The sequence below is a fragment of the Crocuta crocuta genome, unplaced genomic scaffold (assembly GCF_008692635.1).
Source record: "Crocuta crocuta isolate KB4526 unplaced genomic scaffold, BGI_CrCroc_1.0 scaffold28, whole genome shotgun sequence".
Classification (NCBI taxonomy): Eukaryota; Metazoa; Chordata; class Mammalia; order Carnivora; family Hyaenidae; genus Crocuta; species Crocuta crocuta.
Genome location: NW_027533256.1, coordinates 9,609,650 through 9,751,661, shown reverse-complemented (window position 1 = coordinate 9,751,661; position 142,012 = coordinate 9,609,650). Strand labels below are relative to the sequence as shown.

The window sequence follows — 142,012 nt, the reverse complement described above, 5'->3', positions numbered from 1 at the left end:
CTGTGCTGACTGACAGCTCAGAGCCTGGAGCCTGTTTCAGAGTCTGTATCTCCCTCTCTCTCTGATCCTCCCCTGTTCACGCTGTCTCTCTCTATCCTAGAAAAAAAAGTGTTTGGAAGCAACCACAAGAAGTCACTTGTGTGTGTAGGTACAATGTCATGAGCGAAGACCATTCTGACTGCCTCACCCAGTGATTTGGAAGTGTGGTAGCAGAGGTTAGAGGTTGAGGGAAACCTCTGTCTTCCCAGCCCAGTAGGCCCCAGGGCCCCCAGAACGCATGCAGTCCCTGGACAGCCCACCTTGGCAGGCAGAACACCTGCTCAAAGAGACAGGGGCCAATGACACTCAAACATAAGGAGGAAGAGCCATCCTTACGTGCATGGGCAGAGCAGGCCACGGATGGCACCAGCCAGCCAGGACCTATGGGAATAGCTGTTTTACTGCATCCAGGACCCAGTGCCTAGAGGGGAAGAAGGTGAGTTGGGAGAGGGTTATCTGGCAAGGTAAACAAATTTAAAATGTGCATCTATCTTCATAAATTAAAAATATGATTTTGTTGAATCTATAAATTAAAATCAATACATAAAGCAAATGTATATGCATATATATATTCTTCTATGTGTATTTTCAGGTGTATATATCATAGAATGTTAAGAAATATGTAGGGGTTTGACTAGGTTAATGAATGACACTCCTTTACTCCTTTTCATTATCTAAATTTGGAAATAGCTGAGAGTAGGCAGATGAGTAGATGGAGATTACAATATGAGAGTTATTGTGATGTTCAAATGAGTCACGACATGCCAATATCATGGGGGGCCACAAGAGTCTGGCTTGGTGCTTTGTCCCAATCCAAGTAAGAGGTGAGTGTGGCTTGGCTGGGGTGCTGGAGGCAAGCATGCAGAGGGTAGCTATACAGGGATGGGGTTTAGAGGCAGAGGTGTTAAGACTTACAGGTAGGTGGGGACGCCTGGGTGGCTCAGTCGGTTGAGCGTCCGACTTCGGCTCAGGTCATGATCTCGCGGTTCGTGGGTTCGAGCCCCGCATCGGGCTCTGTGCTGACAGCTAGCTCAGAGCCTGGAGCCTGTTTCAGATTCTGTGCCTCCCTCTCTCTCTGATCCTCCCCTGCTCATGCTGTCTCTCTCTCTCTCTCAAAAATAAATTAAAAAAAAAAAAAAGAGTCTGTTTCTTGGTTTGTCTCTTAAAAAAAAAAAAAAGAAGACTTACAGGTGGGTGGAGTTGATCGAGAGGGACAACATGATTCAGAATTGCTTGTAGGGTTTGGTGCCACTGACTAGGATGTGGAGGACCTGGGGGAGCATCAGCCTTGGGGGAGCTCTGAGCTGGCCTTGGGTCTCTTGTAGCAATGACTAGGGCACCAAAGGATGAGCTGCATCTGGGGAGAGTGAACCCCATGTTCCCGCAAGTGTTCAAGCTTGAGAACTGAGGTTAAAAACACACGCGTTGGAATTTACTCCAGAATGTGCTCTGGGATTCATTAGAGACAGCCGGGGAGGGTCAGCCTGCAGGAGTCATAAGACTCCTTCCCTGTGAGTATGCATGGGGTTTGCTCAGACAGAGGGAGGCTGAGCTGAGCAGAGCCTAAAGATGCAAGCAGAGGGGTGGGGCCTGTGACGTCAAGTCTAAAAGGGGCCAGGTCTAGGCTGTGCTCAGGGCCCATCCTACTGACTGATTCTTTTCTCTCGGAGTCATTTGTCATCATCTCGGGCTTGTCAGATAAATTAATCATCCTTCAAAGAATATTATTTTCCACGTGTACGTTATCATTGGATGACAAATGAGTGGCCCGTCTCTGCACAGAGTGCAGGGAAGTTGCTCAGGCCTCAAACATCCCAGACTCACATGTCAGCATATTTGGGATCTGAGTGTTCATGGTTGTGGAATTTCCACTGACATGATTTTCTCATCATTTGTGATCTCTCTGCATGGTATAGGGATGTATTCGAGTATATAGTCTCTGTAGCCAAATGCTGTTTTGTGGTCTGGACAAGTTGTTTAATTTTGCTATGTCTCAGTTTCTGCATCTGTAAAAATGGGCTAATAGTTGTTTACCCATGGGCTATTTAATGGGCTAATTAATATTTACCCATAATATGCTTGTCAGCACTAAATGAGGTAACACAGGAAAGCTCTTAGAACACTGACACGTAATAGGCACTCAGCAGACGTCATCTATTATTTACAATTAGTTTTGGTCAACTTTTACTCCACTCCAAAATTCAGGGAAGGTGAGACTAAGGATGTTTTCATTAAAAAAAATTTTTATGCATATTTATTTTTTGAGAGAGAGACAGAGCATGAGCAGGGGAAGGGCAGAGAGAGAGAGAGAGAGAGAGAGAGAGAGAATCTGAAGCAGGCTCCAGGCTCTGAGCTGTTAGCACAGAGCCCGATGTGGGGTTTGAACTCAGGAACTGTGAGATCATGACCTGAGTTGAAGTCAGATGCTTACCCAACTGAGCTACCCAGGTGCCCAGGAAGTTTTACATTTTTAGACATTAATTTCTTTACATATATTTTTGAATAAAGTTTTATTTTAGAATAGTTTCAGATTTTCCTTAAAGTTGTGAGGGTATGTCAGAGAGTTCCCATATGCCCCATACCCAGCTTCCTGTTATTAACACCTTACGTTAGTATGCTTTGTTACAATTAACGAGCCTATTTGAGAGCATTATTACCTAAAGCCTATATTTTATTTGTATTTTCTTAGTTTTTACCTAATATCCCTTTTCTGTACTAGGACCCTATCCAGGATGCCACATTACATTTAGTCATCATGTCTCCTTAACCTGGGCTTGGTGGTGAGTTTCTCAGACTTTCCTTGACAGTTTTGGGGAGCCCTGGTCAGGCATTTTATTGACTGTTCTTCAAATGATAGTTTGTCTGATGTTTCTTTTCATGAAGATAGATTTCTCTTAAGCTAGTCTTAACATAAAGTTGATTATAATCATACAATAAGCCAGGTGTTCACTAATGTTTACCATTGTTCATATAAATAAAATTAGCCAGATTGCTGACAAATCTCACTTAAGTGAACTGGTAGGCTCAGTAAAAAGGAACATGGTCCTTTTCTTTCTTTTTTTTTTAATTACACTTAAAATTTTTTTTTTAATGTTTATTTTTGAGAGAGCGAGACGGAGTGCAAGCAGGGGAGGGGCAGAGAGAGAGAGGGAGACACAGAATCCGAAGCGCTGAGCTGTCAGCACAGAGCCCAACGCGGGGCTGGAAGTCACCAACCACGGGATCGTGCCCTGAGCCAAAATCGGTTACTTAACCGACTAAGCCACCCAGGGACCCCAGAACACTTTTCTTTTTTAAACAAAGCAAAACAGGTGTCTCTAGTTAGTGTAGGGCCACTCAGACTCACCTCTCACAACCACCGCACATGTTAGATCAGCAGCAGAGATCAAGAGAGGACTTGGCCCCCTGTTTGGGGCAAGTGCAGATTTGACCCCACTGTCCTTTCTTACCCAAGGAAAGGTGAGCCCTCCTTGGCTCATTCTGTGGACAGTCAGGAGCCCGTGGAAGGGTGGACTGAGATCTTTAGGGAAGTAGCTCGGAGCTGCCCATTATTTTTCCTAGTGAAAACAAAGACCCATAAAAAAGCCTTACAACGTGGTTCTGATTTTTTGTCCTTTCCTGAGTTTACATCAGAAGGTGGTCCTTATGTGCTGGCAACAGGTTGTGAGTGACCAAAAAGGAAGTAAAACAGTGTCCAAGAGTTGCCCCCGATGTGTTCTGATGGGGCATTTACAGCTCGCAGCAAGGGCTCAGCATTCTGGCTCCAGGACCCTCACTCTAAGGGGAGACCTCGTGTGGCCTCAGCCACGTCATCCAGAAGGTGCTACCTGCTACTGTAGAGGACCCTCCGCCCCCTCCGTCAGCTTTCTGGAGGGAGTCAGGTTGAGTTTATGACTCCTACACCTCTATCAGGCCCCTACCTGGGTTCAAATTACCCAGGATTGAGACCAAGCACTTTACATTTACTGACCACACTGAAATCTGGAAAAAAAAAAAAAAAAAAATTAAATGCTAGCACAAAACTATTACTTAGCGTGAAAATCTTTAAATACTTCAAAAAATAACTCTAGGGATTCAGTAGTGTACCTAACCCTTCTGCCAGTAACAATGATAAACTCAGTACAGAATACCATTAAGACAACCATTTGTCTTAATGAGCCGCTGGACGCAGGCATAAGCCGCTGGAAGCAGGCATAAGCCAGAGGGAAGCTCACGTTTATTTGGCTCCACCCCTGAGGACATGTCCAGTTCACAGTACACACAGGGTAAACAGAAAGTGGCTATCTTATGGGCACTGGAAGACAGAGAGCGGGGCTTACGGCAGCCATAGTGGCTAGAAGTTTTGGGGAATAATCCTAGAAAGAAAACAGCCTTAGACGAGGACACCCCAGATCTGCTTTAGAATTCCCCTTAAATCCTTGACTAACTTCTAAATTTTTTTAAATGTTTATTTTTTAGAGAGAGAGAAAAAGAGAGAAAGACAAAATGTGAGCAGGGGAGGGGCAGAGAGAGAGGGAGACACAGAATCCAGAGCAGGTTCCGGGCTCCAGGCTCCAGGCTGTCAGCACAGAGCCCAGTGCAGGGCCTGAACCCACGAGCTGTGAGATCATGACCTAGCTGAAGTCAGATGCTTAACCGACTGAGCCACCCAGGTGCCCCTCCTTGGCTAACTTCTAACCTGGGCATGCACAGAGTGAGATTCAAAGGTGATTGGTGGGAATCAACAGCAGGAAGGCTAAAAAGAGCTGAGCAAAGATTTCAGGAGGTGCCCTACGGTTGAGAGAGAGTTCTAACTTCAAATTTACCAAATCAGAGGGTCATGGTGTGATGGTTCATTTTACATGCCAACTTGACTGGGCCATGGTGTCTGCGCATATGGGCAAACGTTATTCTGGATATTCCTGTGAGGATGTTTTTGGATGAGAACAAAATTTAAATAGACAGACTTTGGAGAAGCAGTCTGCCTACCATAATGTGGGTGGGCTTTATCTGATCAGTTGAAAGCCTAAATGGAATAAAAGACTATTCTCCCTTGAGCAAGAGGGCATTGTGCCAGCCAATAGCCTTCAGATATGAACTATAACATTGGCTCTTTCCTCCCACCCTGCAGCTTAGGGTTTACCAGCCTCCATAATTGCACGAGCCAATTACAAAACATAGTATATGCGTAGTCTTGGCTTCAAGAGTAGAATTTAGTGGGGCACCTGGGTGGCTTAGTGCTGACAGCTCAGAGCCTGGAGCCTGCTTTGGATTCTGTGTCTCCCTCTCTCTGCCCCTCCCCTATTCATGCTGTCTTTCTCTCTCTCAAAAATAAACAATGAAAAAAAATTAAAAAAGAGTAGAATTTAATGATTCATCTGTTACATATGACACCCAGTGCTCATCCCAAAAAGTGTCCCCCTTAATGCCCATCACCCATTTAACCCATCTCCCTGCCTCCTTTCCAGCAACCCTCAGTTTGTTCTCTATTTAAGAGTCTCTTATGATTTACCTCCCTTCTTGTTTTTATTTTATTTTTCCTTCCCTTCCCCTATTTTCATCTTTTGAATTTCTCAAATTCCACATCTGAGTGAAATCATATGATATCTGTATTTCTCTGCCTGACTTATTTCACTTAGCGTAATACCCTCCAGTCCCATCCACATTGTTGCAGATGACAAGATTTCATTCTTTTTGATCACTGAGTAGTAGTCCATTGCATATATACACCACATGTTCTTTATCCATTCATCAGTCAGTGGACATATGGGCTTTTTTCCATAATTTGGCTATTGTTGATAGTGCTGCTATAAACAGTGGGGTGCATGTGCCCCTTTGAAACAACGTTTTAGTATCTTTTGGATAATTCCTAGTAGTGCAATTGCTGGGTGGTAGGGTAGTTCTATTTTTAGTTTTTTGAGGAACCTCCATACTGTGTTCCAGAGTGGTAGAAATTTTTTTCTTAAAACCACAGTGTGCCTGTGGCATGGCCATTGTGAACATGGTGTGAGTAATAGTAATTACTATCATGGTTTTATCCCTGGGTGATTGACCTTGATGTTGGAATGGAAGCATCTTCTTCTTTGGCCATTTTGTCCAAGTTTTGGCTGTGATGCCACGTTGCCTTTGGAGGGAGTAAGAAAGGTAACAACCACTTTTGCCAACCTTAGGGGGTGGCCTCAGGTGGTATTGACCCAGAGAGTCCCCAGGTAGGGAGGGGGAAAGAATGAACTATAGGGCTGCTATAGCAGCAAGGACAATAACCTGGTAGAAACAAGATTAGTGGGTCAGGACATGCCAGGGACGAGGTGAGGTGGAGGGCAGGGGTGGGAATGCTGTGGGGACAGGTGTGGACAGGGACGTGAGGGGACTCCTGGGTATCTGGAGAGGCAGAGTAAGTGGCAGTGCTCTTTCTCTTCTCTAACTAGCTTCTCTCAGCTAGCTTAGAGATGGCTGAACTCCCGTTAGTCATATGAGCCGATCTGGGACAGTCTTAAATCAGTATGGGAACCTCAATGAGTGACGGCAGGCACAGAATCTGGACACTCTCAGCTCTTCTTGTGGCCATGGATCTGGCCTGACCCTGAAAGAAGGACTAAAGTCATAGAGGACAACATGAAGGATTTGGTACACCTGAATTGTGGGGGTGCCTCCCTGGTAAGAAGTCCAGGTTGAGGGGGCTGACTCCACCTCCCCAGAGTGGGGGTGGGTGGAAGAGCAGGAGAGCAGGAAGGGGATCTGCTCTAGAAGAGAGAGATTTTCCGTAAGTGAAACTTTTTAGAGAGGAAACAATGTCTAAAAAGAAATCTTCAGAAGTTTTACCGTGGGAAACCTCCGCTGTCCCTGTGAGCAAAGATGGTGGGGTGAAAGAGACAAAGCACGCTTACCTTGAGCACTGAGAAATGTGTCGAATTGTTGAATCATTGTATTTTATACCAAAACCTAAAATAACCCTATATAATAATTATACTTGAATTAAAAAAAAGAAGAAAAAATAAAAAAGAGAAGATGGACGGAGGCTACCTAGGATGGGCATGATGTGGCCTCAGGTGGTCTAAAATCGCCCCCCTCAGTGGCTTTCAACATGAGGATGGTGATGACTCGTCTGGATTTGGGAAGTGACAGTAAAGAAGGGGGAGTGGTGGTACAGATAGGACACCAGAGCTGTGCCAGAGGCAGCTCATGCCTGGCACCTGCGGGGGGAGGGGTCAGTCAGTCACCCTCTCAGACATCATCGGGGGCTTTCAGGGGACCCCTCCACCGCCTCCCGGTTCTCAGTGGGGAGCCTGAGTCTATGCTCTAAAAGCAATAAAGGCAAACAACAAAAGGTCGTACTTCAGCCAAGGTCATGGCCAAGAGAGAAAACTTAAGTGTAGCATAACTTCTAAGCCTCAGCTGTTGTTCATGAAATCAGTGAGGCACTTGGTCTCCCAAAGGGAAATGTCTCTTTAAATTAATGATAATTTATAACATGTGCTTAGCGTTTGCCTGGCACAATTTTAAATAAGCGCTGTAGAGCCGCCTTAGCCTTTTCAGGGTGGAAATAATGCCAAGTCCAGGACTCATACTAGCTTTGTAAGGGGCTCAGGTGCTCGGGAGGGGTGGATAGCAGTGGGGCTGGAGGAGCTATGGGCTGGAGCTGGTGCCCAGAGGGGCAGGGAGGGCTGTGAGGAGGGCACTGGGAGGGCTCCAGGGGGCATTGGTCACAGCCTGGCTTGCCATGATGGGGAAAGCCTGTGCTCTGTACATGTCCCCTCTGCCCCAGATCAGATGTCTGCTCTGCAGCTCAGCAGCTATTTGACCTCGGGCAAGTTAGACTGGAAAAGTGTGAGTGGGGTGAGTGGTCTCCCCCAGGACCACTAGAAGGATTAAATGATGAAATGAAATGCCCTGCTCTATGCCTGGTGCACCTGTTGGTAATAGATGCTGACTCTTTACTGTTCTACAACCTTAGGGTCCAGAAGATGGAAATCTCGGTGGACCTTCTCCCCCTTGGGGCAACCGGAACCACTAACTTAGGTCTCAGAGTGCCCGAGGCCCATCACACCCAACTTCCCCTAGCTGTGTTTGTGTTCCAGGCCATCCTCCCCTGGGCAGCCCCCGCAGCTAGAGGCTGCCCAGCCCTGTCCCCAGGCTGGCCCAGGGAGTCTTCCGCCCTGCCCTCCTCCCTGCAGCCAAGCCAGCTTGCCCAGCTGGCTTTGATCAGCCTCTCGCTGAGCCACATTTCTCTGTCTTCATTTGTCCCTGTTTATGTTTCCTTGCAAACAAATGTCATGTCTTTCCCACGGGGCTTCTCTCTAGCCAGTTCATTTTAACCCTGTGCAGACAAGGGTGGGTTTCTGTCCTTCATCCCAGTCCTGTTCGCTGCACCCAGTGAGGCAAGTGCTACTCTGACCCAGAGGCTGATGCTGTCCCCAGGCCCCAGGACTTGCCCACTGGCCCTAGGGAGTGGAGTGTCCTAGGGATGGATGGGTAGGTGGCATGGGGCTTTGCAAAATCTTGCTTGTGGGCCTGCATTTTATTTCTTATTTCATTAATATTTAAATAAATATAGAAATAATTGCTTGTTTTCTGAAATGTTCATTGCACAAAAATTAGAAAATAGTGAACGAAAGGATGGGGGAACTGCTTTTCCAAAGATGTATGTTGCATAGATTGTGGTGTGAGTCATTCCAGACTTTACATGTGTGTCAGCACGTATATGTACATGTACTGTGTTCTATACAACCGGTATCATATGATACATGTTTTTTTTTTTACTTACTACATTGTGAACACATTAGTTTGCTTTCTTCTTGAACTGCCTTGTATTTCTTTGTTTAGTTGTCCCATAATTTATTTAATCCAAGGGTTTCCAAACCTTATTAGGCATCCAAATCAGTCACAGGGAGGCCTTATTTAAACACAGATTTTTGGGGCGCCTGGGTGGCTCCTTTCGGTGAGCATCTGACTCTTGATTTTGGTTCAGGTCATGATCCCAGGGTGTGGGCTAGAGCCCCGCATTGGACTCTGCACTGAGCATGGAGCCTGCTTAAGATTTCCTCTCTTTCTCTATCTCTATGCACCCCCCTCAAAAAATAAAATATAAAACACAGATTTCTGGCCCACACTGGAGTGGAGCCCAAGGATTTGTAGTTCTAACAAGTTCCCAGGTGAGGCTGATGCAACCCAATCAGTTTAGCCCCCACTCCTTGCTTGGGACACAGGTCCCGTCTGGGTTCATGAGTGTAAATGACACTGCACTTGAAAACGGGCTAGCAAAATCTTGGGCGCATCTCTCCTGAAGGATAAATCTCTAGAAGCAGGGTTGGCTAAGATAGACAGTATCACAGGCTTAAAGTTATTGCTACATATTGCCAGAAAATATGTTTCATTTATTTTTCCACCAGAGTATTCCAGTTCTGGACTTTGCATTTATTTTTCGTCTTCCCCTCATTGTGCTCCTCCCCCTCTTCCTCCCCTCCCCTCCTCCTCCCCCCTCCTTCTCCTCCTCCTCCTCTCCCTGCTCCTTCTCTAAATAAAATGTGCCTACCAGATGTGGCTAATCTAGTCAAGAAAGCTAGGTTCCTATCCTACAGACTGTGTGAATCCAGAAAACCTCCCTTACTCCTCTGAGGCTTGGTTTCTTCATCTATTTGAGGGGAAAAATACTCTTTCCCCCCATTCCTGGGGTGCAGTGAGAACCATAAAATGATGAATGGGAGCACCCTTTCTAAATCGTGACCCACATGTAGGTGGGAGGGTCCAGAGCACTTCCCTGAAGGGGATTAAGATACAAACTATATATATGAGTCTATTTCTGCTTTTCATTAGTTTGTTTTGGTTTGTTTAGATCCCACATAAAGTAAAATCACATGGTGTTTGTCTTTCTGTGACTTTTTTCACTTAGAATTATGCCCGGTAGGTATATCCATGCTGTCCATCTTGAATGGCAAGATCTCTTGTATGGCTGAGTAGTATTCCACTGCATATATATCCATCAATGGACGCTTAGATTGCCTTCATGTCTTAGCTATTGTAAATAATGTTGTAATAAACCGGCGAGCAAACTGGTGGTTACCAGAGAGGAGGGAGTCAGGAGATGGGCAAAATGGGTGAAGGGGATTAAGAGGTACAAACTTGCAGTCATAAAACAAATAATTTATGTGGATGAAAAATATAACATAGGGAATATAGTGAGTAATATCGTAATAACTTTATATGGTGACAGATGGAAACTATACCTATTGTGGTGAGCATTGTATATAATGTATATAATTGTTGAATCACTATGTTGCACATCTGAAACTTAATATATTTTATGTCAACCATACATCAATAAATAATTACTTCATTAGTTTTTAAAAGATACAGTCTGTTTTATGGAAGCTTCTCGAAAGTTAGAGTTACTGGGAGAAAGTTGCCCAATGGGCTTGTCTTCACAGCCAGAACTTCCATGAGTTGCCTGTAGGAGCTCCCAATGGTATGATGGTAAATGTTCAACAACTCACTCGCGGACAGGGTGGTGGGGTAGGAAAGGTCTTGACTTTAGCCTTTGCCAAATACCATGGTGTAAATACTCCCTCCAAACCCTCTTACAAGCTGCCAGTGTGTCATAAGATGTAATAAGATAGGAATTGGTGGGTTTTAAGGATTTATGAGTTTTGTGTTTAATAGAATTTACTTATTTGTATGTTTCTATGAGTTTAATTTTGATAAGGACCATGTTGAACAGCTGGCTTACAAAAAGTTCTTAAAAGATTTAACAATTAGCTCTCACTGGCCAGTACAAGGTGGTCTTGGCACCCATTTGATGCCTGTCTTAGCTACGAACTCATTAAAAATGCAAGTCACTTTTTCACCTTTATGGAGGAATAATGCATGGTTATGCTGACTTCATCTTTTATGCTCGACTGAGGGCTTCACACTGGCAATCTGAATTACTTTTGGGTCCAAATGTTTGGCATTTATATATGAAAACAGTTCAGTATTGGGTTTTGCAAGGATTCAAATTTGGGGTCCCACTAAGACACCTATCTGTCTTCATGCAGCACAGCTGAGCCCCTGCCCCCTGCACATGTGTTGTGCAGAGAAAAGACCAGTAATTTGGGGGGAAGCATGCTTCGTTTCCAGAACCTCATCAGTGAGGTCTTGAGAGATCAATTTTCAATTGCTGCTATTCTTGGCTTTTAATTATCTTAGTTGAGCTTTATTGTGATCAATTTAATTTGTTGTGGATAGAGTGTTGAGTCCTACAGTATGCCTGTAATGCTCCTTATTGCATTACTGATGTTTGTGGCATGCAATTTTCTAATAAGTGACCTGGAATTTGTGTATACTTTGTGGTTCAAATATGAGCCTCCGCATCTTTTTCGTTAAGGCAAGTAAACTATATATATATATATTTTTGGCCTGTAAAGTGATATTTCAAAATATGTGAACTTGTGCTATGTAAATAGCCTCCTAGGCGTTGTCTCCAGTGAAATGATAAATTTGCTGGGTTATCTTCAAGTTTTGGGGAATCACTTTAAAAAAGTCAAAATTAAAATAATATGCCTATACTTATTGTATTCTCCTATAAATAATAAATAATTCATATGCGCTTGCCTCTGATCTTTATCATAGTTGAGGAATTTCTGGTGGCCACGGTGGACTCAGGATGGCTTCCAAGGAGAGGGGTCTTCCCTTGTGAAGTGAACCAAGCGAGGCTGATCTCCTTCTCACCAGCACTGGGAAAGGCTTCTCTCTCCTCTCCAGGAGCAGGTGCTCACAGTGCCCATGATGGTGGCTGGTTCAGGTGACAGGCAGGCAGGTAGGCACATGTCTCACGTCTCCAGCCACCTTCTGTCCATTCCCCGTGCGCTGTGGGCGTGCAAGAGCCCAGTTCTGCCTCACTGAAGCCGGTTCCCCTGCTGTGAGCTCCTCCCATTTCACCAACTTGAGCGTGATGGTCACACGGAGCAAGGGAGGGTGGGCATTAGAAGCAGACCTCCCTACGTGAGCAAAGCCAGATGGGGTCCTGGGAGTGCAAAGTGTGGTTCACTATTTTGGAAGTCTAAAACCGTAATGCCCACATTAATACAACGAAGGGAAACCATCTCACATAGTCATGTCCATTGATGCAGAAAAAGCATTAGACAAAAATCAACATCCTTTCATGATGAAAGCAGTCTGCAAACTAGGGAAACTTTCTCAGCATGAAAAAGGCCATTTATAAAAGCCCACAGCTAACAACATTCTCAATGTGAAAGGCTGACAGCCTTTCTTTCCCTGAAGATACAGAACAAGACAAGGATGCTGGCTTTCAGCACTTTGATTCAGCATAGACGGAAATTCTTGCCAGGCCAATTTGGAAAGAGGAAGAAACAAAGGGGATCCAGATTGTAAGGGGAGAAGTAAAACTGTATTTGCAGATGACATGATCTTTTATATAGAAAAATCTAAAGACTTGCAGAAAAAATGGTTAGAATTAATAAGAGTCAGCAAAGTTGAATTAAAAAAGTTGCATTTATGTACAATAGGAATGATCTGTTATAGATACTAAGGAAACAGTTCCATTTTACATAGCGTCGAAAAGAATACAATATTAAGGAATAAATCTAACCAAGAGAGGGCAAGAAGAGTGAAACTGAGAGCCCCCTGCCCCATGTGAAGGGGAGCCAGAGCCAGGCTCACTGCCCAGCAGGGGTGTGGCTGGTGGGTGTCAGTGAATGTACTGCCTACACTTGGGCCCCTATGTCTTAATGTCAGGTTCTTTTCCGGGGAAATTTCTTGTAGGACTTTCACACAGCCTAACTCAGCCTTCCCAGAAGTCATTGCTGGAGGGCCTGGGATCAGCTCCCGGGCTGTGGGTGGTATGTTGGGAAAGGACAGTGGCTGGTGTGTCCTGGGACACCTTTACCATCCATTAAGCAACTGTATCATGTCACAGAAGAGATAATTTCTCTGAAGGACTGGAGGGGAAGAAGCCAGTCTTAAGATGAGGGCCTGCAATGGCTCTTATAATTTTGCGTTTGGCCAGAAATCAGCCCAGTTATCTGCAAGGATACATGCAACTTTCTAGTGGGGATTCCAAATGCCTTGAATGTGAGCTGAAGGCTGCATGGGAGTAAGCCCGGCATGCCTGGAAATCGTGGTAACTTGCCATTGGCCTCTGGGGTCCTGGGATCTCACCTTTTAAGTTGGAGCCATGCTTCTAGAAGGTTCATTCAGTATGGGTTAGCAATTGGTGGCCTGAGGGCTGTGTCCGGCGTGGCCTATGGCTAGCATACTTTGGACAAGGAGAGAGGGAAGACCCAGCCCTTTCCCCAGAGCTCCCAGCGTGGCTGTCTAAGAACACGCACTTGGAATGGCCAGCTGCCAGGATCCTGGAACTTCCTGGGTCAACCCGTACATGGCCTCCAGCTGGGTTGTCCTTCCTACCGGCTGAAATCGCCCTTCCCAGGGAGCATATGTTGGAAGAAGACACTTCTGCATCCAGGAATCTCGTTGAACATTCGAGATCCCCGGAACCGGAGCTAGGCAGGGCTAGCCCCAGCGCCCAGCCCAAAGGGTGTCCCCCTCCCTGCTCTCTGATGACAGAGAAGGCCTAGGCTATTTGTGTGGGCGCCCTGAGGTTAAGGTCAAAACCCTGAGACAGCTCCAAACAAACCACGGAGAAGCAGTAGCCTGTTATTAAGGCTGAAGGGAAAAAAAGCAAAGCTCCCTTCCCCCACTTGCTTGGGGAGCCCAGGGAAGAGTTCTTCATATTACATTTCTCTGTGGCTGAGTTTTTCCTTATGTGGTCCACTGACTCACTTCTTTTTAAATAGTTACAAGAAGCAACAGAAAATGGACTGAAAAGAGAGTACTTCCTTACTCTAATCCTCACACTCTCCGATGCCTTCTGGCACTTTCTCTGCAGCGTTGGCACAAGGCTGAGGTCATCAGTAATTCCTGGGGACTGATCTTCACTGGGAGAACCTCCCCACTCTGGAGCCCACACTGCATCTGGCCGGCAGAGGCCCAGGCCGCTCACCGCTTTTCTCCCTCCCTCGGGTGTTAAGTCTGGTAAAAGGAGTTCTTTGCGGGGTGGTGGTAAGGTGGCTAGTACTGCCTCAAGGTCCTTTATTTTCTAGTATGAAGAAGAGTATTGCTCACTTAAGACATTTTAATTATTTATTTAGGGGCTCCTGGGTGGTTCAGTCGTTTGAGCGTCCGACTTCGGCTCAAGGTCATGATCTCATGATTTATGGGTTTGAGCTCTGTGTTGCGCTCTGTGCTGATAGCTTGGAGTCTGGAGCCTGCTCTGGATTCTGTGTCTCCCTTTCTGCTCCTCCCCTTGCTCATTCTCTCTCTCTCTCTCTCAAAGATAAACAGACATTAAAAAACAAAGTTTATTTATTTATTTGGAGAGAGAGAGAGAGAGAGAGACAGCATGTGTGTGTGTGTGTGCACACAACTGGGGGAGGGACAGAGAGCAAGGGAGAGGGAGAAAATCCCAAGCAGGCGCCACACCATCAGTGCAGAGCTGGATGTAGGACTTGAACTCATGAACTGTGAGATCACGACCTGAGCTGAAATCAAGTCAGACGCTTAACTGTCTGAGCCACCCAGGTGCTCCAAGACACTTTATATAGCAGCTTGGCCACAGAAATGTCAGGACTGATGCACTTCCGTAGGCAACATTAGGCTTCTTGGCTGAGCAGACGGGCAGTTTCTGGATGCTCATGGGCTCTGGGGTGAATGACCTAACTCTCCTGGTAGCATAGATTGTGGCACAAGCCAACCTCTAGAGTTTGGAGTGAAGGGAAGCGAGAATCGGCATCTCCACTTCCCACCGTGCCTCTGGCTGGTTTGTTTCCTGTTAGCCTCTTCCCGACTGAGAAACACGGAGGCTGGGAAGGCTAGTTTTGGAAGAGGAGTTGAGACTGGAAAGCACTCCAGGCCTTCTTGATGAGGGTTAGGGTTTACATGCAATGTGTGAGCCGAGATGAGCTGGCCGGGAGTCAGAGCTCCAAGAAAATGCTGTGTTGGTCTTTTTGGAGTTCTGCACACCAATCCTGTCGGCTACAGCAGTGGAGCACGGAAGTTCTTGGCAAGGCTGGAGAACCAGCTGGAAGACTTCAGCGCCTGGGACGCAGTGGGCTGGGCGGGCCTCGGCCTTAACCATTCTTCCCTCCTTTCCCCAGGGGAGGGCAGGAACCCTGTATGGGTGGCCTTACTTAGCTAAGTATCTGCAGGGAGCAGGGGAGGGGCTGGGAAAGAGCGCCTTCCTGTGGACAGAAGCAACCCAGAGGCCACATGAAGGGGAAGAATATGTGCACGTCTTTGGTCGGGCTTTGCTCTAAGCCACTTGCTGGGAAGAGGCCCACAGGAAGGAGCGTGGGGGCAGCATGGCAAAGCCGCCCTGCCTCTGCGCTTGGGATGTAAGCCTCCCCCTTCATCCCTCCTACTTGTGCCTCACCTCACCCCTCTGAACTTCAACCTCCCCCTATAAAATAGGGTCAATAATGCCTACCTGGCAGGATTGTTGAACATGTATAGATTCTGGGGGAATAGAGGAGCTGGCTCACGTGACTTTGGAAAATGGCGTTTTGACCAGAAAACGTAAGGCTAAACACAAATGCAAGCGTACATAAACACTGTAATGTAGTTAGTAAGGTAGTTTCCCAGAGGGGTACAGATGAACAATTCTGAAACTGTCGTACATGAATACTGCGAGCGAACAAACACAGGAAGGGATGATGGGTAGAAGGAGTCAAACTCCCACGTTGTTCTTGCAACACCAGGACTGTGTACTGGGGTGTAGAGGTTGGCCAATGAGCTGTGCAACTAGAACATATTTAAACATGACAGGTAAAATCAAAGACTGTTGAATTGTGATAGCTGCATAACAAATTGCCCCCAAACCTAAAAGATCCATCTTTTACTATGCTCATGGTTTCTGAGGATCAGGAATTCAGGCAGAGCAGATAGCTGAATTTGGAGGGGATGGCTAGTCTCTGCTCTGACACGTTTGGGGCCCCAGATGGAAGATTCAAAGGCTAGAAGGCGGAATCATTCACTTATGTGTGGGCTGGTTGGCTGGGGACCTTTGCCAGGGCTGCTGGTTCGAACACCTCCATGTGGCCTTTCTGTGTGGCCTGGGCTTCCTCACGATATGGTGGCTGAGTCCAAAGGAAAGTAGAAAGAGAGACAGAGACAGAGAGCCAGGATGAAGTCCTATTGTCTTTTATGACCCAGCCTTGAAAGTCTGGAAGCATTGCTTCACCACTTTCTATTGGAAAGCTCACCCTGCTTCCTGAAGAAGGGCCACGTATCTCCAATGGAGGAGGGTCAACTTCACGTTGTAACAAGAGCTCGTGAGAAGAGATACATCGGTGTGGCCACCTCTGGAAAATATCATCTCCTACAGCTCCATCTAATCTTTCTCCCTCTTCCTGAGATCACCACCATTTCCAGGGGGTGTGATTACCTTCAGATGACCTCTAAGCCTTTTCATGCATAGACAAAGACTTGGTTTGGGGCTTTTGTGGGAGGGAGTCGAAAGTTTAATTTTCACTTAAGGGAAATTCCCTTGCATTTTGCTTTTTGTTCTTAACATGAATTCATTTATTAGTACATGTAGACCTATTTTTTTGTGTGTGTGGGGTGTTCCACAATTTGGTTATATAGCAATTTATGTAACTACTTCTTTCTTTTGATGGATCTTTAAAATGTTTCCACCTTTTCCCCCTATTATAAATAATACTGCAGGGTGCCTGGGTGGCTCAGCTGGTTGAGAGTCTGACTCTTGATTGAGGCTCAGGTCATGATCCCAGGGATATGGGATCAAGCCCCGCTTTGGACTCTGAGCTGAGCATGAAGCCTGTCTCTCCCTCTTTCTCTCTGTTCCTCTCTCCTCTGCTCCTCTCCCCCACTCACACACACTCTCTCTCTCAAAAAAAAAATAATAAAAAATAAAAATAATAATACTGCAACCAATATTTCTCTATGTATTATTTTATGCACATAGTACAAAATGTGAATGTGTCCTGGGAAAGAGATGGATGAGTAAAGGGCTGAGTGAAAGAACAAATCACTTTTAATTGTAATGGGTATTATCAAGTTTTCTTCGAGAAAGGCTCTCTGACCAATAAAAATATAAAAGTATTCACTTTCTTGTGCCCTCACTAGCACTGAGTACTGTCAGTCCTTTTCATTCTTGCTCGTCTTATGGGCAAAAGCAATATACCGCACATCATGTGTTTTTAATTTGTAGTTTCCTCATTACAGTTAGGTTGAATTGGGCTGAACATCTCATATGTTTATCAGCCATCTGTAGTCCTTCTCCTGGGAATTGCCTGTTCATTTCCTTTACTGAACTGCTCACTGCAGTTTCACTAAAAAGCAGAGAAATGCAAATTGAAACAGCCATTGTTTTTTAAGTGATGAAGTTAAAAAAAAAAAGGTGACAAGGATTCTCAACGCTTGTGATGATTGACATCATAGAAGTTCAAAAAAAACCACTCTATGACTAATTAAGGTGTTAACTTATATTTTCTTTCTACACATTTTTAATTAAAACACAACTTAGCACCATATGAAAATATTCAGAGTTGTTTTATATGAGATGAGACCAATGTTGATTTAAAAACTTAGTGAGTAAAAATTTTCGGCATCATTTATTGACTGAGTCTTCTTTTCCTTGAAGACTTTTGTTACTTACTTTATCTGTTAAAGATTCAAATATACAATGGGATTGTTTAATGGACTACTTTTATCTTCTGTTGATCTATTTATTTTTTGTGTGCTGGCATTCCCCCCCCCCCTTTCTTTATAAGGCAAGTCTCTGGATTTATTTGGTAAGAGAGAGCACAATTACAGTATTTCCTCTCTCTACCAGGGAACATTGTCTCTTTGTAGGGGCAAGTGTGACTTTTCATCACTCCATAAAGCTCTGTGGTGTTTTCCTTCATGCAGTGGCCTTTCTTTTAGGGGCGGAGTATATTTTCCGAGGTGCTGGCTGTATGGACAGTGTTGGGGTTACTTTTGGAATATTGGGATTATTTTCAATCCACTATCTTTTTGAGATGTTTAGATTTGGTGATGCAGAGGAGTAGAGTTAGTGACACTGAGCAGAGGTAGGAGGGGAATGAAGAGAGGTGTTTTGGAGGAAGTGTGTACAAGCACTGGGACCTCCGGGAGCAGAGAGAGGTGGCAGATAGGAAGGCATGCCAGAATGACTCAGGGCTCAAACCCAAGAACTGTGAAGTCATGACTTGAGCTAAAGTCAGATGGTTAACTGACTGAGCTACCCAGGTGCCCCAGTAGGCCTGTTTTGATGTTGGGTGATGACAGTGTGTATGCAAACATGTGTGTATTTAAAGGAACATGGTGTGAATTTGTGCATATGCACATGTGAACACAAGTGTGTCGTTAGGTGAATGTGTGTGTGAATTTGAGTGTATGAGTGTGTTAGTTTATATGTGTATGAGTGTGTCTATGTCTGTGTGTTTAAATGTGTGTGTTTATGTACATTTTAGTGTATGTGTGTGAGTGATTATTATGTGCGTGTCCATGTGAGGATATGTGTTTTTACATATGTATAAGCCTCTTTGTGGGTATGTTTAAGTGTTTGTGTCTCTATGTGTGTGTAAGTGTTTATATGTGTGTGCGTTTGTGTTTTATGTTTATGTCCCTCACACACACACACACACACACACACACACAAAAGACAAGGAGGGGCCCCACCAGGAAATGAGATCCTGGTGAGAAGCCTGTCCTACCCTCTAGACTGGGTCTCAGTCCTTGCCATGAGTCATAGAACAGACCAGTGTCATTGATGAGGTCACAGACTAAACCCAGGATCCTAGTAACCACAGGGAGCCCAGCAGCCCCTGGGGCTGGGGCCAGTGGAGGGCTTCAGCACAGCCTAAACCAACCCTCACCAAACAGCTGGAGCACTGAGTCCCCTGGGCTCTGGTGTCCAACCATGAAACGCCACTTCACAGACCATAGGGGAGAACAATCACCAACAGATGGGACCACCATGAGCCTGGCCAGCCCAGAGCCCACGGAGGAGAGCGTGGCAGTGTGCTGGTCAGGTGGGTCAAAAGAGAGAGGGTTGGTTCCCTGGGAGCGAGGCTCTGGAGGGTGAGGGAGGGGCACTGGGTCACCTCCAGTGCTGTTGCCAAAGTGTTGGATTGGCCATGAAAATGGATGGTGGCTATGCCTGAGGCTGTTGTGAGTACATGAGGTGATTTCAGGAGGTACGAGGGTGAAAATGGAAAATGCTAGTCATTATGTACTTTAATGTACATTGGAGAAGCAAAATTGGCCTGTCAGCCCTGTGATTTCAGAATAATATACAAAAACCCCTTATAATAAATTGATTAAAATTAATCCAGAACATCAATTTGAAGATGACTGTGAAGTGACCACGGGCAGCACATAAGGGTAACACCAACTCAACAGTCAGTGAAACTCTGTGCCTCAGTTTCCTAATCTGTCAAATAGGAATCATAACAATGTAATTTCTTGGGGCTTTTTCAGTATTAAGGGAGTTAATACATGGCGGGCACTTATACGGTGATGAGGTACAGTGAATGTTTAAGGAGAGGGCAAGATGCTCCTCAGGTAGGACCAATATACGTCACAAATGCTGAAGGAAAAGGGGGTGCTGGATGACCTGGTTAAAGTACTTCCATGTGTGGCTTTTCAAATTGAGCTTTTTCAAAAATTTATTTTGAGAGTGAGCGAGCATGGGGGGAGGGGCAGCGAGAGAGGAAGACAGAGAATCTCAAGCAGGCTCTGCACTGTCAGTGAGGAGCCTGATGTGGGGCTCAAACTTGTGAACCGTGAGATCATCACGGGAGCCCAAACCAAGAGTGGGCGCTCAACCGACTGAGCCACTCAGGTGATCCCTCCCCACACACAAGTGTGGCTTTTTAAATTGGCTTTAATCAGCTGTTAATTTACACATGAAAATGTCATCATTGTGCATAATTTGAAGAATTCTGGATAAGCGTACATTTGCGTAACCACCATCATGATCATGACCTGGAACATTTTCATCATCCCCAAAGGTTTCCTTGTGACCCTCTGCAGTGAGTTACCGTGCTGCCCCCAGCTCCGGGTAACCCCTGATCTGCCCCCTCTTTCTATAGTTTTACCTTTTCTAGAATGTCATCTAAGTGGAATCCTATAGCATAGGGCCTTTTTACCCCAGCTGCTTTCATTTAGCATAATGCATTAGAGATTCACCCATGTTTTAAAGGCATTTTTAAAAAATTCTTATTTATTTTGAGAGAGACAGAAATAGTGCAATAAGGGAAGGACAGAGAGAGAAGGTGAGAGGGAATCCCAAGCAGGCTCCACACTGTCAGTGCAGAGCCTGAGGAAGGGCTGAATTCACGAAACCATGAGATCATGACCTGAGCCAAAACAAAGAGTCAGCGCTCAACCCTGAGCCAGCCACCCAGGTGCCTGGAGATTTGTCCATGTTTTACACATATCGGTAGATCATTCCTTTTTTTTTTTTTTTTTTAAATCAATGAATAGGCTTGCGTTGTATGGTACATCCATCCATCCATCCATCCATCCATCCATCCATACCATAATCTGTCTATTCACCAGTTGATGGTCTTTTTGGGTTTAGTCAAGTTTTTGGTGATTACATCCATACATTATTTGCTCCTCATCCCCATTTTATGAGGAATCACAACACAGGAGCTGATGGTACCTGCCCAAGGACCCCCGAGCCTGCACCCTCCCAGAGCCCTGAAGGTGAGTTGTGGCACTGATCCCTGCGGGGACGCTGATGAAAATGTCCTTCCATTTCCCAGGGGCCATGAAGAGAGAGGAGACACCTCCTCAGCCGGGGCCGGCCCCCCTCCACGGGGAGGACGTCTACTTGGCCTGCAGGGCCCGGGCAATGCTGGGCTGGAGCAGCTCTCCATCCTCCCCGTCCTCCTCCTCAGAGTATCAGTCTTACTCCCAGTACCAGTCTTGCTACTCCTGCATGTACGACGATGAGGACACCGCCCAGCAGAGCATGTGTGCCTTCTACACCCACGTGCAGACGGTGCAGGGCGTGGCCGTGGCCTGGGAGACTGAGACAGGCTTTGAGCCGGTCAGCAGGAAGCCCCGCATTCACGAGGCCGCGTTCATCAAGAGGCAGAGGCGGAAAGGCACCTCCTTTGAGATGGCTTCCAGCACCGACCTGCGCTGGGAACTGGAAGCCAGCAAGAGCAACTGCTGCCCAGAGCAGGATGACACGGAGCTGCTGGGGCCTCTGGAGCTGTGCCTGCCAGAGCTGCGGGACACCCCCGACTGGCTGGTCACCACGGACTATGGGCTGCGCTGCGTGGCCTGCTGTCGGGTCTTCCCCACGCTGGAGGCTCTGCTCAAGCACGCCCAGTATGGCATCCAAGAGGGCTTCAGCTGCCAGATCTTCTTTGAGGAGATGCTGGAGAGAAGAAGGCGGGCCCGGGGCCGAGTCCAGGATCAAGAGTTGGAGGAAGAAGAGAGCCCTTCAGAAGGCAGTGGACCTCGCCGGCCCCAGGCCAGGGCGTTTCCCTCACAGCGGCAGCAGAGGCAGTGAGCTGGAGGTGATGTGCCCAGCCCTGCCCTCACCTCTGGCACCGCAGTTGATCCTTCCCCAGCCAGCAGGGCCAGAGCTACCTGGGCAGGGAGAGAAGAGGAGAGCCGGGGGGAAGAAAGCAAGCAGGAGCCAGAGCTGGCAAGGCCGTGAAAAGGGGAAGAACTCTTCCAAAGGGCACAGCATTTCAACCAGAGTCCGTTTCAAACCTGAATCCAAAGAGGAGGGCTTCAAGTGTTTCTGATGATGGGCACAGGATCTGAAGCCTGCAAGCGTGTGGACACAGGGAGTTTTATTTTTGCTGGTGGATCAAGCAGGTCGTGACCCACAGGAGAGCCAACTGCAAAGGAAGCTTCCGCCCTATATTTTTCATTGTTAGGAACCTGTTATATGCCCGAATTCTATGTCTTATTTTGGTGGGATTAAACTTGAGTCACTCAAAACTTAAGGCAACATCTAAAGGCGTGAGCCATGCTATGAGGTTGGAGCTGTTGGAAATTGCCGTCTCTGTAGGTCACACACCAGCACAGACACCTGGAGAAGGCAGGTTCCCAGAGGTAGAGATGGGGTCTGGGTAAGTCCCGCTACCTATGAGTTCATAGGTCAACTGTAGGTTTTAACATGTTGTTACAATATTCATCTACACCCTCCTATCTGTCCCCAGTTCAGGGGGCTGTGTTCATTTGAGAAAATCCATGGATGGCTCCCTGTGTGTAATGCATGCAGATGAAACATATAGCCCAACCTTCCAGGGAGAGGACCTTCCACTGTCCGGTGGACAATTCCAGTGTCCAATTCTCCAGTGAGACAAGGGAATGAATCACATAAGGGAGGTTTGGGGGGCCCAGTGCAGGGGCCCCAAACTCATGCTGGTTGATGAGGAAGCAAAACCTTCCAAAAGAGGCGATGTTCACAAAGGCTTAGAAGACAGGTAGAATTAGTAAGACGGTGGCTTCTTACTTGGCGCTGTTGACATTTTAGACTGAATAATTAATTGTCTTCATGTCGGTGAGGGCTATCCTCTCTACTCTGGGATGTCTGGCAGCATCCCTGATCTCTACCCACTAGATGCCAGTAGCATCTCCTTCCCTACAACTGTGACAATTGAAAGTGTCCTAGACTCTAACAAATATTCCTTAGAAGCAAAAATCACTGCTTGGTTGACAGTCACTGAGCTAGACAAGACTGAGGATCTTAAGAGGAAGAATGGACAATATGTATGGGCAACTGCCAGCCACTTGGCCTGGATGGAGTGCTGGAGGCATTTCTCTTCTCATATAGTCCATAAAAATTTAGCACCTGCTATGTGACAGACACTGTACTGGGCATGGGGAACAAACAGTGAATAGGCATGGATGATTCCCTGTGTGGCTTACAGAAAGCTGGCAAAATTAGACTATATATACATATATGTACATATACATATTTAGAAATAATTATAATAATATATATTATTTATAATATATTTATTTATATATTATAAACAATATAATTTATAATAATAAATATACATATTTAGAAATAATTATGTAAGCACTCAATTCATGACCTTCAAGGCCCGGGCTTTGCTAACTTCTCCATCACCATTTCTTAGAATCTGCTGCTTCACTTGCTATGCTCCAGTTACATTAGCCTTCCTTCTTTCCTTAAATGCTCCAAGCTTTCATACCTCAGGCCTTTGCACTTGCTCTCTCCTCTAGGTGGAGTGGAAACCCTTCTCTGTCATTCTTCTGGCTGACCACCGACCCTTTGTTCATCTATGAGGCTTCAGCCTTGTCACTTTTTCATAGGGGACTTCTCCAATCATACCACCTGGTGTATGCCTCATTCTAAGTGCAGATGATTTAAAAAAAAAAAAAAAAAAAGGAAGTGTCATGATCAGACTTGTGAAATATGAATTGGTGGAGTAGCAAAAGAAGAAAGGATCAAGTAGTCAGATCACTTAAGAGGCAGTTGTAGAAACCCAGCTATAAGGGAAGATGTGGTTTGGACAAGGCTAGTCACAACCCATGAGGGAGTGAATGGATGCATTCAAGAAGTATGTGGGGAATAGATCCAAAGAACTTGGGGATGTGTGGATGTGGGGGTGGGGAAAACGGGCTTTTCACCAGGTGGCTGGTGAATATTGGTGCCATTTCCAGGTAGTGGAATACCAAAGGAGAAGATTTGCTGGGATACCAATGAGTCCAGTTTTGAATAAGCCCACCTTGTGATAGAAACATTCAGAAGGGAGTTTGAAGGATCTGGAGCTTACATGGGATGGAGATAAGTTTGCAGTCATCTACACATGTGTGGTTAGCTGCGGCCATGGCAGTTTACGTGGGCCTTAAGTGAGATGCATTCTCTCCGCTAGCCTCAGTGCAATGGGAAGCCAAGTGATCATAGAGTGGATGTCAGCCATGGGGATGGTGTCTTCTCACCACTTTGAAGATGTGGCAGATTCATGGACTTTCTAAATTCACTGTGAAACAGGCTGGAGAATCTTCAGAAAGGAAAAGGGGATGAGACAATGGCCCAATTTTGTGAAGCTCTTCTTGGAAGAGCCCTTGGTATTTGAGGGAGGCTCAGTAGGCAGATAGAATCAAAGGACAATCCAAAGGAAGGGGAGGCAGCTGAACCAGAAATAGGAGAGTGCTAGTGAGGAGAACATTTCTATTTAGAAATCAGTGTGCAAGGGAAATAAAATGAGGCATGGCACGTAAGCTCTGGAATTTCAACCTTTAAAAGACGTGTATAGCCCTGATATTCTAAGGGCCAAGAATTGCTCTAAATGCCCTGTGAATATTAAATCATGTAATGCCATCCACTGTGGTGGGTTCTATGATTAGTCTGATGGGTGAGTAAGCTAAGACCTTACCAAGGTTGTACAGCTGGTATGTGGCAGAGTCAGGCTGTATAAACCCAGGCAGCGTGGTTTCAGAGCCTGTGTTCTAACCATCACACAGAGAAGAAAATTTTAATGTAAAGCCAGATGCAAGGTATTTAGAAAAGCAAACATGTCAGCTCCACAGGTTGTATTTTCTTTAGATTAAGTAGCAGCAGCTGGAGATCCCGGGAAAATGATGGGTGTTCAGAATAAATGAAAGATGACAGGAACCTTGGGTAAGCAAACTTTTAATGTAGAGGATAACTTAAGCTGACATGGACGGGGGAAGGAAGGGATAAAACTGTTCTTAAGTAGTGACTTGTTCTTAAAATACAGCTTAAACTCAGCTGGGTTAAGTATTCATTTGTGGTTTAAACTCATCACTTAGCAGAAGCCTGGGGCTGCCACCAAATAAGGTAAGTATCAGAGTGAGTAAGGAGAGCCCCTCCAGGGGACTTGAACCACTTAGATCTTGAACCATTTTAGACCTTTTGTCTAAACCCAACCTTTTCCGGACTCAATAGAAACCTGATAACAGTGCCTGACAAAAATGGCACTAAAAAAAAGTAAATATACCAATGTCACTTACAAACACAAAATAATAGCTAATTATATTTTTTCAGCTAAGGTGCCAAGATAATTCAACGGGGGAATGAATAACCTTGTCAGCAAATAGTGCTGGGACAACTGGGTATTTATATGCGAAAGAGTGAAGTTGTATCCCTACCTCACACCATATGTAAACATTAAAATGAAAAAGACCTAATGTAATTAAAACTATAAAACTCTTAAAGGAAGACAGAGATGTAAATCTCCATGATGTTGGATCAGGCAATGGTCCCTTAGATATGACACTGAAAGCACAAGCAAACAGAAAGATAGAAGTTGGATTTTATCACAATTAAAGACTTTCGTGTTCAAAGGACATTATCAAGAAAATGAGAATCCACAGAATGGGAGAGAATACTTGCACATCCCATATGAACTCTTACAATAAAATACAAGCATTCCAGTTAAAAGATGAGCAAAAGGCTTAAAAGATATTTCCTCAAAAAAGATATACAAATGACCAATAAGCACAGAAAAAGATACTCAACATCATTAGTCTGTAGGAATGTAAAATGGTGCAGCTACTTTAGAAAACCGTCTGGCAGTTCCTCCAAAGGTCAAAAATGGAGTTACCATATGATCCAGCAATTCTGATAATTAAAAACATAGGTCCACATGAAAGTTTGTACTTCAATACTCATAGCAACATTATTTCTAATACAAAAAAGTAACAACAGCCTACATGACCCCAAAATGATGCAAGAAGAAACAAAATGTGACATTTCCTTACAATGGCATATTAAACACCCATAAAAAGGAACGAAATACCAATCCATGCTACAACATGGATGAACCTTGAAAACAGTATGTGAAGAAAAAAATAGTCAGACACAAGGCTTTATAATGCATGATTCTATATGAAATATCCAAACAGGCAAATTATTGCAGAGATAGAAAACAGATTAGTGGTTGCCAGGGATTTGGGAGAGGAAGAGGAATGGGAAAGGCTTGCTAATGGATATGAAGTTTCTTCTTTGGCTGACAGAAACATTCTGGAATTAGATAGCAGTGATGGTTACTCAACTTTGTGAGTGACTATAAACCATGGAGTCATATGCTTTAAAATGTTGAGCTTTATGGTATGTGAAGTGTATCTCCATCTAAAACGACATGTAATACAAGTATTCCTATATTATTTTTAAAAACTAAGAATAGAAGTTTCTTCAAATAATATAAAGTATCTCAAACCAAGTAGTAAAATAATCTGCAGGTCTTTCCACTGATACCAGATAAGATATGTCTATTACAGCTTTTATTTAATATTGTTGTGGAAGTTACAATAAATTCAATAAAGCATGAAACAGAAGTGCTATAAATAATAGAAAAATCTCTCCATTTTCAAAATGACAATGTACTTATCTTGAAAGCTCAAATGAATTCAAAATTATTGAAAGGAGAGGTAAAGGATTGAGATATAAGATGGATGTCAAAAGCTTTCCTATGAATTAGATGTGACTAATTAGGAAATAACACAGACAATACTCCATTCACTAGATAAATGGACATTCGTGGAAATATTGTTATGTGGGGTGAAATGTCAAAGTGATTATCTCTCATTGATAATTGTTGATAAATTTTGTTTTCTCTGTAATGTGCGCTATTTTAAAAATTTTCTCAATGAGGAAGTATGGCTTTTATAATAAAAAGACAATGAAACATTTAATCACACATTACCTCAGGTTGGAAGTGACATTTGGGGCTGTCCCTGTCCAGATTTGTGGTCTTCATGCTTGGAGAACCCCAGCTTCTCACATTTCCCTTCTTGGTCCTTGTGAATCAAATTAGCTTTGATTTTAAGAGTACTTTGTAATGGGGGCGCCTGGGTGGCTTAGTTGGTTAAGCATCCGACTTTCGCTTAGGTCATGATCTCTGTGCTGACTGCCAGCTCAGAGCCTGGAGCCTGTTTCAGTCTGTGACTCCCTCTCTCTCTGACCCTCCCCTGCTCATGCTGTCTCTCTCTCTCTCCTAGAAATAAATAAAACATTAAAAAAAAAAAAGAGTACTTTGTAATGGAGGATATCCAGCCAACTCAAGAGAGTCATGACAAAGCTCTTTTTGTGGTGTGCCCTCATTTCACATGAAAGTTGATGAAAGCTGCAAGTAAGAGGGAGATCTTGAGACAGAACTGAGGTGGGAGCGTGGTTGAGGGACAGAGTAAAGATAGGGAAGCCGAGGAAGAAAACAAGATGGTGCAAACACAGCCCTGCTGGGAGACCCAAAGACAGTGCAAGAGTATGAAGGAAAGAGGAAGCTGGGGAAGGGAGATGGAAGGGTTGAAAGAGAGGAATGGCAGGTATTAAGGAATACATTGACTGGGGAGTGTGACATCACAAAGGAGGTCCAGGTAGGAGGCTGGTGGGGAAAGATGCGGGTCCCATCCAAGATGGCAGAACCCTGACTCCTAAGACTCAGCAGTCTCTGAGGCGCTCAGTGATGGATGCTAGTATGGGCTAAATTGTGTACCTCCCAAATTCATATGTTGAAGTCCTAACCCCTAGTACCGGAGGATGTGACTTTACTTGGATATAAGGTTTTTAAGGAGGTAATTAAGGTCTTTAAGGAGGTAATTAAGGTAAACTGAAGTCACTAGGGTAGGTTCTAAACCAGTATGACTGGTGCCTTTATAAAAAGGTAAGATTAAATATGGAAGGAAGATCATGTGAAGAAGACATAGGGAGAAGATGGCCATCTAAAAGCCAAGGACAGAGCCTCAGAAGAATTGGTCCTTTTGGCCTCTGGAACTGTGAGAAAATAAACATCAGTTGTTTAAGCTCCCACGCCTGCCTCCCATCTGCAGTATCATGTTAGGTAGCCCTAGGAGATAATATAGATGCTGAAGAAGAGGAGATAGAGGCAGGAAGGCAGCAGCCAGCAAGGTCCATGTTTCCAGTGGGGAGCCTTCCAGGCCCCAGGATGTTAGGAGGGCAAGCACACAGTGCGTACTCAATCATATTTGTTCATCTAAATACCCAGAATGACATAAATACATCTGGGAACAAACCGGCTGACTTTTGACAAACACAGAGTGGCCCACTGGCCCCTAGGACTCAAAGTGCTTTGGGCACCCATCAGAGGGTTTTGCAGAAGGGATCTGGTGTATGAGTGCACAAGTGGCGTGGGGATTAGTTAAGAGAGCACAGTATGTTTTCTCTGATTTTCTTCTAAGCCTCTAATGCTTCCCCTCCCTGTGAGACCTAGCTGAGGCCCCAGCAGCAGATGAGCTGGGCGCAGGGAAAATGGGGACCTGGATGTGCTGAGCGGTAGGGAAAATGGAACAAGCAATTCATGCAATTGCTACATCTGGAGCTCAAAGCCTGACACCGGGAGCCCGACCCCGTGTGTACCTGCACGCATGCGTGTGGGTACGAGGACATGAACGTGGGTGCGTGTGTGGTGTGTCCCACTCTGCACTGGATTGGGGCAGAGCACAAGGACCTGGTGAGGAGGCCCAGGGGTGATTCTGGAACCCCTGAGGGCTCGTTGGGACCCATTATGAGGTACCTTCAGTCTTGGGAGAAGGGAGTGAGAATACCCCACAGCGGTGTTCCTCAGACCTGAGTACCATCCTTGCAAAGCACAAAGCATTCTTACAGGCCTGAGTTGACTTAAATGATTGCTGCTGAAATGACTTGACTCACATGTAAACATTCAAACTGATAGTTGTTTACAAGTATAAAATAAACACAAATTTATAGATTAAACACAAACACAACTACAACAGCCATAAAACTCCATCTAGCAGCGTTAATTTTATGTGACTGTTGAGCTCATTGTTTGTAAAGCCCACTTGCCTCTGAAGTGAATGTGGGACTCCGTGGGAGGCAGATCCCACTGTGGGAGATGGGTCCTCACTGCCACGAGCTGAGACGATGTGGTCTCCCAGTGTGGACGCTATGATGCATTAAGTCATACCTCTTGACGTCACCCTGATTGCCAGCCTAAGTGCAAACAAGGCCACAGGAATCAGGTGCCACCAGGGATTTGTAAGGTATCTAGATTATTCATGTGCTTTAAAATCTTTTCTAGATCTTCCTAAAGTATCAAGGATTCTATTAGGGAGTGTAAAAGCCCTCTCCTTTCCTAGGAGAAAAACAGCCTGAGGGCACTCGTGTAACACATCCTTCATTCCACAGACATTCATCCATTGTTTCCCCCATTCCTGAGGCCTGGGCTCGAGCAAGAGGGACACAGAGATGACCAGGACCCAGCATCTGGCCTTGGGGACCAGACAGTCTAGCAGGGACATTTACTTAAGTATCTATGATGCTGGTTTGTATAGGAAACCATAGGGACTTGGAAGAGAAGACCTAACAGACTTTTGGGGCTTGGAAACTTTCCTGGAAGAGGTGATGAATGCCCAGCAAATGAGCTGAGCACAGAGAAAATGAGAACATGGGCTGGTAGTCTTGGAAGATTAAAGTCCAGCTGTGCCTTTGAGGGGCAATTATTCCTGACATCCCAAGCTGAGCTAGAACTGGGGCTCTGCACTTCTAGAACAAAGGCTACCTTAATGAACAGGAGAAAGAGGGTTTTCCCCTGGGGAGACCTCACCCCTTGTCCCCACAATCTCTTCTGAGGGGTGGTTAACCTCCCCTCAACTTCACCACCAAAGAGCCATTCATTGAGTTACAATTTTTCCTTCTGTACTGTAGGAATGATATGCTTGGGAAGCTCATTTGGTAAGACAACATCAGCATGAGTTAGTTCATTAGTTTGTGACAGGTTCAGAGAAAGTCCCCGAGGGAATGGAGATGGAATTTGGGTGGGACCGTGGAAGAGAAGTTGAGCCAGATGTTGGCGCTCAGCAGCTGAAGGCTGTGTGGTGCCAGGAAGAGGGAAATGTTCTCTGAAAATGTCTCATCCCTCATCCATCCATATGTGGGGTGGGTGCATGTGTGTGTGCAGGTAGGGGAGCCAAAGGCTGGGGAGGATAGGATGTCTTCTCGCTCATGGGGAAGCCTCCACTTTCTCTGCCTCCGAGGGAGAGTACTGTAGACGCTGCACCAAGACTAGCTCCATGGACCCTGCCCTCTTACAGCCAGGAAGGCTGGACGGAGCAACCAGCCTGAGATGGAGACCAGAGCTTTTGTCCCGCAGCTGTCCGGGCTCCTGCAGCTATCAGCCCGGCTTCTCCCTTGAGCCAGTGTTTGGGAGGAATCTGAGCAGGTTGACTCTGACTTTCCTGGTTTGCTCTCCATCAAGGGTGGGTAAGAGCAGCGCTCAGATGGCCCTGCTGCTCCAGCAGGAACGAGCATCTCTCTGCAGAAGCAGAGTAAGGCTGACAGTAGGAGCCTGGTCTGAGAGCAGCATGCAAGTTGGGTGCCGAGCAGCATGCAAGTTGGCTGCCAAGCAGCATGCTGACCCGGGGTTGGTGTAAGACAATCAATAGTCATTTTGTACTTGGACATGACTCCGAATCTTGTAAACCTTCTTCTCACAAAAGCCCAGAAGCCCTCGGTTGCCCCAGAGTGCTGCATCAGTGACTTCCATTCGTCCTGTCTCTCAGTGTTTCTCAATGGGTACACCACTGGCATTTTGTGCAGACTGTTATTCCTGGCACAGGGCTGACACTGCATCGTAGGGCCTCACATCACAGCCCAGGCCGTCCGTGCCAGTTGTGACCCACCCCAAGGACGCTGTAACAATCAAGGGCACCTGGGTGGCTCAGTTAGTTAAATGTCGGACTTCAGCTCAGGTCATGATCTCACGTTCATGGGTTTGAGCCCGGCATTGGCTCCGTGCTGACAGCTCAGAGCCTGGAGCCTGCTCCGGATTCTGTGTCTCCCTCTCTCTCTGACCCTCCCCTGCTCCCCTGCCCTCTCTCTCTCTCAGAAATAAAAAAGAAAACATTAAAAATTTTTTTCAAAAAATTAAAAAACCTTGAAAGTCCTATGTCCTTTAGCCTCTGTGCTTTGACACATGTTGCTCCCTCTTCTGGAACAAGCCCCTCACCCTATTGTTTTGGGACTCTCCCAGTGTCTTTTAAGGTTCACCTCAAGGGCTACCTTCCCTGTAAATGTTTCCAGCATGACTAGGAAGAGGAAGTGGGCATGGCCTTCGTTGTGGTCAGTGATATAGACAACCTGTCTAATTTCTTATCCTTCCCTCACTCTCATCTTTTCCTTCTGGAGCCTTCTGGAATCTGGGGCCACATTTTTCTGCATCCAGCCAGCCTGCAGAGTCCCTAGCACATAGCTCATGGTCACTGCTAAGGTCCTGGATGATCCCAATTTATCAGGGTTTGGAGAAGCTATTTGTATCCAGATCTACTTTCAGGCTTATAGCTTCCCATTCCTTCCCCTTAGGGAATATCCATACCCTTCACACCCCTTCCCCAGATGTGCAGGGCATAGATGCTGCAGGTCTCACGGCAATTCCACCATGGATAGCTCATGGCTTTTCCTTCTGCTTGGATGGGCATATCCTCCGTAACCATGATCTCTTATTTCATATCCTACCCTCTCCCCCATTATTTAGAGCCGAAATGCTTTTTATCCAGAGTCCCCTCTTTTTTATAGTTTTTTAAAAATATTATTTATTTATTTTGAGAGAGAAAAAGAGAGAGTGTGTGCACATGAATGCGTGCATTGGTGGGAGAGAGACAGAGAGAGGGAGAAAGAGAGAATCCCAAGGAGGCTCTGTGCTGTCACCGCAGAGCCCAATTCGATGCTTGATCCCACAAACCATGAGATCATGACCTGAACTGAAATCAAGTCAGAAGTTTAACTGCCTGAGCCATCCAAGGGCCCCAGGGTTTACACCTTGTTCACTCCCTTTCCGTGAGAATTCAAGTGTCCAGCTGACTACTTTTGGTCATAAAATGCTTGTGGGCAGTATGGAGGAAATCTTACAAATTACTTGCATACATCCAGACTGAAAAAGCAACCTAGAAATCTGCCGAACACCTGAGAAGAGGGTTTACTTTTTTCCTTGGGGCTTTCAGTTTCGAGATATATCTGCTGTACACAAAATCCATCTGATTACTGCAGCCTGACTATACTCTCACGTCAGACCCAGGTTTTAGCAAACAACTGCATAAATGAAAGAGAAAAGGAGACCTCTACTCCCCAGCCTGCCAGCACATAGCAGAATGCAGTTATTTTGAGGGAACTCAAATTTCTAAGTCTTTCGGTAGTGACTGATGGAATCCAGATTAGTCGAGTAGGGTTTCCATGTAGCTTAGTGTCCACACGGATCTGGGTCAACTTTAGAACAGTTTCAACCCTTATTCAGAAACTGCAGACGGGGATTTTTAAAAGAGGTAATTACAAGAAAAAGAATTGGCTTGTATTTTCCTTCTAATTCAGAGCACAGTGAGACCTGATAGAGCCAAGGGATGGACAAATAAGTCAGTGGGGGATTTTCAAATCGCCTAAGCTTGTGAGTGAGCGGGCAGGAGGCAGGGTGAAGCAGGCCAGGGCAAACTAAATATCGAGTCTCATCTCATTGGCTGTTTCTCCTTTGGGGAGTGGGCGTATTTCCCCATTCCTATGTCATGCCACAAAGGTCTCACCGAGATCATCTGGTAGATTATTTGGGAAACTGAAGAATATTGAGAGAGCACACGGCTGAAAACAGAACAAGACGATATATCACAGAACCACAAGAAAAGCACTTTCTAGTCCCAAATCTCCAGCACAGCACCAGAGAAAGCAAAGCAAAGGGTGGGCACTGAGGTCTAAGGCTGGGCTGAATGTCTGCAGAGTCCTTCTGGGAGAGGCTGATATTTAGAAAAGATACAATGATCAAAGAAGGAATTAGTTCCTCCCAAGTGTGGCCACCATGTGTAAGAGGCCCCTTGTACTTTCCACCCACTGGAAGGGTCCATTGCAAGCACCAAGTGTGAAGTGAAGCCATCACAGACACCCAACAGTCCTGACAACTCTTTAGCTCCCTGTCCGCGTACTGTCATGTTGACGTGCCATTGTGCACATGTCACCTTCTGGAGAATGAAGTTCAGAGAGGCTACCTTGCCCAAGGGCCCACACTGTTACTTACTTAAGGTCAAGAGCTGGCTGATCAGAACCAATGCTTTTCTTCTGGCACAAATCCAAGTTCCCAGGTCAGACACGTGGGGAGCCCACAGAAGCTAGACAAGGCTGGGGTCCTCTTTGAGCCTGAGTTTCCTAATCTAAAAAATGGAGCCTGGGTCCTCACAGAGACGGGCTATGAGGCTTACCAGCTCACCAGAAGCCCGCTCACCACTGGCTCCCTGGGTCCTTTCAGCAGCCTGGCTGCGGCGTGAGGCTGCTCCCTCCAGTCTGGCTGCCTTGATGGTCAGCCCAACTGCAGGGACCTGCTCTATTGGAGGGTCTCCCATTCAGAAATGCCCTATGGGGACCGGGGACCCTGGGAAACGCCTGGGATCTGGAGAGACCACAAAGGCTTGCATCCACTGGTCTAGGCTGCAGGGGCGGATGGTCCCTCTGGGAGAGGCCCCGTGGCTCAGCACCAGGGGGCACCACCATCTCTCTCTCCATGCCTTCCCCACTCCTCCTCTGCCCTTAGTGGGAAAGAGATGGGGACCCTGCTCTTCTCCTTTTGCAGGGACCCACTCCCAAGCAGGACCCATCTTTTCCCCCCCAAAGACCTCTCCTGGACAGAGACACAAAGAACACAGCTAACGTATACTGTTCTTGCTCTAGAGCTCGTGGACTAACACATCAGTTGAGCTCCAAGTTTAGAAACCCGGCGAAGGGGCGGTATTGGCTCAAAGCGACCTGGGCTGAGTGGCCCTGGCACCACTCTCTCACTGTATGACTGAGTCAGCCCTTTCATTTCCCTGCTTCTACTTCCTTATTTATAATATAATCGTAGTGATAGCTGACATTCACAGGGCCAGGGGCCAGGGGTCATGCATTAACTGGAACTGTTTCAATCTTAAACACCCCATGACGGATGTGGCTATTTTCCCATTGTATAGATGGAGGAAACTGAGGCACATGGGGATGAAGGTGCTGTCCCAGGGTCCTTACAGTGCCACGATTCAGGAACGTGGTGCAAAGTACCTAGCCTAGGCTGTGGCTGAGGACACCCTGAGTGGTCCTTGGTTTTAACAGAGTCCACACACACTGAACTTGTCTGTGTGGACCCTCTTGAGTTTTCCAAGATTTTCCAGCTCATTCCTGACATCCCTCATACCCAGTTCAGCTCAGAACGAGAGGGCTTTTTCTCCCTCAGCTGCTCCTTGGGCTCACAAAGTTTCCTGTGGAGAGACGGTAGGGGTCCGCTGGTCAGCAGGTCCCACTGCACTTTTTGTTTCCCCCCTCACCCAAACAGCCCCCAAATCCAAACAGCCTTCCCCCTCGCAATGACCATCTGTGATGCAAAGACATCGTGAATCCCTCTACGGCCGTGCTTTCTCGGTATCAGCGATCCCCTCTCAGAACCTCAGTTTTCCCATCTGTGAAATGGGGGTGGCGACTGTTAGCCGCCCACAGGTCGCTAGGCGAACCGGTGGCGGGGTGCCCCCCCACCTTGNACACTGGGAACAGCCCCTGCGCCCGAGCGGGGCCAGGCCTTAGAGGGCAAGATCGGAGCAGGGACGCGCCGGCCCTCGTAGCTGTTGCTGTTTCCTTTCTTTCTTTCTCCACGAGTCAGGACCAACAACTGTTGGCACGTTAGTCTGGCAGCAAGTTCCCTCTGCTGCGCGGAGAGTTGCTGAGACCCCGCGCGAGGGGCTGGATGTGCCCTGGCAACCCGGGACTGGTCCGTGGGCGGTTCTCGAGACCAGGCCTGCTGAGACCGGGTGCCGGCGCCTGGAAGAAGCGGGACCCCCTCCCAGGGCGCCCTGCTTTAGCGCGGACTCTGCCTGCTGGCTTTCCCTTGGGATTGCTGTCCTCACTTCTGAGTTGCTGAAAAAGCTTCTCTCTTTATTCTCCGAGCCCTGCAGCCCTGCCTCAGAGCTGCAAAGGCTGTGTGGCTAGAATAATAGTTAATAATGGCTCTTAGATTTCCTGGGTGCTATTGGGTGCCAGGTGTAGTGCTACACATTAGCTCATGTAATCACAGCAGCACTTCAAAGTAATTACGACAAGAGCAAAAGTTATATATCCAGGTGCTTTGCAAACATTAACTCTGTTTGTAGCCTCTGGGGGAAGTGCCGTTATTGTCCCCATTTTATAGATGAGAAAACTGAGGCACAGGCCCACCAATCGACTTGCCTTATGTTCCTAAGGCTTGTAAGTTGTGGAGCAGGGATTTGAACCCAGGGAGCCTGACTCTAGACTGTGCCCATACCATTGAAGCTGTGTTTTGTAAATAAGGAAGCTGACGCTCCGAGTTAAGTGATTTTCCAAAGGTGACCCAGCTACCAAGTGGCTGAGCTGGCATTTGAGCCAGTGTAGATCAGAGGCTGAAAAGAAGAGACTTGGATTCCCGTGGGAAGAAATTCACCCCTTGTTCCCTGGCTACTAGTGCAGCCGGGTTTCTGGTGAATCTGAAATCGGTGCAGTGGAAATGCTCTTGTGATACTTGTCACCACCTTGGCTGATGGTGACTGGAGGTTTGACTGGGGTGTTTGGGCCAAGCAGGTTCTGGTGGACTGCGTGGAGTAGCCAGCAGCCAACGGGATGCAAGGGGCCACAGGGGTCCTCATCGCCCCAGGCTCCCTGACCAACTTCCTAGTCACAGATGCTATCAAGGAGGGCGCCCTCAGAGAGCAACTTTTGGGGGGGTCAAGGACATTCTCGTGCTTTCAGGAGACTGAGAGCTGCAATTCAGGATCCTTTAGAGTCTGCCCTGGCTGTGCCCAAGGCCATGCCAGAGATAATCAGACGGCCCTGCTTCAGGGCAGCACTCACCGAGTGCCACCCACTCTGCTGAGTGTTTCACCCATGACTCCTCGCCACGCCACGGTCCCCCCCCCCGCCCCGGGAGGGCCTGGCAAGAGCCACTTTATACATAGGTCTAGACTCTTAACCACTGCATTTTTCTGCCTCTTGTTTCAGGGGCAGTGTGGGACCTTAGCGGTTACCTGGTTCCACCCCTCATTTTATAGGAAAGGAAATCAAAGGGTAAAATATTTACTAAAAGCTGAACTGTGGTCCAGAGTGGTGGTTGAGAGCTGCTTTTGAAGCCAGATGGCTTGTGCTCAAATTCCAGCTCTGCCACATTCTGTGTGAGCTTAAGCTACGGGCTTAACGTCTCTGTGCATCAGCCCTCTTCTCAGTAAACTGAGGATAAACAGTTCCAGGATGGGTGCTTGGATGGCTCAGGGGGTTAAGCATCTGACTTTGGCTCAGGTCATGATCTCACGGTTGGTGAGTCTGAGCTCTGAATCAGGCTCTGTCTGTTAAGCACGGAGCCTGCTTCGGATCCTCTGTCTCCCACTCTCTCTGCCTCTTCCCTGCTCGCATGCACACAGCCTCTCTCTCTCTCTCACTCTTACTCTCTCTCCCTCTCAAAAATAAATAAACATTAAAAAAACCCAATTGACTAAATACATCTAACGGGCTTAGAATAGTACTTGGTATAGAGTTCACGGCCAGCCATTGTTAGCCTCCGTCATTGGTCAATGTCACGTTTTTGTCCTGGATGAGAGCTATTTTCAGGTGATGGCTTCATGTGAATGCAGCACCCCACAGGCTGCTAGGTCTGGCGGCATCTCTGATCAGTGCTTGATAAACACAGGTTCCTAGTGCCATGAGTTTTTAAGGAATACAATTGTATTTCTTTCAGAGATTTATTTGAAATTCAGACGATCTTTTTAATAAAAATGAGATTTTTGCTGCTGATTGGTACCCATGATTTGCATTCTTTATAGACATAGAAACTTTTGGCTGAATGGGGTCGGGGAAGAAAGAGACCCTGGGGAGGTGACGATGAGCTGAAGGCTGAGTTGGAGTTAATAAAGTTCAGGGTAGCAGCGAGGAATTCTCTGAGTGGGTGGGAGCAGTTTCTTCGGGACAGAGCGGGAGCATGGGGCACAGAGCCACGCTAGCACATCCCCAGTGGCCATGGCCACCTCCGTGTCCCAAGCAAGGTGGGTGCTTTGCTTCTGCTGGAAGTCCTACCTACAATCCCTTGCAGCTGGAAGTTGCCCTCCTCCCCCTCATGATGAGTGCTGGAGGGAGGGGCAGAGGCTCTGTCCTAGATGAATAGGTTGCATACCGTTTGGTACAAAGATGTCCTTTTAAGCTACTTTTAGAGCTGTGTTAGTCCTTCTCATGACATTATGCAAAGGGAAACGAGAGGGTTAGACCCTGTAAATCCTAGTCACAGGAATTTAATGTTCGCTTATAATCAGAATCAGCCACATAATTTGCGGGATGAAGTGCAAAATGAAACTGTGGGGTCCCTTATTCAAAAATCTCAAGAGAGTGGCAGTAGAGATTCAGCCAAGTGGGGCATCCCTTCAAATATAGGGCCCTGTATGATGCGGATCATATACTCAAGAAGCCCACCCTGCTCGCAGATCGGCATGTATGGACTTTCTGCAGCCCTCACCTGCCCAGCTCTCAGAACATACTAACTGATATCAGTATTTTAAAGGTGTTTTCTCATTGGAGCCCACACTTCCCTCGTGAGGTATCATCTTTCACTTTTTCGGATGAGGAAAAGGAGGCTCTGAGGGTCTCACACCCAATAGCACCAGGTTTCTAGCCTGGCTGTGTTCAGGGCCAGCCCCAGGCTCTCTGCCCAGCCCTGCCAAGTCACTGGGAAGGTCCGGGCCATGAGCCTCCCCGTGCCCAGCCCACGTGGGGCACCAGGGATCCCAAGTAGTGAGGCATGTGCTAGTGGAAAGAATAGGGTTCCCTGTGGCCAGAATCAGTTTCTTCCCTGCCTAGGTTGTCATGTTCCTCTTTTAAGAACTGGCCTTGGGGGACGCTTATTGGGGTGGAAAGTACCCTCCTGAGGTCTACCAGCAGGCACAGGTGAACACTGTTCTTTCTATTTCTAGCCTGCACCAGGTTCCTCCTGCCTCAGGGTCTTTGGACAGGTGGAACCCTCTCTCTTCCAGGGAGATCACTCTTTGCTGGTCTCCCGAATTTTATGTCATTCACTCCAACTCAACCTTTAGCTCGCGGTCACCTCCCCAGAGTCTCCTTCTTCCCTGACCCCGCAGATGAGATCAGGATCTTGCCCTGATTTTTCTAAAGCTTTGCACCTTTTCTCTGTAGCATGTGACACTATTTGCAGGTAAATACCCCTGTGTCTTCTCCCCTCGATGACTGGCTACCTTGCCCACTGGACTCTCAGCTCCATGAGGTTAGGAAGGCTGTGTTCTTTGTGCAGAGCCTGGGATGCGGCTGTTGGTCAGCAAGTATTAGTTGAGCGATTAAATGAACAAAGCACAGGCTGGGACATAAGCTGGAGAAAGTGTAGAGGTACCTGGGGCAGAGGGTTGAGCAGCCCACCTCCCATCTCAATTCCCTGCAATGCAGGGTCACAAAGCAAGACATTCCACTCTTCTTGACTCTTAAATACAGAGAATAAGCTGAAGGTTGCTGACGGGGTGTTGGGTGGGGGGTAGGTGGGCTAAATGGGTGATTCAGGAGGGCATTTGCTGGGATGAGCACTGGGTGTTGAATACAAGTGATGAGTCACTAAATTCTATTCCTGAAGTCATTATTAAACTATATGTGAACTAACTTGGATTTAAATAAAAATTGATTAATTAAAATAAAAGTTAAAAAAAAAAGAAGCTCAGCTCTTCTCCGGGCTAGAATGACTTTTTGACAATTCTCCCTCCTAGGCCAGGAGAGGAGAGTCTCTGCCCTGCCCGGGGCTGCTCCCTTGCATTACTGGGGTAAGAGGGTGATATGCACCCTCCCCTGTCTGGTAGCTGGCTTGGCCTCTGTTTACTTGGCTCGCCCGTCTGCCCTGCGGGGAGAGTACCCCCTGCCATCCGACCGAGGCCCAGAGGGGAAGGCCTGGACTCTCCTGGGCACTGCCTTCTGGTCAGCCTGACTCCATGTGTGGGTGTTGCCCTCGCTTCCCACTGTCCTGACCCCCATTGCTGTTCTCTCCGCTGAGCCAGAGGGGGCCTGACCACTGTGGTGAGTGGATGTTGTGTGATGCTTTCTGTCCTACTATTAGCAACTAAATATCCAACGCAGCTGACGTCTGCTGGGCACTGGGGCCTCTACCTGCATTTTGCCCATCCCTCCCCATGCCTGCTTGTGAGCTGTGTTCGCTGGGTCTAACCCAGCCATTTCCAGTGCCAAGGAGAGGGCGTTGCTGCGGACACCTGGCTTTCAGAGAAGGCTTATCACAGGCCGGGAGACCTCTGAGAGCCCACGTCCTCTAGCAAAGCTTTAAGACCCTGAGGAGCCCTTGGGCCCGAGTTTCAGTCACCTACCAACCACACCCTTGAGTTGAATGTGGGTGTAAATATCTGGGTTGGTGGCACGCGTAGGGCCAAAATGAGCCTTCCTGTAAATGAGGTTATATTGGTTTGCTAGGGCCGTTAAACAAGTGCCACAGACTGGGACGGGGTGGGGGGTGGGGGGGCTTCAACCACAAACATTTATTTCTCACGGTCCTGGAGGCCCGAAGTCTGAGATCAGGGTGTCACACGTTTGGTTTCTTCTGAGGCTCCCTGTTTGGCTTGTAGATGGCCGTCTTCTCCCTGCATCCTCACGCGGTCTGCCTTCTGTGCATGCACATATCAGTGCCCAAAGTTCATCTTCTAAAAGGACACGGGGTGTGTTGGATTAAAGTCCTCCCTAATAGCTCATTTAACTTAATCACCTCTTTACAGGCCCTATCTCCACATACAGTCAAGTCCTGAGGAGAGAGGATTCAGGCTTTAACGTTACGAATTCAGGGGGACCGTTCAGCTCACGAGAGTCTCTGCAGTTTGGTGGGAGAAACGTGCTTGGACCATTTGTAAGAGAATATAGGGAGAGGCTCACTGGTAAAGAGAAAGCAGGGGCCGATTTAGGCAGATGGTTGAGTCCATCGGCTTTGATGGGAGCTGCGGACTCCCAGCCAGAGCCACATGAGTGGAAGGGTTACTCGTTTGCTCCAGGATGGAAGCTGGCCTCCCATGGGACTGAACACTTGGCACATTCTCCTGGTTTCAGTCACTATAAATAATCCCTCCTTCACACGGCGTTAATAGGAGACTGGGGTGTGGGGTCTGGGCTCTCTCATCCCACCCATATTGTTTCAATTTCCTGCCTTCCCCAGCTCTTCTTGACTCCAGTGGGGGGCCTTTAGGGACGGGTAGAGCTGGGCTTCAATTCTGGAAGCCAGCTGCTGCCTCTCCACCGCTCTCTGCCTGTGGCGAATCCCGGGGCAGAGGTTGGAGTGGGTCAGCCTGGAGTCCTGGCTGGGTGGCTGCTTACTGGGGAGCCCTTGCCATGGGGCTTCATGGGGACTCAAGACAGAGCCTTAGCAGTCAGGAGGGACTTGGGCTCATTTAATATGGTGCACGGGCAAGGTGCAGGGGAGACGGCGGTGGGGGGGCAGGTCCTCCTTTTTTGTCTTCCACGAGTGATTTCTGTCACAGTGAGACTGTGACTAAAGAATGTGTACCTGCCTCGGCTGCTGATCCTCTTCATTCCTAAAGTGTCTCCCTGGGCTGGCTTTGTCCTTTGCTGCCGTAGACATAGACGTCCTCATTCTTTTCCACAAGGAGAGTCCAACCTGGCACCAACCTTTTCCTTGTGAATTTATGTCCACCTGTTTCTTAAGGCAGCGAAAGGTGGTCACGACGTGGTTAAAACCAGACGATGGCCCCCAGATGTGTCTATGTCTTAATTCCTGGAACCCACGAATGTTACCTTATGTGACGAAAGGTACTATGTGGATGTGATTAAGTTAGGGATCCTGGACTGTCCTGGTGGGCGTTGGCATCTAAGAGATGAGACAGAAAATGAAAGAAAATTGACCCTCCAGTCCTATCTTGGAAGGTATTCAGTTTATGAACTTGATAGCAGAAGCCACATGGGAGGATTAGCTTATTGTCTGGAGTTCTACAGTGAAGAGTATTTTCTTTCTTTCTTTTTTTAAAAATAGTTTATTGTCAAGTTGGTTTCCATATAACACCCAGTGCTCATCCCCACATGTGCCCTCCTCCATGCCCGTCACCCTCCTTCCCCTCTCCCCCCACCCCCATCAGCCCTCGGTTTGTTCTTGGCATTCAAGGGTCTCTCGTGGTTTGCCTCCCTCCCTCTCCCCCACTATTTTTCCCCTCTTCTCCCCCATGGTCCTCCGTTAAGTTCCTCCTAATCCTCTTATACGTGCAAACATATGGTATCTGTCCTTCTCTGCCTGACTTATTTCGCTCAGCATAACACCCTCAAGGTCCATCCATGTTGCTACACACGGCCAGATTTCATTCTTTCTCATTGCCATGTAGTATTCCATTGTATAGATAAACCACATCTTCTTGATCCATTCTTCCGTTGATGGACACTTAGGCTCTTTCCATGTTTTGGCTATTGTTGAGAGTGCTGCTATGAACATTGGGGTACATGTGCTCCTATGCATCAGCATTTCTGTATCCCTTGGGTAAATTCCTAGCAGTGCTATTGCTGGGTCATAGGGGAGTTCTATTGTTAGTTTCCTGAGGAACCTCCACACTGTTTTCCAGAGGGGCTGTACCAGTTTACATTCCCACCAACAGTGTAGGAGGGTGCCCGTTTCTCCACATCCTCGCCAGCATCTAGAGTCCTCTGATTTGCTCATTTTAGCCACTCTGACTGGCGTGAGGTGGTATCTCAGTGTGGTTTTGATTTGTATTTCCCTGATGAGGAGGGATGCTGAGCATCGTTTCATGTGTCTGTTGGCCATCTGGATGTCCTCTTTGGAGAAGTGTCTGTTCATGTCTTCTGCCCATTTCTCAGTGAAGAGTATTTTCTATGTGAGAACTTCCCACCCCAACAGACACAGGGCCTCACCTTGCTGTCTCACAGCCTCCTCACCGTGGAGGGGCTCGAGTCATTCTTGATCTCTTTTTCATCCTTCCTCCTTGCATACCTGCAGCACTGGCCAGGGTTCAAAGCTTCTGGTGATCCTCACATCAGCGCCCAAGCCCCTTCATGTGACCAGAGGTGACATTTGGGGCTGAAAGCTATGGCTTGAGATGACCCCAGGGACACCTGCTTGTGCCAGGGGGTGGGTAGGGAATGGTGCCTGATGCTGTTGGGCCCTTGGCAGGGCAGGCTAAGTACAAGGGGACTTGGTGTGAAGACAGCCTTGCTTGGATGAAAGAAGGCTCTGGGTGTCCTGTGTGAAACATCCTTTCTGGGCTCTGCCTGCCAGGTGACGACTCCATCTGTGAGCCCCAGGGCAGGACGGCTGTGCTGCAGGGCCCCCGTAGTCACCATGCAGTGCGTCTCCTGGGGGAAGGCCTCTCTGAGCTGTGCTGGTCTGGGTGGGGGGTGGGTGGCTCCCTCAAAGGTGGACATGGAGTAGAATGGCAGCCAGGGAGGGGCAGCCCTTGGGTGGATCTAAGAAAACAAAGGACAAGAAGTGGTAGACCAGGTCTGGAATTTTGGCGCATCTTCTGGGTTGTTGCGTGGGGAGGGGCATTCTCCCAGCTCTCCCTGTTCCTGGGTTTGTTCGTTCTTTATTCCTGCACTGCAGCTCTGAGGCTGTGGATTCTAAGGCCACAAGACTTAGAACCTGAGAAACTTCTGTTGTTCCAGCCCTTTGGCGCTAGTTTAACGCCCACCTGACCAGTTCTGACGCTCTGCCTTGGTTACAGCTGAAATAGCTGAGACAGGGCAGGGGGCTTGACAAGGCAGCTCTTGGACCCTGGCACTGCCAGGTCAGGCAGGTGGGGATGAAACTGATCAAAGTGGACCCTGGGAGGCAGGCTGGTGGATGGGATGTGGCTGGACATTTTTAAGAGATTCCCCAAACCCAAATCTTTTTTTTTTTTTTAACTTTTTAAGAAAGTTAATTAATTGGGGCCCCTGGGTGGCTCAGTTGGTTAAGTGTCCGACTTTGGCTCAGGCCATGATCTCATGGCTCATGAGGTTAAGCCCCATGTAGGGCTCTGTGCTGACAGCTCAGAGCCTGGAACCTGCTTCAGATTCTGTGTCTCCCTTTCTCTCTGCCCCTTCCCTGCTAATGCTCTCTCTCTCTCTCTCTCTCTCTCAAAAAATAAACTAAAAAATGTTTTAAAAGTTAATTAGTTAATTTATTTAGAGAGAGGGAAAGAGAGAAAACATGTGGGAGAGGCCGGGAAAGAAGGAGACAGAGAGTCCCAAGCAGGTTTCACACTGTCCATGCAGACCTTGATGCAGGGCTCAAACCCACGAACCATGAGATCATGATCTGAGCTGAAGTTGGATGCTTAGCCCACTGAGCCACCCAGGTGCCCCAATTTTTTGAATTTTAAATGTCAACAATCAATTAAAATATTTTTTAAACTGTATCTGGGCCAGGTGGTCAGTAGCACCTCATGTGGATGGGATTGTCTCAGGGGTGAGGACATTGGAGCCCGCAGAGATCCCCTGTCCCCACCATGCCCCCGAAGGAGTCCTCACATCCACCACAAAGGCACAGAGTGAGCATGACGGGGATCAGGGTGGCCTGCCTTCCTGGCCATGCAGATGGCTCCCGGAGAAAAGACCCACTGTGTGTCCTTCTGGGAAAAGGCAGGGGCTGTGTTCATTTTCTTCTTTTTTTCTTCTCTGCAGAGGTGTGTGGGGCCCTCAATGTCACTGTATCCCCGGGACCCGTGGTTGACTACCTGGAGGGGGAAAATGCCACTCTTCTCTGCCACGTCTCCCAGAAGAGACGGAAGGACAGCTTGTTGGCCGTGCGCTGGTTCTTTGCAGGCCCCAACTCCCAGGAGGCCTTGATGGTTAAGATGACGAAGCTCGGGGTGGTGCAGTACTACGGGAATTATAGCCGCAGTGCCTTCCGGCAGAGGCTGTGCCTCCTCGAGGAGAGACGTGGGGCACTCTACACACTCTCTGTTTTGACCCTTCGGCCAGCGGATCAAGGGCATTACGTATGCAAAGTCCAGGAGATCAGCAAGCACAGGAATAAGTGGACTGCCTGGTCCAATGGCTCCTCAGCGATGGAGATGAGAGGTAAGGGCATGTCTACTCTGTGGGGGAGAGATAGGGGTATAGATCAGGGGTCCTCCCTCCACTCAGCGAGATAGGGGCCACCAGATGACTCTGTTGGGCTAATACATCTTCATGGCCTCTGTGGGCCACGGCCGTGTGAACCAGGCTGTGGGGATGAGCATAGATCTTTCCTTAGACACTGTGGCTAACATGGAAGTAAGGAGAGAAGGGAGCAAGGGCCTGGCCTCATGCTGCCCAACCTAACCCTGAGCAAAACCCTCATGGCTGAAAGGTTGAACTGGCTGTGTGTGTGCTACGCCCCTAGCTCAGGTCTGTGCAGACTTGCTTGCTTTGGTTAGAGAGTGCTGGGCATCTGTGGGAGGAGGCGTGCATTGGGAGGTCCTGTTGTCGCTGTCCAGGCCTCAGAGCAGGGCAGGTTGGTGGCTCTGATCTGCTGCCCCGAGGAACTATTCCAAGCCACAGGCAACATCGCACTGAGAAATCCATCCAAAAGCAGGCAAAGGACCAAAGATAGCCCTCCCTTCCTGCAGAAAGATAGGAAGCACGGGTTGTGTCCAGGAACATCTAGACTCCCAAGCACCATATTTGAGGGTTATTTTTTCAAACCACAAACGTTCCACAGTTTTAATAAGACTCGCTGTTGTGTGCTGAATATTGCATTTTTGATTGCTTTGAACTTGAGTTTGGTCTGGTACATGATAAAGAGGATCACAAAGTAAAGCTGATGGTCCCAAGTGTGAGAAGGAATCTAATTTTATTATATACACGTAATGTAATGTTAAAGGCAATAGTGATGCTGTTTTGATAAGCTTTTATAAAGGGATACAACTCAGTTGTAAAAAGGTTTTTTTTTTTTTGATGAGGAGAAAGAGTATTTTTAATATCCTATATGAATAAGGGGCATGTTAAAATAGATAATTTATGTAGATAGTGTTTACTACAACTTTATTTGCCTTTGGAGTTTGCTCATTATAATGTTCTTAAGCACAGAATGATGTATGATCTGAAATGTTCACTTTTTTCTCCCTAAGCATATTCATTCGAGAAAACAAATGACTATTAGCATAAATATATCTTTTGGCACGGAAAACAGAAAAATATCAGATAACCAAAGGCTGAGGAGGGAGTCCACTTGGCTCTGAAACATGAAGTCTCACACACATCCTTTTTATTTTTATGTCACGGTATATTCTGGAATTGTACGCTACATCTCTTGGCAGTAACGACTCTGTGCCAATTAGAATGGATGTAAAGATTTCCTGTATTCAAGTGTGATCATCTAGTTCATTATTTAATGTGAATCTACTTTCAGTGAGTGAAGCTGGGTTTCTTCTAGAGTGTTTGTGTAGGTGATTGCTCCCCAAACCTGAGGTAGTTCTTAAGGTTTCACTGAAAATACAAACCTTTCCCCACTTCTTCTTCTCCCCCACCTCCCACTGTCTGCCCTCCCTTCCCTTCCTCCCCTTCCTGCTCTCTCTCAGAACCTTCTTTCTCTTCTTCCTCTCCTTCCCTTTCCATCTCCTGTTCTTCCCCTCTTCCCTCTCCTTCCCTTCCCTTACTCTTTTCTTCCTTCTCTTTCCACTGTCTCTCTGTCTCATGCTCACCACCCCCCCACCTCACACACATCCTCTGATGGCTCATCTGGAAGTGGTTTTAATCTCACAGCAGAGCTGGGCCTCCCTTGCTGTGTCTGCTCTGCCTCAGAGCCTCCCGCTCCTCACGTCGTCTCAGTCTCTGAGCAGGGCTGTGGTTTTCTGACAGGAAGATTAGAAACCTTAGGAAGTGATGACCATACCTTCTAGAATATTCCCCATAGGCTTCAAGGGGATCAGGAGGATTAAGGAAAGGTAACTCCAAATAAATGACCTGAAAGCAGACTGGCTTGTTTGGGTTGGAACATGTCTGCCCCAGGCTGGAGGCGAGTGTGCGGAAGTTTGGCTCTCTGTCCTCCCTGGGCAAGGCGGGGGACGGGCCCGTGGCTCCAGTCTCCTGGGGTGCCTTTCCCCAGGCCCTTTCCATTGCTCATTTCCAGGGGCCTTGTTTTCTTAAATCTTCACCTCATGTTAATAATTGTTATATGGAAAACCAGAACAAAACAAACACAATGAAAATTTCTGTGGGCACATATTTTGTGTTATAAAACTGAATAGGAATTCTCAGAAGTGTTTTGGAGTGAGTACCTTTCCTCTACTGGGCCCCATATCCTTTCTTTTCTAATATACTCGCTTTGCTTTCCTCCTTCCCATAGGCTTCTCAAGCCATTCCCAGGAGAAGGGAAGTTTTCTTGGGAATGTTTTCAACACTACCCCTCCCCACTGCCCTTCCTTGACCATGGACTATTGCATCTCCTTCTTGCATACTCTTTTTTAAAAAATGCTTATTTATTTTCGAGAGAGAGAGAGAGAGAGACAGAGACAGAGCCTGAATGGGGGAGGGGCAGGGAGCGAGGGAGACACAGAATCCAAAGCAGGCTTCAGGCTCTGAGCTGTCAGCACAAAGCCCGGTGCGGGGCTCAAACTCACAGACTGTGATATCATGACCTGAGCCAAAGTCAGACGCTTAACGGACTGAGCCACCCAAGTGCCCCTTGCATACTCTTAATGTGAGAATAAAATTGCTTGTCTTACACTGTAAACTCCCAGAAAGAAAAGTTGATGCGTAGTATCTTCTCATCTCACTGTTGCAAAAGGAGGTTGATTCATGCTGTATATTGAGGGGATGGCTTCTGGTCAGAGCAAGCGTCACAGGGTTTTACCCTGATTTCCACACGTTGGTTGTTTTCTATTGCAATAATAATATAGTTCAATTAGAGAACTACTAAACATGAAGAACATGAAGAATTACTGAAAGCATTTAAAGAAGATAAAAATGACTTATAATATCTGAACCCAGGCATAACTTAACATTTCAGCGTAAATCCTTACAGTCATTTTTACGCAAATAAAAATTAAAACCGAATTCCACTCATACTGTAAGTACTCCTTTCTGACAGGCTTTTCTCATGTTACTGGGGTGTGCACATTCTCCCATGTTGTTAATTATGTTTCCATCACATAATTTTAATGGCAGGATAGTTTTCCATGATATGGATGTACTACAGTTTATCTTTTCAGTTACTGTTATTGGACAGTTAAGTGGTTCAAAATTACTGTCCGTAAATCTCCACAAATGTCCTTGCCCTTAGAATAAAGTCTTGGAAATAAGATTGCTGGGTCCAAAGGTATGCTCAATTTAACGATTGGTATAACTTAAATTGATACGATTTAAGGAGGTGAATTGACCTCTAGAGTAGTTATGAATCTATATACCCACCAGCAGTGAACATGCCTTTTTCCCATGGATTGGGCTATGTAATATAGACTTTTCAGAGATGATGATGATGATGATAATGACTTTGAATGCTCGGTATACAGTTGACCCTTAATAAGTACTTGATGAATTAATGAAATGCATTTTGATAGCCTTTCTTGCCATGGATGACTTTGAAGAAGGCATGACTTGATAATGTCATCTTCTCTGGAGAAGTCACCTCTCTGTCCCTTGGCCTATTCCAATCATACATGGTATTTGAGGCCTTTGTCCATCCTTCCTCTTTCATCAGGACTTCTTTGCGTATGCTAGCACACAGAGATCTATCTTATACCATCATATCCCCAGTTTCACTGCCATCCCGGAAGTCATCATTGGCAATTGTGTGGTTTACATCTTTCAAGTCCCTCTTCTGCGGGCATTCAGTGCACATCGACACACATGTTTTCTAACAACACTATACTTCATGCTTTACAAGCATTGTTGATGACAGTATTCATACTTCCTTGTAACTGGTATTACGTAGCCAGACAACACCAAACTGCATGCCATCATTTCCCTAGTGCTGAAGTCTTAAGAAAGTTGCAATTTTTCATTAACACACCAAATGCTTCAGTGAACATCCTTCTACACATTTTCAAGTGTTTCTGTTGGTTAGATTTCTGGAAAGAGAGTTGCTGGGCCTAAGGCTGCACATATTTAAATCTTTAGTAGACAATGCCTGTATGCTCTCCAAAAAGATTTTGGAAATTTATATTCTCTCATTGCACAATAGTCTATTTCTCTGAAGCCCCATTACCAATGGATATTATTAATCTTTTTCATTATTTATCACTATAATGGGAAAAATAATATTTCATTGTTGTTTTAATTTTGATTATTATATTCAATACAACTTAATTTCAATTATTGTATTCAATTATTAGTGAGGTAGTGAGGTTGAACATCTCATTATATGTTTATTGACTGTTTAAAAAGATTTCTTTGGTCAACTACCTGTCTATAACCTTTACCTGTTTTTTGGTTGCTGTCTTTTTCATACATATATATATATATTTTTTTTTCCAATGTGTTATTTGATCTTAACTGTGTTTATGGGTTTTTATTCCATATAGATATTTTACATTTTCAGTTATGTATGTCGTTAGATTTGCCATTTTTTCCCTTTAGATATTCCTTTTTTCAGTCATATATTTTTTAAGTGTTTATTTATTTTCGAGAGAGAGAGACAGAGCATGAGCAGGGGAGGGGCAGAGAGAGAGGGAGACACAGAATCTGAAGTAGGTTCCAGGCTCTGAGCTGTCAGCACAGAGCCCGACACAGAGCTCAAACTCACAAACCGTGAGATATGACCTGAGCCAAACTTGACACTGAACCGTTTCAGTCATATTTTTTATTGAGATGTAATTTATTCAATAAATTGCACATGGTACCTTGGTTTCCTATATTATCTAGGAAGGTATTTCCCACTTCAAGCTTATAAACATTTTCTATACTTTTCTTTAATATTTTTAAAGGATTAAAAGAAAATTTTACTCCTTTATCTCTTTGGAATCCATTTTTGTATATGGTGTGGAATAGTTAACTTACTTTTTGTTTTAAAATGGCTATCTTGTTGTTCCCTACGTTATCTATTGAACAGATAAAATTTCCCTGTTTCGAAAAGTTACATTTTCATGAGTTAAATTCCTACATTTAAATGTAAACTCTATACCTCACCAAATACAGCATGATTTTAATTATTAGAGAATAGGGCAAGTCTGATTAGTTAAAAAAAATTTTTTTAATGTTTTATTTATTTCTGAGAGAAAGAGACAGCGTGAGCAGGGGAGGATCAGAGAGAGAGGGAGACACAGAATCTGAAACAGGCTCCAGGCTCTGAGCTGTCAGCACAGAACCCCATGTGGGGCTCGAACCCACGAACCGTGAGATCATGACCTGAGCCGAAGTCAGACGCCTAACCAACTGGGCCACCCAGCTGCCCCTCATTAGTTTTAAAATAAATGTCTTGCCCAGTCTCATTTTGTTTTTTCTTCAGCTGCTCTTCCTTAGTTTTGTAGAAATTATGTTGGGGTTTGATTTTATTGGGATTTAACTGACTTTATAAATTACTTGGGGTGGGTATGTACATCTTATATGTCTTTATGATTTTAAATGTTCCTATCCAGACACTGCTGTGTTCTTTCAGACATGCAGGCTGATTTCTTTATAATCAATATAAGTAAAGATGTCTTAATGTGAGTCTTGAAAATTTTTTTCATGTTTATTTCTCGGTATTGCCTGCTTGTAAGTGGGATCTGTCCCTTCTCCCCACATGCACACACATGCACCTCTTTTACATTGGATAATGCTGATTTATAGAAAGGTTGTTGACTTGTATTTGGCAACATAATAAGTTATCTTATTTTCTCAGATAGAGACTTTTTCAGTTACTTCTCAAGGATGTCTGCAAGTTGATATCTCTTTATTTTTGGTGACCTTACTGCATTGGCCCTTAGGGAGTCCTCTACCTGTACTCTTCTTGTTGACGGTGCTGGGAGTTTTAATTTTACCATTGGGCTTTTTTCTTGACCATATTTTCCCATCTAGCCCACATGGCCACTGCTAGTGACTGTCAGTTGCTCTACTAAAAAAACAGCATTGAGGTATCTGTGACTATTTTTCACCATCCCTACTAGAAAGCCTTTCAGAAAAGCCATTGGGATTTGCCTGACAATGTGTCTTAGTAATTTACCTTTTCCTTTTTAAATTTCTTAAAACCCTTTTAAAAATCCATTCTAAAGAAATGACCTATCAGGCCATGAAGACCTGGAGGAACCTTAAATGCATGTTACACAGTGAATGAAGGCAGTCTGAAAAGCTGCATACTGTATGATTCTGACCATACGACATTCCAGAAAAGGCAAAAATACGGAGATAGTAAAAAGATTAATGGTTGCCAGGGGTTGGGAGGGAGGGATGAATAGGTACAGCACAGGGGATTTTTATAGCAATGAAAACATTCTGTATGGTACTATAATGGTGGATACCTGTCATTAATTTGTCCAAACCCATAGAACATACCGTACCAAGGGTGAACCGTAAGGTAAACAATAGACTCTGGGTGGTTATTATGTGTCATTATAGGGTCATCTGTTGTAACAAATGTATTCCTCTGGTGGGGAGAGGGCATTGACAGTGGAGGAGGCTGTGTATGCGTAGGGGTTGGGGGTGTCTGGAAAATCTCTGTACCCTCCCCTCAATTTTGCTCTGAACCTAAAACCAGTCTAAAAAGTCTTAATAATAATAATTAATAATAATAATAATAATTAATCCATTCTAGAAGCTTGTCAGAAATGGCCTAAAGTTTTAAAACCTACTTTCCTACTTTTTTTTTTTTTTAAATCAAGGTGTTACTGACTTCAGGGTTCTCTGACTCCCAGGAAGAAGCAGATGCGAGGCCAAGGATGGCATAGATAGCGTTTGCTGCAAGCTCATGCCTGGGCACGAGGCAGACAGCCTTAGAAAGAGGGACACCAGGATGCTCCCTGAGCAGTGGCGGGGAAAGAATTTAGAGTGGCTGAGGCAGGAAAGGAGCCATGTCTAAGCATGTAAAGGTGGGGAAATGTGCAGGTGCAGTGGACAGAACATGCTCCTTCACACACAGTAGGTTTTATTTGCCTGTTCCATCTCTATTCTTGGGTGTGATTTTTAGCATTATAAAGAGGGGAAAAGGTGAGAGGTCAGGGCTGTGGGCCGCACTGGCTCTGACTAGTCTGGTCTGGTCTTTGCAGGAGCAAACTGGTTGTAAGTTGCCACTCATTTCAAGTTCGTGGCTTCTGGCTTCCTGATTCAGTGTAGCACCTGCAAGGTGGGCTAGAGAAATGGATTATCAGAGGGTGCTGAGGTTTCCTGCAAGTTCGTGTTCTGTAAAACAGGTGGTGGCTCAGAAAGGAAAGCTACCAATGGGCAAGCAGATACTCAAAGAGCCTTCATTTTGAAATAGGGAAATTGCAAGGAGATTAGGGCCTAGGGCAACTTCATCCCAACATATGCTCTTCCAGACAGGGGCCTCAGAATCCTTGTCTCCAAGGCACTTGGCATGCCTCTAGCATTGGGTCACTTTTCTTTAACTGGACATCTCACTTTTCTTTAACTGGAGTTCTTTCTTACCTGTGAATGGTCACCACTTAAGAAAGGTCAGATGTTCTCTCTGAGGAGGAAAGGGACAGACATGTGATCAGCGGGCCTTCGGTTGAAGAGGTTATTACTGGGAAAGCCCACTTGCTAAGTTGTTGAATAAATGTAGCCCATGGATATTAATGCAGTACCACAACTAAATTTTCATGAACTTCGATTAACATCTAGCATCTTTAAACATTTTTTTAAAATGTTTTTTTTATTTTTGAGAAAGAGATAGAGACAGACAAAGCGCGAGGGGGAGAGGGGGAGAGAGAGAGGGAGACACAGATTCTGAAGCAGGTTCCGGGCTCTGAGCTGTGAGCACAGAGCCCTACATGGAGCTTGAACTCAGGAAATGTGAGACCATGACCTGAGCCGAAGCCAGATGCTGAACCGACTGAGCCACCCATGTGCCCCAAAGTCTAGCATCTTTAAATTGTTTATATATATGATAGTGGAGTCAAGTGTTATCATCTGTCAGTCCATATCACTGATGCTTTGATCTGATCTTTTGAAGGGGAGAAAAAGGGATGGAGTTAGAAGGGGTGTTCAGGGAATTCTGTGTGAGCCTATTACATCCATGCTGCATCCCTAAGGTGGTGGCTCCTTACAAAGTCCAGCTCATTATCCATATGCTTATAAAACGCTCTATAAATGTCATACAAAATTTTAAAAAAAAAAAACGAAAAAAAAAACAAGACCAAACCAAATAACCAACTTTACCCAATATCTGAATTGTAATTTACTTTACTTTGCTCTATATATTTTGTTTCCCCAAATTTGGAGTAAGTCCTTGAGCATGTATATGTTGTAAAAAAATAAGTAACAAGTTATTGGGAAAAAAATCTGCACTAACATATGAATTTTTCTTGGCTTTCTTTTTTCCTGAAGACATCTCTGTAAGTTGGCTAAAAAAATGTAAGTTGTATTAATTTGAGGCAAAGCATAATTTGCCATTTTATGTTTTAACTACGCATATTATTTTATTTATTTATTTTTAAAAATTTTAATGTTTACTTATCTTTGAAGGAGAGAGAGAGACAGAGCATGAGCCGGGGAGGAGCAGAGAGAGAGGGAGGTGCAGGATCTGAAGCAGGCTCTAGGCTCTGAGCTGTCAGCACAGAGCCCGACACGGGACTCAAACTCACAGGCTGTGAGATCATGACCTGAGCCAAAGTCAGATGCTTAACCGACTGAGCCACTTAGACGCCCCATAACTATACATTTTATTAAAATGTGATGGAAAATGGGGATTTTGAAGAGTAGGGAAGTCATACATTGGAGATATCTGCAAAGCACATATGTATGAGACTGTGGGAGGGGCTTCTGACTGCGGGGCTGTGGGTGCTGTGTGGTACAACACGATACGATAAATAATGAAAATGGAGGCACAGCACTATATGACATTGAAAAGTATGATAAAATTGAAAATGTGTGACCCTTTGGATGACAGTGGAATCACGCTCAGCTTATCTTAGAGAAACTGTCATAGCAGGTGAACTTGTCAATGTTATTTTTATTACACGGAGGTAGAAGGAAAGGTAAAGAACGTTGTGCAGATTACTCAATTGCTTGGGCTGTATGAGCATTTTGCCAAGCAAGAAGCCCTGCCTGCAAAGAAAATGGATCAAAACGTACTAAGTGACACATGTCATTGGGACCCTCTGGAGAAGTTTCCAGTAGAAACCAAGAGGGTTTCTTGAAATCAACGTTGCATTTCATTGTTTAATCAGTGACATTGAAAAAGGAGCACACATCACCCTAATGAACTTTACAGAAAACACAAAATTGCGAAATGTTTTTTAATGTCAGCGAAGAGTAAAAACATAACAAAAATGAATCCAGAGAGGTAAGAAATACAGGCAGGAAATAACAGAATAAGATTCAATTTGGAAAATGGCAGAGCAACACATCTGGGGAAAAAGTATCGCAGGCGCTGTTGGATCGTCAACGGGAGGCTAAGAGGCTGTTGTGAAGGGACCTTGGTGACAGTGGCAGTGAATTAGGCATGTGTCTGCAATGTGATAGGGCAGCACGAACAGCTGGTGTTATTTCCATCCACGTACAAATTGGGCTGGTGTCCCCAGGAAGGAAGGAGGTTGTGTCGTGTGTACCGCACTGGTGAGACTAATGGGGACTACAGTGGTCTGTTTTGGGAACCTCATTTCCAGAAAGATCGATTCAAACTAGAGAAGAGGGGCAAACCTGATAAGGAAATGAGTGGCAGCCTCCAGAGATGTGATCAGTTCAGCCGAGGAAGCTTTGCTGGGCTTAGTGAACAAATTGCATCAGAAAATAACACGTTGAGTACAGTGTTCAGCCTGCGGGGGGCATTGATTTAGCCCTTCTCTCGGTGGGCATTTTACTGAGCACCTGCTCTGTACCAGGATCTTACTGTGCTGGACCCTTGGGTAAACATGGGAGGATCTGTCTGGAGCGGTGGCAGATATGATGTTACGGTGTGTGTGCAATGATCAAGGTGTGCACAGGGTATTATTTCAACACCTAGCAGAGCCTCTAAGGATGAGGAATAAGGCAGTGCCATTTCTGCAGGGCAGGAACTAGAAGGAAGTGCCATCTCAGTATGTGTGTCAGGACGGCTGGAGTCTGAGCTGGGGTAGGGGTGATAACCTTGGTTAAGGGAGGCAGGCAGGGCTGAGGGTGGAGGGGCTTGTACTGAATACTAAAGAATTTACACTTGATTTTGTAGACTATTCTCAACCTTGCCTAATGATAAGAATCACCAGAGCCATTATTAACATGCAGATTCCCAAGCATCTGCCCAGGGGATTCCAGTCTATTAGGTCTGGGTTGGAATCTGGAGATTTAACAGGAAGCCTAGGTGTTTGTTTTTGTTTTTTTTTTTTTATCATCAGGCAGCTTGGGGGGATCTCTGCTTTAAGCCTTGGAAAACCCATGAAGCATTTAAGTCTCCTGACAGATCCCTGTGTTGGCTGCTCAGGGCATGGGTTTGGGGGGAACAGACTAGAGGTTGAGGAGGCAGCACTTTGTCGTCACCCAGGCTTGAAATGATGGAGGACTACATTCGGCAGTAGGGATAGAGGGGCATGAAGATGTCAGACGAGAAGTCTCTAGTTATCACCAGGGTATGGGCAAGAGCTGGCGGATGGCCCCCAGAGGCCTAACCCAGTAGAATAAGCAGAATGGTGCCCGCAGCTAGTCCACAGGGGACATTCAGAATGGAGAGCGAGATGCCTGGACCCATCCTGCACTCATCCCTGGTGGGGACACAGGTATGTGGAGCTGAAGCTCCTGTCTCATCCAGCAAGTGAGAACTGATATCCGAGTCAGGAAGCTGTAACCTTGGGGCTACATGAGCATCCCAAAAGGCAGGGGTGGGGGGTGGAGCTCTAGAAAACACCAACATTTAGGGCAAACAGAAGGAGCTAGTTCGGCGTGGTGTTGGTCCGGGGTCTTCCAGGCCAGTGCATTGCCTGCATGGAAAAGGCAAAATGTTCTGAGTAGAAAGGCAGCATCACAGGATGAAGGTACACCAGCTCTTTGCCCGGAGCCCAGAAGGTCGGTCTGTGGGAAATCCAGAGGAGCCAGTGTCCTAGGTGGGGACCAGTGCATTCACCTTGGTCCCCAGGGGCCCAGTGAGCCTTGTATCTTCTGCTCCAATGACAGTCATCTCTAGGTAGCATCTTCTCGCTCATTCATCATGAGCAGGTGAGATGCAGATGTGGGCCTCACTGCAGGTGAGATACGATGAGGCGAATAGCAGCGAAAGGTCCTGCCGGACCCCAGGAGCAGCAGGGAGATGGAGTCCCAAGGGCCCTGTACCCAGCACTGTGGAGATATAAAAAGGTTGCAGGTGACAGAACTAGGAAATCAAGATGGAAATACAAGAGTATGAGCAGAGGTTTGGGGGCACCTCCCAGTAGGGAGATGGAGAGGCTCAGTGAGGTGTCTTTCTCTAAGGGGGTGACTTATTTATGCTTGGGGTGTTCAGAGTTTTCTGACTAGATACACTAGTGTAGAGATTTTCCACCCTTCTTGATTCTCCATACCCTTGGGTCAAAAGAAATAGCTAATAATTTTGCTTTTTAAGGCGTTGGGTCCATCAGTTTAATATAAGTATTTCTGTCCTAAAAACAAAGAGCATAATACATACTAGAGACTGAGACAAACTATTCTTTTTAGTGAAAATTCCAAACTCGCTTTTGAAATGAGGTGAAGATTTGATATTTTAGGGGGCCAAAATTAACACAGAGTAATGTGTGGCTAGTTGTGATAATTTTTTTTTTTTTTTTTTGCAAATAATGATATTTTCTGAAGAAGTTTGCCTTACTCTGTCCCTTTAGACAGGAGTACCTGACTCTATGTTTGTTCTCCACGCTGAGGGTTGACTGGCCACTCGCTGTGCATCAGGCATACAGTCCATGTATGAAGTCTACTGCCTTCCCATTACTGGAATGTTAGGGTCCCTATAGCCCCTCCACATGCCTTTTACTCCCTCTACCCTGTGTCCTGGGTTCCTGCACTTGTGTTTCATCCCCTGCTCTATTTAGTTATCCTTTGACCTCCCTAGGCTGCCTCTGCTTCCCACACTTTGGGAGTCTCCCTGCTATTGTGCCTTCTCCATCCAGCTTGATGTCCCCATGGCCCCCAGACTTGCCCTCCCTGCACGCTGATCTGGTATGCTCCCCCCACCCAGGGTGTGTCGATCCTGTAGAGTTCAGCCATAAGGATGGCCCTGGGCAGGGGTGAGAGGCTGGACTAGCGCCTAAGCCTGGATTTTCTTCAGGTGCCTACAGAGGAATTTCCAAGATGAACCCCAAGGTCTGTCTGTGAGGCTTCCTGTCAAGGGCAGGAAGGGCATACCTGGGTGCCACATGCCCTTAACGTCTGGTGAGCTTTGAGACAGGCCGGTTTGCGGGGATCAGCATGCAAAGACCCCTCCCACCGGTGAGCATGAATCCCCCACGTTTGAAAAGAGTCATGTGGTCAATTCATTTTAGGCTTCTTAAGGGATGGTAGCTTTGATTCCCCTGGCTTCATAAAAAGTTATCCTCGATGGCTTGTTTGCCCAGCTCTGCCACCGACAGACTCAGAAGCACACTGGTCTTCTGGGCCGAAATGAATCTGCATGCTTTCAGATGGAGGCGTCTTCATTAACAGCGAAAATGCTAATAATAGAAGCAATTTGCAAAGGCTGTCTCCTGCAGTTTAATCAGTATTTCAGTCTGACCCCCAAAAAACGTATTTTAATAAGCCAAATTGCTATTTGCCTTAAGATGATATGAATAAGCTTTACATGTGGGGAATGAGCTAAGCAAATGGGAAACTCTGTTACCCTAAATGTATTTGGGGGCAAATACAAATGTATTTGGGGGCAAATTTGTGATTTCTTATCTGTTTAACCCCAAATGTTAGATGGAATTTAATGATTGGATCTGGAAGTACAACCACAGGCAACCAGTATTTCAAGTTTCAGTGGAAGAAATTAAATAATTCCTTTTTCTCCAGAGACATGGAACAGATAATTAGGAATGAGATTTACTAAACACTTAGTGCTACTGCTTAATTAAGCAAGCACACATCATGATGTTGAAAGTGTCAACAGGTCCAGATACTCAAAGGGAACAAACTGACAATGGGAGTGTAACTTAAACTACACTTGAAACAGTTCTTCCGTGTGCCTACCTTCCCTCCCAGCTGCCATGGTCTTGGAAGAATTTAAGAGAGTGAGGACTTGAACAAACCTCTCTCAAGCCCCCATGTACGAGCCTGTTACCACTGTGCCTTCCTTAAAGAGAGGGACGAGTGGAGAGGTTTGATCCCCACCCTTTCAGGGCCCCAGCCTCACAATCTGGAGGAAGAAACATGTCGACAGGAGCACAGATCTGATCGATATTATGGAGAGAGCTAATAAAAAGGGAGTGTGAATGGGCCGTACACGAGGGTGACAGTGACATGAGAGTAAGGGTGAGAGATGAGGGTACATTCTTGGGGGAAATGAGAAGGTCACCTAGAAGATGCAGGATTCCACTGGGCCACAGGGCGAGGAGAGTTATGATCGCGATGGGCCATGCCATGTCGAGGGACAAAACAGGCTAAGCAAAGCTAGACAAGGGAGAGAGGAATAGACAACTCGAGGAAATTGGATGCATGTTTGTGGTTGGTGAGGGCCAGAGGTGGGCAGTGGTAAGAGCCAAGTTTAGCATGGTAGACCTGGCCAGGGACCTTGACTCCAGGGACCCTGCCAGATTCTTCTTCAATGTACCCTCACACCTAACACGGCGCATGGTACACAGAAGGACTCAGTGCTGATTTTTTTTTTTTTTTTTTTTTTTTAATGAAAGAATGAATGAGTGGCCCAAGCTCTTTGGTAAACTGGAGTGGAAGGTGGTAGTAAAATATATAGACCTGTCCTGGAGTCGTATCTGGACCGAGGGCTACTTACCAAGCCCTGAGTGTCAGTATTTCCTAACCGCTGTTTGGGGATATATACACGGCCTTTGTATTCTGTAGCTGATTCCATCTCAGAAGGCGACCTTCTTTTCCAACTGCTTTGTCATAATAGGAAGTCTATTTAATATGGGTTTTTTTTTGTTTGTTTGCTCTTTTGCTTTGTTTGCTTTGTTTTTTGGAATTTTACAGAAGATGCAAAAGAAGGGTGGCTTGAAATAGACTCTTCCGTTTCTCATTAACTGCTCTCTGTAGGTCACTCAGAGGTCTTATTCACATACATGGCTTTGTCTGAGCCCCAAGAGAGACTGCCTTTGGCCCAAATCTTAGAGACTCAAGGGGGAAGTGAAGCAATCTGCCAACTTCCAAGGACAGAGACAGAGAGAGTCTCTGTGTCTCTCTGGGGTTACAGGCCTTCCCTGAGAACGCTGATCCAGTTACAAATAGTGGTGACACAGCTACATTTTAACAGTTTTTTCCTTGGGAAACCATCTCATCATTGAATAAGAAGGGATAGTGAACTGAGTATATTCATTGTTGAATTTACAGCAAAAGTATTGACCCATCTTTATTTTCTTTAAGGATCTTTTCTTGTGAGTACTTCATATCGCCAACCTCTTCTGGTCCTCTTAGATTTTTCTCTCCTATTGGTGTGTGCAAGATGTTGCCTAAGGAAACTGAGGCAGGGTGGTGTCTGCTGTCTGGATTCCTACCCCCTACCTGCCACTCCCCACCCCCCGGGTGCAAATCAGTGAGGTCTACATGCCCTGGACCAAAACTTTAAATGGCTGCCCCTCTCAACTCCAGTGAACTAAAGAATCGTCTTCTGCTTAAGGTCTTGGGTCTTCCTGACTCCATTCTATAACAAACTAAGGACTCAGAGGCCATAGAATGAATCACGGCGGGCCCAAAGGATGTAGCTCTGAGGCCAGAACTTTGCAGAGAAGTCAGTCTTGGTGGCCTGTTGCTTCTGGATGCAGGGAGGCGGCTGGGTGGGGCAGGTCCCTCCCTGGCCTGTCTTCCCAGGCTTCCAGAATGTGACAATGTCATGGTCCCAGCACCAAGTTCCTTTTAGAGGAGGTCTTGACCCACCACGGGGTCATGCTTATTCCATTCATTTGTTCATTCAAAGAGACCGTGACTTATAATGGGCCAAGAAGGGTTCTAGGATGTGAGGAAGACAGATGTAGTCCCAGTCGCCGTGCCGCTTTCCCATCAGCTAGGGGTGGCAGATAATGACCAAGATGAAGGAGAACACACTCTGCAGGGAAGGAGGGTGTGAAACATGACATGATCATTGGAGGAAGGTCTCTCTGACTCAGATTCTCTCCAGTTTCCAAGTTTGAGTCAGCCACCTGGGGAGACCTATCTATCGTTAGAACACCCTGTGCCTTAGGAAGTACCTTTCTTGAAAACTGTTCTTTTGCCCTGAGACATGCTATTTAAAGGGGCCTGTTTGGAGTTTTTGTAAACAACATTCATGCGACAGGCTTACTCCTTAGTTTCTGCAGTTATTTTTGTTTTCCCTGGATTAAACCAAAGAGGCATTGTTTTGGTTTTCAAGCTCTGGACCCTGCCCTGGACTAGACGAGAAATTGAGGCCCAGGGTCTGTCTCCTCATGACTCGAATCCCCTCTCTTACACCTCCTTGGATTCTGTCCCTGCCTCTCTACTATGAGTGTGTGAGGCAGGCTTCTCTGAGTGGAGTCCTGGGGCCTCCAGACTTAGGATTTTCCGAAAGATGTGCTCCCTCATCATGCACATTCAAGCCCTCCCTGGATTTCTCAAGTTGGAAGCTCAGGGACGATGGCTGAGAATGTTCATTTTAGCAGGAGCCCCAGTTAATTCTACTGCACACTGAAAGTTTTAGAAATCTTGGTCTTCGGGCCCTAAATGAGGGTAACAGCCTCTGTGGTTGAAACCTGTGTAACCAGGGAGAATGCTTTAGCCCAGCCCGGCCAGTAGTGGAAGTAGAAAGGCAGAGGTGTGTCTCCCGGGCTCAGGCTGGGCTTTCCTGTGTCCTTGCTTTTGCTCCCTGAAGCCTCCTCAGGTACCTGGCTGGGCCAGGGCCCTCTCTACACTCCTCTCCATCAGCACCTGCATTCTGGAAGGCTCTCTGTATCAGAAGTATGCTGTGAACCTTCCTTTGGATGTAACCCAAGGTTGCAATTTAAGCTTCTTAATTGTAGGATCCTTTGTTAAAGGAGCTGGACACACAAATGAGCAGATGAGAAAGCATTTTGGAAGAAAGGGAGCCTTTCCAGGGCCCTTAGAATCATCAGCCACCTGTTCTACAGACAACAGGGTCGGGCTTTAATGCAGGTCCAGATAAGGATGCCAATATTATCGGTGAACAGGAGACCAGGGAGGAGGGTGGGAGGCACCCCGGCCTGAAGGCCATTGTCACAGTGTCTTGGCATAAACTCAGGGGACACAGTCTGCCACAGCCTGTGAAACACACCTTCCCCAGGGGAGTTGGCAGGATATTCTGTCCAAGTCAGGAATCAAGGATCTCGGTTTTCACACCTGTTTGAGTGATGGTTTCCCCACGGGTCTCATCGCAGGGGGCTTGACTGAGATTCTTTCTTCCCAGCCTGCTTTTTCCAGACACAAGGCTGATATGATCAGTCCATCTCAGTGCCTCTGCGCCACATTCTTCTGGACTGTTTGATGCTGTAGCCACTTCCAACCAGTTCTTCCCAGAGGGGCCGAGATATAGTGAATCTCACAACTTGCTCCTTTTTAGATTTCATCTGATTCTACTGTTTTGGGTGGAGGCCCCCAGCCAGCCTGCGGCTCTTTCATCGGGGCCACCACCTCACCTGAAAATCAGACAGGCTGTTCCCACTGGGCACCGGGGTCCCAACGAAATGACAAAGCAGTCAGTAGGTCAGTTGACGACTTTGCTTTGAGTCCTCTTTACTCCTTTTCTCCGCTATGAGCCCAAACCGATGGATAAATGGGCCTCGGAGTGAGACAGAAATCGAAATGCCCACTTTCTTCCAGATAAAGCTGTACTGAGAAAAGCGGCTTGGTGCTGAGGCTTCATTATTTGGACTTCCTCTTGCTTTCCTGATCAGTTGCGCTACCTTCCTTGGCACCCTCTCCCAGGCCCAGCAGGGGGGCCCCAGGACCCACACCTCATGGGTGGAAGTGATCGTGCAGGTAGGATTGAAGAGGAGAGTGCACATGAGTAGCCACAGGCGGGACTCCTCAGGAAGCAGGGTTCGTGTCACTCCCAGCAGGTGGGGTCATGAGAACTTCCCAAGGGGGCATACACTGTCCATCCCTTCGTTAGCGATTTGCTAAAAGCCCAGTCTTGGAGCATGTGACAGGATAGAGGCTACCTCGAGCAGGGGCTTGACCATGTTCCTCTCACCCAGAGCAAGGCAGTGTGTCAGAAGCTCCCCAGGATCAGGGGCTCCTGCCAACCCCCCTTGCCTAGGGAGTAGGAGGTGAGTGGATGTGGGAGTGGAGGGAGGGTCAGGGAGGGTTACTGCAGTAACACGCTCCCTTTAGGGAAGGGACAGAAGTATATTCCTCCTCCCAACCTTGGAAGCCCAGCACAGAGCCTAAGGCCCCCGTCTCACCCCATCGTGACCCTAAAAGACAACCCAGTGGTTAAAAGGCTGACTGAGTGCATGTGAATTCCTCATCTTTGCGGGATTAGGCTGGAAACTCCCCCAATCATAAGTAGTTGTCGGAAGGTAAGGACTTTGAGCTCTGCTGAGCTGATGCTTAGGAAGAACCAGCACTTTGAGTATAAAAAGCTCCATATTGCTGTCTCCCCAGTTGTCTTCCCAACTGGATCACCAGGTAAGGCAAACGCAGTTGAAAGTGATAGATTCGCTGAGTCTTTTTTAAAAGGCTGCAGCCTTCTGATAGCTCAATTCCTCGGAAACCATTACAAGTGCTCTATGATCAAGAATTCGCATTTCTGAAAGTCTTCGATCAACACGAATCATCTGTGGCTGGAAAATTTGCCACTCTTTCCTTGGTCAAGCAAAACGCTTCCTTGAAGTATTTTATCCACTTCCGTATCGACCCTGCAGTGGCCTCTTCCACTCAGCATGTCCAGGGCGGCCGTTACACATTTCTGACCCGCGTGTGTAGCTGTGTCGCGAAGGAGGCGCGCCGGTAGTCGGCCGATCCATCGCTTGTCCATTACAAAGCCCTTCTGTCTGCCTGGCCTTGTCCCACAGTATGTTTCCTTACAGCATATCACCTCAGACACATGGCTTGACCATGTATCAAATTCACTTTGAGATAGCATGGGATTAGTGGCTGAAACCAGATAGTTAATGGCAAAAGCTCAGGAAATTTTCTGAAGTTCCAGAAGAGTCCATGTGAAGGTTTTTCTTTTCTTTTCTTTTCCTTTCCTTTTTTTTTCTTTTTTCTTTTCTTTTCTTTTTTTTAATGTGTAAGCTTAGTTCTTTTATTTATTTCTTTATTCAATTTTTTTTTTGTGGTGAGGGTGCAGAGGGGGAGGGAAAGAGAATCCCAAGCAGGCTACATGCCCAGTGCAGAGCCCAACTGTAAGATCAAGACTGAGCCACCCAGGCGACCCAAGATTTTTCTTTCTCATAGGAACAGATAAAGTTATGACCAGAGTTGCTGATCATCATAGGCAAACAAAGTTGCCACATCTTCCCATAAAACAGTTGCACTGGGGGAAAATGAGGAACATCTATTAATTCCTTGCTTAGAGCCCTGACAGCTCAGAATCTGTTTGTTGGCTCTTTGAACGCATGTCTCTGTAAGCTGGTTAGGGAGACCTTGTTATCTTTTATCCCAAATAAGGCAAAGCAATTATTATCGACTACATCAAGGGCACACAGTTTCTGAAAAGAAAAAAAAAGAAAAATGAATCAATGGTGATCCGAAGGCACCTGCCTTTGCTAGCAGGGTGGCAGCCCTTTTGAGCTGTAGACATTTGGCAACAAGGACAAGTTCCCTTTCTTGTGGACCATTTGGACGATTGAAGATTCACACACTGAAACAAAGGGCTGATGGCAAAGGACCATGCTGAATTAGGTGCAGGAATTGGAACAGTGAATAAAATAATAAAATAGACAAAAATCCCCTTTCTTATGGAGCTAGTATCATTGTAGATAAATATGGCTCCCTAGGTCTCAGGCACACTTCACATATTTTAACCCATTTGACTCTCACACCTCCCTTACGAGTGGGCACTTACCATCCCTGTTTGTGAAACTAAGGCACTGGGAAATCAAACAGCTTGCCCAAATTTACACAACCAGCAAATGGCAACTCATTGTTTTCAACCTGGTGTGTATCAGTGCATCTCAAACTTTATTTATTTATTTTTAATGTTTTTAATGTTTTTATTTATTTCTGAGAGAGAGGCTGTGTGAGCAGGGGAGGGTCAGAGAGAGAGGGAGCTACAGAACGTGAAGCAGGCTCCAGGTTCTGAGCTAGCTGTCAGCACAGAGACTGACGTGGGGCTTGAGCCCACAAACTGTGAGACAATGACCTGAGCTGACATCGGATGCTTAACCAACTGAGGCACCCAGGCGCCCCAGTGCATCTCAAACTTTAAAGTGCATATGATTGACCCAGGTATCTGGTTTAAAAGCAGATTCTGATCCAGTAGGTCTGGACTGGGTACCTTGTGATTCTGCACTTCTGACAAGCCCCCAGGTGACACTGTACTGCTGGTCCATTGATCACATTTGGAGTGGTAAGGCCCTGGATGATGTTGGGCACCCTCGATCTCCTGAAAACTCAGCTCCTTGGAGATCATCTGTTTTTCCTTTCAGTGTTGCCTTTATATGCTGATCCCAGCCTGGGCTCAATTAGTTGAAGCTCTGAAAGCCCATTTAAGCTAATTCAGAAGAGAAGTAAGGATAGCTTAAGGCGATGGAGCTCATAGAATGCAAGAATAGCAACCATATTCTATCAGCCCTCTTGGGACCTAGTGCTCCAGCAAGATCATGTCCTCAGCCCTGTGAGCCTCTTCACCTCCACTTTCCTCTTGTGGGTTCTGCCCTCTGCTCCATTCCATGTGCCTGTTTATCCAACATGGCTGACCACAGGCTCTTTCAGCCCCAGCACCCTCAACAACCATATATACTATATTTCTTAGCTTAACTTCTTAGGGAAAGAATCTGACTGATCGCTCTGGCAGTCAGCCGTGGGTGGGGAAATAAAGCAGGAATGACGATGGACAAATTATGGGACTTACCCAGTATCGTGTGCAAGACCAGATGTACGCTAAGAGTTCATTGCTTGAGGGGCAGTCAGAAAGAAATGGATTTTCCATTTATTTACTAGGCACTTATCTGCTGCCAGGCAGTCTACCAAATGATGGGGATAGAGAGGTAGGAGATACAGTTTCTGGTTTTAAGGAATTTAGGTTCTAATGGGAGAGTTCTTCAGTTGTGGCAGACTTGGCTTATAGCAGACCAAAGCCTGCCTTCCGAGAAAAATTCGAAAGCTGAAAAATAATCTGCATTTCAGCCATCCTAATTACATGTTTAATTTAATAAATACATTTGTATTACATAATTATATATGCACATGCATGTTTCAGCTATCCTAATGTTCTCTGAAGGCCTGCCTAGATAAATAGAGCATAGAGAAGAGTAGTTAGTGATCCCAATTGTTGGAAACACTTAACATACTTAATGGTATGTTAACTTAACATACTTAACTTAAACATACTTAAGCACTAGTTCAGAGAAGCTATGCAGAAAGTATCCATCAGGATGCTTAGGAAGCAAACAGTTTTTCCAGTTTAACAAGTGAAAGGGCCATGGTAAGTACTCTGTAGGCTTCTCACTGAGGATCCCTCAAGTTAGGGCAAACCAGAGATAGTCCAGACCATATAAAACCTGAAAACAGAAAAAACTTCCCCAGACTGTAGGCAGTTAAAGTCCTGATTGGATTAGATGTTCATTCCGTTATTCTAACTTGTTACCAGCAAAATTTAAAAAGAAATAGTTTTTAAGATTTTATTTTTTAAGTAATCTCTATACCCAATGCGGGGCTCAAACCTATAATCCTGAGATCAAGAGTCACACACTCTACTAACAGAGCCAGCCAGGCGCCCCAGAAAATAATATTTTACCTTACATCTCCATGCTTTTCCATATACAATATCTGACATTCAGTGAAAAAATTATCAGACATAGTAAGGGACAGGATCAAAAGCAAAAACAGATAACAGAAACAAGTCTATGGGTGATGCAGATATAAAGGTATCAGGTATGTGCCTTGACATAATATGATTAATATGGTTCAGAAATTAGGTGACAAGCTGGGGAAATTCATCTGAGAGCTGGGATGTATAAAAATGAATTAAATTAATTAAATATAGGGGCACCTGGGTGGCTTAGTCGGTTAAGCGTCCGACTTTCGCTTAGGTCATGATCTCGCGGTTCGTGGATTCGAGCCCCGTGTCGGGCTCTGTGCTGGCTGCCAGCTCAGAGCCTGGAGCCTGTTTCAGTCTGTGACTCCCTCTCTCTCTGACCCTCCCCTGCTCACGCTGTCTCTCTCTATCTCTCCTAGAAATAAAAAAAAAAAAACCATTTAAATTAATTAAATATAAAAAGTAATTAATAAGGGTGCCTGAGTGGTTCAGTTGGTTAAGGGTTTGACTCTTGACTTTGGCTCAGATCATGATCTCATGATCATGAGCTAGTTCTCGGTGCTGGGCATGGAGCCTGCTTAAGATTCTCTTTCTTCCTCTTCCTCTGCCCCTTTCCCATTTGCACTCGCTCACGTGCACGCGTGCTTTCTCTCTCTCTCAAAAAAAATTAACATATGGGTTTAACAGCAGGTTATACACAGATGAAGGGGATTGGTGATTTTCAAAATGATCTATAGGAAATGCCCAGTACAAGACCTAGAGAAGTGAAAAGTTAGAAAATTCAGATTGAAATATATGACAACATAATGCAAAAGTTATTGGGAGGGGTAATAAATAGAGGTAAAGTTTCAGATGATCTCTGCCATATACCTTATCTTTCATACGGATTCAGTCTCCATTCCAAACTCCTCTTTCTATTCAAGTCCTAGATGCTCTTCTCTAATATTTTTCAGTGTTCCAGCCACTGACCGCATGCGGCTTATTTAAATTTAAATTTAATTCCTGGGTGGCTCAGTCGCTTAAGCATCCAGTCTTGATCTCAGTTCAGGTCATGATCTCACAGTTCGTGGGCTGGAGCTCCATGTCAGGCTCTGCGCTGACAGTGCTGTTTGGAACCTGCTTGGGATTCTCTTTCTCCCTCTCTCTCTGCCCCTCCCCAGCTTAGCGCACTTTCTTTCAAAATAAATAAATAAACTTAAAAACATTTTTAAAATTTAAATTTAAATAAAATTAAAAATTCAATTTTTCAGGTCCACACAGACTAGCCACGTGTCACATTCTCAGTAACCACAGGTGGCCAGTGGCTACTACATGTACAGAATGGACGTAAAACATTTCCAATGTCCCAGAAAGTTCTATCAGACAGTAATTTCATTCCTTGACATTTTTTTTTTTTTTGGTCAGGTTAATTTTTATATTTTTATCTGTAATTTTAATACTATTATGCATGGAACTTTCCCATAGTTCCAGCCTCTTTAGTGTGATGCTTAAGGTCTTATACTGTGTAGCTCAGTTCTGTTTCCCTGACTGTTGAAAGCAGGCACAGCAAGTTCGGTGATCACCCAGTGACTAAAAGTGTACAAAATAATTTAGAAATGGTATTTATCTTCCAGGGTCACTAGAGGGAATTAAGTTAAATATGATAACATGCAGCTACAAGAGCAACAAGGTGCTTGGCACATGGTAGGCAGTCAGTAAATGAGACATCGGTCAGTCACTGAACACCATTCCACAACTCTACAGGGGAAACATAATCCCTGAACGGGGCAGACAAAGTGTGTGTGTGACTGTCTCTCATGGAATGGAGCTCAGAGCACAGACCCTGAGTCATCAGATGACTTCAGGCTCCTCTATCTAGTGGTACCCAGGCAAGTGCACTATGATTTATTTTTATTTTTTATTTTTAAAAATAATCTTTTAATATAATTTCTTGTCAAACTGGCTTACATACAACACCCAGTGCTCATCCCAGCAAGTGTACTATACTTTAGAAAGATGTCCGCTAGGCGCACCTGGGTGGCTCAGTCAGTTAAGCATCCAGCTTCAGCTCAGGTCATGATCTCATGGTTTGTGGGTTCGAGCCCCGTGTTGGGCTCTGTGCTGCCGGCTCAGAGCCTGGAACCTGCTTCGGATTCTGTGTCTCCCTCTCTCTCTGCCTCTTCCCCACTCCTGCTGTCTCTCTCTCACAAATAAACATTAAAAAAATAAAAGAGAAAGATGTCTACTAAAATCGTTTTGGTTCTTGGAATTCCCACTGGGAAATTCTTTATTTTGCTAGTAAGTGGGGCAAGTGGACTTCTACCATACCAAGTCCCAACTTTGCCATTTATTGGCTTTTAAACAATGATAACCTAATTTCCCCCCACTGGTGGCTCCACTGTTATTGAGTCATTGCACCTCTCCTTAATGTGTGAGTTGTGATAATTAAATGTGGTTTTGCAAATGGAAGAATTACTTCATAAATGTAAGTGCCATACATACCATATGGCATATTTTGGGTTACAATGTGGGCCGGGGCCATATGCTAATGTACTTCATGCTATGCCACTTCTTTTTTGTCTTACAGTGATTTCCCTCAAACCTTCTGAAGATTCATCCTTTGAGAAAAAGAAAGAGACCTGGGCATTTTTTGAAGGTAGACCTGGCACATTTCTTTATTATAAGATGCCCCTTGATTTTAGGTAATAGGAAAGGAATAGAATGGGAAGAAAGTGTAACCACACTCGGGGGGCAGGGAGGTTACCACTTGGGGTACACCAAATTGAACACAGCCCATGGAAATATTGAAAGCAAAGGACATTTTATTACTTGTGGCAAGTAAGGAGACAGGGAGATAGCTCTCAAAGCACAATCTTTCTGTGGGGTTAGTACAGGAAGCTTTTATTCAGTGCATTAGAGGGCGGAGCAGGGAGCTTCTATAGGCGATTTTGGTTCAATTGTGCATGCCCACCATGTCAACTTGCTAGAGCATACATCATATGTTCAAAAACTGGCGGAAAACTCCACCCATAAGTGGAGAGATTAGTACAAAGAGCTAAAGGTAACCTCAGGTCAGCTAGCGGGGCTTCTGTGCAGGTCCTCAGCTCCAGTCTGGCTCTGACTGGCTCACGTTAGGGGCTGTCATTAAGGACACATCTAGGAAGGGGCTCTCAGCTGAAAACATCTAGTTGGGCACCTCCTTGGCTGGAACTGTTAGTTCTGCGAAACAAAACTCACTCCTTCCCTGCTTTTGGCTCTTCCCCTCCTCCCTTCTGCTGAGTAACTTCCTGTTGCACTTTAGCTAACAAAGGGGCCCTAACTTAGTTGTGCTGTGACATCAAGTTGTTTTCTTATCCTAAATTTACTAAAGAGTAGAGTGGGAATGCCTGGAGGTATTAGCCCGTGAGTTTTGAAAGAGTAGAGGTGAAAACTCCAGTCTGTATAATTTGGGGTTATTTGTTTTGTTTTTGCTCCAGAATTCCTACTGCTAGGTGATTTTGGGGAGGGCTCTTCAAGTAATGTAAAAATGAAATGGACACCTACTGTGACAGAGTTTGACCTCGGGTTTCATACATGGTTGGGGATTCTGGAAAGTCTGAGAACCGTAAGCAAGTGATTTTCAACCCATGTTAGAACCCGCTGGGGAGCCTGAAAAGCACTGATGCCTGAACCGCCATCTCTAGAGATTCTGTTTGAGCTGGAACTTGTTAAAAGCTCTCCAGGTGATCCCAGCGTCCCAGACCAGCAGCATCAGCATCAGCATCACCGGGGAGCCTGATACAATTGTGCACTGTGGGGCTTTACTCTCGCTTACAAGATCGGAAACATTAGGGGTGGTGCCCAGGGATCGAGGTTTTCACAAGTCGTCTGGGTGACTCCGATGCGCTCAGGTTTGAGCCTGGGAGCGGTGTTTCCTAGCAGGAGGTGGTTTTGCCCCTCCAGGGCCTATTTGCCAATGTCTGGATACATTTTTGGTTGCCACAACTAGCATTTTGGTGCCACTGGCATCTGTTGGGGAGAGACCAGGGAGGCTGCTAAACACGGTAACAAGGCATAGGTCAGCTCCCCAAAACAAGGAATTATCTGGCCCCAAATGTCAAGAATGCTGAGGCTGAGAAACCTTGTCTTACTTGGGGTTAGGAAGCTTCGCAGAAATTATCATCACAAAACAGGTGGGGATTATGGCCAAAAGCAGCGGAAGCAGGTACTTGGTGAGTTTTTAGGCAGAGCCTTTGGTCAGTGAAAAATTGGTTAATGTCAGAAGGTGATCAGAAAATGGTGAGAGATGACTATTTTGTGAAGGCATGGCATTGACTGATGATAAATCACCTTGTCAAGCAGATCTAGGGACATGTGTGTGCCTTGGGGGCGTCCCATCTCCTTTAGTTAACTAACAGATGTGATGGAAGGAGATCTTGCCCAATGAGGGGGCAGACACTAGGATCTAAACCCACCTCTTCCAATAGCCAGTTAAGCACTTGCTCTCTTAGAAAAATGTAATCGTAATAGTGATTATTATTTGCAAACCAGAAGGTGGCACCCAGGTAGGCCATTAGGATTGAAATATTTTCTTTCTCAGATCCTGTGATCTCCAACAGCGATTCTTTGTATTCCCTGCCTTTTCTTGGGCAGGCTTTGTAGCTGTGTTTTTATTTAATGACCCTCTCCTAGCAAAACAATCCCCAGCTCTCTCCCTCAGCCTTTCATTCAGGGAATGCCCATTTGTTAGCAAAGAGATGAAAGCGACTTACTCCACACAGAGCAAAGCCATAGAGAAAACAACTGTTTTACCCCATGTCCCTGGGAACTGCCCCATGACCCGGGCCCTGGGCCCTACGATGGGGGAGAAGTCTGGAGACACCCAGGGCATCCCTAGGGTAGGTCACTGGCAGCTGTGACAATGGGAGCCCCATTAGTCATCAGATACATAAAGATCTCCTGGGGAGGGGGTGTTAGTAACCCTGATTCTGGGCTCCCCACCGAGAATCCCATTATTGCACTTAGGAAATGAGCAAAACATTTGTACTTTATTGGGGCCCAGGGTGTTTCCCCAGTACAAGTGGTCTGAGAACCATATTTAGGGAATACCCGTGGCACATAAAACAAAACGATAGATTTGGAAAGGTTACAGCATTTGGTCCCAACGTGCCTTGCAGCATAATCAGTGCATCTAAAATACTTTGTGTAACTAGTATTTTATAATTCACATGTAGCTCTAGAAATCAGGGTCACTCTCAACCTAACTCGACACAAAATCTGGAACCCGACGTGGGCTTACTTGTCAACCCAGAGAATTAGGTCCCTTCAGAAAAGCTGAATTGGAATCCTCACTACGAAGAATGCCTCTGACCAGCTGTTTCCAGTGTTCTTTGCCTGTGATTCCGGCAGCAGCGGCTTTGCATTTTGCTTTTTTAACCCCGCCACAGCACTGGCGAGGTCAGGGGTGTGCATGAAACTCCCTGGCGCCTGATCCCAGGCCTTTGCCCTTTTGTTCTGGATGGAAGAGCTGCTGCAGAGAGTGCGGACGGACGTCCATCCTCCCGGGGCCTTGGCTCAGCTGGCCGCGTGCCCGCAGCACAGAACCAGTATTGTGAGGCCTCTTGGTGAGATGCTGGAGTGAGTTAAAATCCCTCAGGGCCATTGCTCAGGTGTTTCTCGCCAAGCAAGATGATATTACAAACTGGATTAAAAATAGTAGGAGCATCCAGTTTGCTGCATAGACCTGAGATCCTGGCATTCGCATTTTGCCGGGGAGAGTGGAGGACTGACATCGCCTTTCTGGAGTCAGCGGTCCGGCAAGAGGTGGTCCCTTCGCTGTGCTGAGGAATGCTGGGGTCACCGGGCTCCAAGCAGCGCTGAACACCCCTGCAGGCCTCAGGGTTGCCTGGCAACAGGTGCCGCCTGCCTTTCACTGGGGCCTCTCTGCCCGGCCTGGCCTGTGGTGGCTTGGTTTTCTGGGAGGGCAGGAGCCGGCACAAGCATGCTGTGCACCCCGTCTCGGCCTCCCTGCCGCGAGAGCGTCACTCCAGCCTGCCGGCCCCGCCATCTGCTTCAGGGAGGCCTGGGCCGGGGATGGCGGGGACACATTTTCTGCATGGTGGTTTGCAGGGGCATCTAAAAGTGACATCGGTGCCTTTGGGAAGCCCAGTGGCAAAAGACAAAATTGCGGACGGATGTGACGAAACTAACACGGTGTTTAGATTTATTCTGAGTGGGCAGGTAATCTGTGGTGTTTTAAAAGCTAAGCCCAGATTTGGTTAGGTGCAGATGTTCTGTTGAATTTGGATCTGAACGCTTGGATTCAGCCCCCAGATAAGCATTGTTTGGCCCAGTCGGAGTTTTAAAACCTTTGGGCCAACGTTTATAATTAGAGGAGTATATACATAAAAGTCGAGGGAAAGTCATAAGATACAGCAGCACTGGCCGGGCATTCCAGCCCCAGGATGGCTGCTTGAAGCATTGGTACTGCTGCCTCCATCGGGCAGGGCACGGCTTTGCTCTGGCTCATCCAGGCAGAAAGGTGATGCTGGATCCAGGTATTTTGTGACCCCTTCTTAAATGGCTTGGGGTCTTACCTTTGTTTGTAGAGAAAATCATGGGGAAATGGTTTCAGTGTTTTGAGCAGATAAAACAGGGTGATTATCTTTTTGCAGCAAAAGGAATATGCTTGGAACAGAGGGGATAAATGAGAACTTTGGAGTACTGGTGGCTGCCTGATCCAGGGAAAGGCAGGTGTTCTTTTTGAGCTTTCCTTCTCCTGCAAGGTGACACTTTTTAAGGTCCCTGTAGCTTCAAGAACACAACAGAGAGCAGGCACGATGGATCCTCGGCCCGTGGGGACCCACACACAGGTGGCTGTTGCATGATCACCAGTGTCTGCAGCCCGGAGGGCCCGTGTGGGTGGCAGTGTAGCCGAGCCTTCCGGACTGGCCAGATGTTTTATGATTCTGCAGCTACGGCTGCCTGCAAAGAGCCGCCTTCAAGCCACGGGGTGGAGGTTGTGATCTGAAATCAGAGCGTGGACATCTTGGAGCCCCTCGCCTCCTGCCGGGGGACAGATCAGACCACAGATGTCTACGATATGCTTCTGGGGATGCTTGGGGCAGATTCTCCCCACGACCTTGAACCTGTTTGATTCCTGCAGTTTCAACACCAGGGAAAGAGTTGCAAGAAAGCGGGAGCTCATGGAGGACGCTGTTCTGCTTCAGTGGTGCAGAAACTTCAGGAAGACAGGTGGTCTCTCCAGCCAAGAATGAGACTGAGGCCCCATTGCACTCGCCTCTGTGGTCCAGGGGTCTACCTCTTTGGAAATGCCCTTAAGGCAGATGCTCTGTCCACCTGCCCAGTGTCTGCATGCCTGGCAATGGGGACACATCACTGGCTACCCTCTCGTGCCAGAAATGGCTACGCAGCAGAATCCCCGAGGAGCTTACTCAACTGCATGTAAATCCAGGACTGGCCATATGTTCTCTTTGTTCTGGCCCATCCTATGGCCTGTCGTGAATCCTGGTCTGTGACCTCTGCTCCAGCTCATTGTTTAAAGGGAGACCCAAGCCCCTAATTCCCACCATTCACCGAGGTCTCTACCATTTGAACCCACAAAGCCCACACATCTGAGACACAGGTGTCTACAGAAAGACAGTTTTGACTCTAGTTGTAGGAGCGGGTTTCCTTTGTTTCTGTCCCAAACTCCTCACAAACCATTGAACTCGTCGATGCCTGTGATCTGGCTCGGGCTCTACCATCCTGCTGAATTGGCGTTCCCCCAAGACTTTTCTACTAGCTTCCTTCTAGGAAAACCCAGTGGATGTTTTCTAGCAGCACTTGACGCTATTAAAGAATCTTTCTTACAACATCTCCCCTCTTGGCCTCTAGAACCCCCACTCCTATCATCCTCTGCTTCTGTGGCTGGCTCCCGTCTCCCTCAGCAGGAAACTCTTCCCTGTCCCTACCCACCTTCTTGCTCCCTTAAACATTAGGGTCGGTGTTCCCTTCACCTGGCAGCCTGGTCTTACCATGCTTTCTACTTACTGTACTTCTGGTCCAGGCTCCTAAGTTGCCATGAACAGAATCCTACTCAAGCAAGTTTGGACAAAAGTGATGACTGAGCCCAAGACCACAGGAGAAGCTCCCGGACTCTGAGAGAGACCACGCGAGACCTCTTGGGGTGTGGGCCAGGAAGGACAGAGCCGAAAGGGACCTGAGATGCCTGATTCCATCCCATTCTCCTTCCTCCTCTCTCCAGCTCACTGTGGAGGCCAGCCCCCCGCCTCCCCTCAGCTTGGGCGCTTACCTAACTACTTCTCTAGGTCCCAGGGGCTTTACAGAAGTGCATTCCTGTTGACTCAGCAATTCCACTTCTAGGAACTTAATCTTAAAAACCCAATATGAGAGGTGCATTAGGGTTTTGGTTTGTGAATGCCCATCACAGTCACTTGTGAAAGGCAATAGTTAGAAACACTTTGAGTAGCCAATGATAAGGTAATGTTAAGCCACTTACATTGATATGATAACTTTCTTTTACTCTCTCTCTCTCTACATTTTTATTCTTTCTATATATTTTTGCATTTCCTATGTTATTTTGTTTATTTATTTTTAATGTTTATTTATTTTGAGAGAGAGAGACAGAGAGACAGAGAGAGAGGAAGACACAGAGAGAGAGAGAAAGACCACAAGTTGGGGAGGGGCAGAGAGAGAGAGAGGGAGAGAGAGAATCCCAAGCAGGCTCTGCACTGTCAGCACAGAGCCTGACGTGGGGCTCAATCTCACAATCCATGAGATTATGACCTGAGCCAAAACTAAATCGGGCGCTTAAGTGACTGAGCCACCCAGGTGCCCCTTCTGTGTTATTTTAAATAGGACTCAGCACAGGGCTCCAGTTCTCTTTGAAGCTCCTTGGGACCTCCTCAAGTTGGCTGAGTTCTTTGTGTGTTTTGAGTACTGAGCACACACTCTTCTTGCTGCAAATACCATGCAGCTCTCTGGTTTCCTGATGAGGCTTGTAAATCTCCATTGTTCTATTTCTTATTCTTATGAGAGTGCTGAAAGTGGCTCATAATAAATGTCTATTAGCTAAAGAAACTTAGGTCAGCAGAGAAATATTTTTGCTAAGTTCAAATATCTGTAGCTTTTTGCTACATTGAAGGTTAAAGTAATGCTTTCAGATTCCCTTTCACTTTCTTTTTTTAAAATTTTTTTTAGTTAATTTATTTTGAGAGAGTTAGAAAAAGAGACAGAGAGAGAGAGACATCACAAGTGTGGGAGGGGCTGAGAGATGGGGGAAAGAGAATCCCAAGCAGGCTATGCACTGTTAGCACACAGCCTGATGTGGGGCTTGAACCCACAACCATGAGACCATGACCTGAACCAAAGTCAAGAGTCGGATGCTTAACCAACTGAACTACCCAGGTACTCCCCACCCCCACCTTTTACTTTCTGAGCAGTTGGCATTTTCTCAATCAGATTGGTATTAAAGTTGATCACTGAAGTTTATGAAATGGTTATACGTTGTTATGGGCTCAATATTGGTGTTCCCCCAAATTCATGTGTTGAAATCCTAGCCCCTAATACGATGGTATTAGGAGGTGGGGGCCTGTGGGAAGTGATTACATCATGAGAGTGGAGCCCTCATGAATGGGATTAGTGCCCTTATAGGAAGAGACCCTGGAAGAGCCTGCTTGCTCTCTCTTTGTTCTCTGCCATGTGAGAATATTAAGAGGAAACATCTCCAAACTTACCAGATACCTATTCTGCCAGTGCTTTGCTTTTTTGAGAAGTAAATGTTTATTGTTTAAGTCACTCAGTCTATTGTATTTTGTTATAGCAGCCCAGATTGGCTGAGACCTATATGATCATGGTTTAACTTTAAAAAATTATCTTGAGGTAATTGCAGGTTAACATGTATATCTAAGAAGTAATAGAGAGCCCTTGTATCAGTTTGTACTCTTAACCCAATTTCTCCCGATTGTAACATCTTGCAAAACTACAGTACAATATGGCGACCAGGATATTGACATTGATACAGTTAAGGTACAGAACACTCCCATCTCTGCAAGGGTTCCTTATAGCCAAACTCATCACCTCCCATCGACTTTAGAGCCTCCCATCAACTACTCCCTCCTTAACCTCTAATAATCACTAATCTGTTCTCCATTTCTATAACTTTGTCATTTCGAGAACATTGTATAAATAAAATCATACCGTATGTAACGTTTGGGATTTCCCCCCCCTCACTCAGCATAATTCTTTGGAGGTTTGAGATAGCTACATGTGTCAATAGTTTGTTACTTTGTATCACTGAGTAATAGCTCATGGCGTGGATGGACCACAGTTTGTTGAACCATTCACCAGCTGAGGGACATCTGGAAAGTTTCTAGTTTTGCCAGTTTCCAGTTTGGGGCTATTGTAAATAAAGCTGCTATAAACATACATGTGCAGGTTCTTGTGTGAACTTAAGTTTTCATTTCTCTGGAAAAAATGTCCCAGAGCACAGTTGCTGAGTTGAAGGGTATTTGTAGATGTGTCTTTTAAGAAACTGCCAAACTATTTTCCAGAGTGGCTGTACCATTTTCCGTTCTCACCAGCAATACTGTTGAGTGACCCAGTTTATTCAGATTCTTGCTAGCATTTGGTATTGTCACTTTTTTTTTATTTTCGTCGTTCTGATAGATGGGTGAGATAGCTCACTGTGGTTTAAATTTGCATTTCTCTAATGGCTAAGGAAGTTGAACATCTTCTCATGAACTTGCTTGCCACCAGATATTCTCTTTGGTGAAGTGTCTCCATACATTTCTGCTCATTTTCTAGTAGTATTGTTTGTTTACTTTTTATTGTTGTGTTCTGAGAGTTCTTTATCATCTACATACTAGTCCTCTGTTGAGTAGATAGTTTGCAAATATTTCCTCCCAGTCTTCTGTAGCTTGCCTTTCCATCCTCTTCATACGGGTGTTTACAGAACAAAAGTTTTAAATTTTGATGAAACCGAATTGATCATATTTTCCTTATATAGATTGTGTTTTCAATGTCAAGTCTAAAAATTCTCCGCTTAGTCCTAGATCCCAAAGATTTTTCTCCTCTGGGCAAACCATGAGAGACTCTTGAATGCTGACAAAAACTGAGGACTGATGGATGTGGGGGGGAGGAGGGATGGGCATGGAGGAGGGCACTTGTGGGGATGAGCACTGAGTGTTATGTGGAAACTAATTTCACAATAAACTATTTGTAAAAAAAAAAAGTAAGCATAAACAAAAAAAAAAAAAGAAAAAAAAAGATTTTTCTCCTCTGTGTTCTTCCCCAAAGTTTTCTAGTTCTCACTTTCTGTTTAGGCTTGTGGTACATTTTGAGTTGGGTTTTGGTAATGTATGAAGTTTATCTCACATGGTACATCTCCTTTGACGTTGCGTATCCTGACAATGATCCGCTGTGTCCTTGCCCTCAGATGTCTACATCTACGCTGTGCTTGTGTGCTGCGTGGGGATTCTCAGTGTCCTACTCTTCACCCTGACCATCATCTGGCAGTCTGTGTTTAGCAAGAGGAAATCCAGAGGTAAGCGGATAGATAAGGTCATGTCTGGAACGGGAGCACAAGCAAACCACAGACAGGCGGAAGATGCGGGGCAAAGTATAACCTTGTTTGAAAAATGCACCGTGAGTCAGGGATTATTTACCTGTGACTGGTGAGTACAGAGAGTGAAGAGATGTGTCTCCCTGAGTCTCTGCTAAGATCAACTGTGACCACATTTAAATTCCTCTTTTTCTCAATTCCCTTCCTTGCACAGTTGCTGAGGGGGTGGCCCTTACCCCTCTCATTCTCCCAGAAGGGGCTATCGAGTCAGATGAACCTGGATTTGATTCTGGCTTTGCCACAGAAGACTGATTTTTAGATGTATTCCTGAACTCCCCTGACCTTCAGTGTCCTCAGCTATGAAAAGAAGTGGGGTGGACACTGCCTTCCTCGGTTAGCACCTTGTTGTGAGTGTTCATTATTTATCCCAAAAGACAGTACTGGCGCTGTGCCTGGCAGGCAGGTGGCATTAGGAAGGTTCTTTCCAGCCCGAGAGTTCACTTTCTTCCATCCCCTTTCCTGCTGGCATGCCCGTTGCACCGAATCTGTCCTCAACCTCTTCTTGCTTTGCATTTTCTCTCTTAATAATTATAGTTCTTGGAACTCTGATTTCTCTCTTTTTATGAAGGCTGCCTGTGCTCCTGCTTCAGTCCCCACCTCTCACCAAGCCTCAATGTCGCATTTCCACCAGAGCCTGTACATTTCCTCTGACACACCCTCCCTGCTGCACCCCCTTCCGGATTCCCAAAACAGGTGCGGACACTGTAGCTCCCAGAGATGATGTGGGGGACTGCTGGGCTCTGGAATTAGGCTGGCTCTGGTTCAGATGGCTACTCTTCACTTACCAGCTGATGACTTACTTGCTCTGCCTCACCTCTCCCATCTAAGTAATGGGAATGCAGCAGGGTGCCAGGCTGTTAGGATTATTGTGAGGATTAAGTTCGACAACAACCACAACAAAAACTTCAACACATTCTGACTCTTGTAAGTGTCCTGTGTGTATGATGCCTTGCACATGAGCGCAAGGTTACAAAGCTGGGAAGTGTCAGATTTGGTAGCCACAGTCTAAGGGGACACTCAAACAAGGACACTGAGCTGTGCTTCTAGAGGTCCTCTCTGCTGACGCCAAGGTGCAGGCAGGACTAAGGGGACCAGGGAGGGAGGAAGGGAAGGGACACATCCAGGGAGCAGCCCACAGGAAGCTGATGGTAGCACAGAGTTAGGAGACAAGGGGAGAGCAGTCCAGAACTTTCTAGAGCTGCAGCTGTGGGAGAGTGTCACCAACAGAAGCTGCAGAAGAGGGACCCAGGCAATGCCAAACCAGGAGGCAGCAGGGAGGGAGCCAGGAATGTAGGTTCCTCAGCCTTTCCCTCTCCCTCCTCCTCTAGACGTCCCCCCACAATTGCTGCTTTGCTTTGGTCTCACCGACCAGAAGCCAGAGGGCAGGGCCCAGAGGTCAGCCCCCCCACCCCGCCCGGACAGAGATCTGGAGAGGTGCACAGAGATATTTAGCACGCTTGGCACTAGAGAGAGAGCAAGGCCTGTGGCCACCTCTCTCTCCTCCACAGCCTGTGCCGTTCCCGCTGTGCTCCGTTGTGGTCTCTGTGCGGAACCTGAGAGCCTCCTTTGTCCTTGGCATCCGCCTGCCTTGTCGACAGCCCCTGGGCTTTCCCCCTGTTCCGAGCCCTTGGCCACGTTCATGGGCTCGCCGCACGAGTTGCATGCATACAGATGCGCTCGCCTCCCTTCCAGACAGTGGTGGGCGCGGGCCATTCATCTGATCCTTCCTCCCTGGAATTTGACTGTGACAGCTGCTCCACAAATGGGGAACACATGTGACTGTCTCCCAGCTGCTTTGCCCCCACCTGTTGGGGTTTGGAAGCCCCCCTGGGCAGTCTCCAAGCCTGTTTCGCTCCAAGGACACCTCTGCCGGGTTCAGGAGCATGACAGCGAAGTGTGCCTTGAGCTGCGGGTCTGTTAGGCCTTAGGCAGAATCAGGGAAACAGAGCACGGGAGTTGACTCAGGAGACATCCTTCCCCTCCAGGGCCAACAAGGCAGGCTGAGACACATACTCTGGGCCTCGCTCAGAGCCGCTGGGGACCCAGATCCCAACTGCCCTTGTCCCCCCTGAAGCAGGCACGGACAGCCTTGTGTGCGCCTGCGCACAGTGTCTGAAAACCCCACTGAGCTGCTTAGAACTTCACCTGGGCGTCTGCTGTGGCCAGACCGTTGCTCATGGGCTCCTCCACGTTCTTGTGTCATCCTCACCGTCTGTCTGGAATGACCGTCCCTATTGCTCCCATCTGAGAGAGAACACAGCTGAGGAGCCCGATGAAGTCCTGACAGCTCAGGTCCAGCCTGATCCCGAGGCTTCCACACTTCTGTTCAAGAAAACCTTTGCCATCTGGGGGCCAACCTTGCCAAGGAATTTTCCTTCAGCCTTCCATGGCGGTTGTTGCTAAGGTCCTTTCTAAACAGCAACATAGCTCCCGCAGCAACTAGGGAGCTTGGCTTTGTTCCAGCAGGCCGGCCTTCCTTCTGGAGCCCTGGCAGGCAGCTCGTGCCTCGTGTAGCCCTAGGAGCCAGGCACCTCCCCGCCACACTGAAGACACAGGACCGTGGTGAGCCCGGTGTTACCCCTCACCTGGACTCTAGAGCCTTAGAACAGCACTGCCCAAACCTTAAGGAGCAGACTGTTCCCTGGGAAACCTGCATAAATGAAGCTTCTGATTCAGTACCTCTAATGAGATCTCAGATGGGGTCGTGGCTGCTGGCTGGCCTGAGGCTACACTTTGAGTAGTGAGGCCTTAGAGCCAGTTCCTCTTAACTCTGTCCTACTCTGTCCCTCTCTTCTATAACAAGTGTTTCAAAGGGATCTCATTACTCTCTGGAAATGAAATTCATAGATGAGATATGGTTGCTGTACCCACAAAAATAAAGTCGAGCTCAGACTCCCTTGTTATATAGACATGGCCTGGGTCTTCTATGCAACCATGTGTGTGTTGGGCCTTCTGTGTCCTGGCCACATGGAGGAAAGCTAAGCTCTCTGCCTGGATGAGAAGCACATGGTGTCCAGGTTTGGAGGCTGCTCACATACACGTGGAAAAGCAGAAGTGAGCCCAGCTCCTGCTCTCCCGCTCCTTCAGCAAGATCGGTCTGAAGAGAGGGTATCAGAGTAGCTGTCCCCATTCCTGATGGGATCCCTGAAATAAATAGAGCCCATCTTGGAAGCCGGGGGTGTGGGGTGGCGGCAGAAGGCCAGTGTCCTTCTCTCTCAGCCTTCTTGCTGCCCTGCCTTCCACCCCCTTCTACCCCAGCCTCTCACTGCTTCATTTTCCTGGGGTGCCCCCTATTCACATGAGCTGGACTTAACTGCCAGCTTAACTTACTTGCTTTCCACTTCCCTCCCAAGCTGTGCATCTTCGTCCTGGCTCTTCGTTAGTGCAGCTCTGACTCTCCCTGGAAAGCACCAATCCAGATGGCCCAGGACCAGGATCTGAAGCAAGCTTTGCAGTGATAGCAGAGGTCCCGATGCAGGGCTCAAAGTTATAAACTGTGAGATTATGACCTGAGCTGAAGTCAGATGCTTAACTGACTCAGCCAACCAGGTGCCCCTTAAAAGGATGGTTTTGAAGGGTCTCTAGAACCAGATGGGAGGGGGATGAACCTCGTTGTCTCTGCTCTTTGTGATGCCTCTGTCTAGCTTGTACTTGAAACACTGGGACCCTAGCACGGGAGCAGAGCCTCCTGGAGCTTGCCAGATTCCCATGCTCCCCTGCTGCAAGCTTGTTTTCCACTGCTTCCCCACAGCGATGGGAAGAGCCTGCGACCTCTCCTCCCAGAGCTACAGGGAAGAGCGAGGTGTGAGTGCATCCCAGCCATAGCCATGCTCAGTTTGGGAAGGAGCCTCAAAGCACAAAGTGGGGTGGCTGTGGGTGAGCAAAGAGGTGACCCTGGGGCCTGGGGGAAGTTGAAGGGCTCCCCTGCCTGGCATCACAGACACTTGGACAACCCCTGCCATTAGCTCCCCTCTCCAAACACTTCTGAGACACAGACTTGGGCTTCAGAGCATGGGGGGATGCTCGGCTGGCTGTCTTAGGCCCACTGATGCCTTGGGAAAGAGGGCCCATCCTCCCCATGTGGGTGCTCACAAGCCTCCCCCGGGAGCCTAGTGCAGAGAGCATGGGACCCAGAGCCTGGATTCAAGCTGCTTTACTTACAGACTGGGCCTTCTCAGGCCCCAAGTAAATGTCCTGAGTCCCCAGCTGTCCTCACTCTAAAATGGGGATAAGAGTTTCTCTTACTCTTGGGGCGCCTGGGTAGCTCAGTCAGTTAAGCGTCCGACTTCAGCTCAGGTCATGATCTCACGGTTTGTGGGTTCGAGCCCCGCGTTGGGCTCTGTGCTGACAACTAACTCAGAACCTAGAGCCTGCTTCGGATTCTGTGTCTCCCTCTCCCTCTGACCCTCCCCTGCTCATGCTGTCTCTCTCTCTCTCTCAAAAATAAATAAAATATTAAAAAAAAAAAGAGTTTCTCTTACTCTTGAGGCTGCTGGGGATGCTTTTCCCAGTGCGGTGTGGCCGCCAGTCCTCGGCGTGGACAGTTCCAGGGAGCACCTTCTCCGGGGTGCAGCTACCCTTTCTAAACCACATCCTCTGTCCTAATCATGGTGACCATGGGACGAGCCATCCTGGGGGCCAGGGCAAGCAGAGCCCCTCTGCGCACTGTCCCACAGAGAAATACAATGCAGGCCACATACGTACTTGGACATTTTTTTAGTCCTCCCAGGAAAGGTAAATAGGTGAAAAAATACATATATTTTTTACTTTATATTTCTATGTATATTTATTTATATATATTATATATATTTTAATTTAACCTAATATATCTAAAATAGCATTTCAACAAGTATCAATATAAAGATTTTGACTGAGATGTTTTACGCTCCATTCTGCATGCTAAGGCTGAAATGCAGCATGATTTCCCACTTCAGCACACCTCCTTTTGGACCAGGCACATTCTGAGTGCTAGATGGATGTCTGGGACCATGACTACCATATAGGATGAGGCTTTGCTGGGGTCACTTCACGCATAGACTCCTTGTCCTTAAATGCTTATGTTACAGCCTCTCCTTCTGGGGTGGCCCTTGCTATGTACTCAGCACTGATTATGTTATATATATTTGAGGGTGCCTCTGGGAAAGGCCTATTACTCAGATGTCCCTAAGTCTCCCTTTTCATGTCCAGGATTGCTTTTGGCCTCCTGGGCAGTCCCGCTTCATTAATGGGCTGTCAGCCCTGTATTTACTGGTCTGAGACCTCATCAGCATCAGTCGCCAAGTGGGGGCTGAGATGCATTGTCCGTGCCTGGCACGGGCCATCTTCACTGGGCTCCTTGCCTTTCTGAGTCAGTTCCCTCCCCCATGGCCAACTATTATGGTCCCTTTGGTCTGTCTGCTTGCTCCTTGGCCTCCTGAACCCCAGGCTGCTCACCTCAGTGCCCCTGGACTGGACTTCCCAAAATAGAAGTCAGTGTGTGGACTCCCTAGGGATCCGGCTCAGCTCTGCCCTGCTCCAGAGGTGCCATGGCGGGTCAGCAATTTATGCCGAGACTCACTTTCTGAGGCACTCTAATACCAGCTGCCCAGTTTCTCTGATGTGGAGTGGTCAGGAGAGGACTCTAGTCAGGCTGCCCAGTTTGCCCCTTCCGAGATGTGTTAGCCTGCTTGGGCTGCCGTAACAAAGCTTACAGGTGGCTGTCTTCTCCCCGGTCTTCACGTGTGTGGTCTTTCCTCTGTTGCTCTCTGTTTCCTAACTTCTTCTTAAAAGGACATCATCAGTCATGTTGGATTAGGGCTTACCCCACCTAATCACCTTTTTAAAGGCCCTGTCTCCAAATGCTGTCACATTCTAAGGTGCTGGGTTTTAGGGCTTCAACATAGGAGGGACGCAGATCAACCCATAATCTTAGCTGTGTGACCTTGAGCAGATCATTAACCTTTCTGTGCCTCAGTGCCCTTCAGCATAAAATAGGTGTAATGACAAAGTTATTGTGAAGATTAAAGCTGAAGTCAGATGGTTAACCGACTGAGCCACCCAGGCACCCCCCAAAACTGTGACTTCTAAACGTTTTCATCATAAATGTAAATTAGTTGTAAAAGAGAAAATTTCCAGGGCATCACAGAGAGTGTCATCTTCAAATGAAATGGTTAAATATCTTTCACATCTAAATGTCACACATTTAATAACTCCCTCTATTGATGTAAAAAGACATTGTGAACATGCTTTAGAAACTGTTAGAGGGGCACCTGAGCGACTCAGTTGGCTAAGTGTCCAACTCTTGGTTTCAACTCAGGTCATGATCTCACAGTTTCGTGAGTTCAAGCCCTGCACCGGGCTCTGCATTAGCAACACAGAGCCAGCTTGGGATTCTCCCTCTTTCTCTGCTACTATCCCACTCATGCTTTTCTGTCCCTCTCAAAATAAATAAATAAGCTTAAACAAATAAACTGTTAGAAATTGTATATTGTTCCTTTTTCGCCTTGAACTTCTGTCTCAGTCTATTTCCCCCACAAAATTTTATTCCTTTTATTACAGTTGTTTTTGTTTATAATTCCCTATAAGAATAATGTGTATAAAATTTAAATTAAGATGGGGCACCTGGGTGGCTTAGTCGGTTAAGCGTCCGACTTTCGCTTAGGTCATGATCTCACGGTTCGTGGGTTCGAGCCCCGCGTCGGGCTCTGTGCTGACTGCCAGCTCGGAGCCNAAAAAAAAAATTTAAATTAAGAATTTTAAAATTATCTTATCCCATAAGTTTCTAGGTATTAATGTTTTCTATATTGAGTTATCAATATTGCATAATTAATTTGGATTTGGAAAATGAGTATAAAGTTAATCAAAACTCCATAAAGATATGATCAATTTTGATAATAATCATAAGAAGAACATTTCATTGAAAATGTATTTTTATTGAAATAGAGTTTTATTTTACTTCATATACCCTTGTATGAATTTGCTCAGTAATAGAATTCAGCACCAAGTCTATTCCTGCTTTTTCCATAGATGTTCGCCCTGAAATACATTCAGTATAAAAAGAGACAGGAATGGGTGAAGTTTTCTTTTACTGCTCAGTACTTTGAAAGGTTTTGGAGATACATGTCAAAAGTCATATAGCGATCTATCATTGAAAATGATTTTTAATACTTTACCAGCTGACACCTGGATTAGGTTATTATTTAATCCTTGTTGAAAGCAAAATATTGGAAACCTCTCTGCTGGTGAAAGGTTTAGCTGCCCAGCCATTAGTCATTCACTTTCTCCACACTGGCACCAAGATTTCAAGTCATTTCTTGTTTGGTGGCTCTGATTTACCCTGAGGACAGATCTCCATAGTGCACCTCAGGATGGGTGAGGGTTGTGCGTTCAGTTTTGTGCAGAGAAAGGATGACGTGATGAGGAGGGAGGGAAAGGAATACAACCAGAGCTCAGGCGTGTTTCAGGAGAATGAATTCTGAGGAAAGAATACCATGCTAGGTGAGGATCTAGAAATTGATTTCCTTAAAACTGCCCTTCCTAGGAGTGTCCGGTGGTGCACAGACCCCAGACTAATGGTCCCTGATCTATTTAATATGTCTAGAGTAATTCCAGGAATATATGAATTGTTCAGTAAATACTAACTATGGTTGTATTATTGCTGCATCTGGAAATTATCCAATGCAGAGTAAGTGCTCAGTAAACAGAATGCAGAAGGAATTTGTGTACTAATGAGGGGTTGGAACAGGTAAACCTAAAAAGCCCTCTCTAAGGCTAAGATTCGGTCACGCTGGCCTGGAACCTGCTCTGGTCATCTGCAGGACAGATCACTCCAAAGTGCCGTAGCTTAGAGCAGCAATGATTTCATTTGCTCACAATTCCATAGGTCAGCAGTTTTGTCTGGGTTTAGGTGAGCAGTTCTTCTGGTCTTAGGTGGAGTCGCTCTTGACGCTGTGGGCTGCTGGTGGATGAGCTGGGGCCTGGCTGCTTTGGGGCGTCCGTTGGGATGACTTGTGTCTGTTCCATGTGGTCTCATCTTTTAGTAGGCCAGCCAGGCTCCTATCTGTAGTAGCAGAAGAGTTCCCTACAATGAGAGAGAGCAAGTGAACAGACCTCAGGGCACAAGGGCCTTTTATGCCTTTGCTTGTGACATATTGTTTATTGTTTCATTGGCCAAAGCATATCTTGTGGACAAGTCCAGGGTCACAGGGGTGTAGGTAGATGCAGGGAGGTGGGACTCATGGGAGCCATTGGTGTAATGATCCACCACCCAACTCAAGGGCCTACAGCTTTAGTTCTGTTTGAGATGAACTCATTTGTGAGCATAGATTGGACACTTAATTAGGATAACTGCCTAAGTATTCTCATATTTCCTCTGCAGCTAAAATTTGTTTTTTCTCAATGAGACCTACTGTGGAGGATGTCTTACTCTAAGACTGTTTTCCTAAGGGCCCTCGCTTAGTCCTGGAAGAGCACTGATCAGAGAATGAAAACCCATTTTACAGAGAGGAGCAACCTAAGTGGAAACAGGTTGCCCCTAAAGGCTTTCTCTTGACTAAGGTAGGGCTTTGAAGTTGGGTGACTCTGTTACTCTANTCAAACAAAAAAAAAAAAAAAAAAAAAAAAAAGAACATTTTGAGTTAACAAGCTAGGAGGTCTGGGGTGTATGGCTTCATGCCTGGCTCAATCCAGGAGTGGAACGATATCAAGTCTCTGCTATGTCCACACTATAGTCCTGCTGTACTCATCCAAAGAAAAGTATGAAAGCCCCGAAAGGTAGCTTGTATCAACATCTGGGCACCTAGATTTCCTGGTGATTCCCAGAGCATATATATCTAAAGTAACATTTATTTACCATCTTCTATTTTTATTTTTATTTTTTTTTACAGTGAGACATTATTTGGTGAAATGTCCTCAGAACAGGTAGGAATATTTTCCTTCTTTTTTCAAATGAAACTCTTGATATTTTACTTTCTACTGATATTAGCAAGAAATTGGTTAAATTTGTATCTTTACCGAGGGGGTCTGCATGTTTGTCTGCAGATTGGCCTACGAATGTGTGTCCTTCATGCACTTGCATGTTTCTAGATTCCGTGCTCTGGCTACCACCCCTGGAGGGTCTGAGAAAATATGGCTCAGCCTGGAGGAGGTTTGGCACCTGCTTCTGAGGGACCAAGTCCGCTATTTAGGAAGCAGCTAGCAGCTGGACTCAGCCACTTTGATGTCTTCTGACCACAAATGCTCTCATTTCCCTTCCATCAATGGCAGCTTGCCCCATGCCCCACTGCAGAATGTGGCCATTAGTCATAGATGTGCTAAGATGCTAGCTTTATAGCTGGTGGAACACATCTCACAGAAAACATAATGGTTAGAGTAGATGTTGCAAAATCGTAGCATTTAGGAATTTGAGACTTCTGGTCTGAACACAATGGCATAGGTCAATTTCTCCCAGGTCCTCCCTGCTAAGCACAACCACAAACCCTGAAAATAATATTGGAGACAACCAAAGGAGGACTCTGAAAGGTGGTAAGAAGAAAATTATGAGAGCCAAAGACAAAGAAAACAATCTTAAAAAGAATCAGAGACAAACCATGCATTACCTACAGGGGAACACAGATTTGAATGACAATGCATCTTTCATCTGATTCCAGGGAAAGCAGAAAGAAGTGGCATGTTTTCTTTTCTTTTCTTTTCTTTTTTTTTTTTTTTGTCTTTTAAAAGTTTATTTATTTTGAGAGGAAGAAGAGGAGAGAGAGGAGAGGGAGAGAATCTCAAGCAAGTGCAGAGCCCAACATGGGGCTCAGACTCACAAATCATGAGATCATGACCTGAGCCAAAATCAAGAATCAGATGCTTAACCAACTGGGCCACCTAGGTGCCCTGAAGTGGCACATTTTCAAATATTGAAAGAGAACTGTCAACTACAAATTCTATATCCAGCAAAACTATCCTTTGGGAATAAAGGGGAAATAAAGACATTCTCAAATGAAGGGAAACTGAAAGAAATTGTCACTGTTAGGCCTCCTTTGAAAGAATGGCCAGGGGTACCTGGGTGGCTCAGCCAGGTGAATGTCAGACTCTTGATTTCAGCTCAGGTTGTGATCTCATGGTTAATGAGATTGAGCCTTGTGTTGGGCTCTTTGCTAACAGTGGAGAGCCTGCTTGGGATTCTCTCTCTCTCTCTCTCTCTCTCTCTCTCTCTCTCTCTCTCCCCCCCTCTCTCTTGTCTTTCCTCCCAGCTGCATGGGTGCTCTTTCTCTCTCTCTCAAAATAAATAAGTAAACTTAAAAAAAAAGAATGGCTAAAATAAATTCTTGAAATAGAAGAAAAAATCCTGGTACATTAGGAAGAAGGAACAGTAGAAATATGGGTACATAAGTAGGCTATTCTTTAAATTTTTTTAAAGATTATCTAAGAATAATATTTTATAGTTGAAACAAAAATTATCAAAGTATCTGATACTCAAGAAGAGCATTATGATATTTGAAAGTGGGGAACAGAAAGTTACATAAATAGAAGTGAAGTTTTTACACTTCACTGAATGTGATAGAAATTTGTTAATAGTAGACTGTGATAAGTCACATATGTATATTATAATGTTCAAAGCAAATAGTCACCATGAAAAAAATACATTCAAAAGCAGTATAGAAAAATAAAGTTAGAATGCTAAAATATTTTCAAGTAACATAAAGGAACAGAAGAATGAGAACCATAAGAAATAAACAGAAAGTGGATAATAAGATCTCAGACTTAATTGCTAACATACTGTTTGTCTCAATGTGAATAGTTTAAATATAACAATCAAATGATAAAGGTTGACAGAGTAGATTTAAAAAAATACAACCCACGTATAAGAAACTCACTTGAAACACAGTGACTTGCGTAGGTTGAAATGAAAGGATGGAAAGATTTATACCATATAAGTAAAACCAAAACAAATTAGAAGTAAATATTACATATTTGCTAATACATAATAAAATAGACTTCAGAGCAAAGAAACTTACTAGAGACAAAGAAGGACATCAGATAATGATAAGAGGATCAATCCACCAGGAAGACAGAGGTCCTAAATGTATATACACCAAACAGCAGAACCACAAAGTACATAAAGCAAAAACTGAAAAAGCTGAAATTAAAAATGGATAAATCCACAAGCATCACTGGTAGCTTCTTTACCCCCTCTCAGCAATCCGTAGACCTAGACAGAAATTAGCAAAGGTATTGAAGACCTAAGCACCACAATCCATTGACAGGACAAAATTGATGCATGTCCAACATCCTGACCACCAATGGCAGAAAGCATGTATTTTCAGCCCCCCACAAAACATTCTCCATAAGATATGGTCTATCTTAGACCAAATCTTGGGCTTTAAAACAAACCTTGACAAACTTAAAGCAATGGAAATCAGACAAACATGTGGAAACTAAATAACACACTTTAAGAAATAATCCATGGAGCAAAGAGGAAATCTCAAAGAAAATTGAAAAAGATACAGAGAACTGACCCCAACTGAGAATAAGCATAACAAAACATGTGGGATGCATCTAAAGCAGTGCTGTTGGGGAGATATATGGCATTAAAGGCTTACATTAGAAATTAGGCAAGCCCTCAAATCAACAATCTGAGCTCTCACCTGAGGAAATCAGGAAAAGAGCAAAATAAACTCACACCTGACAGATGGAACAAAATGATAAAGATCAAAGCAGAAACTGATGAAATCAAAAACAGCAAAAAAAAAAAAAAAAAAAAAAAAAGAGAGAGAGAGAGAGAGAAATCAACAAATGGAAAATCTGATTTCTTAGGAGACTGTTGGGAGAAAATGGATAAAGCGTACCCAGGTTCTCTCTGCTTTACCTCTTATGACATGTGTGGATCTGCAATCATCTTCATAAAAACTTGAGTTAAATACGAATTTGGTTGCCTCTGGGAGATCCTGTTTACAGTCCTAACAGTCTCGAAATCTGACTTCCTGGTGTTACTACTGCTGAGTTTAGGATCCAGAGAATCGCTGTTCCTAATACCAGGAGGCAAACTTATTTTATTGAGAGTTTACTGGCTACCAGGTAATGGTCTAAGAGTTTGAGAAGCAACAGTGAAGAAAAGAGGCAGGAATCTTTGCTTTGTGGAACCTCCCAGGCAGTGAGTGTGCACGCACGTGTCCCAAGGAGAGATGTTTGACTCTGGTCATGTGAGGAGCTCAGCAAATCCTCTCCCCAAAAAGCAACTATAAAATTGAATAAGATGGACAAAAATTCCTATTCTAGCACTCTGGAAAGACCGAAGGTATATACTAAACGGCTTGTGCTTTTGGTCACAGTTGGGACAAGTGTGTTTCTAGCTGAGGCAACGTGCGTGTGCAGTGGAGAATGGAGAACACCCAGAAGAAGAGAAAAATACCGTGCAAATAGTAACAACAAGAGAGATGATAGCTAAATTAGTAGCAGATGAGATATAATTTAAGGCAAGAAATATTACTGGAGACCAAGAAGGAAATTTCAAATGATGAAGGAACAACACATCGGGAAGAAACAACAATTATAAATGTATAGGGGCCTAACAACAGACCTCAACATGCAGGAAGAAAACCAGAAAATTGAAAGATGAAATTGATGATTCTAGAATAAGAGCTGGAGATTTGAAGATCCACTCTCAATGATTGACAGAATACCTAGGCAGATAATCAAGGGCACAGAAGATCAAACGATTTGAACTGACACACAGAGTAGGAATACTCTACCCAATGACCACCTACCACACCTTTCAAGCGCACTGGGAGCGTCTTCCAGGACAGACCAGGTGCTAGGCCACAAAACAGATCTGTATAAACTTAAAAATTTTATGTCTGTAAGAAATCATACAAAGTTTGTTCTCTAAGCAAAATAATTAAATATAAATTAATGACAGAAATCTGGGAGATTCCCAAATGTTTTGAAATTTAAAACAACACGCTTCTAAATAATACAAAGAAGAAATTATAAGAGAAATTAGAAAATATTTTGAATTAAAAAGAAATAGAAAAAAACACATGAAAACGTACAAGATATGCTGCTAAAGCGATGCTTAGAGAAAGAGTTATGGCTTTAAATGCCTGTATTAGACAAGAAGAAAGATCTCAAATCAATAACCTAAGCTTTCACCATAAGTAACTAGAAAAAGAAGAGCAAGTGAAATCCACAGTAAGCAGAAGAAAGGATATAATAAAGATTAGAGCAGAAATCAATGACATGGAAAATACACGCACACATACGCACGCGTGCGCGTGCACACACACACACAAACACACACAGAAAAATCAATAAAACCAAAAGTTGGTTCTTTGAAAAGATCAATAGAATTGACAAGTGTTAAGTTAGACTCCACCTGAAAATAAAAAAGAAAAAGCCAATTACTGAATCAGGAAGATAAAAGGGAATCGCTACAGACTCAATAAAAGTTAACAGGATTATAAGAAAATATTATGAACACATTTATTCTAACAAATCAGACAACATAGATGAAATGAAAAAGCTCCAAGAAAGACACAAATTATCAAAAAATTGATTTAAAAAGAAAGCTATAATCTGAATAAGCCTATCATAAATCAAGAAATTGAATTGTTAGCTAAAATCTTTCCAACGAAGAAAAGCCCAGGCCCACGTTGTTTTACTGGTGAAATATATCAAGAATTAAAGGAAAAAATAATACTAATCCTTCACAAATTATTTCAAACAGTTCAAGAAAGCAGTCTTTTCAACAAATAATGCTCGGATAAAATATATAAAGAACTCTTACAACTCAATAATAAGATGACAAATAACACAAAAATGGGCCAAAAAAAAAAAAAAAAGATTTGAACAGATATTTCCCTGAAGATGATATATAAATGGCTAACAAATTCATGAAATTATATTCCATTTCATTGGCCATTAAACAGTACAAACAAAACCAGAATGTGATGCCACTATATACACCCACTACAATGGCTATAAAAACACAATGATGTCAAGTGTTGGTGAGGATGTGGAGAAACTGGAACTCTGTTCATTGCAGGTGGAAATGTGAAGTGGTGTAACTGCTTTGAAAATCAATTTGGTAGTGTCTTAAAACATTCAGCATAAACTTACCATATGACCCAGCGATTGAACTCCTAGGAATCTGCCCAAGAGAAATGAAAGCATTTATCCACACGAAGACATACATGCAGGTGTTCACAGCTGCTTTGTTCATAGTAACCAGAAGCTGGAAACAATCTAAATATAGCAATCAACTGGTGAATGGATAAACAACATGTAGTAATGCATTCAATGAAGTACAGTGTGGTAATAAAAAGGAACAAACCACTGATACATTCTGCACATGGATGAATCTCAGAAACATTATGTAAAGTCAACCAGATGCAAAAAAATACATATTGTATGATACCATTTATCTGAAATGCCCAGCAAAGGATAAATTGATAGGAACAGAAAAGAGTTGCTTAGGGCTGAGGGTGGTAGTAAGAATTAACTATAAATGAACAAGAGGGAAATTGGGGGGGGTGGTGGTGGTAATAGAAATGTTCCAAGACTATTGTAGTGATGGTTGCACCACTTTATAAATCCACCAAAAAATTATTGAGTCATACCCTTGCGATCAATGACTTTTGTGGTGAGTAAATTACACCTTGATAAAGGTATTTGTTTCTTTTTAAAAGCTCGTACCTGCACAGAGTCCTAAGGACGGGCATTTCAGAGGTGGGGGGAGGTTACGGCTGGGGAGTGCAGAGGCTGAGGGACCAGCCTGCGGTGCTTCTCAGGATTTGCTTGCTGTGGTCTACTGTGTCCCTTGCATCATTAGCAAGTAGTGCCATTAGAGCCCCTCTCTTCCCCTCCCAAGTCTTACCCTTTGGTAATAGGGATAAGACATACCCCTACTCTGAGCTGGCGCCAAGGCTAGAAGTACAGAAAAGGTGTCACCCCAGCCTGGTGGGCATTAGAGTTTGGTCTCCTCCAGCCATGGGATACCTACTAGAGGTCAGTGATGACCACAGTGTCGCACTCAGAGGCTGCCCTTCTACGAGCTGGTGCTGTCAGTGAACCTGTGAGTGCCTGAGTCAAGATCTCTCCATGGACATGTGTCCTGTTGGGCCAGTTCACAGATCTACCTCTGGAAAGCTTGCCTTTACTCCACTGCACCCCAGGACTGTGCATGGGTACCTTGCCGACTTGTATTCATATTGCTGATTAGAACCTCAGGCTGATTTGACTCCCTACAGTCCAGATTCCTTACTAGTGAACTGGTCAGTCCTTACATTTCAACTGAATTGTGCTCTGCCTCTGCAGCCCACACAGAGGCTCCTTCTGTCCCTGTCATGCCCGGGCCTCCCAGATCCCAGCTCCATCTGTGCTATGGCATAGGACGCTGGGCCCCTGGAGCCTCAAGCTATTAAGCTATTACCAGGATAAATGTCCTTCTCTGTCCTCTGACCATTTCCTCCTAAGGGAGAATGGGCAGAGGGCACAGGACCAGGGCAGGATGCCAGGCATGGAAACCCTCAGGCCGGGGAGGGACTCTCAGGAAGAGGCCACATGAAGCTGCGGTCACCAAGAGGAGGGCCCGCCAAGTGACCGGGACAGACCTGGAGACTCTAGGGGATTCCATGACTTGTTGCAAGAAGTTCATACTGAAGGAAAGCGAGTCTCATTTTGAATGTGTGTCATCCCCAAAGTCGGAAGTTGCTATCTCCCGGGAGGGGGGTGGCCCTGACTTTGGGGTGGGGAGACTGTTTCTTTCCCATGGCTAAGAGCTCTCCTGGAGCAGAAAGCTGGGCCCAGAGCATCTCAGCATTCGGCAAGATTTTTCAGCTACATAAAAGCAGTTCAAGGAGTAAGCATGAAACTGCTCCAAAAGGTCCCACACAGTCAGATTTGAAATGAAAGGCCACCAATTGCATAGAGATATGGCGTGTCCCCACACCATGACACCTCGTCCATGGATTCAGATGCCTTCTTTCCCGTAAGTCAAGCTCCAGGAAAGTTGCCAAGAGGATGGACGTGGGCATCAGAAAGGCAATTCCCAGCCAGTAGATTTCCTGATCTGTTGCTTGACCCCTTCTTAGGGGTTTGAGATAAGAAAGCATGTGCAAATAGGAGAAATTGAAGTGCACATGAGGTTCCCTGTGCCAACAGCAGTTACGACTGAAGTAATCCAAGATTTCTTCATGTTTCCTGGTGCATGTGCTTTCTCATGGATACACAGGGGCACAGACTCTTTATATGCTGGATAAATTACAGGCATAGCATTACTGTGGTTTGTGAGCTTTGTTTAAAGCACTTTTGAGTTTTTTTCTGAACAATCAGAGATTTTTTTTTTAAAAACATACCCTGACAGTCGAAGTATGGGATTTAATTAATAATTGATTTGTTCAGAATCTTAGTGTGAAGCATATAGGAGGATTAGGAGGAACTTAACTGAGGAACAAGGGGGAGAAGAAGGGGGGAAATGGTGGGGGAAAGGGAGAGAGGCAAACCATGAGAGACTCTTGAATGCTGACAAAAACTGAGGACTGATGGATGTGGGGGGGGGAGGGAGGACGGGCATGGAGGAGGGCATTTGTGGGGATGAGCACTAGGTGTTATATGGAAACCAGTTTGACAATAAAAAAAAAAAAGACACACACACACACACAAAGAATCTTAGTGTGAAGGCAGAGATTATTTCAAAGGGAATCTAAAGATACTGGCTCTGAACTGAAATATGTAACTACTTGCTTCATTATCATAATATTGAATAGTGGTAGTATTCCAGAATTTTCGTTTTTCTGTGAAAGGTTATCTGCTGTGATAGTTAAAGATTCTGAGGCCAGGCTGCCTCGGTTCAAGTCTGGGCTTTGCCACTGATTGCGGTGTGCCTTTGGCCAGTGTTCCCACCTCTCTGATGAAGTAGGGGCAAAGATAGCACATAGCATTGTTGGCAGAAGTCAGTGAGTTAGAACGAGTGAAGTGCTTCCGATGGTCCTGGTAAATGGCAAGCTCTATGGAAATGGTTCTGTTATTATTCTGTCACACTTACGAGTGATTCTTCTGTATCAGATTTCTTGTAAGGCCTGTAGGGCAAGGATAAAATAGCATGCAGCCCATGCCCTTCAGGTCTGTGTCAAACGGGGGACCTAGAGAAGCAAAACCGTGGCAGCACCCATGTAGTGCCCACCGAGCTGTCCCAGACACCCAGATGAGGTGCTCCTAACCTTGTCTCAGGGCTTGTGGGTGGGAGGGAAAGCTTCCTGGAGGTGAAATTTGGGCCAAATATTGAAGGAGGAGTAAGTGTTTCGGAAAAGGGTTGGGGGAGAGCAGCACCCGGAAGAAGGGAGGGAGAGGTACAGTGGGTGAAAGGCTGGGGTCACTTGGTCCATGAGGGTGAGGAGCCCTGCAGATGCAGGGCAAGCCAGCAGGGAGGAGAGGCTGGAACAGGTGGCAAGGCCCGACGCCAGGGGATGGTCACAGGGGTAAGCACGGACACATGCCATGTTCTTCATTTCCTCACCCAGGAGTGGGTGGTGTGATCGTCCCATTCTACAGATGAAAACTGATATAAAAAGAGTGTGGATGATGGTGAGGTCTTTGCCAGGCAGAGGTGGAGCTGTGAGGATGCGAGCACAGGCCACCTGGGTCCCGAACTAACACATTGTCCCAGACACGCTAGGAAAGTCAGACATGATTGTGAGTGCTTCGGTGCTGGCATTCACACAGATGAACAAGGAGGAGATGCTAGACAGAGTCAGGGCAATGGAAGCACAAGTGGGAAGGGTCTAGCCACATATGGCTGCGGCTGCCCTACATCCCCCTGACTTTGGAAAGTCAATGTGCTCTGGGTAGAGGCATCGGTTTGCAGGTGCTCCAACCATTGTTGCTCTTTGGTTGGGTTTTAGCCCACATGCATGCTGAATGCCTCTGCTGTGGCCACGTTCACCTGAGCAAGCAAACTGGCGAGGGCAGGGTTAGCAGATGTGGCCGTGTGGCTCCTGGGCCCCGTCCTGCATCCCTGACATCCTTGCTGTGCCTCTTGTCCTCACCCCACCCAGCTCTCAGGCTCCGTGTCCCTCCCTAGTCCCCAGGCAGAGGAAGGCAGGTAGAGGACCGGCCTGTGAGATGGAGCCTCATTGTTATTCCTGGCATCGTGTAAAAAAAAAAAGTCCCACTCAGGGGCTCCTAAGTGGCTCAGTCAATTGAGTGACAGACTTTGGCTCAGGTCATGATCTCACGGTGTGTGAGTTCAAGCCCCACATTGGGGTCACTGCTGTCAGCTCAGAGCCCACTTTGGATCCTCTGTCCCCCTCTCTATCTGCCCCTCCCCCTCTCATGCTCTCTCTTTCAAAACTGAATAAATATTAAAAAAGAAAACCATTCCACCTGGATTTGGCATTAGCTGGAGCCGTGACACCCAGGAGCTTGGTGGCCTTAGGCCACTCGAGAGTTTTTCACCCTCTACAAAATGGGTGCAGATTTGCTTTTGTCCTTATTGCTCAGGGTCATTGTGAGGATTTAGTAAGATAGCAGTGTCTGTGGGCTAATTTCACATAATTACTCACGGTGTGCCTATGTCCCTCCTCTTGTGAACACTTTACAGGATTTATTTCTAATCCTCATAAAACCCTGAAGGGCACAAATTAGTCTCCCCAGACTAAGAATAGGAATAAAACTGCCAACTATTAGATAAATAGCTACCCCTCTGTACTATTTACGAACCTTCTGATTCCAGGTGACAGGAAGCTAGCACAGACGGTGTTACCCAGGAAGGGACCTGGCTCATCTAACTATGGGTGCTGCAGTGGGTGGGCCTCGGGGCAGCTCTGTCTAGAAGACATAGGGTTGTTGGGGTGATGGCATCCATTCCTAGCCTGTCTCTGGGCAGTGCTGACCCCCCTTGGGAGGAGAGAGGTGGAAGCAGGTGCATTCCCGCCTGGCCTAATGAAGGAGTCGTCTCACTTCCTGACCAGCAAACACAACCGCACCTTGGTGGTAGGGGACCAGCCTGAACCAAGCATGGAGGCCAGAAGATGGGTGGGGCCAATCCCATGCAAACACGTACCCTCAACGGTATGGGCAATAGATGCAGGGCACATAACCCCAGTGACCTCTCTGCCATTTTTCTTACGACCCAAGATGACAACACTGCATGGAACCACTACATAGTAATGAGGTATGATCTTACCAGTACATATTCAGAGATCCTAACTTCACAAACAAAACCAGTGGCCTGGGAAAGCCTCTGCCCAGGCTTCACAAAGCTGGCAAGGACTGCAAAGGAAGAGCTTGAACAGTGGGGGGCCCCAGCAGAACTTCTCAGGTTGTGTAAGCCATTTATGATAAGAGGCCCTGAAGGCTGTAGACGGGGAGACACTTTGGCAACTCCCTCACAAAGGAGCAGCTTTATTCTGATGCTGCTCGGAACGTGCGTGCAAAAACTCCATAGGATGGAAGCAAGCAGAGAAGAACACACCGTGACCGCCAACATCTGCCGCTCTTTTCTCCGTGCACCGGTTCTGGCTCAGGCTGCAGAGAACTCTGTCATGTCTGGCTCCCTCTTTAAGGACTCTGAGGGAGATTCCATAATAATGATGATGATAATACTGGTAAGACAATAGTAGGTGAAACCCATTAAACACTCATTGCGTATTACATATGGTTCTATGTTCTTGGCGGGTATTACTCATTTATAAAAAAAAGAGTCATTTCAAGGGAGTCACCGTGGATGGGTGGGACCTTTTGTCCATCTTGAGAGTGGAATTCTGCAGCTTTGAAGCAGCTCCTGGCATGTGGTATCCATTAAACTTGAGTAGTCCAGTAGTAGGGGAAGCCCACAGAGCATGCTCCAAAGCCTAGAGAGAGATGTTGGGAAATGTGCCCTATTTACATGAGTCATTGGGCCTTTCTCCATAGCAACCAACCTGGGGGTGGGGGCTGTAACTGTACTCCCCCCCCCCAAGCTTATTGAGATATAATTGAATGTAACTGATAATGACAGTGAGTGGCCACCATAGTTGTTGAGATCAGCGTTCCTCTAAGATTCCACACTTGATGTCGCAGGGCACAGTGTTACGGGGTGATAAGTGTTCTGCATGAAATCTTGGAAAAGAGGGCACAGAGCTGCTTGGCAAGGAGCTCATGATCCTCTGGGGACCCTTATCAGGCATTGTTGTTGTCAAACAGAGATATGTGGGCAAGAGGAAAGGAAGCACGTGGATATTTCTGAAGATAAAACAGGCAACTAAAGCAATGACTGTCAAGGACAGTATGGAGAAGAAGGGCTCGGGAGGTGGGGCGGGGTGGGGTGAATGGCTCCAGGAAGCAGGCTTGGGGGGATGTGGGCACGACCAGGGCCAGCACACCTTCGTCAGCCCCACTCACGGAGGGCTTTCTGGGCTGGGTTCTTTTGATTGACAGACAACACTTGGCATCACAGTTTAGACTCAGCAAATCCCCCTGCAGCATATGACAGACAGCTGTGTGCCCAGGGATGAGGGCGCCTGTTCGTTCAACAGGAAACAAGATTACACAGACCTCAAAGAAGCATTTTGATTCATAGTTTCTATTTTGAGGCACAAAGATTGCCCGGGACCAAAGGAAACACCAGCATCTGGGGGCATGAGGGTTGGATGTATGAAAGCCCCTCAGAATGAATGGTTAGCTGTACCTCTAGTATTATCCCAGAGAGAGGTGGGTGTTAAGTTGGTCACTGATGGATGGTTGTGAACCCATATGCCACAGGCACTGTGGGTCAATATGAGGGTACTTTGATCTCACATTTAGTTATGGAAGCAAGATGTGGCTGGGTTTTAGTTATAATTATGTACTTTGATGGGATCAGTTCAGTTTGTGCTGTTTTATTGTGTTTCCCCCCCAACTCCCAAACACTCTTAGCTATAAAGTAAAGACACCGGATTTCCACATGGCTAACCTACCCCTCTATTTTGACAGCTGACATCACTTATTCCAGACAATTCCAGATATAGGAATTGTGCTCCCCTCCTCCTCTGTCTAATCTTGGGCCAGGATGGCCCTTGGTCTTAGGCACCAGCCGAAGCTCTTGCCTTCAAGTACCCAGCACTCAAGTTGGCCCCTCTTGCTCCCACCTACGCAGGGCTTTAGCAGCTGTAACAGTCCCAAATTTAGTACAGACTTAGATGCAGTGGAATGCTGATATCGCTTTTCAGTACCTTCTCTTTAGGGAGCTGGTTTAAGCCCAGAGCAGCCATTGTGGATCTGGCTTGATTTACCCTCTTCCTGTCCTAGTTTTCTTATTCTCTGTTGTCTGGGCTGGGCTCAGAATCCTTGCTTCAGGGCCAAGGAGGCAGGCCGCCCTGGATCAGATCCCACATCTCCTGCCTAGACCTCTCCGAGGCTTCATTTTCCCCTCTGGGAGGGTCGGAGACTATGGCTGTCATGCCCATTTCCCAGTGCTTTGCAGAGGGTAAAGCACTCCTTACCCCTGAGTCTGCTCAGGCGTACAGACTCCCTCTCCTCCTTACCTACCTGCTGTGTGCTTTGCTGATTCTTAGACAACACAGCTGTATCTGTGGCAACAGGAGGGTGTGCTGTACTATCTTGGGCAGTAAGATTTTTTTGGCCAAAGTTTAAACTGAAGTTGGTAGACCTCAGGGTCAAGACATGGGTCCTGGAGATACCCACATGGTAACATTGTTCTCCCTGGGTAACACTGTGAAGCGTCCCCCATTGCACCCACACACCAGAGATTCGGGTCAGTGCTACTGAGCCCCTTCATGCCCTATCTATGTTAGGCCGTGCCAGCCAGTCTGACCCTAATAATAACCCCATGAGTTTGATTGCAAGTGTACATCTCCGCATTTTACCGATTGGGGGATGAGGCCCAGGAAGTGAGTGACTTGCCCGGGGTCACCTCTCTTGTCAGAGTGGAACCTAGCAGGCCATCGGCCCCTTGTCCAGTGCCCATTCACTGGATCCGGCCATCATGTGCCACAGAAGAGAGGTGCCCAACTTTTGTGGGAGGGAGACGCCTATAAGAGGTGTCTGGGCCAGAACCTTGTACCTGTTAAAATACCTCCCACGTGTGCCAGCCACTCAACCCTTATGGGAACCAGAAAGACAGCCCTGTGTACCACAAATAGTGCTGCTTTCCAGTCACACAGCTCACTCATTTAGCTGGAGTTTCTGGCCTGTTTTCTCTCTGTTTTGGTTTGACTGGTTCCAGCAACGCTCATTCCCTTGTGTCTGGGACAAAACACAGTCCTGTTCCTACCTAAGATAGAGAATAACTTTCTTGTCAGGGAATCATAAAGTGGACTTTCTTTGTTGAAAATTTCTACCAGGCTTGCTGGCTCATTGGGGGAACATAACATTTTGCGAGAGAAATCATCTGTCATGTCACTGGGGTGACTCACTGTATATGAATTCTCATCGTTGAAGTAGGAATTAGGGCTAAATTTAGTTCAGTGCAGTTTTGCTGTTTAGAAGGAAAACGATGATGACAAAGTAGATCTTTTTTAGCTTACTGAAAGCCCTGGGTCTGGTAGCATACATTTATATATATCGTGTCCCCAAACTTTCACTTTATATTAAAGAGTTAAAGAACTAAGTCCAAGAAAAAAGAAGAGGAAGGAGGAAATATTTGATTCTGTGAGGTGTGAGGTACACCAGGCGAGGATGATCCAAGCTCAAAGGCGATAGACAGAAAGAAAAATACTGAATGATTTAGCAAAAAGAAATGGATCACTGTGCATTAATAAGAAGCCAAAATTCAAAGGGAATTGGGGAAAATGTTTGCAATAAATATGTCCGACTGATGTGAAGGGTGCGTGCAAATCTTTAAGAAAACTCGAGACCCTAATAAATAATAGCAGATGTCCACACATCATTTACAAGAGGAAACATGATGAGACAAACACTGGAAATGTTCATCCTCACTGTCAGAGAAATGCAAGGAAAAGCAAGATCACATTTTTATTCATTAAGTAATTTTTCAAAAAACACCTGATAAACTGACTCTTAAAGAGGATGAAAACAGAAATATCCACATCCATTGACAGAGTGGCTATGAAGTAGTGCTAACTTGTTGGAAATCATTTTGATAGTGGGGATTAAATACCCTTTAAAATGGTTCTCCTCTCAGCATTCAAGAGTCTCTCATGGTTTGCCTCTCTCCCCCTCCCCCACTATTTTGAATGCTGAGAACAAACTGAGGACTGATGGGTGTGGGGGGAGAAGGGGGAGATGGGCATGGAGGAAGGCACTTGTAGGGATGAGCACTGGGTGTTATATGGAAATCAACTTGACAATAAACTACTTGAAAAAAAAAAACACAGTTCCAAAAATTATCTTAAATTTCACATTCAAAGGGGAAACATTTACTAAAAAGCATCAAAGACAGATTTTTAGATACAATTAGTGTAATGTAGATAAATAAATATTAAAACATTAAAAAAATAAATGTTTCTCCTCTGCGAACAAGTAGTTCCAGCTCTAAGAATCTAACCTAAAACAAAAGTCTAAGAGTAGAAAACCATTATGCACAGATATATTTATAACAATATTATGCACGTATCAAGTATTACTTAGATGTCAGGGAACTGGTTGAGTACTGTGGCCTACCTATCTTCTGAATGGAATAGTATCAGGATATAACAATACAGAAAATATAGATTAGGTAAAAAGAAGGGTGCAAACTTATAAAATAATACTACAGAAAACCACAATGCATAAAGACCAAGAAAGAGTTGAAGCTTGTGTCCACACAAAAACTTGGACATGGATGTTTATGGGAGCTTTATTCATAATAGCCCAAATTTGGAATCCACCAACATACCCTAAGGTAGGGGAATGGGTAAGTAAGACGTGGTACATCTAGACAATGGAATATCATTCAGGGTGAAAAAGGAATGAGCTATCAAGCCAGGAAAAGACATGGAGGAGACTTAAATGCATATTACTATGTGAAAGAAGCCAATCTGAAAAGCCTATATAGTATATGATTCCCCTCTATGACATTCTGGAGGAGACAAAACTATGGAGATGGTAAATAGATCAGTGGTTGCCAGAGGTTGGGTGGGGGGCAGGAGGAATGAATAGCTGGAACACAGAGAGTTTTGTGGCAGTACCACTATTTTTTATGATACTACAGTGGTGGATATCTTATTAGGTATTTGTCCAAACCCATGGAACTCGCACAAAGTGAGCCCTAATGTAATTTATGGACTTTGGGTGCTAATGATATATTGACGTAGGTTCATCACTTATAACAAATGTCCCACCACCGTGAGGGGTGTTGATGGGGGAGGGTGCATATGTGTGGGGAGGGAGGGGGGGACATTTGAAAAATCTCTTACCCTTTGCTCCATTTTGCTGTGAACCTAAAAACTCTCTCTAAAAAAAATAAAGCCCATTAAAAAATTAAACAAGAAACAGGAAAAAGACTGGAAGTATTTAAGAAGGTTGTGTTTTGGTTAGGATAGATGTATTTATTTTCTTTTTTCCCTCCATGCCTGTAATTACCATTTGAAAACATGAACATGCATTAATTTATAATGGAAAGAAAAAAAATAAACACTTCAAGAGCTTAAAGCTATGAGATGAAGCTGTACATGTGGTTGTGTATTTAAGCAATTCTGAGAGTTTTTGATGCCTTGTTTCCTCTTAGTGGTCAGCGTTTTGTAAACGCACATTCCTTTGGGATATTTGTGAGTTTACACAGTTGACCCTGGGCTCTAAACCCATGGCCAGTTAGAGGTTCAGTTCCCAGTAAAAATAAGCCATCTTTGGGGAAACTCAGTGTGATCTGTATTCTTGGAATTTTCCCCACAATGTGAGTCAATCTTGGCTCATTTAAATTTTTTTTAATGTTTATTTATTTTTGAGAGAGAGAGAGAGAGACAGAGCATGAGTGGGGGAAGGGCAGAGAAAGAGAGGGAGATATAGAATCTGAAACAGGCTCCAGGCTCTGAGCTGTCAGCACAGAGCCCGATGCGGGGCTCAAACTCCAGAATGGCAAGATCTTGACCTAGGCTGAAGTCGGATGCTTAACCAACTGAGCCACCCAGGTGACCCCAATCTTTGTTCATCTTTAAAACCCTAGGACAATGTTAGAATACCCTACCTGCTTTTATTAAATATATAGAGATATTTGTTTGTGTTTAACTTATTGTTTTGCAGTGATTATGCAGTAACATGGTCTCATAATTAAAGTTGAAAAGTTAAATAATTGACTAAAAAATATATAGCAATAATTCTTCCTGCCCGGACTCCTATCTACTTAGTTCTTCAGCAACCCCATTATAAGGAACCACTATTTTAAAATTCTTGTGAATAGTACGAGAGTTTCTTTATGCACATGTATGCATATGCTAACATATGTTTTTATTTATTTTTATTTTTCCCTACTTTTATACAAAAGGGGCATGTGTTACACATTGTCCAACACCCAGCTTTTCCACTTAATGATGTATCTTTTCTCATCATGCATAAATAGCTTCTTACTCCTCTTTGCGGAAACAGAGACCCCCTCCCCCCGCCCCTGTGTGGACTGGTGGATTCATCATCATTTCCTTAACCAGTCCCATGCTGATGGGCACTTGGGTTCTTATTGCTATTAACAACAGCACTGTAAGGATGAATCTTATACATACATTTCTTACACGTGCAAGGATATCCACAGAATAAATTCCCAGAAGTGAAATCGCTGGGTCAGAGTATAAGCCTCTGTAATTCTGATTGCCAAATTATTCTGATTGCCAAGTTATTCTTATTGCCAAGTTATTCTCCTTTGGGAAGGGTTTACACTCATAGCAGCCATACATCTGAGTGTCTGATTGTCTACATTCTTGGCAAGATAGTGTTTTGCCTCCAATGTGATTATTGCCATTCTGATATGTGGAGAAAGGAAGTTCCAGTATGTTTTAATTTGGATTTTTTTTGTGAGGGAGTTTTAGCATGTTTTCATAGGTAAGAGTCTTTCCTCTTGCGTGCTGTTTACTGCCTTCTTCATTTTGATTATTAGGCAGTTGGTCATAGACTTAAGGCTTTCTCGAAAGTCTTTATGTATCAGGGAGATAGTCTGTCTTGGTAACTGCATCTGCCTAGATGGAACATGTGCCTCAGGATAAGAGATTCTAAAAGGGGCCTCCCTATGGGTTGCTGGAGCCAATACGATGCACTTGAAATAAGAGTGATATCCATTCAATAAAGTGTGTAGACTCCATCCCACATGTAGGATCAAGATTTCACATCAGGCCAGTCTTTGTATCTTTTGTCACTTAGAGCCTTTGTCTTACCTGTAATAATAAGGCTTATTTATCAGTGCCGTCATTCTGGGTTATCATGCGTAACACATCCAGGAATCTGATATTATAGTGATTACAACCTATAGCTGATAACTGAAGACACCTGCAGTCCTCCTCAGGGTGAAGCCACTTACCCTCTACTGATGGTAAAGGTACAGCAGAGAAGAATGCGTGACCCATTATGGGGGACCCTGGAGACTTCCAGAAGAAAGCATGAGCCATCATGTGAGTCCCTAGAGACTTCCAGAAGAAAGTGTGAACAATCACGGGGGAACCCTGGAGACTTCCAGGTGCAGCTCCCAATCTCCTTTCTTCGTTGCACAGGAGGGGCTCTGTTTTTGGATTCTGAACCACAAAAATATGTGCAAAGAATCTTGGTTTTACAGAAGCTCCAGCAGAAGTTTCTAATGGTATCTTAATACCCTACTATGGATGTGGCCAAGCCAGACTGTGTAACTCATGAAACCAGTGTAAACTATCAATCTGTACATCCGTAAGTGTGTAGACAAGCTGGCCCTGGATCTCTCCAGGGATCTGTGAACTTTAAAAAGCACATTATAAACCACTAACTAGCTCATCTCAACATCCTTATCTTAGCTGCAGGTCAGCCCCAGACCTCCAGACATCCCTGGAGAATAACATAGAGTGATCCCAATCCAGACATAAGATAACCTTACCTTAGATAAGTACTCAGGAAGCACACAGAAACTATTGCTTCCTTTCCCTTTCCCTGGAACAAATCTGATTTTGCCTTCACCAAGTCTCTTCTCTTCTACAGCTCAGGGGAGACTGTTACCAGCGTGACCAGCTTGGCCCCACTGCAACCCAAGAAAGGCAAGAGGCGGAAGGAGAAGGCTGACGTGCCTCCTGCAGTCCCTGCCAAAGGTAGGAAGCAAGCACCTGCATGGGAGCCAGCACTACTGATCCAGGTTGGGTCTGGGATTAGAAGTGGGATCGGGGCAGGGGGAAGAGACAGATGGAAGACATGACATCCAATGATTACATGGCTTGGAGAACCCCACCTAGATCCTGGTCATAACTGAGCCTTATTACTGAGGTGGGGCTCGGGGTGGTGCACTGGCCCAGCATGCTTTAGTGGGGAGATGGGGGGGTCAACATACACAGACTGATTCCACAGTATATTCCACCCATACTGAAATATATTTCAACTATTATTTCAACTATTAACATGCCCTGCATATAACAAGGTGGGACAAGGGGGTGTCAGCATCTTGGTTCATTCAAGGGAAAGAAGCCTCTGATTTTTCTAAAGGTGTAAACCAAGTAGTTTATTTTGGATTGGCCCTGGGGATAAAACGAGAGTTAGCCTTTGATTCCAATTATAATGTAGAGCAACGTGGGTGAGAAAGATGGGTGTCTCTGGAGGCAAGAACTGCCCCTGTGTTAGGAGAACTAAGACCATGTACAGATAGCTCCTAAAATAACCATGGCCAATTTGGGAGACGTTCATACCTCAAATAATTTGAAATGTAGTTGGAAGTATTAGGACTTTCCAGGTGAACAATTTAAATAACAAGACAAGATACATTTTATCCCTCAGGTGGGGTTTCACAGGCTGTCCCTCAGGGACCTTTGAGGTCATGTGGTGAATGACACTGGTGCTCGGGCTGAACACACGTTGGGTGTACAGAAAGGCTGGAAGGCCTGGGCATTCTGGGAGGCAAGCCAAGTGTAGATCCGGGGGGGAAGGGGGGCAGAGAACCCTGCTGTAACATCTCATTCAATCAGAATAGATAGTACTCTACTTTGCCAAAGATAAAAGTGAGACTCAGAGAGCTAAGTGATGGAGTCTGGCTTGGAGGTGAGGTCTGTCTGACTTTCAAGGTCAAGTTCAAGTTCCGAATCATTGAAATGCTCATTACATGACATTGTGGGGAAGAGCCTTGGTTTTCTCCTCTGTTAAGTGGGGACCATAAGACCCTCCCTGATGATCTCTCAGGGCTGCTGTGAGGGTCAAGGTCACTGCTTTCACTATTAGTGTGTAGTTAGAATGAAGCCCCTGGGAAGTTCCCAGGCTCAGCCTTTACCAAACACACTTGGTTCTTGTCTGCACCCCTTACCTCTTTGTAGCTGGCAGTGTTTTATGTAGAGCTGTTTCGTTGACCTTGATGATGGGAAGGGATGACATGGCTTAAGACTAGGGCCGAATTGCTCTCCATCGAGGGGCACCCAGTGGTACCTAGATCAGAAACTGGAGTTCTTCCATAGGGGCAGGAAGGGGTCCGTGAGTCTCCCCAGAGTATGTCTTTGTGGCTCATGATATGTGGACATTAAGAGTCCAGGGAGAATTACAAGCTAAACTCTTGACATGTTTCCTCAGCCCCCATAGCCGCCACGTTCCATAAACCGAAGCTGCTGAAACCACAAAGGAAAGTCGCCCTGGTGAGTGACCCTATTCTGTTTGTTGCTATCCCCTCAAGCCTTAAACACACCGCAGAGCCCAAGTTGTAGCTTTACTGACTCCAACCATGCTGATAGCTCTCGGTGCTTTGATCCCCAAGCAAGGACATTCTCTCTGCTTGGGTCAGCTTTTGGGACATCTTCTCCCGACATCTTGTTCCCAGAGTGGCTTTCTAAAACTCAAAACAGAACACATATTTCGTTATAAATGCTACTTTGCAAAAAGAAAGAAAAAAAAGTCACACTCAGGAAGGTATTAAATGGAATATGGGCCTGCTTGCATACATGTCCCTGATAACCACTCTGGAGAGACTGCTGAAGAACCTTCCAGAAAATATGTCATAGCCTTTTATTTTGAAATAAGTTTAGGATCACAGAAGGATTGGGAAAAAACGGAGAGTGCCCATCTGCCCTTCACCCAGCTTCTCCTAATGTTAGCATCTCACATAGCCATGGTGTATTTTTCAAAAGTAAGATTACCATCAGCACATTGCCATTAGCCACACCCCAGACTTTGAACGGATTTCAGCAGTTTTTCCACTTATGTTCTTGTTCTGTTCCAGGACCCAGTCCAAGTTATCACATTGCATTTAGTTGTCATGTGTCCTGAGTTTCCTCCAATCTGTGACATTCCCCAGTCATTCTTTTTCTTTCATGGCCTTGATGTTTTTAAAGAGTATTAACCAGTTTTTTTTTTTACAATGTCCTTTGATTTGCCTTTCTTTGAGGTTTTCTGGTGAGTAGAGATGACATGAGGTTCTGGATTATGGAGTAGAATGCAGAGGTGATCTTTCCTTCTCAGTGCATCTTTTCAGGGATGCATGATGTCGATCTGTCTTATTAAAGGTGACATTAATTGCGATCACTTGGTTAGGGTGGCCTGTGCCAGGTTTCTCTGTACAAAGTTACAGAGTTATTTTTCACTTTCCATACTTTATTTGTGAGGCTCCAGTCATTAAGTCTGGTTCACATCCAAGGGAAGGAGACGAGCTCCCTGTCCTGAGGGAGGAGTATCAAAGAATTTGTGGATCTGTGTGAATTAACACAGTAATTAATAAATATTTCAGGGGAGATAACGTGAAGTCTAAGTCAATATCATGTTTCTCCTTGAAATTTTACCCACACTTCTAGCATTCATCGATGGATTTTGCTTGCAGCAGTTATTAGTATGGTGTGCTAATAGTGATTTTCTATTTTCCTTAATCCCTCTACATTTACTACTTGAAATTCTTTTGTAAAGAAGAGCTGGACACCTTCCCTCATTTATTTGTTCACTGATTTATATCAGTACGTGTGCATGAACATGAACAATTTTAAGCTTCTAATTATATTGTTTTTACTTTGTTTCCAGTATTGCTTAGCGGTTGTATATTTGTATGAGAGACAGAGAGATAGACAGAGGGGGAGATAAATTGGCAACCCTATTCTAAAATGTGGCCAAGATAATCTTGAAGGAAAAGAAAACAGTGGAGAATTTATACGTCAATTCCCAAGATTTATCTTAAAGCCACAATAATTAATAAACTATAGTATTAGCACAAAGATAGATAAATTGATACAAAGGAATAGAATAAAGAGCCCCAAACAGATCTAGTTATGTACTGTCACTTGATTTATGACAAAAGAGGCATTGCGGGGCAGTACAGGGATTACTTGCCAATATAAGGTGATGGGTCTGTTGGATGTCATATGAAAAACAATCCCTAACCCCTACTTTACAAAAATTAGATAAGGATCATACACTTGTCTAATTGCATGTCTAATCTGTCATGCATACATCTAACAAAGGTTCTTTTCTAGAATATCTGAACACCTACAAATCAATAGGATGTAAAAAGACAAGACTACAAAAAAATCAGAAGTCTGAAATATGCATTTCACCAAAGGAGATACACAAATAATCAGTAAGCTCATGAAAAATATTTAATCTCAAAGTTCACACCTATGAGGATGGCTAAAATGAAATACTTTTTTCTTTTTTTGCCTGTTTTTCTCTGACCCATTGGGAATTTAGGAATGTATGAAGTTTTATATGTTTGTCAGATCCTTTTTTATTTTACTTTATGTTTCATATTTCAAAAATCATTAATTGCCAGTTCATTAAATTTCACCACTGCATTCTTTTTTTTTAAATTTATTTATTTAAATTCAAAGTGGGTTGGGGCACCTGGGTGGTTCAGTCCGTTAAATGTCCAACTTCGTCTCAGGTCATGATCTCACAGTTCGTGAGTTTGATCCCCGCATCGGGCTCCGTGCTGACAACTCAGAGCCTGGAGCCTGCTTCACATTCTTTGTCTCCCTCTTTCTCTGCCCCTCCCCCACTTGTAATCTGTCTCTCTTTCTGTCTCAAAAAAAATAAACTTAAAAAAAATTTAAAAATCAAGTTAGTTAGCATACTGTGTAGTATTGGTTTCAGGAATAGAACCCAGGGATTCCTCATTTACATATAACACCCAGTGCTCATCCCAACAAGTGCCCTCTTTAATGCCCATCACCCATTTAGCCCTTCTCCCTACTCCCCTCCCCTCCAGCAACCCTCAGTTTATTCTCTGTATTTAAGAGTCTCTTATGGTTTGCCCCCCTCTCTGCTTCTATCTTATTTTTCTTTCCCTTCCCGTATGTTCATCTGTTTTGTTTCTTAAATTAGACATATGAATGAAGTCATATGATATTTGTCTTCCTCTGACAGACTTACTTCATTTAGCATAATATACTCTAGTTCCATCCACGTTGCTGCAAATGGCAAGATTTCAGTCTTTTTCATTGCCTAGTAATATTCCACTGTGTATCTATCTCTATATTATATCTATCGATATCTATATATCACATCTTCTTTATCCATTCATCACTATATTCTAAACAATTATTTGAACCAAACATTTACTAGTTTTGTTATTATTCTTTCTTGAAGCTAATGTCTTTCCCCCTAATATCTTTATTTGCCTTTACATTTGAGCAGTTTTTCTGTGAATGGAATTCTAGTTTCAGAACAGTTTCCACTCTGTTCTGGGAAATATGCTAAGCGCTTTATGTGCATTTCTATTTACTTCCCATATTGATCAGTATAAATGCCAAATTCCTTACTGTGGTCTCTAATGCCCTATACCGTGCAAGCCATATATGTAGTTTAACGTTTTTAGTAGCCACATTGAAGAAGTAAAAGGAAATAAGTGAAACCAATTTTAATAATATGGTTTATTTAACCCAATATAACAAAAATAGTATCATTTAAGCATATAATGTATACAAAAATTATTAATGAAATATTTTACATGCTTTTTATTCTGCAAAGACTTCAAAATCCAGTGTATATTTTATGCCTACTGCACACCTCATTTCAGAACCACATTTTAAGTGCTTGGAAGCCACATTGGACTAGTGGCTACCATATTGGAAAACACCTGAATATGATCTAGCCTACACTACTTCTTTGACAACATTTTGGCCACTGACCCCCTTCCTTGTTCCTTTCTGGCCACACCAGCCTCCTTGCTAGTCCTTAGACATACCAAGAATGCTCTGGAAGGACCTTTGCACCAGTTCTTCACTCTGCCTGGAACATTCTCCCCAGGATATGGTTGTGGCTTATCTACTCACCCCCTCAGGTCTCTCTATTCAGCTGTCACCTTGATGGAGAAACCTTCTTGAAATCCTATATAAAACTCTGCTCACCCTCTGATGGCACTCCCTGATGAGAGGTACCTTGATGTGCTTTATATTTATCTATTAGTTGCCTCTCTCTTCTACCAGAATGTATGGCCCATGAAGGCAGGGAGCCTGTCTGCTGTGGTCACTGCTGTATCCTCCATACCCAGAGCAGTGTCTAGCATGATAGGGATTTGTTATTGACTCTGCACGCCAGCTCAGTAGAGTTGGTTTTGTCATTCTGCTTTTACAGATGGGTGCCTTGAGATGCAAAGTCAGCAAAGTGCAAGACTCATGACCTGAGCCAAAGTCGGACACTCAGCCGACTGAGCCACCCAGGTGCCCCCCAAAAAGTGCTTTTTGCATGTTGCCATAGTTAACTTTCCTAATAAGTTCTTCACTCCCGATCCCCAGTTTTGCATGTTAGGGCACACACTCCGTTTAAGAAAAGTGAGTTCCCATGCCTCACAGGTGTGTTGATCCTTCTGTGAAGACAGCCCCACTGCCCTGGTAGATGACCCCTTGGCTGTGTTGTTGGTCTTAAATGGACAACTATCTCTAGTCCACAGCCTGGGGGTCGCACCTCTCATTTATCCATTGAACAAAAATCAGTTGTACATTTATGGGGTACAAAATGCTGCATTAAGCACTTGAGGGGCCAGTTATAAGCAGAGCAGAGTCAACAGTATTTTCAAAAATAACTCTGGTCTTAGTCACAAGTTTTTGTTGTGACTAAGAGTTTTGTTTGTTTGAGTTTTGTTTGTGTGTTTGTTCGAGCTGGTGTGCTCCTCCCGATGCAGATTCAACATAGGACATTCTTAATCTTCACAGAAAGTTAATCGGGGCAGTTATGTGATTTATATGCATCTAATTATATGCATCACAGGGATTCTTTGTTTTATGGTAGTATCTCCAATAACATTTCTTAAGTACCAGATTATCTGTTAATTGCTTACAAGACGAAAAGACTTAACATTTTCTACACCAAATTTTCCAGAAACGAGTCAGTTTGGACACCAGTTCATACCTAGAGCAATATATGATAAAGAAAAGAGCTGACTTTGAATGGGACTCTGGCTGACCAGCAGTTTAGAGTCACAAATAATCAGGCCTAGCGTCTGCAAGTTTCAGTTACTATTCAGCTTTATTCTCCCAGGAGGGCAGCATTGACCTTAGTCTCAATTTGGTCGATATTTAGCTCTCAGATCAATAAGTCTTGATGGTAGCTGAGACTAAAGTCAATAGATACTTGTTGACTCACGCGGGCCTTGGTGGATATTTTAGAAAATAACTTGGAGACATCTTTTCTCCTGGGCCTGGCACAAGTTTAGGTGTTCAGTTCTGTCCCAATTCCATTTTGCTATCATCACCATGAACCAGTGCTTCCTGGAGTGGTTATAGACCCCAGAGCCGCAGCTGCCCTCTCTCCGGAGTGATGTCAGCACATGGTCACCTCAAGAAGTCAAGCTGCCCACTGACCCTGGCACCTCTTTAACAAGAGGGAAGAATGTTTATTGAGTACCTGCTATGTGCCAGTTCCTCTGCTGGGGGCTTATAGATTCCGTCTTACTCATCTTTTTTTTTTTTAATTAAGTTTATTTATTTTTGAGAGAGAGAGAGAGAATAAGCAAGGGAGGGGCAGAGAGAAAAGGGGACAGAGGATCTCAAGCGAGCTCTGCACTGACAGCACACGTCTCAAACTCGTGAACCTCAAGATCATGACCTGAGCCGAAGTCGGACGCTTAACTGACTAAGCCACCCAGGCACCCCTCCATATCACTCATCTTAACTGTAAATCTTAACTGCCAGCTCCTGATGGGCCCTCTGGACTCCAGCAGGCAAAAATCACAGACGCGTTTCCTTGTGTTTTCACCCTCAAAGCATAAAAGTGGGGGCCTTTTTGTATGTTTCCGAGACAGCACGGCATTTTGTGGGAAGTACGTATGCCAGAGACTGGGAGTGGCTGGGAGGTTTCAAAAATAATAGGATTCAAGAGGAAAAAAGAGAGGAACAAGGCATTTTAGACATTTTGTAATCAAGATGCACAGGCTGACCCTCCTCTTTTTTCACAAACAAGCAGGACACAGCCCGCTTTCCAAGTTATCTTATCACATAACGAACGAGGCCACACACCGTCACCAAGGGTCTCTGACTGGCAGTGTGATCGTTCTGTCTAATAACCATAAACACTGACAGGGAGTCATTGTTTCTACACCAGTGCTTCTTCTTCTTTTTGGGGCCAAGGGAGGACTTTAGCAAAACGTAAAATGTGTCGTTTCCCCATGGCAGAGCCCCCAGAACTTGTGGGGCTAATGCAGAAACTTCCAGGAAAAGCTGTCATTGCTTCCTTGTTTCTGAAGAAACAGAGAAAAATCAGATGTGCATTTGATTGATTTTTACTGTATTGGGTCAGTTATTGATTTGGAGGTCAAGTGGAGGAAGAGGAAACAGTTTCTGTGATTGTGGAGGCAAGACCTCAGTGCTTAAAGAATGGCAACAGGAAATATGGATTTGAGAGGAGGGTAATCAGGACCCCAAAACTAACCGAAAGAGAAGAGAATACAGTCCTTCGGATTCAATGAACATTTTTAAAAAGTTTATTTATTTATTTTGAGTGTGAGTGGGGGAGGGCCAGAGAGAGAGAGAGGGAGAGAGAATCTCACGCAGGCTCCGCACTGTCAGCACAGAGCCCAGTGCAAGGCTCAAACCCATGAAGCTGTGAGATGGTGACCTGAGCCCAAACCAAAAGTCAGACCTACTGAGCCACCCAGGTGTCCCTGGGCTCAATGAACTTTTGTACACTCCTGCCTCTGAGTTAACACCCTCGTCACCTCTGTAATTAAGGCACTTGTACGTAGTAGCCAGTAGCCAGAAGGCTCAGGCTACCTCTTTTCTCTAAGGAGAAAATGATCTCTTGCAAGCAAAAGATCCGAGACACAGACAAATCAGGAACATGATGGGCTTAATTACCCCAGATTTCCCAGTGGGCCTGTTCCATCCTGTCTGTCCCGCTCGGATCCATCCTCCACGTGGCCACCTAGAGATTGTTCCCAAACACAACTCCAACCGTGTCCTTTTCCTGCCGAAAATACTCCCTTGGCTCCCCCTTGCTTCCCGCATGAAGCACAGCTTCCTGTGAGCGATGACGTAAGGACAGACTGGGCTGTCCCCCGCTGCAGGTGGCTCTGCCCGGCACCTGCTGCCCCACCTCGTCCTCCTGCAGAGCCGCCACTCCCCTCAGAGAGGTGGCTCCCCAACGACCTTCTTTTGGAGTCCTCCTGCCCCTGGAGCCTCACTTACCCGCAAATCTAGTAGTCTGGGCACCTGTTATGCCTCCGGAGTCAGTGCTCCCCCATCACCAACTCATAAGACACTTTTCAGGGAAGTTGTTATTTCTGACCCCTCAAGGCATCCCCGTCCTTGTTCCTGGAGGTGAACGTGGACCGTCCACCACCACCCCAGCTGACTGCTCTCCTTCCTGGCTGCTGCCCGTCCCCACACGGGGAGGCTGCTTCCCCTCCTCCACCTGTCCGGGGTGTTGGCTGTCTCTGGGATGCTCTTCTCCTTGAACAGATTACCAGGGAGAGGCGACACTGTCCCAGTTGAGCCACCGGGCAGCCCATCTGTTCTCTCACGTGCATCTTCAAGTCAGGTCCAGATTGCTTCCTCCGACTGTTCATGATGCCTTTGTCCTGGAGGCTCCGCATGCACCCCCAGTTCATCGCGGCCACACGGACCCATCATGTCCCCCAGCCCTGCTCCACCTGGGATATCCCGGCCTCAGGGAATGGCTGTCCCATCCAAAATCTAGGTACCTTCTCCCTCACCCCTATGTCCACTGGTGCCCGAAGCCCGTCTGCTACTTCTCAGGATGCCCGGGCTCCTTCCTTTCCTCCCACTGGCCGCGCAACTGGCTCTCAGGCCACCACCTCCCCATCCACCTGACTTCCGGGCCTGTGTTTGGGGCCTCCACAGCACCTTACCTGTATTTTAGCACTTCCCACAGCACATCGAAGTTATATTTACCCGCCTGATCGGACTTTCCTCTCCACTAGAACCACGTGGTTCCTTTATACAACGTGACTTCTACGTTTCTTATACTACAATGGCTGTACATTGTAGATACCTTAGATTGTGTAGACAGTGGGGACTGTTTTCTTTTAGTTGTGCTAAAGTACACGTCACAGAAAACATACCATCTTAGCCATTTTTAAGTGTACAGTTCAGTAGTGTTAAGTACATTCACATTGCTGTGCAAACGATCTCCACAAATCTTTTCATCTTGCAAAACTCTGTATTTATTAAACAACGCCCCTCCCTCCCCTCTTCCATCAAACGCCCCCTCCCCCATTTTCTGTCTTTATAAATTTGATTACATGAGGTACTTCGTGCAAGAGGTATGTATCTTGTTGTGACTGGCTTATTTCACTTAGCATAACATTGTCAAGGACCATCCATGTTGCAACAGGTGTCAGAATTTCTTTTTTTTTTTTTAAGCTGAATAATATGTGCTTGGATGTAGATGCCACATTCTGCTTATTCATTCATCTGTCCATAGACACTAGAGTGGCTTCACACGTTAGCTATTGTGAATGATGCCACTGTGAACACTGTTATACAAATATCTTTTTGAGTTCTTGATTTTAGTTCTTGTGGACATATATCTAGAACAGGAATTGCTGTCGTGTGGTGATTCTATTTTTAATGTTTTAAAGAATTGCCATACTGTTTGCCACAGCAGCTGTACCATTTCACGTTCCCACCAACAGTGCACAGGGATGCAAGGATTCAGTTTCTCTACATCTTTGCCAACACTGTTCTTTTCTGGTTTTCTGTTTTGTTTTTTTGGCTAGTAACCATCTTAACGGGTGTGAGATGGTATCTCGCGGTGGTTTTAATTTGCAATTCCCTAACAATTAGCGATGTTGGACATCTTTTCATGTTCTTGTTGACCATTTGTGTATCTTCTTTGGAGAAGTATCTATTCAAGTCTTTCCNGCGCGAGTGCAAGTACGGAGCTCCTTACTTCTCTGCCATCTTGCCCCCTCTCCCGTCTTTTCCCCATTTTTAAAAATCAGGTTGTTTGTTTTGTTGTTGAGTTGTAGGAGCTCTTTATATATTCTGGATATTACCTTCTAGTCAGTTAAATAATTTGAAAATATTTTCACCCATCCTGTAGGTTGCCTTTTCCCTCTGTTGATTGTGTTCTTGGTGCACAGAAGTTTTAAATGTTTGTTAAAACTAGTTTTAAAATCATCACGGACTTGTTCTCCTCATCACTGGGTCCCCAGTAGAGGTGCTGGAGCTTACAGAGTGTGTGTGGGGTGAATGAATGATTGAGGACATAGATCTGTGATCGGAGGTCTGAGTCTTCACTGCTCAAAGTGCAGTCCGTGGGTCATCAGCTTGGCTGTCACCTAGGAGCTTGTTGGAAGATAGAAGCTCAGACCCCACCATCGACCCTAGTGAATTAGAATCCACAATTCAACAAGACTCCAGATGAATCTGAAGAGTGTGAAAGTTTGAGTGTGGCTCTGAATGGCTTATCAAACTCAGTAGGCAGCTGTGGTTGTGTCACTGCCGAAGGGATAGAGTCTTTCACATCGGGAGAGGACTGTTATTTCATTGTAGTGAAGGGTTCAGCCTAGTTGGGAGAATGGTGTTTTGTTTTGTTTTGTTTTGTTTTTTGATCAACAAAGAGAAAATTAAACATGAGAATCAGCATCTAAAGAGTATGGTGACTTTCCTTCATTCCTGAGGACCTTTCCTAAATGGCTTATCCCTGTGTCAGCTGGGGTTTACTCTGTCCTGTGATGTCCTAACACCCCTCACAGGTAGAGAGCTCTGACATGTAAAGAGTGTGTGACCAAGACCAACTCACCTGTGGTTCTCTCTAGTTTAGTCTACAGTAAACAGAACACCTGGGTGGCTCCATCAGTGGAGTGTCCGACTTCAGCTCAGGTCATGATCTCACAGCTTCTGGGTTCGAGCCTTGCATCAGGCCCCGTGCTGACAGCTCAGAGCCTGCAGCCTGCTTTGGATTCTGTGTCTCCCTCTTTCTCTGTACCACCTTCCCCCTGCTGCCCCGCCTCACTTGTACTCTGTTACTCTCTCAAAAATAAGTAAACATTAAAAAATGTCTTAAAAATGTGTTAATGTTTATTTCTTTTGAGAGAGAAAGAGAGACAGAGCGTGAGCCGGGAAGAGGGGCAGAGTGAGGGAGACACAGAATCCAAAGTGGCTCTGGGCTCTGAGCTGTCAGTAAAGAGCACAACTTGGGACTTGAACTCACGAACTGTGAGATCATGATCTGAGCTGAAGTTGGACACCTAACCGACTGAGCCACCCAGGCGCCCCTAAAAAATTGTTTTTCAAGCCTACAGTAAACCTGCCTCCTCTCATGGAACCTGAAAGATCAGAGCATTCAGAATGGATAGAAACGATGTGGTTCATTCTGTCATAGTTAGTAACCGGCCTTCTATTGAGTGGTCAGCCCAGGACCCACATGCCTTGTCTTTTTCAGTGTCTTCCCGGTCTCAGGAAAAGAGCCCCTTTTCTTGGCCCCATTTCACTACTGAGAATATACTGCCAAGACCAGAAAGAGTTTATCTCTGATCAGTTGCAGAAAAGGGCTTTGAGGCACGTTAGACACCAGTGATAGAATTCTGAGAGGATTTTAATAATAACCCAAATCCCAGCAAAATTATTTCCAGAGGACATGCATTTCAGGTTTCTTGAAGGATGTTTATAATAAGCTGGAGAATTTCTCTTGTTGTCGTTAATGTGCTAGAACTGGTTTCAGTTAAATTTTACATGAAAAGGATATATTAACCTGCATAAAATATGTTCATAATCTCAATTTAAAATTAAAAAGAAGAAAAAGCCCCCGCAACCACATGTACAATATATTGCCCCAAGTAAAAGCCTTGGGAAAGAAACAAAAACTTTGCTTGTACCACGCTAGTACCATTTTTACGGAGATAAAAATTCTATGCTCCCCTCGGTACACATGCACATCCCATTACTGTCACAGGGAGTTATGTATGTTGACTGCAGGGAAGAATCGATGCTGAGCTTCGGAAGGGATGCGAGTAGGGAAAACAGAAGTCATTTGATTTCATGGACTTCCTCCAGTCCGGAGAGAGCAGACGGCTGAGCCTTTCATAAGCGGGATGCGATCATCAGGGAAGGGAGATATGCCCCCTTTCCCCCAAGTGGAGGTGGAATTGTATCAGTCTTGTATTAGGGACTGGTCTCTGTCACAGACCTGTCATCTCCTGGCATGCCACCAGGTTAATGCCGAGGCCCTTTGCTGCCTGGCGCTGCCCACAGACACCTACCAGGCTGGATGCTTCTCAGCTGTGTCGGAGGCCATTGGCGATTGCTTGAGGCTCTGACGTTATTCACGATGGGCCAAGCGGAGCTCTTACTCCCCAGGAGTCCTTCAAGGCTGGTAGCACCTTAAGCACTCATCAGGAACCCCCTTTGGGGAGACAGTGGGAATCCTACTCCAGAAGTGCTTACCGAAGGAGGTTGCTTCCTCCCATTCTAGACGGATAACGTGACTTTGTGCTTTGAGGAGGAAAGGGACTTGCGAATTGACCACCTCAGGACTGTTTCCCCTTGGTGCTACATCCTGGATTCATTCACATCATTTGGCAGTTGTCTACCGTATGCGTTCCTCGAGCATTCGTTGAGTGCCAGCAGGCAGTGTGCAAGGTGCTGTGGGGACAGGGGCATGAGCCTTGGAGTGTCCTGACGGGGTGAACAGGTGGCAGAGGCGGATGGCCTCGGCTGGAGGCAGGCCCAGAGGTCCTGAAGGTGCAGCCCCGTGAGTGACCCAGCTGGGTTGCACACGCCCACCCTGCCCCTGGGCGTCCTCCTCCTGAGAGAAGGTCCCTCCCTGTGTGTCTGCAGTGACTCTCTGGAGAGTGGTGGCTCGGTTCCCCACTCGGCTCAGCCGATTGGCTGCTTTTATTGGGCACTTCCTTGCTGGGATCATTGCACTGCTGGGAAATTTTTTTTTAACGTTTTCACTCTATTTTATTTTTGTAATCTGACGGAACAATATCATTTGTGCTCACATTTGATTTTTTTTATAAAAAAAGCCAATTTCACTTAAAACCTCAGTTTTGAATGTTGAACATTTCAGAATTGTTTTTAAAGGCTTTTTCAATCTCAAATAGAGAATACTGGAAATGAAGTGCCATTTTGGGGAAGGAAGGAAGGAAGGAAAAAAAAATCATCACTGCATCTGTGACATCAAGCTAGGTATTCAAAACATCCCGAAGAAAAACCTTGATGCGAAATTCTGAGCTCATGGCAAACCAATGGTACATTTAAGGGCTCTTATGCCCCTAGCCAGATTTAGAGCTAATTTATTATTATAGCTTCCAAAGCTGAATGTATAAATTCCAACAGGCACATGTGATGTCCAGAAGGCAATAAGACACAGACTCCGGAATTTATGATAAGAACACTCCTAGAAAGATGAAGACTGCCAACTACCAAATCAATCACGCGTGCCCACTGCCCGCATTACATACGAATGCGACAAGTGAATTGGCATGCTAGCTGCTAGTCTGTGTTGGGTCTTAATGTTTGGCTTGTGCCCCATATGCCGTGTCCATGACGCAATGCTGGTGGTGATGATGGTGATGTGGTGAAGACGATGCTGGCGATGGTGAAGAAGGTGGTCTTGAGGGCGAGGACACATATACTCACTTCCATGGCACTTCCCCCATGCACGCAGCGTCCCAGTGCCTGTCCATAGGAACACAGGGACAACCCTGGCCTAAGCACAGCTGTTGCCTCCGTCTCACAGATGAAGCAGGAGCCACAGGGAGGTAAGTACCCGCACAGGCGCCCCCACCAGGAAGTGGCAGCGAGGGGTCTGATCTGGCCCTCGGCCTTGGGTCCCTGTTCTTCCCCGCTGGGCTCTGGGCTCTGCTGTCTGTGATCAAAAGCACTTAGTAGAGTCTTAGTCCACCAGCTCTGGGAGTGTTTTCTGTCTTGACCTCACCGGATGGATTTTTATATGATGAACGGTGCAGATGGTGATTCTAAGTGGGGTGCAGGAGGGGGGCTGGCGATTCAGAATATCTATTTGTTAAAATAGAAAGTGGAATTCCTTCCACAGGCTCTTCTTTCTCTGCAGTTGCCTCTGTTAGGAATCTAACTTGTGTTCTTTTTTTTTTTCCTTAATACATCTTTAAATTTTTTTTTATTTTTTTATTATTTTTTAAATGTTTATTTATTTTTGAGAGAGAGAGAGAGAGAGACAGAGTGTGACTGGGGAAGAGGCAGAGAAAGAGAAGGAGACACAGAATCTGAAGCAGGCTCTAGGTTCTGAGCTATCAGTACAGAGCCCGACATGGGCCTCAAACTCGGGAACGGCAAGATCATGACCTACGCTGAAGTCAGACGCTTAACCAACTGAGCCACTCCAGGTGCCCCAATACATATATTTTTTTTAATGCTTATTTATTTTTGAGGGGGGGAGGGGCAGAGAGGAAGACAGAGGATCCAAAGTGGGCTCTGCACTGTCAGCACAGAGCCCTATGCAGGGCTTGAACCCACCAACTGTGAGATCATGACCTGAGCTGAAGTTAGACACTTAACCAAGTGAGCCACTTAGGCATCCCCTAGCTTCTATTCTTTAAACAGTTTCTTGTGTATATACAAACTTATCTCCATATATCTATATATATCCCCAAAATGTATACACAGTCAGCCCACAGTCGGTGTAGGTCACGGCCATGGATTATGACAAATACACTTCTGTGTGCCAAGTTCCCTAAATATGAGAATGATCTTAAACAAAATGTTCATATATTGGATTGTTTTCTCATTAACAATATATCAGGCTTATATTTCTAGATCAGCATGTATAGATCCATCCCATTCTTTTAATAACTACAAAGTGTCACAGTATCATAGTTTCTTTTACCTATTATCTGTCTATCTGTCAATCTATCTGATATCATCATATGTCTATATTTTAACCTGTGAAGTTTAAAGCCATATATGACTTATATGATTCCAAGAAGTAGGACCCAGATATCCTACTTCTTGGTAGACTGTCCTCATGGAAACCATAGATAGGCTGAAAGAAAAGAAAGTCCCATGATTCTGCTCATGATTTCCAAGAGCATCCCCTCCCTGCATTCCTAAGGCCAAGGATATTTTCAGTGCAGTGTCAGACTGGTTTTCTTTCACTGTGTCTTAAACTCATTCAGTCATTCATTTAAAAATGTGCATTGTGGGGTGCCTGGGTGGCTTAGTCGGTTAAGCGTCCGACTTTCGCTTAGGTCATGATCTCACGGTTCGTGGGTTCGAGCCCCGCGTTGGGCTCTGTGCTGACTGCCAGCTCAGAGCCTGGAGCCTGTTTCAGTCTGTGACTCCCTCTCTCTCTGACCCTCCCCTGCTCACGCTGTCTCTCTCTCTGTCTCCTAGAAATAAATAAACATTTAAAAAAAAAATGTGCATTGAGTATCTCCTATGTGCCAGATAGTACCTGAGTCAGGGATCTTCCTAGAAGCTACAGTCAGTGACGTGCTCCAGCCGACTCCTACTCACGAGAGAGAACAGATCTCTTTGGCATTGTGAAATTTACACGTTGTAAATCAGCAAAGGCTACAAACCAGAACGTTTTTCTTGGAGAGCCGGTTACTTACAATTTCCCAGCACATGACTGGATGCAGCAGTGAATGTGACAAAGTCACTGCCTTTGCAGAGCTGAGAGGTGTGGCTAGAGGCTGGCTCTGGCACCAGCTCCCCCACTGACTAGCCGTCGACCTCAAGCTTGCCATTTCTGTGCCTTTGCTTCTACATGTGTAAAAGGTGTGTAAAATGAGGATGATGATAAGAGTACTTTCCGCACAGGACTGTGGGCATACTAAGTAGTAGGCACTATGATTCATCTTAGTGGGAGAAGGCAGAAGATAACCAAGTGAACGTACTTTATAAGGTCAAGGAATGATACGTGCTCTGCCGAGCAATAGAGCAGAGAGGAGCCAGGGAGAGACTGTGTTTGATGGGGAGAGCCCCCCTTGGAGCAAAGGCCCAATAAAGTGAGGGATCAATCCCCACTGCTATTTGGGGGAAGAACATTCCGGGCAGAGAGCACAGCGCAGGCAAAGGCCCTGAGGTGGGTCCCGAACAAGGAGCACTGTGCAGGTGTGTCTGACAGTATGGCTGGAGCCTTGGTCAGTACGGGGCATGTGTGGTGTGAACTGGGTCAGAGGAGTCCCAGGGCAAGGTCAGGAAGGACCAGTGTCCCGATAGGGACTCTATATTTTATCCTAAGTGTGAAAAAAAACCACCGGAGGATTTTGTGCAGAGCAGTGATGGCATGGTTTAACTTCTCCTTTTTGAAGAATTTAGAGGCGCCTGGGTGGCTCGGTCCGTTAAGCCTCTGACTCTTAATTTTGGCTCAGGTCGTGATCTCACAGTTTCCGGAGTCTGAGCCCTGAGTCGAGTTCTGTGTACTGACCGTGCAGAGCCTGCACGGTCCTTTCTCTCTGCCCTTCCCGCACTCATGTTCTCTGTCTCTCTCAAAATAAGTAAACTTTATTTTAAAAAGTTAAAAAAAAGAAAGATTAATCTTACCACTATGAAAAAAAAGTGTATCACTAGATTTATTCAGCACTGGGCTGAGGCCCAATGACATCCATCAGAATCTGGGTGCGATGTTTTCCAAATGATCTCTGAATGTCTTCTAATCTCTGCCTCTAAGTATTTCAAAGGGACCAGTTATCAAAACAACACTTGTCTGTACTCTGTAATAAAAATCATACTACTAATAACTTAGCATCTGTGTAGCATTTACTGTTTACCTACAAGGTAATTTTCTAAGGACAATACATGTATTAATGCATTTAATCCTCAAAATAATCCTGTGGGATTGGTACTATTATGAGTCTCACTTTACAAATAAGGAAATGGAGGCACAGAGAAGCTAAGAAACTGGCCTGAGGTTCCACAGCTAGTAAATGACAGTCTTTCTGTATCTGAGAATCCATTTTCTTAAGTACCACCAGACAGACCGTTGAACAGTTTGATGAGTCAGAGTGTTAAAGATTGGAGTTTAGGGGCGCCTGGGTGGCTCAGTCATTAAACATCCCACTTCAGCTCAGGTCGTGATCCATGGTCCGTGAGTTGGAGCCTCACATCGGGCTCTGTGCTAACAGCTTGGAGCTTGGAGCCTGCTCTCTCTCTCTGTCCCTCCCTGCTGGTGCTCTCTCTTTCTTAAAATGAAAAATAAACATTAAAAAACTAAAAGATCACAAGTGATTATAAGGTTGAGTGTTCAAATTGGAAGATTCTCAGAACAGACTCCAACATAAGGAAATTACCAAGCCCTGTTTTTTTCTAAACAGAAATATGCTTTTGAATAATAGTGCCAGGAAAAGTACTTTTGGAAGGAAGCTGGGAAAACATACATCTCTGGTCCATGGGGAAGAAAACATGAGTGACTCTATTAGATCACGAGCTCTCACTGCCATCACCGTGCCACTATGAAAAGTTTCATGTGTCAGGACCTTCCCCAAGAGATTTATCTATAATCACATTTTAGCTTCCAAACATACATTGGTGACATCCAGAGACCTCCATCTGTCTGATGACTTGTAAAGCCTCGGGCTTTTCTGTGCCTGGCTTTAGCAGGTCCTATGGCTGGTCACCTCTGTGTGTCCTCAGAGCACTTAGCCAGGGGCATGTGACTTTCCATCATGTCAAATTCATTCTGGGAATGTGCTTTGCCAAACATCCTTTGAATTCTCCAGAGTCGAGAGCGTGATGCAAATGTGCTCTGCTCAAGTGTTCCAAGTGACCTCATCCAACCCATGGTGCCAAAAACCTGGATACAACTTTGAAATCTTAATCTCCATCCAAAACTTCTCTCCTGAGTTCCAGATCCTTTCCAAACCTTCCAAAGCCGCAGAGAACACTGGCTCATTGGCTATCAGCTAACTGAATAATCACGTGAAAGCCAGGCATGGGGTAGGAATTCAGGCAGATATAAACCCAAGGCTTATAGATGTCTGAAGCAACAGAAGTGGGCACTGGGTGCCTCAGAGCATACCTGTGTCCCCCTGTGTTGCAGACCAAGGGTCCCAGTGTCTAGACGCTAGCTCAGATTGTCAAGAAGTGCCTATGTCCGCAGTCATAGGTGCATGCTGGATTCGGGGGGTGCAGCTGAATTCTAGCCCTCACCTCTGGGTGGGGATTCTGGTGTCAGTTATGCTGTTGAAGTCAGAGGTCCCAGTGGGCCAATGGTCTCGGCTCCAAGGAGATGGTGCCCAGAATGAGAAATAATGAAATCTGGCCGTGGGTAGCAACATGGGTGGACCTTGAGGGTGTTACGCTGAGCGAAATAAGTCAGGCAGAGAAGGACAAATATCATATGTTTGCACGTATAGGAGGATTAGGAGGAACTTGACGGAGGACCAAGGGGGAGAAGAAGGGGGGAAATGGTGGNATCCCCAAAAAAAAAAAACAGGAGATGGTGCCCAGACCTGGCCTGCAGCGCTTTCTCCAGTTCCAGCCTATCACTGCTTAGCTTCCTATTTCTGCCTGTGCAATGGATATCTCTAATCAAGAGTCTGTTGCCACCTCCCACACTGCCTGTTTAAAGCAGAGTGTGCCAGTCGCAGAGTTGTGGAACTCAAAATTAAGTCAAGTTCATATCCAAGCCATGTCAATTCTAACAGATGACACCATAGTTTTTTTCCCGAGTTTGGGCCTATGGGTGCCCATTGAGGGCCCTCCATCAAACAGAGCCTCGCTGATCGCACAGCCTCTTTGGTGGCCATCGTCCTATGTGCATGGGCGTTGGGAGGGGAGAATTTGTTTTACTAGGTACTCCTCTATTGAATAAAAAATGAGCACTTATCTTGAAGGGGGAAGAGGAAGTCTGCCCTCGATAATATGTAATTCTCTCTTGGGTAAATAGATTCCTGATAGTGCAGCCGGTAAAGCTGCAATCACATTTTTTAACTCTAAGGTGACGTTAGCATAAACATCCCCATGTCCTAGTTATTGATCTTTTGCTTGGATAATGGTATTACCCAATTGAACTTCTGACACTGGAGAACTTGCAGCGGCTGCAATTGTATTTTTCTTTTATTCCTGCAGTTTAATTCAATGTGTGCTTCCAACTGTGATCTCTATGAAAAAATGTTGTTTTGCAGGAGTCGGCGTAGAACGTTAAATCAATCTCTGTCTCTCTCCTCTTTCCTCTCTCTGTCTCTCTCTCTCCTTTCTCCTGGTAGTAATATTAACTTTTAGCTTGACTGGAAACACAAGTACCAAATGAAATACTCAGAAACTTCCAAATAAGAGCTTAAAGTGTGGCGTGTCCCCAAGAGGTGCACAACTTCTGAATTCTCGGGGGTTGCCTTTTTCAGTGTTAGCCATGTCAAGTAAATCCTTTCCCAGAGACCTACTTTCCATAATCAACACTAACACTGGGGGAAAGAAGAGCTTATATTAGACGTGAGAGTTCTCTGCCTAGGGGCGGTCATCTGCTGGTGAGGGCCTCACCACTGGCAGAATAGAAAGATGGGCCATGGCATTTCACTGCAAACTGATTTTGTTACAGTCAGAGTCCAGAAGTTTCTGTCACTGCATGAGGAAACTGGTCCGGGTGGTAATGCTTTCTTAATTCTTCCAAGGTGAAGTGGTACTATGTGGGAATTTAATTTGGTTCAGGGGCTCTCAGTGAGCATGTGAGTTCAACTCTAGGATCTGGGAGGTCCCTTAAGGACAGTGAGAAGGTCACACAGCTGACATTTGAACTAAGGTCCAAATTACCCCTGTACCCATGCTCTGCATTCAGCTGCCAGATGATGGCCTCAGGGCCACTCTTCCTTGCCTCCTCTCAAGGAATATGTCCACCAACTGAGAGTTAGAAGAATTTTTTAAAAATTCCATTCTAGCCTTTCTTTAATGCATCGACATGTATCTGTATCTGATCCTCCATCCCCTTTCGCTCATCAAAGCCCCTTCCAGACTAAGGAATGGATTCTTCCTGGCTGGGAAGAAATGTATCAAAAGTGGGAATACAGGTACATAAAACAAAGAGGTTTAGAACAGACAAGATCCAATGCAGTTGAACACAAATGCCAGGCCCTCATTGGAGAAATAGAGAAGCTGACCAGGATTCTCTGCAGGCTGAGAGAAAAAAGAAAGTAAAAGCAAACAGATGCATTTACTTCTCACATATTTGGAAAGTCCTAGGGCCTTTTCTTTTTCTTTTTTTAAATAAAGCAGTTGTTTAAATTTTTTTACTGTTTTTTATTTATTTCTGAGAGAGAGACAACGTGAGCAGGGGAGGGTCAGAGAGAGAGGGAGACATAGAATCTGAAGCAGGCTCCAGGCTCTGAGCTAGCTGTCAACACAGAGCCCGACACGGGGCTCAAACCCAAGAACCATGAGATCATGACCTGAGCCGAAGTCCGACGCTTAACCGACTGAGCCACCCAGGTGCCCCTTAAATAAAAAAAATTGTTTAATGTTTTCATTTATTTTTGAGAGAGAGACAGTGAGCAAGCTGGGAAGGAGACATAGAATCTGAAGCAGGCTCCAGGCTCTGAGCTGTCAGCACAGAGCCCAACGAGGGCCTCAGACTCGTGAACCATGAGATCATGACCTGAGCCAAGGTCGGATACCCATCCAACTGAGCCACCCAGGTGCCCCTCTAGGGCCTTTTCCAAAGGACTCTGTCAGAACTGCCTAGCAGTTGGTCTGCTTCCCACCCTTCCTGTTTCTTCTAGCTCCTGCTTTCCCGTGAATACAGCAACAGCAGACTGAAGCGTCTGAGGCCTGGAAATCCTGTCTCCAGGAGTCTCGTTTGTGTCTGAGTACAACCTCAAGCATTTGCGAGAGTGTTTCTGAACTCCTGGTTCAAGATCATTGAAGCTTGTATTCTTTTTTTTTTAATGTTTTATTTATTTCTGAGAGAGAGAGAGAGAGAGAGACAGCGTGAGCAGGGGAGGGTCAGAGAGAGAGGGGGACACAGAATCTGGAACAGGCTCCAGGCTCTGAGCTAGCTGTCAGCACAGAGCCCGATGCGGGGTTTGGACTCACGAACCATGAGATCATGACCTGAGCCGAAGTTGGACGCTTAACTGACTGAGCCACCCAGGTGCCCCGGAAGCTTGTACTCTTGAGCGCCTATGCACTTCTGTTCTTCCTTCACCCCCAAGAGTGGGAATGGGGTCTTGAAGAGGGTCATTTTGAGGGCCAGCAGCTGGCAGGGAACAGACAGAGGTGCTTCTGGATTCATCTTCAGATCTCACTTGCTGTGCTCCTATTTTTCAACTGCCACAGACGGTAGAAGTGAATGCTTAGCTTACACCCAGGTCACAGTCAAATTGTTCAGATCACGAACATCACCGGAAATACAGGTGGAGCCCTGCTGTAGGTTCCTACCCCTGGCTCTACGCCATGGCATCACCCGCTTTAGCCATTACATTCTGCTCCTGGCTCCTGGTTTTACCACCACGTCTATAGTTTCACCCATAGTTAATTATTCCAATAATTTTCTCAAAACTAGTTCTCAATGCACTGAAACCTTTGGCTAAAGCATCAGTGCAAGAAAAAATAAAAGGTAGCTTGATAAGAACTGGTGAGGAGTCTACATTTACCCCCTTTCATTGGCCATTAGGAATTTATTTCCAGTTAAACAAGCTGGGAAATGTAATTAAGCACATGGTTGATGGTGACAGCCAAGTGTGGCATGCCAGAAACACAATAGGTTCTTTAAAGGTGCCAAGGACCAGTATTATGCATCTTCTGTTGGGAACTGTATACATTCACAATTCGGAGCCTCCTGTGTGCTGCCTCATATCTTCAATCAAATTATTATATCCCAGAAATATGCATAAGGGAAATGATTCTACACATTTTATGGTGGGTTGTTGCTAGTAGCAGTAATTGAAGTACCTTTCCACTTATGAAAGTACTAATTTTATTTGTTTTTATTGCTTTTCTAGATGCAATTATTTATTTAGTGTGCTTTGGCTTTATTGAATTATGTTTACTATAGGAACATCATAAAAATGTATGAAAACAACACATCAGCCCAGCCAGCCTGGTGACCTGTATTGAGAAAGCTAGTGTTATTTTTCATATCCAAACATAATGGAATAACTTAAGAATAAACAGATATCTACACTAGAAAACAATGCAATTTCAATGTAATGTAATAAAACACCTGGACAATATGATTTCATAAATCCTGGTTCTAAAATTTACATGAGTTGGGTTTTGCGTGCTTATTTGAGGACACATGGCATTTCTAAATGGAATCATTATAATGTGAAATGTAATTAAACTGTAAGGCAAGATGTAAACAGGATTTTTGTTGGCTTGTAATATATGGACAAGTAAGAAGCAATGTGAAGACTTTCTATGTCAAAAGACAGGCAGGAGGCTATCATCCCTATAAATGTCCTTAACTTCGAAATTGAAGAATGACCAATTTGTGAAGGTTGCTGGGTAGTCGCCCCTGATGAGTAGGTACTGGCTGTAGTTTAGATACTCTCTTGCTCTCTTCCTCCCTGTCTCAATAGTGCTTCATTTCAAAAGGAAAGATGCTTTTTGCTTTAGGCATTCTTTTTTTAATATATATTATATGTCATATTCTTTTTTTAAATGTTTGTTTGTTTGTTTGTTTGTTTATTTAATAGTTTATTGTCAAGTTGGTTTCCACATAACACCCAGTGCTCATCCCCACAAGTGCCCTCCTCCATGCCCATCACCTCCCTTCCCCTCTCCGCCACCCCATCTGCCCTCAGTTTGTTCTCGGCATTCAAGAGTCTCTCATGGTTTGCCTCCCTCCCTCTCCTCCACTATTTTCCCCTCCTTCTCCCCCATGGTCCTCTGTTAAGTTCCTCCTAATCCTCCTATACGTGCAAACATACGGTATCTGTCCTTCTCTGCCTGACTTATTTCACTCAGCATAACACCCTCAAGGTCCATCCGTGTTGCTACACGTGGCCAGATTTCATTCTTTCTCATTGACTTTAGGCATTCTTTTTAAGAAGCTTAAGTTGAATGTGCATGGTTTATTTGTCCTGAATTTTGGCGAGATAATCTAAGGTATAAGCACAAAGAATAAAAAATTGAAAGAAAACCGGAACACAACCAAAGCCAAGAAACAAAAACCAAAAGCAGGTTGCTTAAAGGAAAGTCATGTGCCTTTCATGGCTCGAAATTAGTGACTGACTTTTATTTTTCTGATTTTGAATTAAAATTAATGAACGTTGCTTAAATACATGTGCCTACTAGAAAATTTAAGAGGTATCCATAAATGTATACACTGAATTGTGGTCTCCTCTCAACCATCCAGTTTACTTTACCAGAGGGAATCGTAGATACCAGGTGCTTGATTTTTCAAGCAGGTTCCAAGGTTTTTCTAATCATATAAAATAAATACACACATATTTACACAAATGATGGTAAAACAGACACGTATGGTTCCATCATTCTTTTTAAAGACTGCACCATATACTCCATTGTATGAATACACCGGCCTCCCACTGATATCCATTTAAGTGTTTCCAGATTTTGCTTGTACCAGCAAACACCTCCGCTAACAATACACAAGAAGACCTGTTTCTTCTGTTTCTTTTGACAACCTTTCTTTAATGTTTGTTAATTTGAAAGACAAACCTTGATGTGTGATTTTATTTTTTTTTAAGTTTTATTTATTTATTTTGAGAGACAGAATGAGTGCGTGTGAGTGGAGGAGAGGCATAAAGAGAGGAGAGAGAGAGAATCCCAAGCAGGCTCTGCGCTGACAGCCCGCCCGACTGGATCTCACGAACCGTGAGATCATGACCTGAGCCGAAAAAGAGTCAGATGTTTAACTGATTGGGCCACCCAGGCGTTCCTTGGTGTCCGATTTTTAAATTGCAATTCTCTTATTGCTAGAGGTTGAATCTCATTTGTACATGTGAAAGACTTCATATTTTCTTTCTTGTGAACTATCTGGTCCTGTCTGTGGTTCTTTGTTTAATTTTCTAATGGATTATTGGCTGGAATCTTTGCTGAATTATAAAGCCCTTTGGTATGAGTTGCAAATATTTTCTCCACTTTTTCAATTGTCCTTTGACATTTTTTTAGAGAATTCTTTGCCTGTGTGGCATGAAGATGTACATATCTTTTTTGTATGGCTCCTGGATTTTTCTGTAAAATACCTTCCATACATAGAGGTTATTAAAATAAATTTCCCCAGACTTTCTTCTAGCACTTTTATGAGTTTCTTTTCCACATTAAAAATGTGTAATTTATCTGGAATTTGTCTGGTATAAAGAATGATGTAGGCATTTGGTTTCTTTTTCAAGTGGCTACCCACGTATCCTAACACTATTTATCAAAAAATAATATTTTATTTTATTATTCTGGATTAATTTCTGGACTTCTCATGAGTTTCATTGATAGAATGAATTCCTTTGCCAACACCACAGTATTGTAATTATTATAGCCATAGATTTTAATATCACTCAAGGTGGATTACTGATTCCAATTACCAATAACCAAATTACAAATTTCTGAATAAATTTGATGTGTAACACTGTGTAAGTTACACATACACATGTACAAGGCTACTTTGATGCCTTTATATATTGTAATATGATGGCCAAGTAGTGGTTGTTTACCACATTACATAACTATAGTACAATATTATTGTCTACGTATATTATCCTGTGCATTAGATCTCAGTGCCTTATTTACTACTTGTTACAAGTTTTTACCCTTAAGCACTGTCGCTCCTGTCTGACTCCTCTTAGTCCCTTGGTAACCACCATTTTACTCTGTTTCTACAGGTTTAATTTTTTAGATTCCACATATATAAATAATACACAGTACTTGTCTTTCTCTTTCTGACTTACTTAGCATATGTGCTTAAGGTCCATCCATGTTGTCACAAATGGGAAAACGTCTTCCTTTCTCATGGCTGAATACTGTCCCATTGTATATACGCAACACATCTTTTTTATCCATTTATTCATTGATGGGCATTTGGGTGGTTTCCACAGCTTGGTTTTGTGAATCATGCTGCAATAAAATTAGATTGTATAAGGGGCTTCTGGGTGGCTCAGTCGATTAAGCGTCTGACTCTTGATTTCAGCTCAGGTCTCACATGATCTCATGATCTCATGGTTCGTGAGTTCTAGCTCCAAGTCAGGCTCCATGCTGACAGTGTGGAGCCTGCTTGGGATTTTCTCTTTCTCTGTCTTTCTGCCCCTTCTGAGTTCTTGTGTGCACACGTTCTCTCTCTCTCTCAAAATAAATAAATTTTGAAAAAAGATGGGATTGCATATTTCTTATTGAAATCCTGTTTTTGTTTCCCTTGGGTGTATACCCAGAAGTGGAATTGCTAAATTATATGGTAGATCTATTTTTAATTTTTTGAGAAGCCTTCACATTGTTTTCCATAGTGATTTGATCAATTTACGTTCTTCTCAACAATTTTTAAGGGTTTCCTTTTTACCACATCGTGACCATCTCCCATGGTCTTTTGTCTTCTTGATGATAACCATTCTAACAAGTATGAGGTGATATCTCATATGCACTTCCCTGATAATGAGTCATGTTGAGCATCTTTTCATGTGTCTGTTGACCTTTGATGATGTCCTCTTTGGAGAAATGTCTAGTTACTTCTTTTGCCATTTTTTTTAAACTGGGTTTTGTTTTGTCTTGTTATTGAGTTGATGGAATTCTTTATACATTTTGCATATTACTTGGATATTTCAACCTCTATCCATTATATAGTTTGCAAAAAGTTCTCTCATTCTGTAGGTTCTCTTCATTTTGTTAATGGTTTCTTTTGCTCTGTGGGGGCTTTTGAGTTTGATGTAGTCCCATTTGTTAATTTTTTCTTTTGTTGTTTGTGCTTTTGGAGTTATTTCTAAAAGATTAATGCCAAGATCAATACCAATGAGCGTCTTCCAAATGCTCATCTTCTTCTAGGACTTTCATGGTATCAGATCTTTATGCTTAAGTCTTTGATCCATTTCAAGTTAATTTTTGTGAGTGATGTGTGACAGTGGTCCAATTTCATTATTTTGCATGTGTTTCTCCAGTTTTCCCAGCACCATTCGTTGAAGAGACTATCCTTTCACTATCATGTGTTCTTGGCTTCCTTGTCAAATATTAGTTGAGCATATATGCTGGAGTGTTTCACTTGGCTGATGTACCTACATTTGTGCCACTGTCATACTGTTTTGTTTTGTTTTGTTTTTAATTTCTAGGAGAGAGAGAGAGAGAGACAGTGTGAGCAGGGGAGGGTCAGAGAGAGAGGGAGATACAGACTCTGAAACAGGCTCCAGACTCTGAGCTGGCAGTCAGCACAGAGCCCGACGCGGGGCTCGAACCCACGAACCGCAAGATCACGACCTAAGCGAAAGTCGGACGCTTAACTGACTAAGCCACCCAGGCGCCCCTCTGTCATACTGTTTTTATTACTATGGCTTTCTAGTATAGTTTGAAATCTGGAAGCAGAATATCACTGGCTTTGCTCTTTTTTCTCAGGATTGCTTTAGCTATTTGGGTTTTTTTGGGGTTCCACACAAATTTTAAGATTGTTTTATTTCTGTGAAAACTGTGTTTGGTATTTTGATGGGGATTAAGTTGAATCTGTAGATGGCTTTGAGTAGTATGGCCGTCTTAACAACATTAATTGTTCCAACCCACAAATATGGGATATCTTTCTGTTGCTTGTGTTTTCTTCAATTTCTTTCAGCAAAGCTCTGTAGTTTTTGTTGTACAAATCTTTCACTTCCTTGGTTAAATTTATTTCTAAGTATTTTTTTGATGTTATTATAAATGGGTTCATTTTCTTTATTTCTTTTTTGAATGCTTCATCATTAATGTAAAGAAATGAAGCGTATTTATATATGCTGGTTTTGTATCTTACCATTTTAGTGAAATAGGGTTTTTGTTTTAACTAATTCTTTGGGATTTTCTCTATATAGGAATCATACCATCAGCAAATAATGACAGTTTTATGTCTTTCTTTCTCATTTGAATGCCTTTTATTGCTTCATCTTGCTTAAATTGCTTTGGAAAGTAAACAATACTGGACTTCCAGTATTATTTTGAGTATGAGTGGTGAGAGTGGGCATCCTTGTCTTGTTCTTGATCTTAGGAAAAATGCTTTCAGTTCCTCTTCATTAAGTATAATGTTAGCTGAGTTTATCATATATGGCCTTTATTATGTTGAGGTATGTTTCTTCTATATCTAGTCTGTTAATGGTTTTTATCATACAACGATATTGTATTTTGGCAAATGCTTTTTCTGCATCTATTGAGATGGTCATGTGTTTCTTATTTTTCATTTTATTGATATGATGAATTACATCTATTGGTTTGTGTATATTGAAGCATCTTTGCATACCAGGGATAAATCCCACTTGGTCATGGTGTTTCATCCTTTTGATATGTTCTTGAATTTGATTTTCTAACGTCGTCTTGAGAATTTTTACATCTATATTCATCAGGGATATTGGTCTATAGTTTTCTTTTCCTGTGGTAGCCCTGTCTGGTTTTTGTTATCCAAGTGATGATGGCCTCATAGAATGAGCTTGCAAGTATTCCCTCCTGCCTGAAACTTTGGAAGAGTTTAAAGAGGATTGGTATTAATTATTCTTTACATGTTTTGCAGAATTTTGCAGTAAAGTGGGCCTTGAAGATTTTTGTGTTGGGAGTTTTTATTTATTATTATTATTATTATTATTACTGATTATTAATTATTGATCTGTTTAGCTTTTCTATTTCTCCCTGATTCAGTCTTCTTAGGTTGTATATTTCTAGACTGTATACATCTCTTCTCAGTTATGTAATTTGTTGGCATATCATTGTTCAACATAGTCTCTTACAATTCTCTGTATTTTTGTAATATCTGTTCTAATGTCTTCTCTTTCATTTCTAAATTTTTTTAAGTCTTCCCTATTTTTTTAGTTAGTCTAGCTACAGCTTTGTCAATTTTGTTTATCTTTTCAAAGAAGTAGGTCTTAGTTTCACTGATCCTTTCTATTATTTTTTTTCTGGTTTCTATTTCATTTATTTCCACCTTGATCCTTACTTTTTCCTTCTTTCTGTTAATTTTGGGCTCCATTTGTTTTCTTTCTGTAGCTTCTCGTGGTGTAAAATTAGGTTGTTTGAAATCTTTCTAATTTCTTAATACATTATTATTGTTATAAGCTTTCAGAACTGATTTTGATATATCCGACGATATTTGATGTTATGTTTTCATTTTCATTTGTTTTGAGATAATTTTTATTACTCTTTTGATTTCTTCTTTGATCTAATGGTTGTTTATAAGTGTGTTGTTTAGTTTCCACATATTTTTAGATTTTCTCACTTTCCTCTTGTTGATTTCTAGTTTATATCATGTGGTCAGAGAAGATAGCTGTTATGATTTCAGTCTTCTTAAATTTGCTAAGATTAGTTTTTTGGCCTGACATATGATCTATCCTGGAGAATGTTCCATGTGCCCTTGAGAAATTGTGTATTCTGCTGCTGCTGGGTGGAATGTTCTGTATATGTCTGTTAAGTCCTTTTCTTCTAAAGTGTGTTTCAATTTAAATGCTTCCTTGTTGATTTTCTGTCTGAATGATCTATCCATTGCTGATAGTGGGGTATTGAAGTTCCCTACAATTATTGTATTGTTGTCTACTCCTTTAAGATCCTTTATTAATTACTTAATTATCTTTATTCGTTAATTAATCTGTAATATACATACATGCTTAAGTAATATTAATTACTTAATATAATTAATACATACTTAATTTTATTGCTTAGATTTTGGGAACTTTTTTTTTAAGTTTTGTTTTGTTTTGTTTTTTTTAAATAGCTTATTGTCAAGTTGGTTTCCATATAACACCCAGTGGAACATATTTATTTGCAGTCATTATATCTGTTTGATGGATTGACTCTTTCATCATTATATAATGACCTTTGTCTCTGATTATCCTTTTTGGTTTTAAGTCTATTTGTCTGATATAAGTATGGCTGTACTTAATTTTTTATTTTTGCCTGCTTGAAATACCTTCCATTCTTTCACTTTGAGCCTATTTGTGTCTATAGAGCTGAAATGAGTCTTCTATAAGCAGCATATAATTGGGTCTTATTTTTTTTAATCTGTCCAGACATTTTGTGCCTTGTGATTGGTGAGTTTAATCCATTTACATTTATGGTGATTATTGATATGCAAGTTTACTACATTTTATCTTTTGCCTTCTGATTATTTTATCTCTCTAATGTTTCCTTTTTCCTTCTGATTCTGTCTACCTTTGTAAGTAGCTAGTTTTTCATGGTCATTGGCACAGTCTGCCCCTCTCCCCCCTTTTTGACGTTTTGTGTCTATGCTTTAGATATTTGCTTTGTAGTTACCATGGGGTTTACACAAAACATTTCATAGATAAAATAGTGCTTTTTCTGCTGGTAGCAATTTATCTTCATTTGCCTATAAAAGTTTCATCCTTTTATTCTTCCCCTTCTATATTTTTGATGTCACAAATTATCTCTTTTTATACCGTGATTTTGTTACCAAGTTGTTACCATTATTTTTAATGCTCTTTTCCTTTAAACTTTATGCTATAGTTAAGAGTTTAATATATTATTTTAAAGAAGAGTTACCATATTCTAATTCTGTTTATCCACTTAATCATAGTTTTGTGCACTTTCTTTTTTTTAATTTCAGCTTGAGGACCACCTTTCAACATTTCTTGTAAGGCAGGTCTAGTGGTGGTGAACTCTCTCAGCTTTTGTTTATCTGAGAAAGCCTTTATTTCTCCTTCATTTTTGAAGGATAATTTGCCAGATATTCTTGGTTGACAGTTTTCTGTCAACCTATATCTTCCTATCTATGTCATTCCTCTCTCTCCTGGGATGAAGTTTCTGCTGAGAAATCTGCTGATACCCTAACAGGAGTACTTTTTTAGGTTACTATCTTTTTCCTCCCTTGGCTGCCTTTAAAATTCTTTATTGTTGACTTTTGACAGCTTTACTATAATGTGGCTTGGAGAGAGTATTTTTGCATTGAGATAATAAGGTGTTCTATTAACTTTGTGGACTTGTTACCCAGTTCTTTCTTCAGGACTAGAACGTTCTTGGCTATTATTTCTTTAACTAGGCTCTCTTCCCTTCCCCTCCCTCCTCCTTTTGGGATACCTATAATGTTGGCTTTTCTTTTTTAAAATTTTTTTTGAATTCTTATTTTGAGAGAGAGAGAGAGAGAGAGAGAACAAGTGGAGGAGGGGCACAGAGGATCTGAAGTGGGCTCTGTGCTGATAGCAGAGAACTCAATGCAGGGCTTGAACTCATGAACCGTGAGACCATGACCCAAACCGAAGTCAGATGCTTAACTGAGTGAGCCACCCAGACACCCCTCATGTTGGCTTTTCTAATGGACTAAGATCATTCACATAGAAACATAGAGTTTCCTCACTATTTAAAAATGTCAGCTCTCTCTCCTCTTCCACCTGAATCATTTCTATATTTCTGTCCTTGAGCTTACTAATTCACTCTTCCTTTTTATCTGCTTTGTTTCCAATATGTTCTAATGCATCTTTCCTTTCAGTTATTCAGTCCTTCAGCTCCAGAATTCTGTTTCATTCTGTCTTGGAATTTCAGTCTCTTTGGTAAAGTATGCCTTCTGTTCATTAGTTTGATTACTGAAATCACTGTATTGTCCTCCTGAGTTTTCTTGTGGCTTTTGAACTTCTTTACAAGTATTTTGAATGATCAGTTAGATTACAGTATTCCATGTCTTTGGGTTTGGTTGCTGGAAAATTGTCATTTTATTTTTCTGATACCATATTACTGTGATTTTTTAGATATCACTGTGATCTTTTACATAGTACTATGATTTTTCATGGTATTTGATGAGAAGTGGTTCCGCCACTGCATTTGAAGTAGCGAACACCTTGTTTCATGTAGGTGAGGTTTTGTTAACTGATTCTAACAGTTCAACAGGTTGGTAGTTAGAAGCCTTCCTTTTGTTTTCCAGAAGGTGGCGCTATAGCACAAGTTTTTGCCTTCTGTTAAGGATGCTGACTGGCTGCTAAGGTTGGGAGCACTATGAGCTTTAGAAAAAAGCATAGGTGGGCGGGGCAGAGCAGGAGTGAAGAGGGAAGATGTACATAGTGCTTTGGGCTTTGGGTGGGCCCACTGCTACGTAGGGGGATCCTGATGTGGGGTTGGTTGGCCCTCTTGCCTTCTGGAGCAGACAGCAGGACACACTTTCCTTCAGTTCCTTTTCCTGTCCCCAGTCACTGTGGTCTCTCCTCGGAGAGAGCAACTGGTCTCTGCAGCTGTAATGCACAGGGCCAGGCAGGCCCCCACTCACTGCCTTCACCCTCTACTTCCTGTGACGGAAAGGTGGTGCTGGCTGGTTGCTGGCCTGCCCGTACCTTCTCTGCCACCACTGCTAATGCCACTGCTGGCTCCACCACCACCACCCTCCCTCTGCAGCCTCCTCTACAGTCCGGTCCACCCGCTTTTGAGTGCACAGATGGACAGATCTCTTGGGTGTCCTTCGGTATGTTGTGCAGAGGAACTTTCTTTCTCAGTTATGGATGTCCAATTAGTTGTAAACTGAAAGGGAAAGAAAAAAGGAATGATTCACACTGCCATGATCCTGACATGGCTCGCTCCATAATAATCCACCAATTACTCTTTGTTTTAATAATGTTCCTTAATCATGGCAAGAAAATATATACGGATGACTCCTTTATTCAAAAGTTGTTTTTCACAAAAATTTTTCTTTTTAATTTTATTAAATGCCTTTTCAGCATCTATAGTGATAATCGTGTGTGTGTGTGTGTGTGTGTGTGTATGTGTGTGTGTATTGCATCTATTGCCATAGTGGAATATATTGATAGATTTTTCTAATATTGAACCATCTTTGCATTCCTGGAACATTGGTTATCTATTTTTTAATCTGCTTCCTCATTCTGAGTAAATCTGATTTAAAATTTACATTAATAAATTAGGTTGTTTTCAAATACATGAAGAGACATCTGGGTGACTCCGTATGTTGAATGTCCAACTCTTGATTTCATCTCAGGTCATGATCCAAGGGTTGTAGAATCAAGCCCCATGTCAAGCTCTGCACTGAGCATGGGGACTGCTTGAGATTCTATCTCTCTCTCTCTCTCTCCCTCTGCCTCTCTCCCCCACTCTGTCTCTCTAAAATAAAAATGAAATTTAAAAAATTAAAATACATGAAGTTTTTTTTCTTCTTTTAATGCTCTGGATCAATTTAATTACACTGGAATTATTTTTTCCTGAAAGGAATTCCTTTTAGAAAGTCTCCTATAAAACTGCCTGGGCCTGGTGTTTTTAAGAAAGAGCTCTTTGACAATATTTTCTTTCTTCCTTTTTCCCCTCCCTCCTTATTTCCTTCCTTTCCTTTCCTTCTATTTTTAATGATAATTACTACATCCATATTTTCTGGGATTAATATTTATAATTTATATTTTTGGAACATTACCCACTTTATCCTGTATTTCATAATTTGGCGCAATGAGTTGAGCAAAGTAGGATTTTTTAATTAAAAAACTTTCTTTTATTTACATCATAACCTCTTCCTCATTTCCTGTTTTATTCACTTGTGCTTTTTATCTTTTAATTTATTTTTCAGTTTATTTGTTTTATTGGAGTTTTCCAAGCACAGGCTTTTGGGTATTTTTATAATACTACTGTTTTTCTGCTTCTTTGTTTTCCTTTGAGGGGAGGAGGGGCAGAAGGGGATGGAGAGAGAAAATCTTAAGCAGGCTCCACACCCAGCATGGAGCTCAATGTGGGCCTTGATCCCACAAACCTGGGATCATGACCTGAGCTGAAATCAAGAGTCAGATACTTAACTGACTGAGCCATCCAGGAGCCCCTGTTTTTCTGCTTTCTGATTCATAGAGTCTGGTTTTAATTTTATTGGTCTGTCTTTTTTTTTTCCCATTTATTTTGTTCTTTTCTAACTTCTTCAATTGAATGTTTGATTCATTTAATCCATAATACTAATATAAATATTTAAGACTATGATTTATCTATGAGTACTTCATTCTTTGGGCTCTGGTAAGTAATATTTTCTTTTTTCATTATTATCAAGATAGTCCAAAACTTTTGCTTTATACAAGTTAAGTCATTCAAGAAAAATGTCCATTCTAATTTTGTTATTAATTTCTAGAATTCTTTGTTTCTGTATCTGTCTTTATTTTTTCTTTTGATCAGAAACTGTTAGTTACATTATTTTTACTTTTCAGAATTAAAGTTTACTTTGTGACCTAATGTTTAATCATTTTTTTGTTGGTGTTCTATGGTGACTTAAGAATAAATCAGAGTGAGGGGTACCTGGGTGGCTCAGTCGGTTGAGCCTGAAACTCTTGGTTTCCACCCAGCTCACGATCTCCAGGTTCATGAGTTGGAGCCCCATGTTGGGCTGTATGCTGCTAGTGTGGAGCCTACTTGGGATTCTGTCTATCTCCCTCCCTCTCTTTCTGCCTCTCTCACACTCTTTCTCTACCTTTCTCATGTTCTCGCTCTCTCTCTTCTCTCAAAATAAATAAATAAATTTTAAAAATATATTTTAAAAAGTATTAATCATAGTGGCCCTTTAAAAATTTTTTTATATAGTTTATTTTAGAGACAGAGAGAGACAGAGCATGAGCAGGGGAGGAGCAGAGAGAGACGGAGACACAGAATCTGAAACAGGTTCCAGGCTCTGAGCTGCCAGCACAGAACCTGATGTGGGGCTCAAAGCCACGAACCGCAAGATCATGACCTGAGCCAAAGTCAGACGCTTAACCGACTGAGCCACCCAGGCGCCCTCATAGTGGCTCTTTATATGGCATAATGTCCTTTACGAGACGATGAGATCTATATTGTTATATGGTTTACTTTTTATATGTCTTTGGAAAATTTTTGTCCATGTGTTCCCCTCTGGGTCCCCAGCACGCGATGAAAATGCACACCCGATGAATGAATATATGATGCGGGACTCCCTGTGACCAGCTGGAATTGTTTTGTGTTTTGTCTTCCAGCCAAAGATTGCTGAGGAGAACCTGACCTACGCCGAGCTGGAGCTGGTCAAACCCCACCGGGCCGCCAAAGGCCTCCCCACCAGCACTGTCTACGCCCAGATCCTCTTTGAGGAGAACAAGTTGTAACTTGGTGGCCTCTTCCGTGGTCCTATTTAATGCCTGCCATCCCAGTTATTTATGATACTTTGGAAACAAAGTCCTTATTTTTGTATTTTCCCTTGTGCCTTCTGCGTGGTGGCGAGCCCCTTTCCAACTGCGTTCCGGGTGCCTTTGAGGAGAAGTATGAGGCACAGGTACGAGGCTCCTCTCCACAAAATATTAGGGGCCAGAGACCTCGGATGAGTCTCCCCGGACAAGATATTCTGGGTCTGAGCCCTGAGAAGTGTGGACTCTGATTCTGAGAGTACCCAAGGAGATTTTTCTGCTGAGCCATAGTCCTTCATATTTTCTTCTTCTTTCTTTGGGTTTTAATCTTTGAAAAAAAAATCTTATTTTAATCTTCTGTTCTTCCTGTATTTGTGATATCAAGCTCGTAGCATATAGCTAGAAGAAATACCATTATAGGCCAACATGTGTGAGATGGCAGATATGTACTAATTGGTTTTCAAAAAGTCAGAGAATGTTTCTAGGGCACCTAGAGCAGAGTGGACTGCTCATTGCAAATGGTCACTCAAGATAGCATCTCTTGTTTTAAATAGGTGCACTTGACCCTGGTGTTTTAAGGGTGGCAGAGTGTGGGGCACTTTGATGTCTAAGCTAACAGTCAACTGCCTGTAAATACCCCAGGGCCCATCTCCCCGCCTGTGATCACCCAAGGCTGTAGGACAAGTAGCAGGCACCATTCTAAAGGACTCCCACCCCTTCATCACGGTGCACCTACATTGGCATAGAAACTTACCTCCTCCAAGAAGTTCTGCTCTTTTCCCAAGGAGGGATTTATCCATCCATTGACACACTGGAGGAAATGAGCCATTCGGAGCTGTGTCGAGGTTCCCAGCTCTCACTGAATGTCCTCTCATGTGTGAGCAAAGTTTTGTGCCTGGTTTCCCTCGAGGAGGAGACTAGGAAGTGCAAGCCGAGTCGGGAAAATGTGTTTTAAAGACCCTCCTGTCGCAACGCGCCTCGTCTACTCAGCCTCGCATGTGATTTCTGATGTGTCTGGGCTGGGGTCAGGCAGGGATGCAGGGCATATGCATCTGTGCGGAAGTTGCTCTGCAGGACTGGTACAACATCAAGGGACTCACTGGAGACGGAGACATTCTAGAAGAGAGTGTGTCTAGAAGAAATGCTTCTCATGTGGATGCGTTCTGGGTGGCTATTCACTGCACACTGCAGAAATTGTTTGGCTTTGTAATGGATGGTGTATATATGGTAAATTATATATTCTACACATAACCTTGAGTGTGAGTTGTGCCCTTCTGTATAGTTATGTGAACTTGGTCAAGGTTCTTGTTCCCTAATTATCTCAGACTCATGTTTATATTCAGGTAACTTAACCTCTCATAGAATTCTTGTAATGGGATGATGAATACTAGAAGATTCTGTATACTATAAAGTTGCTTCACACTACATTGTGTTAACATTCATGTGACAACCAGTACGTATTTTCAAGATGAAAATTTCTTCACAGTTTAGGGCTTTTGCCACAATAGCTTCAAAAATAAATGTTTGTCCATGAACTTAGCTCCACAGTAACACTCTCAGAGACCCATGATAGCTTATGAGTACCTCTTGTGGTTTATTGGAAAGGGTCCAAATTGAAAGCAAGTAGATCTTCTTGAAGCAGAAATAGCCTGACTCTACAAAGTGGAAGTCAGTCTCTCTGCTCTACACCTTGCGTCTTGTTCCCTTCCTGCCTGCCAGATTTCAAAGATAGTGAATAAACCATACAGGAAGAATTACCACTTGGAAGAATTGGCTGGAACTTTCAGAGCGTTCTTTAGGAGAGGAAACTATGTGGTTGGCACACAGTTCATGTCCTAGTTATCCTGAGCAGTATATCCTATTTTATAGCATGGCAATATTCCAACAGAATGTGGTTCTATGACGTTTTGAGGTAGAGGGTGATTTCTTCATTTGCACAAGGAAGCATATGGGCTAGTGGGTCCCAGGGATACCAGGTGGGGATGGAGAGTTGGGTGTGTGAAGAGGAGATTGTGGAGAGAGGCAAGCGGGGAGAGGGGCCCAGGCTACTGCAGAACTGAGCTGAACTTCAGTCACCCTCAAGCCCATCTTCTTAAATTCAGTGACAGCTGAGGGCCATCACGTGTGGAAAGAAACACATTCCACTAAGAAGAGCTGGAACTGCAAGTTACTGTAACAAGTCATTGCTATAGATTCAACTCAAGACGTTCTCTCCGAAATTCTGCTCATAGCTGCACGAATCCACACTATGCTGTGTGACTGGGGGGCCAGCTGGACATCGAGTATAAAAGCCTGCGAGACCATCACCTCCTACTGAAAATGCTTCCCAAGGGAATCTTGGAAGCTACTGTCAACATCCAAGCAGAGCTCATCCTGCCATTATGTCCAGAAGCAGAACATCCAAGTTCTGCTCACAGCTAGAAGCAATGGATGATCTGTCCCCGGTGCTTATTTGCGCTGATAAATCTTGACGTTATTGTCATAGAAATCTTTTAAAAAATGGGTGAATTATTCTCTATCAAAGAAACCACTAACCATGCCTTAACATTTATTTCTAAAGATAAGCAAGGGGAAACATTTCATTCCACTAGAAATTAGGAAAAGTTCATCTTGTTTTTACAATCAGGAATCTATTGAAACAACTACATATAAGCAGTTTTCAAAAGGGACAATTGCTTGTACATGAAACCAAGTAAGAACCCATTGGTCAGTAGACACTTCCAGGTTTGGTGGTGAATTTTGACCTAGGCCAGGCATGGCACGGAACCATGGCAGGAAGGAAGGCAGTGAAAAAGGGCATCTCCAAGCCCTGAACTAAAGCAGCGGTGCTGGGGAGAAAGGGTTGGGATTTTTTTGTGATCATGTCTTCATTGAAGCATTGTGATCCCGTTAGTTCACAGGGCAAGTCAGAAAAAGCCAGACCTCCCCCTCCTGATATTTGCTGAAGTGAAAATGACATTGGGGCACTTGGTAGTTTTTAGTGCATAGTCATCTGGGCCATCCCACACATCAATGAACCCAAAGACTCCCTTGGGATAAGACCACGAAGCCAGTTGATGCTTTTAGGGACTATTCATGCCCTTGTTCATCACTCAGCCTCTGATATGCATGACTGCAACAAGGGTGGGCCAAGAAATGGGTTCATGCTCCAGGCCACACACACACACACAAAATGGTCCAAAGCACGCATGCGGCCTCGTCTGGGCTAGTCCAAATCCTTGGGAGAAATCAGTCATTTTTTCCTTGGGGAACAAAGCTGGGATGCTACATATCAGATCTGTCTCCAGCCATGTCTCTGGCAAGTAGAGAAGCCTTGAAAAATGAAGGATCCTCTGAGAAGCAGGGAGGAAAATGGCTTGGAAGTACAGCATCCAAGTTCCCAGACCCCAAAGTCCTTAGACTTTTCTCTTTCCTTCAGACCTTTTTGATTCAATTAACTGCCCCATTTTCCTTCCATCGAAATCCTTGTTTTGTTCAAGCTCATCATGTTGCAAAGGAGAGATTTCAGACTGACAACGGCATGCATCAAAGCTCCTTCCCAGCTCAGGAAGCAAAAGAGGTGCACTGAGTGTCACTACCCAAGGACTCCACTTACATCACGTCCCATGATGTACTTGTAGCCATGAGCCCTTGCTGTGCTCTGCACCTTCTCACTGAGTAGGGCCTCTCAGGGCCCTGAAGACACACTTCATGATAGAGAGGGACTCTCAGGCTTCAAGACTGATATTGTCCTGACAGAGGGACCCTCAGGTTTGGATTAGGGACACCAGCAGGCTTGGAGTAGTACTAAGCATCACTGAGGACAGTAAGGGAAGGGCACAGGGGTAGAGATTCAAATGAGCCTATCACACAGGTACT

The 142,012-nt window shown here is 44.7% G+C and overlaps 2 protein-coding genes across 2 annotated transcripts; both read left to right on the top strand.

The window, feature by feature from the left end:
* The first annotated feature begins 18,854 nt into the window (after positions 1-18,854).
* FAM170B (family with sequence similarity 170 member B) lies at positions 18,855-22,020 on the top strand. The gene is made up of 2 exons (XM_077746449.1): positions 18,855-19,064; positions 20,805-22,020. Exons 1-2 carry the CDS (start codon positions 18,953-18,955, stop codon positions 21,560-21,562), a joined length of 870 nt encoding a protein of 289 aa, XP_077602575.1. The 5' UTR covers positions 18,855-18,952; the 3' UTR covers positions 21,563-22,020.
* Positions 22,021-28,406: 6,386 nt separating this feature from the next.
* On the top strand, positions 28,407-138,636 carry VSTM4 (V-set and transmembrane domain containing 4). Its single transcript, XM_077746462.1, has 8 exons — positions 28,407-28,416; positions 43,634-44,032; positions 67,612-67,680; positions 76,462-76,569; positions 85,512-85,545; positions 103,669-103,775; positions 105,232-105,293; positions 138,011-138,636. Exons 1-8 carry the CDS (start codon positions 28,407-28,409, stop codon positions 138,134-138,136), a joined length of 915 nt encoding a protein of 304 aa, XP_077602588.1. The 3' UTR covers positions 138,137-138,636.
* The last annotated feature ends 3,376 nt before the right edge of the window (positions 138,637-142,012 follow it).

Excerpts from the sequence above, each read along its gene's own strand:
- FAM170B (XM_077746449.1), top strand. The coding sequence starts at position 18,953 with ATGAAACGCCACTTCACAGACCATAGGGGAGAACAATCACCAACAGAT. Across the intron at positions 19,065-20,804 it reads CGTGGCAGTGTGCTGGTCAG|GGGCCATGAAGAGAGAGGAG; the intron begins GTGGGTCAAAAG and ends TCCATTTCCCAG.
- VSTM4 (XM_077746462.1), top strand. Across the intron at positions 76,570-85,511 it reads TAGCAAGAGGAAATCCAGAG|TGAGACATTATTTGGTGAAA; the intron begins GTAAGCGGATAG and ends TTTTTTTTACAG. Across the intron at positions 103,776-105,231 it reads TCCTGCAGTCCCTGCCAAAG|CCCCCATAGCCGCCACGTTC; the intron begins GTAGGAAGCAAG and ends ATGTTTCCTCAG.